The following is a 144,179-nucleotide window of genomic DNA, read 5'->3' as shown; positions in this document are numbered from 1 at the left end:
TCAAATATTTTCAGATAGGCAGCATGCCCCTGAGGTGGCAGCCTGACAAGAGCCCATAGAGGGTCCTGTTGGAGCTGGGTGTCACACATCAAAGGCATTTACCTAGACCACAGAGGGGCTCTAATTCTCCTCAGGTGACAAGTGATGTTGCACAGTTTCCAAAAGGGAGAATGAACGTAGATTTCTCATAGCAAAAATGGATGAGGTGGCTGGAGTTGTGGCTCAGCTGCAGAGTGCTCCCCTTGCACATGCAAAGCCCTGGGTTCGATATTCAGTAACACATAAAAATAAACAAAATAAAGGTTAAAAAACTGAAGTAAATAACAGAGGTAACAAGGAGGGAAGAAAGATTGAGAGACTGAAACTGATGTTTATCCACATGTGGTTAATCTCCACATCAGTTAGGCCTATGTAGCTCACCCAAACCCAGGAGTCACCATTACTCCTTTGTTTCCGGGTCCTTTTTTGCTTCCCTCCCATCTTACATTCTTTTCTGCCTAAGAAATCACCCCCACCCCTTAGTGGCTTAATGTAGCACCCCTGATCATTAGTAAGACTGTGAAAGTCATTCGTGATTGTTCCAACTGAATGTCTTTTATTTCTCCCAGGAGACTTGTCACTGCTTGTCTTATTTCTCTTAAGGAAGTGCTATTGAATCTAGGTTTATTATAATAGGAGAGAGAATAAGAATCTTCCCGCTGTGATTTCTCATGGTTTCCCCATTTTCATATTGGTTTTATTCTAATCAACAGATTGAAGTGCAAAGACTGGGAATCAGGATAAGGATCTGGAATCTGAATTGCTATACTCAAGCAGCTGAGCAAATACCTGCCCTGTTAAACCACTCATACAGCTAACGGATACACAGTTCCCCCTCTGCCCTCAGAGCTAAAGGAGAAGCTCACATTCTCTGAATATAGTGTATGCCTTTGCGTGTGCATAAGCTACACAAACTCACACATCCCAAATAGCCTCCTATGACTCCTCGTGACACTGGCAGTGATGCTGTAGCTCAGTGTTTTGAATTATTAGCATAGGTAGATTTGGGGCTTTTGTATCATTCTAGATCCTTACCACTTTCCACGTGCATGTTTTCAATGTTAGTAGAACAGAAACATACATATGGTAATTCAAAGATATCTGTTAATTTAGGTATGTTTATTCTGAAAACTTTCTTTTGGAAATGAGATTTTAATAGACTTATAAAACATTTTCCTTTCCCCTTCAGAGTGATATAAAACCCAGTAAGACCTGGGTAATGTGCCTCTAGCAACTAATGATATTTGTAGAGGCTTTTTGAAATCTATATTGGGTGATAATGTTCCATCTCCCACTGTTACAGTTTTATTATAAGCCTAAAACTAGTAACACTGTTGAAGTGAAATCCACAAACAAATAACAGCATTCTTTGGAAGCTGGGTATAGTATGTTTGACATTTTAGTGAGGAAATGCTATGTTGGCTTATGAAAAGTCAATTCAATTTCTGTGTTTCCTCCTCACTGAATTTGTCATCTGAATCAGGATCATTAGGAACATCATATACATCTAATTCAAATATGGGATATTGATCTGCAAATAGATGCCTTTATTATCTTCATGGGTATGATTTTTCTGTGGGTGCCACAGGCCTCTGTGGGATTTCTAATGAAAGGATATGATATTCTGTGCTCAACTCAGTGTTTACTCATTTCTTTACCCCTGCTACATGTATTGTGTAAGAATGCATGATAATAACATCAGTGTTGTGCAGCAATGTGAAAGAAAGGGTTACAAAAGGAACTCAAGGATTATACCAAGCTGCACCAAACACTACAGCAGACAAGATCAGATGGCATACCTTGTTTGGGGTTCATAAACAATTTTCAAAACAGCAGGGCTTTGTTCTCAGCTCTTCAGTTCTCACAGGCTTGTGAACTCTTCATCAAGATGGGAAATACAATCTTTTTGCTCTTTCTGAAAATGTGAAAATCTTTGAAGCTGAGTTTGCTTTTAGTTGGTGCAAATGGTAAGGAAGAGGAATGAAGGAATTCAGCCAAGCAATTAGCGAAATATTATATAAAGAATTATTTGGGGGATTGATTTACTAGCTTGAGAGACTCTAGGAGAATAGTTTGTAAAATTTACTTAAATAAGTTTGTGGAAATAGAGTAACAATTCATTAAGTAAATCACATAATTGTAAACAAGAACTTGTATGTAATGAGAGTGTCCAACACTGCGATGGTTTGAATAGGTATCTGCCAGAGGTCCATGGTTAAAGGCTTGGTCACCAGTCTGTGGTGCTCTTGGGAGGTAGAAGACATATAGCCTGGTAGGAGAGACTTATATCACTGATGAATCCCCTGGACGGGGATATTGGGACTCCTTTTTTCTTTGCTTCCCAGTTGTAATGAGGTACATAGCTCCTCTGCCACATTCTCCTGCCATAATGTACTTTGCTCCTACAGACCAAGAAACCACTGGGCTAAGCAAACATGGACTAAAACCATGAACCAAAATAAAACAATAAAATGTGTCTTCCTCAGTTTGTTTTCACATCCTAATTTCATGTGCTTTGTTTTGGCAGCCTTTAAGTCACAAACTATCCTTACACTAAATCCAAACAACATTTTATAATTGACATCACATCTATCATCTATGAATCAGTTGTACTTTTTCTGCAGATATGCAAAAATTTTATCTTTTAGATATTTAAAAATACTAAATTTATTGATTTATTCACCTAATGAATCAGTTATTTTCACTTGCATCATTTGAGGTTATGGGGAACCAAAATATACCTCATCAAAATATGAAGAATTGAGCTGAAGACATTTAAGAAGCAGTAGATTCAGAGGAGCCCTCTACCCTCCTTCTATGTGCCTAAAAACAGAACACAGATTTACAAAGACTAATGCTATCATGCCATCCCTCTATCCCTATTAGAAAGAATGAAGGTTAATGACTGAAGAAAGCTCTAGAACCCTCTTCAGTCTTGAGATAACCCACAGGAATTCATATTAAGAAGTTCTTATTAATTTAATTTTTTCTGTGATTTGTTTTCCTTTTCCCTAGGGTATTGCTTGTAGGAATTCAAAGTTGCTTTTAAACATCTTGTCATTTTCCTAAAGTTATAGCATTTTTTGTTGAACATGCTCTGTAAGCTGAAATTCATAGCTGCTTCTTTGGGAACCATTCATTCTGTGGGTGTCTCCCATGTACGGTATATATATATAATATACATGTTGATGAGTTTATTTTTCTCCTGTTCATCTGCCTTTTGTAACAAGCATATGTTTTAATTTCTAACCATGGGGGGTATTGTTTTTCCCCCACAAGTAGCATTTCCAAGGCAGTGTAGCTGACTATATAAACAACCCAGATTTAAACTTAAGAATAATGCATTTTTAAATTCACAATTTTTGTTCTAATCTCAAATTCTATGTCAACTTTTTTTTTTTTTGTCACTATGTTTCTGGGACTAGATAAGGGACTTTTTGCTATGGATTGCAAGGCAACTATTTATTGCTTACATGTCCTTGGTATGTCTGTGTGGACATAGAATTATGAAAGTAAACTTGATTTGGACTGTTGTGAGAATTAGTAAAACAATTTATGTAAAATATACTTGGAAAACATATTGAGTTTTCTCAATTTTAGCCCTTACTACCATTTTTATTATGCTTTTTACTTTTATGAATTTGTTCATATATATTTTCTTGTTTGATCGTCTTAAGAACTTATGAAGTAGACAAGATTGAATACATGCATATTAACTTGAGAATGAAAAAACTGTATAATTTCTTTATTTCTGAAGGATCTGAACAAACTTATAAAAATAGATTTAATATAACAAGTATAAAAAGAGCCATAGCAACATAACCTGATTTTCAAAGTTGCAGAATTAGTGGCAAAACTAGGGCAAGTCTTCAGGTGTGAAGAGTTCCAGTCTAACTATTTACAGTAGTACTATCTTTTCAGGTGGCTGATTTTCAAAGAATGTAATTGTGCTTTATCCTAAAGCCATGAGAAAATTTGTATATCTGTAAATGCATTTTGACTGAAAGTTCTTGACAAAAAAATTCTAATTTTTCTTTCTTTTTTTTTTTAAATCCCAGTGAACACTTGAAAAATATTTTTGAACCAAATCTTCTTCATTAAACACCAACAATTGTCTTTTAATCAAAGGGAAAATATATAAAAGTTTCTTTATTGGCTGTGTACTTGTCAAGGTAATATTCCAACTTACCTATACTATTTTCTCCCTCAAAAATTTTAATCAATAGACTTAAAGGAACTCAGTTAATTCTTTCCAACATGAACTAAGTAATATACAATGAGAAATCACATCTTAGCATCATTCCTGTGTTCTTAGGTAGCATACAACTTTATAGTGGAAAAGCATGGACTTGGTACTAATGCCACATAAAACAACAAATCAAATATAAAATTCTTTTTAATCTCTCTCTCTTGTTTTTTCTTTTTTGATGGCAGGGCAAAAGCTTTCCTCTGACACTTTCTTCAGTGAAACATAGAAACTCTGCAGATCACTAATTAGAGGAACAGGATGAGTAACAGTTAATTTGCATTACCTGTTTTTCTAGTTACTCTTCTAAGTAGCAGGCATAGTACCTGAGGTATACAAAATAGGAAGTGAAGAGATGCAGGTAAAATAGGGTACATAGTCTTAGTTTTAAAAAAAAAAGGTATCTGGCTTGAGGCAGAAATTTCCCAAAATGCACCATCACCGGGGATTCATGGCAAAGTAGACAAAGTGCTTTTAGAAGGTGTCATAAAGGCGTTGCAGAATATTTAGTGTATAGACAGAAACTACTTATACTCATTTTCTTTTGTATTATTCTAACCCATTTGGCACTCAAATTCTTTTCTGCCCTTAGGAAAACCCAGTGCTTTTGACAGCTATGGGGTTGGGGAAAGTGCAAGGAGATCACCCATAGATAATGAAATATTATGATGGCTTGTGGCTCTTTAAAAATCCACATATATTTATTTTCATAGATAGTCTACTATAAGAATAAAACCCTCCTTCCTTTGTTATAGTTAAAGCTTTGTCCTGGGATTTCATAAATTGGCTTCCAGATCACTCATGTATAATCGAATCAAGCCTTTATTGAAGCACACCTGTGGTGGCTGACCAGAACATAAAGCTATTCTGATAAGCTCCGAACAATTGCAAGGGCGCTCCTTATAAGCCTGAAAACCACAAAAGGCATGTTTGGGGGTCCAGCTAATGCAAGCAAGCCAGGTTACAGAAGCAGGAGAGTGCAGTCAGGTGGAGGAACACTTAGCCAATCACAGTTAGCCCAGTCACCCCAGTTACAGAAACAGTGCCTGGTTACCCTAGTTACAGAAACAATGCCCCTATTAGGTAGTTCCATGTTCTTAAAGGTTTCTATAGTAAAAAGGAAAAGAATATCTTGCCCCAGTCATGACCCTTCTACTTTGGCATGGTTGTTTTACAAAATGGAGTCACAAAACAAAATGGAGTTACATTTGCTTTTACCTTCATTTAAAGTTAAAGCAACTTTGCTCTACCTAATCAGACCTGCTGAAGTTTGTTTCAGAAAAGGCAAGAAAGTAGACTTCCTATCTTTGATCCTGTGAAGCACTTCTACTGCTTTTTCCTCTCTGTGTTAGACTACAGGAGCATCCTCCAGAATTTTGAATAAGGAAAGGGAGGGAATACAAGAGGGAAGCAGTGATCTCCATTAACTTGAACCAGTGTCTGATCAGTTTTCTCAGGATATGGTAGGTATTGATTCTTTTGTTCTGTCTCTGATAGCCTCAAAAGACCAAATAAACAAATAAAACAACCGAATAAACATTTCTGGAGATCTTATATGTCCAGTTTGTTTGGGATATGTGCTTTGGACAATTTCCTGTCTCTGGTCACTTGGGATATGTCCCTTGACCCCTGTAAATCTGGTAGGAATTCTCCAGCTTCCTTCTTCTGTTTATCCTCATATCAGCCCCCTGAAAATGATGCAAGATAATGTTAGCCTCCCTTATTTTCTTTCCCTTTTTTCTAGTATCTGAAAATGCATCTGAAAAACATGCATATTTTGCTCCCACAAATTCTGAAGGAGCAAAGATTTCCTCTTTTATTGCTATTTCATGAGAGAATCCAGTTTATGACAACCAGTTACCAATTTGGAAAGTTTCTGTTCCTTAATTTCGATCTGGAATGTCCCACAAAGGCCCTTGTATAAAAGGACTGGTATACAAAGTGGTGCTATTGGGTCATGGGGGGGGAGGGGCTAGTGGGAGGTCTTTTGGTCACTGGGGACATTTTCAGATCCCAGTCCCCTCCTTAATCTCTTTTGTGTCCTGGCAGTGAAGTGAGGGGCTTCCTCTATCATGGTATGCTGCCTCACTACAAGCTCAGAAGTAATGGGGCCAACCAATTGTGAAATGGAATCTTTAAGACATTGAGCCAAAGTAAAACTTTCATCTTCATGCATTGATTACCTCAGGTTTTTATTCTTGTAAGAGAAAGTTGGCTAACATACTCTGTTAGAAGGGTTTCCTGTGTTTGATCTTAGTAGAATTAAATGCATAGAAGAAAAGTTAATTTGTCATGTATACATTTGGAGGCACTAATGTTTCTTGTCTGAGGAAAGAAAATAGAAATGCTTGTAGTATGAAAGTTTTCATTATAAGCTTTAACAGAAAAACAAAATTCTCACTACTAAAGAGAGCCAGGGATTTTATGGTTCCCTTCACAATTATATAATCCCTTAGGTTACAGGCCTTCAATTCCAAAGAATAAAATGTGCCAACTGTCTCTCATTGACTGTTCCCAGTAGTATTTCCTGTATCATTCATGTCATTGCTCACAGGAGAAAAAGGTTACGCTGTCAATGAGACCTGGTGCCCTGTTTGCTCCAAATGTGAAGCCTGCGCTGCTGTGAGGCATGTCCTCCAGGGTTCCAATTACATGGAAGTTGGATATATGAGATGGTTTGCATTGCAGGGGAAAAAATGCAACCTATATCATTGAAGTAAACCCTGGAAACTGAAGAGGATAACCTTAAATTTTGTTACCCCAAAAAATATTCTCACAAGAAAAAAACATGAATTGGGGGAGTTCTTTGTGTTTCTGAGTTAGAAGATTAACAATATGCTCATGAATTTTGATATTTTTTCTTCCCTTGTAAATGCCAACAAAGTAGATACTGAGGAGTCTGAAGGAATATACAGCATGACCAATAACAGAATTATGAATATCAGGACTAGGGTAGAACTGAGGTTAAATTTTGGGTCATCCACACACAAAGCAAGCAAGACAAGAGCTCTATGAGCCTTAATTCTATTCTTTACAAGACACATTAAATGTAATTAATTCATTATGTTGTGGTTGAAGGGCAATGAGACAAATGCAAAATTCTTGGAACACTGTAAGCATTTAATAAATGGTAGCTGTATCATTATCACCACCATTATTATTTTTTAAAAGCTCACCAAACATCCAAAGTTTCTGAGTTGTCTGTTATCTATCCATTTATTTATCTGCCTTCTTCAATACTGATAGTTAATATTCAGCTCCAAAGTTATAAATATTTAGAGAACAGAGCTTAAGGAGTAGTTGTCTAGAGGTCTGTATTTGCTTAGAAATGCTTATTGTTTGCTGAACAATAATTTAAATAATTATGATTTTTCTTGGAAAAATAGTAAGAATAGAAAGAATGTGAAATGAGAGAATATGTATTTATATCAAACAAAAATACATTAATGAAATTGAGAAGGAAATTAACAAATGAAGTGAAAGAATCTGAGAAATATATTCTTTAAATTCCACTGGATTTAAGATATTCTGAAACCAATAGTATATGATAATGAAGCCTGTTTTAAATTTTTGCATTTGTATATATGCCAAGCTACCCAGGTTTATATATGTGGCTCTTGCTGTCATTATACATATGTAAATATATAAATTATATATGTATATTTATTTTTTAAAGTCTGCATTATAATACATTGCACTTAATTTTTTCTTTAATAGGCTTCCTTCCATGTTTACCAGTATTTGGGAGGGACTTATTTTTTTCATATCAACTAAATCAAAATCTAATATGTACTGATACAAAAAAATCATCTTAATGCTCCTGTAATATATCTCTACCAGAATTAGAATTCTATGGTAATCTTTTTTTAATCAAAGACGTGAAATTGTTCTTGGTGTCTTTTATGCTAGATTTTTCTTTACATGACCCTAGATTAGCTCCCTTGAAATTTGCAGCTCCTATGTTGTGCCATTATTCAGTTTATGAAGCTTTAAAGCAGCTTAGTATTCTCTTAAATCATTCTGTCACTTGACATCTACCCCTAATTCCTCACATTTTGTCCATTAATGTGCAGCATTTCCAGTGTAGGAAGTCCTTGGTAAATTCACACTCAAATGTCTTTTCCATGTTTCTCTCACTTTTCTTAAAATTTTCTAAAATTTGGTGGTTAAATACAAAGCTCAATGAAGGACTCAGCTATTGAAGTACTGACAATGACTTTTCAAAAAAAATAAAAAGGATATTCTGCACCCAGATTTTTCTTACTTGTGTCTCATCAACATAAAATTAATGAAATGAGCTAATTTCCACAAGTTAATGGCACTATTAGAAAATTTAAATGACCAAAATATGTCCCTAAAGCATATCATCAAGGTTAATGCTCCTTTTCTTTTTCTGTTCATCCTCTTTCTGATGTCCAAGTAGAGGAACTACATTGATCTTTACTATCCACCATTTAAATGTGATTTTAAATTTATGTATGCTATTCTTAGTGGGGTCTGACCTAATTTTTCCAATACTAGGAATATAAGTTCCTGTGATTAGATATGACCAAATACCTAAAACTCATCAAAAGTATAAAGAAATAGTCATGAGAGTTACTTGGTTGTTAAGAAGGGACACCAGAGAAATTGATAAGTAAAGGCTCTGTGTGTATAAGTGGTGTCACACACTAGTGTCATTCCCTTGCCATCTGCTAGTTTTGCCCAGACTCTCCTCTGCTTACAACACTTAGGTACCTCTCTGCTTTTATTGGGAGAGTGTCAAGGGCAGGAGCTATTTTAGTCATTTTGTGCTTGGCTCATAATAGTGTTCCATAAATGTTGAGTGATAACTAAAGAGACTCTTGAATGCAGGGAGGCAGAGTGATTATCAAAGGGTCAAGATCTAGAAGGGACACAATAGGTTGTTCACCTGGAGTGGAGAGAGATTTGGGTCACTGAAGGCAAGTCCTTCATCACTTTGCTTGATGTTGGAACTGGCTTTAGAAGTGAACATAAAATGGGAGCTTTGAAAGAATGCTTTACGTGCTTTGAAATCTGCTATTAAAGTGTGCTATTTCAATTACAATCTACAACATTATTAAATAATGACTATGACCCCTAAATTACAAATGAGAAAATGGAATTAAGAGATTTGTACACAGTAGTGTTGGAGGAAAGATCTTTCAGAATGTGTTCATTTTTCTTCCCTGATATGGCATTTCCATTTGTGGTAGTACACTCATATAAATGACAGGAAACCTTTTCTATCTTTCCTTGGGTGAGATCTTTAACATCACTAGCACTAATAATATAATTGCTTACAATTACATACTATCACTATTTATAAATAATTTTCATATACTTTATATTTACATTTATTTCAAATTATATAACTGAAATATGCAGACTGGGTGATTATTTATATTTTTATATAACAAAATTTAAGTTGCAAAGTATTGATAGAATTGAACAAGTTTATGTGCAGATAGAAGATATTGAATTCAAATGAATCTAGCTCTAATCCAGTGCCTTTCCTATGATATCAGGATACTTGTGATAATTAAAAAGTAACTATTAATCATGTGCTTTTTATTAATTGTTCTCATCCTGCATATGATTTCCTCAGATAATTATGTCAGTGATTCTTGATTTGTATTAATCATTTCCCCATCTCCTCATCTTCTTCCTCAGATATATTATTTAATGTGGTTCAATAACTTGACTATTTATTATCCATTGAAAGGAGGCAACCTTAAAAATATTTAACTATTATTTTTGTAAGATGATGATTTATACTTCTACTCCTAAATGACATGCTGTAAATCTGAACAACTGTCAGGTTTATAAAAGTGTATATGTAAATCACTAATGATATACTTTTAAGATCCAATCTATTTGACAGAAATGAGTGACTATTTTTCCCTAAAGAAATCTTAGGAAAAAAATTATTAGAGATGACACATAGGGTAGGTAGGGTCTTTTTCGTAGTTGTTTCCTTCTATGCACCGGAATAGAAATGTTTCGCTTTAATGGAAGGGAAAAGGGTACTACAGTCAGAATAGAAGTAAATTTTTATATGTATACATTTTTTTGAGAGCCTACTGTGTGTTGAGCTGTGGTGCTCCATAAGTTTATAGTATATTTAAAGCATCAAACATATTTTTAAAACATTGATACTTTAATATTTTACAAACAATGGAACTGAATCCCACTGAAGGCATGTAACTTTTCCCCAAGACCCTGTAGCAAATGCTGGACCTATTACCTGAACCTAGGCTTTCTGATTAGCAGGACTATTTTCATTTTCCTGCATCATATTTTTATCATATAATAGAAAATTATAATAGGTTGATTGTTATTCTCCTATTCACAAACAGTTTGGGACAATGTTTTGACTATTTTCCTTATTCACCCTCTCCTTGATTATAAGCTCTGATGTGTGCTTTGCTTTGTTACCTGAGAGTTAATACACTCCAGTGAGGAATGGTTTACTTTCCTTTGTACTTTCTGCCATAAACTGTTCTGTGATATTTCATAAGACTGCATTCTTATAAAACTAAATTATACTGAATGGGGAAAACAAATTTATTTTGTCTCTTGCAGAAGAATATACTGTAAATACTGATGAAATTACCAGGCCTGTCAACTGACTGCTGCGTAAATATGTGAAATATTCATGCCATTTTCTCTCTGAAAGTAGCATTTCAGAGATTTATGGCTAAGTATATGACGAATAAAAAAACTGCCAAATGAAAATACCTGAGCTGATAATTTAAGAAAATATTCAAAGTGAAAATAAAGTCACCGAGGCTTTGCAATTAATGTAGTCATGGCTGGATAATTTTTAAGTAGGGAACATGCACACATTTTATTGTTTTACTTGAGGTAAGCCAGGGTATATGATACTGAGTGAGCTCTGTGCCAGGGAAACAGAGGCTTCTGGGGGAAAGACACATTTCACAGCTGAGCAGCTTTTCTGCAAATTGAAATTGGTACTTCTTTCTGTCAGAGGATTCTGGTCTTCATCGTTTATCCTGGTCCAAAATATTCTTGAAATGATTTTATTTCTTGAACTTTGAGTTCAGCTTCCTACAAAGAAGTTGAAGGTGCTTTTATGTCAAATTAGTTCTTGAAAAAAATTATTAGTTTAACATTCAGAGTAAGTCTGAAACCAATACCAAGGTCCATTTACTTATTTATTTATTTATTGGACGAACTGAGGTGAATATGACTTTACCTGCTAATGCTTAGCGAGGAGAGACTGACTCTCAGCCTCTCCTTTGTAATTCTCAGCTTGAATAATTCATTTTAGTATTTCTGCTTCTATCCTTTGGGAAGTATTTGTAACAAGCTTGCTACACTTAATAGCACTTCACCTAGCTAATCACTGACATTACCATAGAAGCTAAAATTAAATTTGAAGTAGTAAACATATCCTTACAAGTATTTTCCATATATTATCTTGCAAGTATCCTGAACTCAAAATTTTAGTTGTGTCTTATCAGAAAGAATAATGAGAGAAAAGTAAATATTTCTAATTAAGGCCAGAAAATCACTTTTAATAAAAATTAAAATTCTGGGCTGTTACTCATTTCCGGAAGGCTATTTCCTTTGAATTTCTTTTCACCAGTAGATGAGGCAAAGGAAAAAGGGCACAGTGAAGAAAATAAAATGATATGTTAATTAATTAGTGTGATTTTTTAGAAAGTGCTCACATCTTTATTCAAATCACTTTGTTAAGTGCTTCGTGATCTTGCTCTTATCCCAAACCTCTTTGTGAAGTGGTATGTAATGTGTATGTAGAAATCAAATCTCAGATTATTTTGAAGCAAAAATAAAATACCCTCCTTGATTTTGCATACCTCCAGAACTCTTAGACTTGAAAGGCTTGAGCTCCAGCTCTCCCAGATTGTTTGGGTTCAATTTCTTGTCCCTTTTAAGGGGTGTATCCACACATTTGCTCTTTCTTCCACTCCTTGTGATCTTTGGAGATGATGAACTACTGACTGGTTCCATAAAGTCAATTATGTGACAATATACTATCATCTCAGATTATATAGTTCGAATTTATTATAATTTTTAGTATGATATTCTAGCATCAAGTGATCATTACAAAGTTCCTTGCCTCTCGAACACACTGCAGGTAATTGAAGGTTTAGTATAGGCAGTCTTGCATTTTATAAACATTAACATATTATTGAGAAAACTAATAGAACACATTGGGAAAAATGTCTAAGTAAACATAAGTTATTTTTCCCCTTTTCTTAGGTATTTGCTCCTGACAGTACTCTCTTTAGGATATTGGATCCTTTTCTGCTGTCTACACAATTGACATTGGTTTTTGGGAACACACAACTGTTCTGAACCTGCCCCACATAGACCTTTTTTCTCTTAGCTGCCTTCTCAAGTTCATGGTCTGGTTGCTACCATTTTCCAAGGTGCTGAAAACAGACTTGTTGAGCAGACAGATCTTGACATGGAATTATATAATTAGATCCATATGGATCAAAGCGGGAGAGAAGGCTAGGTGAGACACTGTGACTAGTAGGAAATAATTACCATGGAAATGACAAGTTTACCTTTATGAGTGATAGCCTATTCTGGTAATTCAACTCCGAAACAGGCAAGGAATATGCAAGCAAGGGCATTCATAGCAGTAAGGAAGTCTTTTTCTGGCATTTGGTAGACTGTGTTTGCAACCTTTTATGGCATCAGTTACACTTCAATATAATTACTGAATTATCTGACTGTCTTGAGATCATGGGCTATGCTTTTGGTTTTTGTTTTCCTATTGCTTAGCACATACTATTGCCATTGAATACATGCATAATCAATGGTTATAAAGAAATTTTTCTTTTAAGTTTTCTCTGCTGGTAAATTTCTTGTATTCTCTAACTTGTGGGCCATTCCTTTATCTTCTATTTGAAAAATGGCTTTATATCAATAAGTCTCAAATGCCTATTTTTATATGCCATCATTCATGTTTGTATTCAGGGTGAGAAGATATGGGGACAAAAGAGAACTTCGTTCACATTTTGAACTAAGTTGAAACCAGCCAAAGGGATTTGGCTAGAGATTAGTTTTCCAGTTCTTTCAATAACCTTATGGTCAAATAATACCTTGTGTTACATAACTCTTTGCTAAAGTAGAGTGTGGAGTTGGAAACAGGTGAACTCATTATGTTGTGCTGGAATTGGATTCAAGAGTAAATATAAGAGTAAAATAAGAGTCTGTCACAGTGTCTCTATTTTCCTACTTTTGTTCTCTTTCTTAATGACAGTTGTTCTCTAGAACCTTAATTTGATTCATTTAAAACCCAGGTCACTCATGTTTTAAAAATAGCAATTTGGTTAATTCTTTTTTAATTTGCAGTTAGAACAAATTATATATTTTTTATTTATATCAATAAAATAGTACCTGTATTGTAAATTAAGTGACTGTAGAATGGTGAGGCCTTTTAGATGATGTCAAGTTAATATTGGTTTCCTTGAATTATGTATTTCTGGGGTTGGGGTTATAGCTCAGTTGGTAGAGTGTTTGCTTCGAATGCACAAGGCTCTGGGTTCATTCCTCAGCACCACACACACACACACACACACACACACACACACACACGTTTCTTATGCAATTTCAAAGTGTTGCACCCAAAAAAGAAAATTTAGACACACACACACGTTTCTTATGCAATTTCAAAGTGTTGCACCCAAAAAAGAAAATTTAGAGACACACACACACACACACACACACACACACACACTTCTTACGCAATTTCAAAATATTGCGCCAAAACAGAATTTATTTTTGGAGAAGGTAAGCTCAGGCCCATCTTTTAAATTCTGGGTGTCAGTGTTTCTAATGTCACACTATGTTATTTGGCCATCATTCTACCTCTTTATCTTTGTAAAGGAAAAATTGTCATGAGTGATAGGCAATGTGGAGAAAATAAGTCAAAAAAGTAATGACCAAGGCAATTTTGAATATTCAAGAAATTGAATGATGTGGAAAACAAGTAAAAATCAGTCTTTTCAAATTTCTTAATAAAACTTGGATTTCTGTTTTAATTTTATAAAATTGGATTTATTAATCCTACATATCTGAACTTTAGTAATTTCACACAAAGATTATAACTTGAATATGTGATTGAATATTTTCTGACATGCCTCTGACATGCAATAAGACATTTATATTCCAGTTATAAATTACCTTGTTCTTCAATAGCAGTATTGTGTTATTTATGCAAGAGCCATGTAGGAATTGTGCTATTTGTATAAGAACCATAAATGAATAGATCTAAATAGTTACTACATTTATACTTACTGTATTTGTGTGAATAGATACTAAATTTATACTTAATGTATTTGTGTAGGAATGCATCTTCCTAATTGATGGGTCATCTTTGATCTTCAGTTTCTGATTTTTTTCTTTTCTTTTTTTTTTTCTTTTTGGTTCCAGAGATTAAACCCAGGGGGGATTAACCAGTGAACAACATCCCTAGGATTTTTAATTTTTTTTTTTTAATTTTTGAGACAGAGTCTTACTAAACTGCTGAAGGCCTCGCTAAGTTGCTAAGGCTAGACTTGAACTTGTAACTCCTGTGTCAGCCTCCCAAGTAACTGAGATTAAGGTGTGTTCCACCACACCTGGCTCTGGAATTATTCTAACAAATGGAGAAATATATTTTCATTGTGCTTTTTGAGTCATTAAGGATCATTTGAGCAATGAAGATCATTCATGGTTTCTGAAAATACACTGTGATTAACTGGCATGTAAAAAGCTACATATATACTCAACTCTGCAAAGAACAGGGATAGTTTTGCTAATATGGAGAATAATTAATGTTAAAGAAAATTTTAAATAAATCTGTAATTCTGTATTTATCAGGAAAAGCTGAAACTCCAGACTTAGATGTTAGGGAAAATACATGAGAAAACGGTTTACTTAAAAAATCTGAAATTTTACTTTATAAATCATTGAATATCAGATTTTTCTGGGAGATGCAAAATTATTTTATATAAGTGTACTGGGTATTCGAGCAAAGAATAAACTGGAAGGGATAGTTTTATTCAACTTGCTACATGTTGATATCTTGGGAGACTTTTCTGTTTAAAGGAGAATCCATTAAAATATACCTGGATGGAGAGCAGAAGGAATAGAGGTAACTAAAAATCCATTTCTCACGAATTTGGAATTGAGAAAGATGTTTCTGTTTCTTCTCTTCACCATCTTCCTTCAATTACTTCAGCTTTTAATCAGGACATTCCATTAATTACAAATGCCCTAGATTTGATAGTTTGCTGATATTATATTGACAACCTTATATGGGAACCCTTTAGTATCTTTGCAAAACTGGAGTTTCTTTATGTCAGCAAATTCTCTCTCTCCACATAGAAAGATATTATGTGTTGTGCTCTAATTTGTAGAATAGTTGGTAGGCTATTCTCTTGTTACTCCATTTGCTCATTGGGGATTAGCTTTAACTATCTCCCACTCCGTATCATAACTTTCAATCTTAAAAAATATGCATGTTGGAAAAATGCTGGTGATCTGTACATTTAAAAAATTGGGATTTTTAAAAGCTCCATAATACAGCATGAAATGTTAAATACCTTGATAATGGAATTTCCAATTCAATCTCTTAAGATATATTTACTGTCTATGGCACATAAATATAAGATGTCTGTGATTAAAATAGATTACAATTAATATTTTAAGTATGCCTGCCTGTGTTTTAAAAATATATTCAATAATTGTAAATAAGATACTAAGTGTTGTGGACATATGTACATATACACATGCACATATGTATGTATACATATGTATATAATATGTTTTGCCAATATTTTCTGTTATGCTTTCCCCATATATGAAGTTTTCCTTCAATCTTTAGATGTCATGTAAGTCCTCTCATTATGCTACAAGGTAATTAAGTGCAAATATTTTATGCCTTTCAAGTGTTTTCATTAGTGCCTAGCAGTATATGTGACATATAGTAGGACGTAAATGAATGCCAAAAGAATGAGTCTGTACTTCAATGTAGACTGAACGTACAATACATTGTAAATTGTCTTATTACACAATGAGGGGTAATAAGCAAATGTAATTGAGATACACAAGGGGAAATCTTCTGGGAACATGATGTACATAGCATCACATTTTCTTGAGACAGGCTAAGAGAATTTATGTTACTGATTCCTTAAGCCTGTTGGTCCTGGTGGGATGCAGTGATGCATGCCTGTAATCCTAGTGGCTTGGAATCCTGAGGCAGGAGGATCTCAAGTTCAAAGCCAGCCTCAGAAACTTAGGCCCTAAGCTATTTAGCAAGACCCTGTCTCTAAATTAAAAAACAACAACAACAACAACAACAACAAAAACATACAAAAGGGCTGCAAATGTGGTTCAGTGGTTAAGTGCCCTTGATGCAATTTCCAGTACAAAAAAGAAAATGCTATTGGTCCTGGACTGGCAGTCGTGTTTTATAGAGCAGCCCTTCATTGTGGTTAGACATGAATCTGGCCTTTCTGGCTGTAAGTTTACAAGTCTCTGGCCCTCATAGATATTCTGTAAGCTATTTGATATATTTTCATAGACTCTTATCTGCTCAATTAGCTAGATTGGTTCTGTTGTTTACAAATACGAAGACTAATCAATCTGAGAGAGTGTAATAATGTGATTATAGCAAATTTCTAGGTCATCCTAAACTATGAATTACTTTACTCTGAGTTGGAAGTTGTGGAAGTTGATAGATATGCATCTGAATGAGTATGATTTATTTTTGCATAAATTCTATGTCAAACAGGTTTTATTTCTACAGTGCATAAATGCAGTTATTTTAGTGTTCATTCAACATATTTTGACAGAAGATAACTAGTAATGCCTAATATTCTGCAACATTTCTAACATTTCTTAAATGACTTCATGTTATTTCATTTGGTAATTATAGTAGTTATTGTCTCTGAGTACCATGTTCATAAGAGGAAATCAGGACAAGATATGGGTGTCTCATTCTTAATTCATGTTCTATATAAAGATTATTCTCTGCATGTTTACTCTGGCTACTGTTGGTCTTAAGTCTGTGGAAAGTCGTGTGACATTGGAATCTACTTTTGTTCCTACTTTTATTTCATGGTCCAAAATAATGTCTGGGTGTTTTAAGCTTGATTACAGGTAGCTTCTATAAATTGATTAAATTATTAACTAGATGTATGTCAAATCATAATCTCTAATATGAGTAGGCTGTGTTAAAACTTGACATTACAAAACCTATTTAGTTTTCAGTTTAGAAACATCTAGTAAAATGCTCATAAAATGCTCACTTCTTAAGATTATATTCCCTAAAAATTAAAAAATATATTATCTAATTATTTTTATTTAGATAGTCTTATTTTATAGCATAAAAGTGGTTTTTAAATTTTGTTTGCTCAGATAGTCTCAAAAAAGAACTGAATTCACTTCTCACTAATAGTGTCTTTAAGAGAGATAATGTGACATAAAACCTCCATTAAAAAGATTTGCATTCATTGTTGCTACTAAATCATGATAATATGAATGTGCTAATAGAATTCTGTGCTTACCTTTGCATTTTGGTATACCATGGTAATTTGGCAACAGTTTTTCCTAAATTCTAAGTTTTATAAGTTTGTAAAATATTTCTGTAACTTATGAATTTTTTATGAATTAAAATATAGAAAACTGAATATATAGGTAGATGGCAGATTCTATAATACTTAATGGTCTTATATATATATGTATTCATACATCACAAGTTGAGGTAATACTTGAAAACCATACCATACTATTTATTTCTCAGAAGTTTATATTGAAACTTGTATTTTTAAATCTGAATGTTATTATATGAATGTTCCCCACCCCCATAAAAAGTACATTTAGTGATGCTGAAGTCCTGTTTAAATTTCTAGCTCATGTTTCTGAATAATTGGTTTCCCAGCTCTGTAAGAGACATTCAGGACTACATTAATATTCTCTTGTCACTAAGATGTGAATGATGCATTGAGATGGTAATTTCACAAATGATAACACATAGTTTTCAAAGAGCTAATACCACCCAGAAAGTAATTAATTACATCCAAGAGAATGCATAATATTTCACTTGGCTATAAAGTATTTTGAAATAAACTACTTCTGGGAAACAATATGGAAAAATATACCATTTATTTAAAAAGTGCCTTAATTCAGTCACCCTGAAGTGGCATCATATTAAAAATTTTTTAAAAGAATCTACACACATTAACTTTGTTATTATGTGTGGGATTAATTCATGACATATTGAAATTTAATGGATCACCAAATTATGTTTTCACTTGGTAATATATTATGTAGGTGATACAGGAGGCATGGTGTATGTATATGAATTCATATTAGATTGAGCTATCAGTTCGATATCTCAACTTTGGTGTTATATTGCAATATCTTTTTGAACTGTTATTTTGCCTCACTGTTAAAGAATGTAAGGGCTATAGTACAGATATTAAAGCTGCATAATTAATGTGAGAGGCATTTCAAAGATGTTGCTGCAATTGTATTGTCCATTTTATTGGAGAAAAATCTTTATCACTCTGTATTACTGAAATATAATGTCCTTGAATGTATTAATTCTTCAGGAACAAACAACAACAAAAGAAACACAACAATGTTAACTGGCTCACCATATGACTAGTAATATGGGTACAGGGATGGTAATGTGAGTCATTGTTTACACTATTGGTTATGCAGAAAAAAAAATTGAAATGGAAAGGGGTGTTTATCTCCTAGGAAGATGAACTGCAGGCAGAAGGCTGATAATGTTTTCAAGATCATCATAAATGCTGAACTTCCATGGTCATCTATTTCCCTCTAATCGCATTACATAACCTAAATCACATCCATTATTTCTTGCCTGACTGATTTTTTAAAAATTAATATTTAAATGTACATTTAGTTTCCTTGGCTAAAACCCACATTCCTTCTTACTATGTATGTATCATTGGTAAAAAGTAACATTTTCTCTATTAGGCATTTTAACCTATGCTTTTATTAATGTATTGGCTACTCTGTATTGAATAAATGTATTGGATACTTTGGAGAAAATCATGTGATAGAGACAGCCTCTGATGTGGAGATTAAAGTGGAATTTAGTAGCTGGATCAGTGGGAAGCACTTTGAGGCTGAGGAAGAGAACAATGAAAAAGAAACATTGTAAGGGACAAAGAATTCACAAGTCTGTCTAGGGCTGTGCAGAAGGGGGAAATTGCCTGTGTGTTCCCTATGGAAAAATGAGGACATCCCCAAGACACATCTATTTCAAGCAATATTTAGGGCTAAATAAGTTGATGAAATCATGATAACTGCCAAACAAAAAGGAAAGAAAAAAGAAGTGTGTAAATAAATGAACACTTTACATAAATTATATATTAAAATCTCATTAACTATTATTCGGGGGTTGCAAAAGCATACAATAATAGAATTAAGATGAGAATAAAATGCAGCAATACAAAGAAAAATTTCTGAATAAGCAGTCAGTGTTTAATTTAATCCCTGTGTCTCTATAATACTTGTATATCCTTTTAAATTTTAAAAGGACAGTGAAAAGGGAAATAATAATCAATATAGCTAAGAACTTTTGATTCCTTGAGGAATTTTTTGTTTTAAAACTTCTGACTCATTGATACATTCTAAAAGAATGTGAATTACAGCCTTGGCTTCTGAGTTTATGCTAACTTTTAATGAATTCACTGTAAATCCACAAGGATGCCTAGACCCAATTATATTTGTTGAAGACAAATGCTAGTTAAATAAATAATACATCACTATCCGCCTATATTTTTCTTTCAAAAACTCCTAAATCCTTTCTAACCTTTAACTATATTACTTTTGGCTTCCTTAACTTCTAACTTTCCTATCATTTTAGGGGGATCTAAAGTCATTGCTCTAAGATATTTTTGAGTGTAAGGAACATATGTTCAAAGATTAGTGTTCATTAAAACTTTTCAGTTTATCATGTAACTGAATTCTCAGTTAAGACAAATAAAGATAGAATGTGGAAAAAAGCATGAGTAGTTGAATAGACAGATATCTTGTATCTCTTGAGCATACACACTGATTCATAGAAACTTAAACAACCCAATTAAACTCATGGTTTGGTGAACAGACAGACACTGTAAGCCTTCAGAGAGGCCAAATATCCTTAAATACAATAAAGACCTGGTGTTATCTAGAACTTTTTACCTCTCATTAGCCACTAAAATATATAACTTATTTTTTAGTCACTTTTTTTAACATGTTCTTTCCTGTTAGGTGACAAATGAAAATACAAACTTATTTGGAATACAGTAATAATGCTACATTTCTATTTCTTTGAATTAATTATATATATTGTAAATATATATATATATAATTGTGATTACATATAATTATAAAGTTATATTCCACCAGTTTTTCTTAAAATAGAATAATATGTTTAAGTTACAGTTACAAAAATTAAGTACACTCAAGAATATAGTGAGTAGTTCACATAAGTAATGATACCAAATAAGGAATTCTACAAATTTTGCAAGTATTATTAGCATGTAGTAAAAACATACATATTTAAAGATGACTATGTCATCTCCTTTTTTCAAAACTTTTGCTAGGACTATTTTTAATGTCTCTTGAAATTTACTTGGCTTACTATTCTTCTAGCTCAGAAAGAGGTTTGAAAATATTTAATAAAGTTTCTTACTTTAGACCTCTCAGGAATATGTACTAATTTGATTTGTGTCTAGAGAAAAATGAGCAGAAAATGTTAGAAGACATTGGAAAATAATTAGTGCACTTTTGTTATTTGAAAAGTAACATTTTTGAAATATTAGACGATGATCTATTGACATGAAGAAGTCAAGGTACCCAAAAAATGACCCTTTTATGGCAAAACTGATTGCTTTTAGTAAAGCAGATTCATCATGTTGCTAGGTTAGAAGTGTGAATTATTCTTTCCATGTCAGTTTTGTCTCAGAATGTTGCAAGTGGATGATTTAAAGAAGTTTATATATAGCCCTTGGCTGAGAGTTACAGCCCAAGGATTTGGACTTGAAATTTAAAGAGTTTTGACATTGATTCATTTAAGAGACAATATGAATACAGCAACACCAACAATTTTATGAAAAAATAATTATATTGATGGTTTTCTCTATATAACTATGACTCATAAACCCTTTTGAGTATCAAAAGGACCTTATACTAAAAAAAATTAATATCATTTTTATGTTTGTAAAAATCAGATTTAAGAATTGCTGACTTAATTGGTCATATTAAGCTAGGAACTATGTCAAATCTTAATATTAATCTAATCAAAATATTTACAAAAATCCTACAAGTTAGGATAGACATTGTGTCCACACTGGGACTATAACACTAACAAATCTAGACAGTTTTTGAATGTAAGATGCTTAAATAAAACAAAGCAATTAAAAATTATGATAAGCAGTACAGAGGAAATAATGGAAGCTGAAAATAAAGAAGAAATAGAAGAAGTGAGAGGATTGTTTGGAAGGTGGTAAAGTTGACATGTAAAGTGTGAGAGGAAAGCTTTGGGAGCCAGGCACCATGGCACAGGCCTGTAATCTCAGCGGCTCAGGAGGCTGAGGCAGGAGAATCACAAGTTCAAAAGCCAGCCTCAGCAAAAGCTAGGTGCTAGGCAACTCAGTGAGACCCTGTCTCTAAATAAAATACAAACTAGAGCTGGGGATGTTGCTCAGTGGTTAAATGCCCTGGAGTTCAATTCCTGGTACAAAAAAAACAAAAGGAGTCTTGGCTTGCTTATGTGGTCTGAACTTCTTGTGCTTTCATATTAGCTTGTCTTGTTGTCAGGGCACATGGAAGATTACAGGAGGAACTTGAATGTTGTCAGCAGTCAGACTTTAAAACTGGAGTCAAACACTTTGACACTAATCCTCCTGACTCCAGTACTGATTTTCCAAACCTATTCTCCAGGCTTCAGTCTGAATAACTGATCTACATTTTAGATTAGTTCATATTTCTTCTTTGCTTATAACTCCATTGCCATAAATAAAAGTCCAACTTCTTTTGTGTTATGTACGAAGCCTTTCATTTTTCATCTTCTGCTCTCATTGTGAAGTTTTCTCTCACCATTGCTAACTTTATACTCCATTTTCCAGCCTCCTTGTATTAAGTGAATCATAATATGCCATATTCTCAAACTGTTGAATGCCTGTCCTATTCCTAATGTCTGAAAGACTTTTTTCTTCTATAGTCTTATATAATTCATTTGATTATCAATTTCAGTTTTGTTGATGCATAATTTACATATGATTTTAATCCTTTTAAACTGTATACTTCACTGAGTCCTGGCAAATGTATGTAGAATTTTAACTACCCACAGTCAAATTCTAAAATGTCTCACAACTCCGAAAAGTTCACTTGTACATTTTAAACAATACATACATACTTTACCTACTTATTAAGAAAGTACATGTTGCTGGGAGAGTAGTTACAGGGTTATATATATAGTAAATATTGGCATATAATTAGTTTTTAATAAAACATTAACTACTGAATCACATCTGACCAATTGCCATGAAATTTGGCAATTATTAAATCATAAATGATCTTCTTTGATGTAATATTTTTTTGAGATAAAATTTATGTACAACAGCACTCATCCATTTGAGGTATATAGGTCTATTATATCTTCAAATATATTTTTATTTTTAATTGACATATAGCAATTTTACATATTGGTGGGATTCAGTGTGACATCAATATGGCTAATTGGTATATCTGCCGCTTGAGACATACATAATTTCTGTGTGATGGGGAACTTTTATAATATTTTCTGCCTGTTATTTTGAAATACTCAATTAGTTGTTGTCAGCCTTTGTTATGTTACTGTGCTATAGAACATTAGAAATTATTCCTCCTGTTCAATTGCACTCCTGTGCCCATTGTCCATCTTTCCTCTATCCATCTGTTCCTCACACCCTTCCTTAATTTTTTCATTCTAATATCAACCTTTTAGCTTTCATATATAAGAGAGAATACAGGATGTTTGTGTTTCTGCACATGACTTATTTCACTTAACATAATGTCCTCCAGTTTTATCCATGTTATTGTAAATGATAGGATTCCATTTTTTTATAGCTGAATGATATTTCACTATGTTTGATATACCATATTTTCTTTACACATTTATCCATTAATGAACATTTAACTTGATTCTGTATCTTAGCTATTGTGACTAGTACTACAATAAATGTGGGAATGCAGATGTCTCTGAATTCTTTTTTAAATTCTTTTGGTTATATACCCAGTTGTGGTATTTTATTTATCTAAGGAAATTACATACTGTTTTCTGTAATGACTATACTGATTTACATTCTCACTGTATGAAAGGTTTTCACTACATCCTTGCCAGCATTTATTTTTATCTTTTTGATAATAGTCTTTTTAACTGGGGTGAGATGATATTTCACTGTGGTTTTGACTTACATGTCCCTGGTGATTATTGATGTTGAACAAATTTTCATAAATTTGCTGGCCATTTGTATCCCCTCACCCCCTAGTACAAGGGATTGAACCCAGGTCCCCCTTATGCCAGGTAAGTGCTCTACTAACAAGTTACCCAGTCCTTCTGTATTTTATTTTGAAGCAGAGTCTCTGTTAATCACCTTTTACACAGGCTAGCCTCAGAATCACAATCCCTCTTCACAACCTCCAAAGTAGCTGGGAATAGAGATGTGTACTACCCTGCCAGCTATCTGCTTTTGAGAAACGTCTGTTCAGGTCATTCATTTATACTACAAAGGGATCAAACAAACACACACACACATTTTACTGGCGTAACAACAGACCCATGGACCAATGAAACAGAACAGAAAACTCAGAAATAAAACCACATATTTATTTTCTTTATCCATTTGTCCATCAATCTAATCGATTTTCTACAAGGGTAGAAAGAACATATTGGAGAAAGTAAAGTCTCTTCTTTGATGCGGGAAAATTGGATGTCCATGCACAGAAGAAAAAAAAAAAACTATACCCTTACCTCTCATCATATATAAAAATCAACTCAAAATGGATTAAAGACAGACATTTAAGACCTGAAACTATGAAACTACTAGGGGGAAAATATGGGGGAAATGCTTCAGGATATTAGTCTGGGCAAAGAGTTTTTGGATATGACCTCAGAAGTACAGGCAACAAAAGAAAAAAATGACAAATGACATTAAATCAAAATACACAGCTCTGTTCAACAAAGAAACAATCAACAGAGTAAAGAATGGAAGAGACTATGTGCAAACTATTCATCTAAAAAGGATTAATATCCCAAATAAATAAGAAACTCAACCGAATAACAAAAGAACATATCCCTTGTAATATATTTTCTAGTTGGGTATTACAGTGCCTTCAACTTCATTTTTTGTCAGGATTGCTTTGGCTATTCAGGATATTTTGTAGTTTCAAATAAATTTTAGGAGTTCTCTTTTTTTCCTACTTTTAAAAAGAATGCCCATTTATACTTTAATGGGTATTGCATTGAATCTGGAAATCACTTTGAATTATAGGAACAGTTTAACAATATAATTCTCCATTCTATGGATGTGGTATGTCTTTCCATTTGTGTGTGTGTGTGTGTGTGTGTGTGTGTGTGTGTGTCCTTCAGTTTCATTAGTGTTGTGTAATTTTCAACATAGAGATCATTTACTTCCTTAAATTATTTTTATTTCAACTAAGTTTTTATTGTTTTGCTTAACTATTACATGTTTTTATTGTGGATGGAATTGTCTTCTTGTCTTGCTTCTCAGCAATTTTGTTGCAGTGTAAAAAATCTACTGATTTGTATCCTGAATTTATCAGTTCTAAAAGTTTCCTTTTAGAGTGTGGATTCTTGAGGTTTTTCTTTATATAAAATCATATCATCTGTAGACATGGATAATGTGACTTTCTGCTTTCCTCTTTAATGTCCTTCATTTCTTTCTCTTGTCTTATTTCTCTAACTAAGCTTTCTAATAACATACTGAATAAGAATGGCACAAGTGAACATTCATATCTTGTTCCTGATCTTAAAGGAAATGATTTCAGCTTTCCCCCATACAGTATAGATGCTGTGGGTTTATCTCATATAGTTCTAACTGTGTTGAGGAACATTCCTTCAGTATCTAAGCTTTTGGGGTTTGATATGAAAGGATGTTTGAAGGTTTAAAAGCTTTTTTCCTGTCTTTTGAGATGATCATATGGATTTTATTCTCTATTCTGTTGATGTGATATATTACACTTACCAATTTGAAATAAATCATTATGCATCACTGGCATAAACCCCACGTGTTCACTTTATATAATCTCTTTATGTAGTTTTGGATTCAATTTGCTGTTATGTTATAAGAAATTTTCCTTCTATGTTCATCAGAGATATTAGTGTGTTGTTTTCTTTTTTTATTATTTTCTTGTCTGTCTGATTTTGGTTTCAGAGTAATACTGGCCAATAAAATGAGTCTGAAAGCATTCTCTCTCTTTAAATACTTTAGACTTGACATTAGTTCTTTTTTAAAAGTTTAAAATTCAGCAGTAAAGTAACCCAGACCTGGGCTTTTCTTTGAGAGACGTTCTATTATTGATTCAATATCTTTACTTAGTGTTGGTCTTGTCAGGTTTTCTGTGTCCTCATGGTTAAAGTTTGGTAGATTTTATGTGTCCTTTCTTCTATATTTTCCTAGAAAAAAGTACAGATTTTTATAATTGGCCCTAAAGATCTTTTTATTTTCGTGGCATTAGTTGTAGTATCACCTTTTTCATCTATAATTTTATTTTTGGGGGTCTTTTTGTTTTTTGGGTTTTTTTTGCTGAGTCTAAAGTTTTTCAGTTATTTATCTTCTTAAAGCATAAGGTGTTAACTTCATTGATCTTTAGTATTTTCTAGTGTCTATTTTGTTTATTTTTGTTTTGATTTTTATCTCTTTCCTTCCACCAAGTCTGAGTTTACTTTGTTTTTGATTTTTCAATTCCTTGAATTATATTATTGGAGTTTTACTTGAAATCTGTGTGTGTGTTTTTAAATTCAGACACTTATTGCTAATTTTTTATGTGCTTTTTGTTTTTTCTGTTGATCCATTGGTGATTCATGAGACTGTCGTTTGACATCCATGTAAATGGATAGTTTCTAAAATTCCCCTTCCTATTGATCTGTTTTTTTTTTCTATAGTAGTCAGATAAATACATGTTGAAATTTCAATTAAAAATTGTTGAGATTTGTTTTGTGGCCTAACATAGGCTCTATCCTGGAGAAAGCTCCATGGGCTGATGAGAAAAATGTGTAGTCTGTAGCTGTTGAATGAAATGTTCTGTAATTGTGTGTTAATTATCTGTAATCGTGTGTAAAAAAAAAAAATCTACTGATTTGTATCCTGAATTTATCAGTTATAAAAGTTTCCATTTTGGTTTATAATATAGTTAAAGACCAATGTTGCATTATCAATTTTGTGTCTGGATGATCTGTCCATTGATAAACTATTATTGATACAAGGATGTCTGTTAAAACTGTTGTACCAATGTTTATTCCCTGCTTTTAGATCTAATAATGTTTGCTTCATATAACAGGGTCTTCCAGTGTTGGATGCGTGTGTATCTATAATAATTTTTTCAGTTGTTGAAATCATTCCCTCATTATTACACAGCAACCTTCTTTCTCTCTTTTTATAGTTTTTAACTTTATTTTTATATTATCTTCCTCTGCATGTTTCTGGTTTTCTTTCATGTGCCATATCTTTTTCCATTTCTTCACCTTCAGTCTGTGTGTGTCTTTAACAGGAAGTGAGTTTCTTGTAGGCACTATATCATTGGGTCTAGATTTTTATCCATTTAATCAATTTGTATCTTTTAATTGGGGAATTTAATATTTTTACATTCCAGGTTTTTATTGATAAGCAAAGACATACTCCTGTCATTCTAATAATTTTTATGGCTGTTTTGTCTTTTAATTTTTTCTTTCTGTCCTGTATTTGTGTTTTGGTGGTATTTTAGAGTTTAATTTTCTTCTCTTTATCTCTTCCATTTCTGTTCTGCTGTTGGGGTTTGTGCTTTCACTTGTTTTTCACAATGACTGTTATTATTCTGGTGTTTTCTAGTGTAGGACTCCCATTAGCATTTCTTGTAAGGCTGGTCCAATGGTGATGAATTTCCTCAATTTTTGCTTGTCTTGGAAAGTCTTTTTTCTTCTTTGCTTTTGAAGAATAATTTTTCTAGTTATAGTATTCTTGGGTCAGCACTTTTTTTTTCTTTCAGGACTTTGTATCATACCCTTCCCTTTTGGTCCATAAAGTTTCTTCTAACAAATCTGTTTATGCTGCTCTAATGGGAAGTCCCTTATCAATGACTTGATGCTTTTCTCTTATTTTTAGATTTCTCATTTACTTTCTGTAGTGTAACTGTGATATACCTCATAGAGCATCTTCTTTGGTCAAATGTATTAGGGGTCCTTTGAGTTTCCTAGACCTGGTTATATGTCTCAAGATTTGCAAGGCTTTTAGCAATTATTTCATTAAATGAATTTTTCTCTTCCTTTTTTTACTTCTCCTCTGATATACCAATAATGCAAATGTATGCTCGGTTAATAGAGTACGATGTCTTGAAGGCTTTCTATGTTTCTTTTTAATTTATTTTTAAAATATGACTGGCTTATTTAGAAAACCTATCTTAAGCTCAGAATTTTTTTTTTTTTCGGCTTGATCATTGCTGCTGTTCAGTCTTTCAACTATATTTTGTATTTTATTTATTGAGTTACTCAGTGCCAAGATTTCTAATTGGTTCTTTTTATGATCTTTGTCTTTGCTGAATTTCTCATTCATGTCACGAATTGTCTTCCAAATTGTCTGTCTGTATTCTCTGGTATCTCATTAAATTTCTTTAAACTCGTTCTTTTGAATTCTTTGTCAGAAAACTCATCATTTTCATTTTCTTTGGGTTCTGCTGCTAGAGTGTCATTGTATTTTTTCAGAGGCCTCATGATACCTTGCCTTTTCATGCTTCTTGTGCCCTTACGTTGATATTTGCGTACCCATTGGGTCAGGTGCCTCTGCCAGTTTTATAGGGCTCTTTTCATTGTAAAGGACTTTGTGTTGGTGATGTGTCCTCAGGCAGTGCTTACATGTGCTGGGTTAGCTTTGATTCCAGGTGGGTACTTTGGTGTAGTATCTGTGTAGTTTTTTCATTTGTAATCAATGTAAGCAGTTTCTGCAGATGTCTCAGTGTCCTAAACTACAGGTGCTGTGAGGATACACTCCCAATGGGTTGCATCTCCTTTAGGCAGAATGGGTTTGCTGGCAGCTCTGAGTACAGTGTTCCTGGATATGGATATGCAGTACCCATTAGATTCCAAGAATGTTTGTGGGCAGAGTCACCCTAGTGGGCCTAGGAGGATATGGTACAGCGTGTCCGGTAGTAGGCTGAGGTACATGCTAATGGCTGAGAGCTTCAGAGGGGCCAAACTACATCACTGGGCTGAGACAGGGTACTTTTCAGATAGGGCACTTGTCAGAGTCTGAAGACTTGCGTAGGTGACTTTTTAATGTCTCTATTATCACCCTGTTCAAGGAGATTTGCCCAGCTGCTTTCCAAGGCTGAGAGTGGGTGTATAGTCCCAAGTAGCTGCTTCCCTTGGTCTTTGTGGACAAAATCACTCAGTGATGGCTTCCTGGCTACATTCTAGAGCCAAAGGGGGGTCATTGGTGGTGCATCTTTACTGTAACCAAGGACTTAGGGGTGGTGAACAGGGCCACCGATATTCTACAGGTCTTTGCAAGTCAAGCTGCTCAGGTGGGCTGCCTAAGTGCTGATTCTCAGGGCTGGGTTGGTGGAGTTGCTGAGGACAGCTGCCTTGCTAATCATAGGACCCTGGATGGAGTCTCAAGATAGCTCCATGCAGCAAGAGTCTTAGTGGGAAGAGCACGGTATACACTGAGCTCTATCGCTGAGACAATAGAGCATTGAAATAACCTGGCAGCTTCCTAAACTGGGCTCAAAATCTGCATAGGAGGCAAGTTTTTCCAGCAGTTTTTCTACATTTGAACACTCTGCATCTAAGATTGCAGTGAAATAACTACTGTTTTCCCCTTGTTTTGTTCCATTTTGTGGGAGGAAGCATGATCAGTCAGGATAATTCCCTGGGGCCATTGAGCAGTGAAACTATTCCCTATTGTCAGCTGCTACTGATCTGGTTTGTGTCTCCATAGTTTGGCCTTTTTCATAATCTTATAAACAGAATTATAGATGCAAAGTTGTACTTGTGTCTAGTTTTTCCCATTTAATATATTACTCTGTGAGATTTATCCATGTTTGAGTACAGCAGTTTTTTCATTTTAATTGATGAATAAGCATTCAATTTCATTTATACACATCACAATCCAGTCATCCATTGATCAATTAATGGAGACAAGGACTATTTACACTTTGGGGAAATTATAAATAAATTTGCTGTAAATATTGCCATGTATGTTTTTCTTAGTAGACACAAGATTTTATTTTTCTTAGATAAATATGTAGGGATGGAATTTACATTCTGTGGTGTGGGTATATATGCTTGTGTTTATAAGAAACTACCAAATGTTTCAAAATGTCTGGGTCATTTTAACCTCCTACCAATAATGAATAAACTTTTGGGTTATTCAAATACTTGTCTTCTATTGTGATAATTAAAAAAAATTATTCCAGTAGGTGTGTAGTGATCTCATTGCAGTAAAAAAAAATAATGATGAATACCTTTTCATGTAGTCATGCCATTCACATATCTTTTTTGATAAAACATCTGTTGATATATCTTTGACCGTGTGAATCAGGTTGATGGAATTCTATTATTAAAATGGATTATGTTGCTTATATTCTTGGAAAGGTCCTTCTGATTAGATTTTTTTGTTTTGTAGTTATTTTCTCCCTGTGTGAGGTAGCTGACTTTTATTTTTACTGTTTCCCAGAAGCTGTGGTCTTTGCCTCACTTCACTTCCTTGCCCCAGCACCAGAGGACTTTGGGTTCTATTCTTTCACAAGGATTATTATTAAAGTACCAGATTATTCTTGGTACTTTAGTACATTGACTTTCCTCCCTCTCCTCAGCAGCTTGTGGCTTTTGCTTTGGATGCAATAAGTATACATGAAATGTTGGAGAGTACATGTGTGTGTGGCGGGGGTGGGGGGAGAGAGAGAGAGAGAGAGAGAGAGAGAGAGAAACATGTGCACACGTGTGCATCATAGAGGGAGAAAAGCACTCAGGACTTCTGTGGTGCTTTCTGTCTTTCTCAAGAGCCTCAGCTGAAGCCATAGGAAAGTGCTGGGGAATGGTGTCAACACGTTTGATATCTGAGCCCTGAGAATTCCATATTCTCAGCCTATCTACACATGACATTACCAAATTTGTTAAAATTTAAGTTTTCTTTTTTCTTATCTAATTTCATGAAATGTGTTCTTCTTCCCAGAGCATGCTCATGATGAACCATTTCATATATTTTACTTCTACTCAGATTAGGATCCTATCTCACTCTAAGATTCTCCTGCTATCTTTTGAAATTCATTTGCCAAATTGCTTTGGTCTTACATTCTTGGACTAGACATTTTTTGTGGCCTCATGGCACAAAGTCCTGTTGATGGTGGAAGAGCCCTTATCTGGGCAGATTATGTTGTTGTGAAAATCTTCTGGTAAAGATAGTTATGGACAAATCTCGAGAGAAAACAAGTCCTGTATTAGCTGAACCTCTGTTCTTTTATCTAAATTTAGAATTTTAAATGCTAAATCAAAATTTTATAAAAAAGTGTATTTACAGTTCACTTATTACTCATTTAAACTCTAAAACCGAAAAGATAAAACTGTTCCATTGATATCCTAAGAATTTAGTAGTTATTGCAGTAACCAAATAAACTTACAGTGGAAATTGAATTTCCATATTACATTTATATTGCATCATATATATTAAATTTATAGTTAGTAAACAGCACATGTATATACAATTATAGTTATAAATTCATTAAAATGATATATTGGGTTAATTTCTCACTGAATTCTAGTAGAAATAAATGTATTTTAAATAGTAAATCACAAGTTTATTAAAAAATTCATCAACACTTCACTTGCTACTCTTTTTTTGTGATGCACAATCTTTAGTTTCTCTGACTTCTAAGAATTCAGTCATTATGATCTCTGGCAATTTCTAATGCATCTGAGGGATTTCTCTTCTAAATTATCACCTTCATACCAGAAGTTACCTCAAGTGCACTGACTGCAGTCCCCAGAGATTTGTTCCTTTTCTTACAAAGATGCAATGACCAGAAAGAATATATCAACTTCAATACAAGGAATAAAGTTTAATTAAACATGACACATTTGACCTAGAAGAGAACACGGATCATAACTTGTCTTTGAAAACAAAAAGATAATAGTCAAGCAGCCATATAGAATTGTAACCTCACAGATGAATTTATCAGGTCTTGTATGAAAAACTCATATCTTTTCAATAACTTGTTTATCTTTTTGCTCTTCTAAGACCTCCTCTGCCCTTTATGGTTGGAAAGTATGGGTCATCACTTGTGCTTTGAGTAGTCATGCTTTCCTGTCATGTACCATTTTTCACCCATTTCAGCTCTTCTTACCTTGATCTGTGTTGGTCTCCTGCACTATAATGCACTTGTTGCGTCTGGCTTTATTGATGTAGTCATCAGTAGAGGACTGGCATGTTCTGGATTAGGCTCAATACTCTTCAGATTTTCACTCTACTTGATCCAGCAACAAAATCCTGCCTCAGCATTTGGCCTTGTGCTAATATTATTTTTTTATTTCTCCTCTCGAGCAACTGGTGTTATGTATTCCAAGGACAGAATGGCTGTTTATATTATTCTGTAGTCAGGTGGGAAGTGGATGATTGGGAAGAGAAGAGAAGAGGAAGTTGTATATGAAATATTGGGCCATCCATATTAAGCTGTAGTACTCTGATCTGCTGTATGCTAGACTTGGTTGCCTTTAACACCTATGATCCACGACTATGAGGTAGAGTTCAGATATTCTTTCTGATTCAGGTGGAAACAATTAAGTTATACAAACATACAACTCTGCTAACATACCTGTCTTTATCTCATATACATATGTATGCACAAATATACGTATCTCCAAAAGCAAAACACTAATTGTCCATAAGTATACAGGCTTTGTCAGTGAGCTTTAGTTGGTATATGCATAGCACTACTGGTAGGCAAAATAATTTTGTGTAGGAGGACAAATATTTTATCTTAAAAGCTACATGCCTAAGTGCTTTTGAAAATGATATTATGAGAGTGTTTCTGAGATTAATCTAAAAAAAAGGATCATTAATGGAGAATCATTCATAAGTGATTGAGAGTTCACAGAAAAATCATAGTATGTACAGGATAATTTGGAAAGGGGAGTTACCACCTTTCAGAATGAGTAGTGGTTGCTACCATGTTATATTAGGAGGATATCATTAATTTAGTGGAGAAAAGGATGTATTTATGGATATTAGAATTAGAGAGCCATCATCAAAGACTGTGGCTCTAGGTTTTAGACATGTTAGGCAACTTGTTTTCTCTTTGTGTAGGAGCTAAACACAAGGAAATGCACTGGCTTACTACTCCCTTTGCCGCAAAAGTTGAGGTCAGTTTCATCCTTCGATCATTTCTGAAACCCCATCTACTATATTCTGTGGAAAAGGGGATGTTGAAGAGGCACACTGCAGTTAATTCTCTTCCCCAACACTTACTCTCATCTCTACTATGAAGTCAAGGCAGGAAACAATGAGCAGAAGATTGGCGAAGTCCAATGCCTCTGGGCTTTGTCTTCCATAGAGCTTTTATGTATGGCAAAGGACTTCTGATTCATGATTTTGTCCTAATACAGGAATTACAGGGCTGGACCTTGGAGAAAAGAGACAAGGAAGTAGGTTTTCTTCTAAATGAATATGTTTGGCTGTGTCAGAATGCCCAATTGTTACTCCAAGTCACCTTTCAGTGCCCTGCACCAATGACAGCCAAGTGGTAAACATGACCCCAAGACCCAGACACTGCATTAATCTCCAAATCCTATCTCCTAAGCACATACAGTAGTGGTAGTCTTTAATTTCCATATGCCAGCCCAGATCTTGGGCTGTGTTTCTTGTTGAACTGAGGATCTCTCCTCTGAACTTCACCATACCACACATGTAGTAATGGAGTGCAGTTAGGAAGCCATGTAGAGCACCTGCTCAGGTGGCATCCTGTGGTGTGTTTATGTGGCCTGGCCAGTGAGAGACATGTTCATTAGGAAAGCAGAAAGCCCCACTTCAGCCATGGACACAGACACCCAGCAGGCTCTGATGCAGGGTTGTAAAGACTTTGGCTGGTGGGGGCAATAGGAGTACAAAAGTAAAGACTGTGAGAAGATTAGATTTAGCTGAAATCCAGTAATTTTTCTAAGTTTGACTTCTGGTTTGTATCAAAATTTTAAAAATTTAAAAACTCAGTAATATGCAACTATCTTCATACCTTTAACAAAACTAAGAATATCCAAACAAATTTTAATTATTTCTGATTATAATTAGTTCCATTCCTGTTATTAAAAGACTTATTATTTTTAAGAAATTGTTTATTGCTTGAATTTTATTTCTTAAATTTTGAAACATAATAATATTAGTATATTTTCAATGTATTATAAATTCTATAATTTTTATAGTAATGATATTCAGTTTGTCTTAAAAATAAATTTAATGAATTGGCAATGTAGCTAGCTCAGTGGTATAGTGCATGCTTGGCATGTGTGAGGTCCTGGGTTTGATCCTTAGCACCACAAAAAAAAAAAAAAAAGAAAGAAAGAAAGCATTTAAAAACCTGAAGTTTTTCAAATATAAAATATTAATTAAATGCTAATAATAAAAGTAAATAAGGTTATTGCAAAAATCATGGAAGTTGATTAAGAATTACAGTACTTGGAAAAAAACTGACTTTCAGAGACCAAAGCTCTAAATGTGGGGTAACCTGAGCAGAATTCTACACATAATTGGAGGGACACTTTATCTAGTTATGTGCGTCCAGTCATTATTTTACTTGGTTCTGTAAATCATATGGACCATTTCAGAGACATAGACACACTGGGGTTGCCATAAGACTGCAAAAGATGCAACAAAACCAATTTTTTTTTTTTCCTGTACATTGAGCCAAATCATTGCTAACTAGGATGTCTTCAAATTATCTTTCAAAAGGTATTGGGAAGCAAAGTCAGTAGATAAATTGTGCATTTTCTTTGGAAAAAATTGCACTTTCAAGTGGCATAGAGGGTCAGCTTTGAGATTAACAGTTTTGAATTGAATTTCAGAATTTCAACTTTATGTCAGCTGAGGTGAATTTGGGCAAGTTTCTTAAACTAGTAATTCTATAGGAGATAAATAGTATCAAATTAAAAAACATATGCATGTGACATACACATAATAAGATTGTTAACCTGAAGAACAAAGGGGTTTTGATAGTCATTTTTGTGAAAATGATCTTAAAATCCATGCTTGAGGAAAGAAAGAAGCAATTTCCTCCTCTTTCGAATATATTAAGAAAATGGTTCCATGGGGTGATCATAAATTTTTTTTTCAGCATCAAAAATTTGGCCCAACCACCTTTAAGGTTGAATATGACCTAGGAAAAAGAATGAGGGTATTGGACAGAATTCCTTCCTCAAGAGAAGCAATATGTGGATGGCTTACTGCATTCCAACCAGGTGGATTCAGACAAGGGGTGAAGGGCCAATGTTGAAAGGAAGTCAGATGCAGACAAAGAAAGGTATATAAACATATCTCCAAGTCAAATTTTTTTGGATGAGGCATGGGAGATGGTGTGTTAATTAGTTTGAGAATAAATACGAAAAAAATTGTGACTATGATTTCTCTCCATATAACACACTAGGAAGGAGATACACATGTGACCCTGTCAACTGGAGTTTGGTAATAAAGCATTGGATTTGGGTAAATGAGGCTGCCATCATTTTGATGCCTTATCAGCTGCATATGTCAGATAGGAGGTGCAGAATTTCCCCCAAGTACCACTGAGCAGCTACAGAGGTGCTGGAGTCGGGACAAAGAGGCTGCCTTGCCTGCTTGTGACTAAAGACAAATGCCAGGCATTAAGGATTCTATTGGAGTGGTGGTAACTCACATCTTAAAGGATATCTAGTAGGATCACAATACATTTACTGTCACTATTTATGGGACTGGACAGAAACAACCAATTGAACAGCAGCCTGGACATTTCAGAAGACACTCAAGAACTTAAGTCAAGACTCACTCTTTCCTACCACTGGAGGTCATATGAGTGGCTCTTCCCCCGTACTTTCAGATATACCATGTCTGAGAAGGCAATAGAGAAGAGAAACACATCAGAAAACTCGATATTTACAAAAAGAAGACTCAAAAAGATCAAACTACTTAACATAGCACTGAGAAAGAATTATATCTAAATATATTGGCCCCTAACATACAATATTTAAGTGTGAACATCCTGTGGTGATTTTGACAAGTTTAAATTTCTTTGATGGAAGGAAAATTGTGGGAAAAAGATGATCAGATCACAACCAATCATATCAGTTATATGAAAATGTATATACTGAATTTTCTTTGCTAATCTGAGCAATATTATGATCAAATTTTGACCACACACACACATATGTATATATGTCACACACATACATACATATATATCATGGTGCTAGAATTACATAGCAACAGAATGTTAATTTCTCTACTGGATACCACATTTAAGAATAAAACAAATGAAGGTACTCTAATATATCTACAGAACAGGTTACAAAGTGATGTCATCTTATGCATCCTACTGAGAGCATTGGTAAGTTTGTGGGAAAGAGATTTTATGAGTTGGAGAATGATATTAAAAGGTTCTTAACAGTTCCTATGTAAATTTCAGAATGCCAGTGGCCCTTCATACTGAGGAGTAGTTTCTTTGGTAGTGTCTTAGAAAAGACTTAGTTCCTTCCTGTGTAAATAAGGCTGAACTGTGAATTCTTGGCTACAGTCTCTTACCTGATTAGAGAAAATAGACCTGAAAAGAGGATTTCCATAATAATGAGACTCAAATATTCTGATAACATTTTTTGGTCTCTGATCAGTTTTTGTGTGAAATCAATCCTGATCTTGGATCTTTCAATTATGTGAAATAATATATATATTCCTTATTGATAAGCTGGTTTGGGTTGAGCATCTTTTATCTGAAGCATATGTAACTGATAATAGAAAATAAGTACCATGGCTAGAGAAAAGGGTCTGCAGTGGTGTTTGGATAAGATGTCAAAATTGAGTTTGGCACAAATATCCTCATGGCTGATATTTCCTCAAAGTAACCTATGGGAAGATGGAATCTTACAGGATAGGAAAGGCAGTATTGGATTCAGGACATTAAGTCCTGTCCTGTATTATTTTTTCTCTATTTCTGCAAGTATATGGGATATAATGAAGTTATTTATAATTCGTATAATTTTAGTTAGTATAATTTTAAAAGAATAAATTATTCACAATTGAGAAAATTATAGAAATTAAACAGCCTGAATTTTTCTTCACCTGCTTTGCTTAAAAAATTTAAAAAATCCTCTTTCACACTTTAGTGCTAGTAATATTTTAATTTATTGTTTATTTCTCATAGAAAACTATGGTTTTTCTTCTTAATCCCATTATTTTTAATCCTGTTCAGTATTCTTCCTAACCTTGGCATGCAGAAGGCACTTAGCTAAGAGATTTATTCTGTATTTGTTTGAGAATACTTTGAGACTAGTTGCAAGCAATTACTCTTAAAAGAAGTGGAGGATGGATGCAGCCATATGCTAAGTGTTCAGTATTTCCCCCTTAAGCAAACAGAATGGCTTTCTAGTCTTTCATTTCTTCCTCCACATTGGCATTCCGTGCTTCCATCCTAGGATTTAATGAGAATGCTAATTCTAGAGAATGCTTCCAATTAAAAAGTTGAAGACTAAGAAAAGAATGCCGGGCACTTATAATCTTTTTAGAGCCAACTTTCTTCATTTCTTACTCTACACATTTTTCCATGGGCTATTTTATGAATGCCTCTGTCTTCCTCAGTCACTGGGAAATGACATGAAATTGTATCTGTAGTCTAGTGTTCTTTAAACTTGAACTGGTAGAGCTAGTCACTAATTTTATCCCTACTTTTAAATATTTGAAATGTAATCCATATTCATTGTGTCTGAATTGAACCTATAGTCATCCTCTTATCATAACTGTAATCTATTGTTCTTATTGAATAGTTCAGAAAATTATGGGATGTTCATTTGTGTTAAGCACCCATATTTAATCCATCAAAGCTTAATTTGTCCACCTATATATCTCTGAAATCTCTTTAGTTCTTTCTATTCCTGGCATAGCCAGTGATCTATTCATAATGAAAATCTGATCATCTGTCTACTGTATCTTTACCTTAGGCAGGTAATGCTTAAGAATTTCAGCATCATGTCATTATTTCTAGAACAATGGTCATCTTTAAAATTGACTAAAAGTGCTTCATTTTCATAATTTAGATGTGCACTGTTTGATATGATGACCACTAGCCATATGTGGTTTTTGATATGGGGTTAGCACAAATTGAGATATGCTCCAAGTGATGTAGAGAAGACCAATGGAGTCAGAGTGACCATGGGAATCTTTTTAGCCACTAGTACCTGCAATCTTGTAGGAACAATTTCAGGCACATAGTGGTATCTTTATTAGAACTACTAGGAATACAAATATTCAGGACAAACTGACCTTAGGGAGATCAATGTGGCTCTGACAGAGTTGGGGATTTCGAGGTTTTTGAGTCCTTTCGTTCTTGCCTCAATTTCTCATACCCCTCAAACTTTCTTTGTGAAGGTCATGATGTCCTTGTCACATGGATTGGATGGGTGGTTGGCAAAGTTTTGGTGACAAGGGAAGGTTGTGGCAACCTGGTCCCAAGAGATAATGTTGATTTAGTCAGGAACTAGTAGTTCCATTAAGAGATTATAATTAACTGGCTGGAGCAGTTCTGACTTATCATGCTCCATTTTCTTGAATCCTGTCTGCTTTGATAACATTCCCAGTGATTTCAAGTTACCTTAAGGTGTTATAATTATCTGGACTTTGGGAGGGTTGGACATTCCAATTCCCATTCTCCAGATGCTCACCTGCTTTGATAGAGTTTTCTATTATCTGCAGTCTTCTAATCTATTGGCTTTCTTTGATGCATTTATCTCATTTCCTCATCTTATCACCCTTCACTGTCCTTCCACTTCCCACCTTCTCATGGCTGGATAACCTACCTAACAAGTGTAAAATACACATTAACTTTTAGGAACTTTGAATGAAAAAAAGTATCTAAAAGGTACAATTAATGCTTTCATATTGATTATATGTCAAAATAAAAATATTTTAGACATATTATTTTAAATAAAATGTTAATAAAATTAATTTTACCTTGTTAGGTACAGTGCTATATGCTTGTAGACCCAGTTCTTGGGAGGCTGAAGCAGGAGAGTTTTAAGTTCAACGCCAGCCTGCACAACTTAGTGAGACCCTATGTTAAAAAAATAAATAAAAATGAAAAGCGCTAGATATGTCAGTGGCAGAGCATTCATGGGTTCAATCTAGTACCCTAATAATAATATAAAATTATATTAATACATAATAACATTATATAATTATCATATAATTATAACATAATCATGTTAATATTATAATATATAGTTGTATTATTATCAATATAATGCATTTATAATAATTATGATAATAATATAAATATAATTATAATATATAGTTGTATTAAAACATATTTATAATATAATTGTATGTCATAAATACAATAACATAATTATGTTATTATTTCACCTGTTTTGTTTTTACCATGGATATTAGAAAATAAAAAATTATATAAATCTCTGGCATGATGTTATTAAAAGACAGCACTAATCTAAATTAAAATTTTGTCCCCTCATGCGTTTTCTCCAGTTACTATACTTCTCTCAGTCCCTGTAAAGTGCTACACTTGGTCTTTGCATGTACTTTCTTATGTTTTGCTCTAAGGCAGTGAGGTAATCTCATCTGCACCTCATATGCTTCCTCAGTTTGTTGAGATCTCTATTAAATTATCATATACTTATATACTTAGGTAAGATTCTCTTTATATTTCATGGCACCAGGTATTTCTCTTCCATGGCTCCTTTCATAGTAAATATTTTATATATTTTCACATGATTCTGTTAGTTTCTGTTGTGCCAGCTAAGTTGTATTCTCTAAGGAGTATGCGTCATGTCTATTTTCATTCACAAGTGTTTGGTCAGTAATTAAAGAGTATCTGTCACATGTTAAAGGCATTTGTGAATACTGAGGGGAAAATGAATAAATTAATCATATTATTAATGTGGAAATGCAGCTATATATTCTGAATGAATTTGGCCACACAGACAAGGAGGAAATCTGGAAAGAATTCTTGGGGTTTTTATTTAGAAAAATTTACTATAATTTTGTGGGTTTCTATATAGAAAATATTTATTACACTCTCCCTCCCACTGTAGTCAGAGAATTCTTCAGCCATACAACTTACTGTCTTTGTTGAAAGGGAGTTTAGGAGTCATGATAGAGACCTGCATTGTGTAGGGCTCATCTTCTCACCTCTATGAATTCCAGGTGGAAGGTTGTTCCTTGAGTAGCTGCTGCATTTCCAGCCTGGACCCAATTCCCAATGCAATTCAGAGCTGAACTTGAGCAAAACCAAATTATTTTCAAGGCACTGAATTTGATAGCTTGTTACAAAGTAATAATTAATTAATACATGTCTCCTTCCCAGGGGCCTAAATCTAACTATAATAAGCAAAAGAATTAGTTTTTGAGTAATGCAATATTTGGGCTAGATCATTGGATTTAATCATAATTGGGCCATCCTTAACATTCTCATGATATTTACTAAAATTTCGATAGGTTTATTTCTGACTATAATTGCACCACATCTGTTTTATTAGAGCATATTATTTTTATTATTTTTTAAATTTTTATTCTTTTTAGTTATACATGACAGTAGAATGTATTTTGACATACCATATATACATGGAGTATAACTTCCCATTTTTTGGTTTTAAATAATGTGGAGTTGCATTGATTGTATATTCATAACTTTCTTAGGAAAGTTATGTCCAACTCGTTCCCCTGTCTTTCCCATTTCCATTCCTGCTCCTTTCCCCATAACTCCCCACTGTCCAAACCACTGAATCTCCCCTCTTCCCTCTTACCCACCTATTGTGAGTCAGCATCCACATTGCAGAAAGGACATTAGGCCTTTGTTTTTTGGGGATTGGCTTATTTCACTTAGCATGATATTCTCCAGTTGTATCCATTTACCGGTAAATGCCATAATTCCATTTCTCTTTATGGCTGAGTAAAATTCCATTGTGTGTATACATACAAAATTTTCTTCATTCATTCATCTGTTGAAGGGCACCTATGCTGGTTCCATAGTTTAGGTATTGCAAATTGAACTGCTATAAACATTGATGTGGCTGCATCACTGTGGTATGCTGATTTTAAGTCCTTTGTGAGTAAACTGAGGAGTGGGATAACTGGGTCAAATGGTGGTTCCATTTCAAATTTTGTGAGAAATCTTCATACCACTTTCCAGAGTGGATGTACCAATTTGCAGTCTCATCATCAATGTATGAATGGACCTTTTCCCCCATTTCCTTGCTAACATTTATTGTTACTTGTATTCTTGATAATTGCCATTCTGCTCTGGAATCTCAGTGTAGTTTTAATTTGAATTTCTTTAATTGCTAGAGATGTTTAACATTTTTCATATATTTTTTTGATTGTTTGTATTTCTTCTGTGAAATGCCTATTCATTTCCTTAGTCCGTTTATTTATTGGGTTATTTGGTTTTTGGTGTTAAGTTTTTTGAGTTCTTCATATATCCTGGAGTTAATGCTATATTTGAGGTGCAGATGGCAAATATTCTCTCCCCTTCTGTAGGGTCACTCTTCGTGTTCTTGATATTTTTCTTTGCTGTGAAGAAGCTTTTACTTTGATAATATCCCATTTATTGATTCTTGATTTTACCTCTTGTGCTTTAGGTATCCTGTTGAAGAATTTAGTTCCTAAGCCAACATGATAGAGTTTGGGGCCTACTTCTCCTTGTAGTAGGCACAGGGTCCCTGATCTAATCCCTAGGTCTTTGATTGAGTTTTGTGCAGGGTGAGAACAAGTGATTTAATTTCATTTTGCTGCATTTGAATTTTCAGTTTTCCCAGCACCATTTGTTGAAGAGAATATCTTTTCTCCAATATATGTTTATGGCACCTTTTTCTAGGGTGAGATAACTGTATTTATGTGGGTGTGTGTTGTGTTTTCTATTCTGTACCATTGGTCTTCATGTCTGTTTTGATGCCAGAACCATGATGTTCTTGTTACTGTAGCTCTGTAGTATAATTTAAGATCTGGTATTGTGATGCCTCCTACTTCACTTTTCTTGCTAAGGATTGCTTTGGCTGTTCTGGGTCTCTTATTTTTCCAAATGAATTTTTATGACTGTTTTTCTACTTCTATGAAGAATGTCATCAGAACTGTGATAGGAATTGCTTTATATCTGTGTAATGCTTGTGGTAGGATGGCCATTTTGACAATGTAGTATGGCCATTTTGACAATATTAATTTTGCCTATCTAAGAGCACAGGAGATCTTTCCATCTTCTAAGGTCATCTTCAATTTCTTTCTTTAGAGTTCAGTAGTTTTCATTGTAAAAGTGTTGCGCCTCTTTTGTTAGATTGATTCCCAAATATTTTATTTTTTTGAGGCTATTATCAATGAGATAGTTTATCTGATTTTTCTTTCAGTTGATTTGATGTATAGGAACATAATTGATTTATTGGTATGAATTTTATACCCTACTACTCTGCTGCATTCATTAAAAAGTTCTAAAACTTTTATAATGGCATTTTTTGGGTCTTCTAACTATAGAATCATATCATTGGCAAATAGGGATAGTTTTAGTTTTTTTCCAATTCATATCCCTTTAATTTCTTTATTCAAATTGCTCTGGCTAGTATTTCAAGAACTTTGTTGAATAGAAGTGGTGAAAGAGGGCATCTCTGTCTTGTTCCAATTTTTAGAGGAAATGCTTCTAATTTTTTCTTCATTTAAAATGAAATTGGCCTTGGATTTAGCATATATAGCTTTTACAATGTTGGGGTTTGTTCCTACTATCCCTAATTTTTCTAGTTTTGAACAAAAATGGATGATGAATTTTGTAAAATGCTTTTTCTGTGTCTATTGAGATCATTATGTGTTCTTCTCTTTAAGTCAATTGATGTGATGAATTATGTTTATTAATTTATGTATTGATTTCTGTTCTGTTGAGCCTACCTTACATCCCTGAGACCACTTTTTTATGGTGCATTATCTTCTTAATATGTTTTTGTATGTGATTTGCCAGTATTAAGAATTTTTGCATCTATGTTCATCAGAGATATTGGTTTGAAATTTAGTTTTCTTGTGTGCCTTTGGTTTTGGTATCAGAGTGTTACTTCCTTCATAGAATGAGTTTGGAAGGACTCTTTTCTTTTCTATTTCATGGAATAATTTGAAGAGTATTGATATAAATTCTTCTTTGAATATCTTGTAGAACTCAGATGAGAAGCCATCTTTACTGGCCTTTTCTTTGTTAGTAGGTTTTTGATGGCCTCTTCAATTTCATTGATTTATTGATCTTTTAAATTGTATGTATCTTCCTGATTCAATTTGCATGGTTAGAAATCTGTCCATGGCTTCAAGATTTTCTATTTAATTCTAATATAAGTTTTCAAAATAGTTTTATTATCATCTGTATTTCAGTAGTGTCTGTTTTGATATTTACTTTTTTATTGAATTTTAGTAATTTGAGTTTTCTTTCTTTCTCTTGATTAGCTTGACTATTGGTCTATCAATTTTATTTTTCAAAGAAACAACTTTTGGTTTTGTCAATTTTGGGATTTTTTGTTTTCAATTTCATTGTTTTCATCTCTGATTTTAATTTTTTTCTGTCTTCTGCTTTTGGTGTTGTTTTGTTCTTCTTTTCTAGGGCTTTGAGATGTAATATTAGGTTATTTATTTTTTGACTTTCTATTCTTTTAATGAATGAGCTCAATGCAGTGAACTTTCCTCTTAATGGTGTCCCAGAGATTTGGGTATGTGTTATTGTTATTCTCATTTATCTCTGAGTGTTTTTTTTTTTATAATCAATTTCTTCTGCTATCCATTGGTCATTCAATAGCATATTATTTGGTCTCCATGTGACACAGTGGCTTGTATTTTGTATTTTGTCATTGATTTATAATTTTATTCCATTATGATCTGATAGTATTCAAGGTATTATATCATTTTTTTTTTATTTGCTAAGAGTTGCTTTGTGGCCTACAATATATTCTATTTTAGAGAAGGATTCATGTGCTGCTGAGAAGAAGGTATATTCATTCATGGCTGAAATATTCTTTATATGTCTATTAAGCCTAAAATTATTAATTGTGGTTTTTAGTTCTATAGCTTCTTTATTTAGTTTTAGTTTGGAGGATTTATTCAGTGGTGAGAGGAGTGTTAAAGTCCCTCAGTATTATAGTGTCCTGGTATATTTGATTCTTGAAGTTGAGAAGAGTTTGTTTGATGTACGTAGATGCTCCATTGTTTGGTGCATAAAGACATAAGATTGTTATGTTCTTGTTATATAATTCCCTTAAGCAATATGAAATGTCTTTCTTTGTCTCTTCTGATTAACTTTGGCTTGAAATTTACAATATCTGATATGAGCATAGAAACCCCTACTTGTTTATGAGATCCATGTGAATGATGTTTTTATTCCCATTCTTTTACCTTTAGTCTGTGGATGTCTTCACCTATGTGTTGAGTCTCTTGGAGACAGAATATTGTTGGATCTTGTTTTTTAATCCAATATGCCAGTCTATTCTGATAAATGAGTTTAGGCCCTGAACATTCAGGTTTATTATTGAGATATGATTTTTCATTTTCTATCATTTTGATTTATTTCTGATATTTAATTTGAATCAGTTTCTCCTTTGACTACTCTAGTGTAGTTCCTCCCTTTGCTGATTTTCACTTTTATTTTTCATTCTTCTCCTGAAATTTTTTATTGAGTATGCTTTGTAGAGTAGACTTTCTAGTTGTGAATGCTCTAAACTTTGTTTATCATGGATGGTTTTTATTTCATTGTTAATTCTGAAGCTTAATTTTGCTGAGGATAATATTCTTGTTGGCATTCATTTTCTTTCTGAGCTTGGTATATATTATTCCAAGATTTCCTAGCTTTGAGGGTCTGGGTAGAGAAATCAGCTGAGATCTGGAATGGTTTTCCTCTAAATGTGATTTTTGTTTTTCCTCTGGCAGCTTTTAGAATTCTATCCTTGAACTCTATGATAGGTATTTTCATCATAATGTGCCTTGGTGTGCATCTATTGTAGTCCTATATATTTGGGGACCTGTCAGATTTATATATTTGATTTTCCATTTCATTATTTAGGGTTCATAAATTATCTGACATTATTTCATTGAAAAGATTGTGCATTTCTTTGGTTTGTATGTCTGAGCCTTCATCTATCCCAATAAATATTAAATTTCTTTTTTCAGTTTATTCTATAATTTTTGGAGATTCTATTCATGGAATCTTAACATTTTTTCCCCATGGTCATCTTTATTTTAAAGATTATGCATTTTGTTTTAATTCCCTGGAACTCTGCCTTTCAAGTGGCCTGTTGGTGATGCTTTCCACTTAATTTGGTTTATTGATTCCTTCATTTCAAGCATTTCTGCTTGTTTTTTTTTTTTCAGAATCACTATCTCTTTATTGAAGTGATCTTTCTCTCCTATAGTTTTGCTCTGATATCACTCCCTATGTCATCTTTTACTATGCAGATCAGTTTAACTATGTACCTTCTAAACTCCTTCTCTGACTTTTCTTCCACTGTGGTATTGATCAATTCTTTTATTGGGGTATATTGGTTTGTTTAGGGTGATGCGTTTCCTTGCTTATTCATGTTATTTGTATGTCTTACCCATCTGAAAGTAGAGATCTGAAGCAGTAGAGTTTCTACACTGTAGACTTACAGGGTCCCTAAAGTTTTCCAGTATCTCACTATTTATGGAGAAAGAATTAATAACAACAACCTATGCAAACAATCTAAAGCATTAAACCAAGTAATCCATACTGTGACATCTACAATGTTGTCACAATAAGCAGAAATGATACAATCAGTGATTGCCTACAATAAAATGGTAAGTTTGCAAAAGGGTTTACAATTTTGAATGGTGGACAGGGAGAGAACATAACTGATATAGGATGTGATGATTATGAGGGAGGAGGAGAGATTACAGAAGTAAAAAAGGAAGAGTGAAAGAGAGAACAATAAAGATTGGCTATTAGCAGAAGAGTGAAAGAGATTCAAGGGAAACAGATAAGTGAGAGAAAAAATATATGAAGAAAAAAATTTAAAAAATAAAAAAAGATTACAAAACAAAACTGAAATATAGTAATCAAACTTCCAAGTCCTCAAAAAAACTGATCTGTGAAAAGTAACTGGTTTCAAATTGCTAGCAATGAGAAGAAATATATGAATACATGTGAGTGTCCATGAACTATTACGGTCACAATTAAGAAGGATAAAGAAAAAAAGAAAAAAGAAAAACATCTTTTTTTTTTTTTTTTTTTTTGAGAGAGAGAGAGAGAGAGAGAGAGAGAGAGAGAGAGAGAGAGAGAGAGGGAATTTTAATATTTATTTTTTAGTTTTTTTGGTGGACACAACATCTTTGTTGGTATGTGGTGCTGAGGATCCAACCCGGACCGCACGTATGCCAGGTGAGCGCGCTACCGCTTGAGCCACATCCCCAGCCCAAAACAAAAACATCTTGATGAAATATTAAAGAATGGTTTCCCTGGGAGTTCAAAAGATTTTCAGCTTCCTTTCTTAGCAATTAGGTGAGTTTGTCTGAAATATGATGCTTGCTCCACTCTTAGGGTAGTGCTTGCTAGGGTGAGAGAAGTAATCCCATAGGTGGAATTTCTGGGGGTAGGGATTAGGCTTAGGTAAATTCCAAGATCTTCCCTGGATGCCAGTTGATTGGAGATTTAAAATTAGCACATTCAAGGGCCCCACAATTGCCAGTTCATGCTAGAAGACTGCATCCCAGGGATCTCCCCTGGGTTATTCTAATCTGGTGGAGAAACCAGTTCTTAGTTCACTGCTTCACCTTGCTGAGAAGCTGCCTATCTGCTTTCTTGTTTTCATATCACAGAGCATCCAGGAAAGCAACATGTTCTACTCTGCCCTCGTAGAACATTTTCTTTAGAAAACTCCAATATATACTTTCCCTAATCCTTTGAGATAGATATATTCCCAAATTTTTATCAGTTTTAAAATTCAGGAATGTCATTCTCAAGGAATTTAGAGCCACCCCTTTACAATATAATTTTCCAGAAAGATAGTACCTTTATCTCCCAGTCTTTGTGGAAAGGCTGGGATTTAACTTTGATAAAGTATAATTTAGCATTTGCATAAATAGGTGGTATCATTACATTGACCAATCTCCTCTTGAGTACTCTAGTACTTTTCCACAAGCTCATTTTGGTCCTTATAGACTCTCCCACTTTTTGACTCAACGGAGTTGAGTTCAGTGTTGATTTAGTATTGCAGTCGTCTTGGCCTCAATGCAATAGTCTTGAACAAAGTCTTATTTTTCTGTTGAACTCCATTTGGTACAATTTTTCTTTGACAATACACATAGAATTATTTCATAGGAAAAAATTGGATATGGTTATAAGTAATTTAAAAAATAGATCCCTGTGCTTTAAAGAGAATATTAATTTGTGACACATGATACACTTGATGTGAAAAAGTCATTTTTTTTTCAAGTGATAATGAAAATTGCTTATAAACTGGGTTTACTCGTGCATGCTTATAAGTTACTTAAGAGTCTGATGCAGGAGGATTTCAATTTTAAGGCCAAGTTGGGTAACTTAGTGAGACCCTGTTGCAAAATTTTAAAAGTTAATTAAATGGAGTGGGAAAAACCTGGTGTCAGAGCACTGTGATAGAGCACCACTGGATTCAAGCCACAGCCCTGGGTGGGGAGAGAGGGGGTGTGGGGGGGTACAGGGGGTGGGTGGGGAGTGGGGGGGCACTGGGGGGGTGTCACCAGCCAGAAAGCTGTTAAACCTAATAGATAAAATCTGTTGCAAATTTATCTTAAGCAATATCTTAAAGACTTAACAAGGCCTGCTTCTTAAAATTTTAAACAATATTTGATATGGTTTGAATTCTGCCTGTTTGATGGGTGGACAAAACTGTGGCTCAGCAAGGTTGAATAGTTTCTTTATGTCACACAGTTTATACACAGGAATTTCAGATTCTGGTCCATTACTTCTCAAGCCCAGGTTATTAACAGCTCTTGCCTGCTGTGTCTATGCACCTGATCAGTCCTGGGCATATTCTTTAAACTGCTTCACACTTTCCCAAACACATGTGGAAAGAGGGCTGTGAGAAAAGCAAATGTTTCCTTTGATTCATGATCATTTAATAGAAGACAGAATGAAAAGAAAAGAAACCTAATAGAAAATTAAAAATAAATGAAAATCAGGGAAAAGCATTTATTTTATCACTTTGGGACAAGAATCTTATTTGGATGAAAGCCAAGCTAATATTCCTAAGGTTCATAAATGACGTGTGTGTGTGTACATGTGTGTGTATGTATGTTACCAAGCATTGAACCCAGGATCTTGAATATGCCATATAAGAATTCTAACACTGAGCTATATCCCCAGCTATTAGAAATTGTTTTTTGAAATTCAGTAGCTTCAAGTAAACTGCATGAAAATGTGTGACTCTCTACAGATGGACAATTTATATATGAGAAAAATATACAAAAATTTTCAAGATTTTAAAGTGTTAAGTGAAACTAATAAAAATTTTTAAATAGCTATTTTATCCATCATTTGGAAATACTTATCTATTATAATAAATTAAATCCTGAAAGATACATTGACTATAGTCTCTAGTTCTGTGAGTCACAGAATAGTGATACAGTATGTTCTAAGATATTAGTGTTACCAGAATCAAATGAGTAGGCTTCCTGATGCTCAAAGGCACACATTCAGGCAGTGCAAGTTGGTAGGAAGGAATCAGGCTTATTCAAAGTTAGCCCTGAAGAAGGTGGAGGGGTAGCTCCACATAGCTCTATCTTGGGAGGCTCAGGGGGCATAAAGATCTCTTGTAGAGAGGGAAAGGAGAAACCAGACAGGAATGCTACTGGAAGAGAGGGTCTTTGATCATCCAGAGTCCTGTTTACTTTTTCTCTGATGAGAATATCGTAGTGGACTCCAGTCACCTCCACTAGTTAACTAAAGACACAGGAAGTGTGTTAGAAAGGTCTTTAGATGTTCTGGATTATGTGAAGATTTAGCAGTTAACCTCTTACTCATCTAGGTGGGTCTGCTCTTTAGCCAAAGGATTAGGAAGTGGTTGGGAATATAGCTCAGTGGTACAGCAATTGCCTAACATGCATGAAGTCCTGGATTCAATCTTCAGTACAAAAACACAGCATCACAGCAGAACTAAACAACAAAACAAAAAGGAAAGGGTGTGAAGAATATGTTCAAAGAGCCTCTATTGTATTAGTACTTTGGTTTTGAAATTCTTTTTGTGACCTCTCACTGGGCAGAGGTTTCTTCCTTTTTGTCTTCCCAAAAGAAAGGTTTCAGGGGAGAGACTCCTTTGGAAAACATCTGGGTTTGTTTTGTGAAATGGAAGTACACTCTTAGGTGCATGTAGTGCATCTTGTCTTCTGAGTTGTGGGCTTTTAAGGGCTCCTTGGGAGCCTCCCACTCCTTGAATTATTTATTTGAGGTGGTTACTCCTAGTTCCCGCCATGGTTTCCTGCATCTGTGCTAGTTTTTCTATGTTGGAGGTTTTTACAGTGTAGACCTGTAGTGTATATTTTCTCCAGATTGACAGTGAGGCGTCTGAAGAAAAAGGTTGGTCCCTGGTGGAGTAAAGGCCAGTTAGGCACTGCTCAGGGGCAGACCTTCAATGCCTTCCTCCACTCCCTTGCTCATATCTGCCTTGGTACTCATGTCAACATTTGACTTAATCCTTTTGGCGAATATACCAAGGCATAATCTGTGATTTGCTTTTGTCTATATGAAGGCTGTACATATGGAGTACAGAGTGTGTATTCATAGCTCCAAAATGACATTACATACACTAAGGATGCCAAGTAACTTAGGATTTTTTTCTATATATCACACTGTATCTGTAAAATAAAATTATATCAAAAGCTATCAACAGACAGAAAACAATACATCATTTCCACTATATGAAAAGACAAATGGCCAGGAAAGACATTAGTCTCCATTTATAAGGAAAAACAGTAGAAAAGACTTTTTAGTAGGCTAAAATAATAGTAAAACAGAATAAGTAATAATCTAAAAAGCAAAACAAGATGAATAGTAGTGAGATAATAAGAGGAATATGTTTTGAAGTAATCTGAGTTTTAAGATTAAAAGAGCGTACACCATACTCCGTATAATTATTAAAAGGATTCAAAACCTATAATCATTCAGCCGATGGACTCCTGGTTGCATTAAGGCAGTTATGAAGCAGAATATACAATAAATTATAAAAATGAGATACAGAAAAGAATGGATAATGTGAGAGAGATTGATGAGAGACTATGTCAGTGTGCTAGAATATAATACTCAAAACGATAACATCTGATATATGAAGCTTTGAGGAATTATAGGTCTGGTTAAAAAGTTGCCTTCTAACTCTAAAAGCTGTTAGAAATCTCACAGGATTTTAATCAGAAGAAGGTATTAGCTGTGATTTAGAAAGTGTACTATAGCTACAGTGAAAAAGAAATGATAAGCTTCCTTTTTAATTGTTTATTTTATTTTATTTTATTTTTTATTGGTTGTTCAAAACATTACAAAGCTCTTGACATATCATATTTCATACATTAGATTCAAGTGGATTATGAACTCCCATTTTTACCCCAAATACAGATTGCAGAATCAAGTTTCTTTGTAAAGAGGTGGGGAGCTCATTGTTGTGTTTCTTAAAAAAAAAATCTAAATTTTCCTAAAGAAGAGTCACAGAATAAAACTGAAAGGAAGTAAAAATTTCTAAATATGAAAGAGCTATGAAGGGTAGGCTTTTTTTTAATGTTTAGAAAAATTCATGTAAATTTCTTAATTTTTATTTCTGGAGGAAAGAATGATTAATATTTGAACATATCAAATAGAGTTCAGTTGTTGAGTATTCAAAGCCACAATATTGGATTTTTTTTAGAAGCAAATTTATACTGAAAATGTACAAATAGTCAGTAAGATGTTGCATGCCACAACCTTAGGTATCATAGACAAATAATCTTTTAATTTTTTTACCCTGAAGCAAATAATTTCATAATGATTTGAAGTTGTTCACCCAGATAGCAGAAATTGGCACTAACATTCACATACCTAAATACTGGAGTTAGAATAAATATTTCTTTCTGACTAGGAATATCACTCTTAAAGTCAGACATCTCTTTTCAAAATATTATGTGGTTTTTGTTAGGGTCATTGTCAGGGGATATTGTACAAATGCTCTCTTGAATTTTCAAACTTGAATAGACAGACATTTTAGGTCTGCATTTTAATTTATGTAGGTAGTTCTATGTTTAATTACTGACATTTTTTTGGTAACAACCTCATACTTTTACAATTTACTTTTATGGAACTTGTCCTCAATTTGGCCAGAGACCCCCATTCAAGCTGTCACTTATGTTCTGTTTTATGGCCTCCTCTTTCATTGAGGATTTCTTTCTTTCCTAGCATAAGAGTCTGTTTCTCTGGCTGCCCCCCAGGGGAGAATGGTGTTTAGCAAGCAGGTCTGGAAAGGGAATCTTCACTGAAAGCTTGTTTGAGTTTTTATCTGCTTCACACAGTATTTCTGTTTTTTCCTTAATTTAGCTTTCCTTGCTTCTTTCCTTCTCTTTCATACACAAGGCTTTCCCAGGTCTTGGCCTTCCTTGGCTGGCTTTTGGTATATGAGTGAGGCCCTGGGGTTCCATCAACCTGCACAGTCCCACTGCCCCAGGAAAATCCAGAAAGGTTAGAGTCCTTCTGGGTTTCCACTAAGGCAATTGTTTGCCCAATCCTGGGTAGTGCACTGATGCACAATGCCTGCTGTTTGCTCTGTGTTCTTGTGTGGGTAATGTAGAGAGTTAAAGGCTTTTTCCTCTTTGCCTCTGAGGTTCTTAACCTGGGGCCTTGCAAATTACAGTTAAAAGACAGCCTGAATTAAACAAGTGTCCTCTTAACTGGTTCCTGGCTTCCACCTGAAATCTTCATGAGTTCAATTTCCTTAGCAAAAGTGATTGTTTTCAAAGTCTCAGTTCATGGACAGCTGACTCTGTTGCATGGACCTGAAGTGAAGCAGAACATCATGACAGAGAGCAGGGGGGACAAAAGCAGCTCTGGGAAACAGAAAACCTTTTTCTTTTTTCTTTTTTTTTATTTTTGACACTCTACAGCAATAAAAACATGGCAAGAGAATTGAAAATGAACAAGGCTACAAAGAGGCGATCTATAGTGAAAACCTACATTTCCAGCACTGATTAAGCAATGATAAATTTGTATTTATTTAAAGAATTACAAAGTGAAACAATAGTAATATGTTATATATATATCCATCATAGTGGCAAAAATTACAAATCAGGCCAAAATCAAGTGTTAGAATCTAGGAATCCTTATGCATCCTGAAGTACTTAGGCTGGAAATGAGTCAAGTCATTCTAATTGAGTAATATTCTATGAGCAGTTATCATACTCCTAGGTAAACTGTCAGGGTAAATTCTCATACAGATCCATATAGGAGTCTTGTCATAGCTTTACCCTTGGAAGTATTCCTAGAGTGCAGGGCCAGAGGTCAGACCCTGGGGATCTCAATAGGTCAAGTCTAGCCACTTACCCCCCAAAATTAAGTGGAAAAGTAATGATGAAAAGCAGGAAAATAACATAGATCAGAATAGCTATACCAGGAAGACAGAGAACACCAGGATTTCCAACCTGTCGCTGGTATACTAATATAAGCTTCCAGAATAAATAAATAAGGGGGAGCAGAAATATGCACAGTTAAGCCATCTTGATCAAACTGTCTGGTTGATCATTATCTCAGCATTGGTCAGGTGGAGACTTGACTACAATAAGATTGCTGTTACCTGGCAGGTAGATTTGACTCATCACAAGATGTTTAGCAGGTAGACCTGTTGTTTTTGGAATGATCAGAGGTGACTAAAAGCAAATGAAACAGTTGCAAAATGGAGGCAGAAAAGCCAAGCTTTTTTATTCTGTTTTACATTTATAGGTCTAGGTGAATAATCTAAGTTCTTGGTATAGAAGCATGAGATTGAAGATAACACAGGGGTCTATTTCCGGGGCTATTGATAAGGATAGTGCTGTGAATGCCCTCTTTGAAAGTAATTGAGTAGGTATAGACAGCACAGAAATATTTTTAAAAATAGTGCTTTAGGAAACAAAGATAGTAGAGTCTGTGGCAAAAATAGCATTTATCAAGTATACACAAAATAATTCATGCAAAGCAATACTATGATTTATAGGGACACAGATTAAAAAAAAAAAAAACTTGCGATTTTGAAGGTATACTCCCCAAAATAGTTAAGTTTTTGTTCAAGTACTTTGTCATAGTTTTCACCAATTCCATTAGCTAACTTCAGTGAGTATCTATGAACTAGCAACGACTGAGATCATTCCAGGTTAATGTATATACACTAAACTGTATTTAGCTGTTAAAAATAAAATAATTGAGTGAAAAAAAGATACACATAGAAGATTCTAGACCAGTTAATTGTATATGGAGTTAAAAAAATGAATGAGGGAATTATGACAAGAAATAAAAATTTAATGAGAGAGGTAGAGTCTAATTAACTGAACCTGTAAGTTTGACTAAAAAATGATAGTGAACTAACTGGAGATTTAGATGATTAAAGAATTCTCTTCTCTCTTTCTCCTGTGTGGGTGTGTATGTGTGTGTACATTTATACACACACACAAATAAATGTTTTTTATTAGTAAATAAAAAAAGTAGACTTTGGAGGACATAGTTTGTAAAATTAACCTTAGTAATAAAAAAATGAGAAACTGTATAGAGTTCATTATTCAAAGAATTACAAGAGAAATGTTTCTGAGAAAGGCTATCAGAATAAAAGTCCTTTTTAGTTGATAACAAGGATTAATGCAGAAACAGACACAGATGTGATCCTCTAAGAACATTTTAAGACAAATGAAACATACTAGAGTTGAAAATAAATTATGTCAGCTGTGGGCTTTTCTTTTGCAACATTGGAAGCCAGGAGGTGTTTGTCAAACTTGACACAAGTATATGGGTAAAAGATTATGAACTTAAAACCCTATCTTGACAAAAGCAAATGTAGAATGCTTTGGAAATGTACAGATTGAGAATTTATACTGAATGTACATTTGGGGAAAAAATACTCAAGTATTCTTGTCAAATTATACTTAAAATGAAAATATAGCAAAACAGAATATCCAATTTTCTAAGCAAAACAAAGAACTGGTAATTTTTTAACTGACAAAATGGAAAATCCTTGAAATCATGACCTAGAGAAAAAGAAAGCAGGCAGAAAATGCACAATATTAGTTACTAAAGGAAAAAAAAAACATATCTGGATCAGTGGCATATCCCCATCATTATAGCTATTTGAAAGGCTGAGGCAGGAGGATTGAAAGTTTGTTAGCAGCCTGGGTAACTTAGATCCTGTCTTCAGGCACAAAATGATACAAAAGCTGACGATGTGGCTCAGTGGTGGAGTGCATGGGTTCAATTCCAATACACTAATGCTGGAGGAGATGAAAACTAGGACAGTGCATGTCATCTCCTTTGCCTCTAAGGAGGTGAGCAGACATTAAGTCAATGAACTATTTCTCTGCCACATTGTTTAGGAAAGTCCAGAGAGATACAGGAGCAGAAATGACTTCCAATCATTGCTTCATTTGGAGAATGGCACTTTGCCTGCTATGTACCTGCAACTCTCAGGACAGAGACAAAAGTGAGCTCTGCTCACCATAATGCTACTCCTTAGAGATCTGCAGCTGGACCTAAAACCTGAAGACAAGATAAAATAAAATCCATCACATAGGAAGGGAGTAGAAAAAGCCCCTAACAGAGCATTCATACTGAAAGGCAAATGGGATTTAAACCTAAAAATGCAAAACAATTGAAACACAGAAAAAGATTTCTTCGAAGTAACACACATAATTTTCATATTAATAATAACAAAAACAAACCTTATTGAGGCCTAAATTATTGACCTAGAAAATCATATGAACAATGTATCTCAAAGCTTAATGTAAAATGTATGAAGTATGGATATCCCAAGAGAGAAAAACATATGCAGAAAAGAGACCTGGGATCCCTATGATATAAAAGCTAGGAGTTTCAGAAAAAGAAAAAGAACATGTGGAGGGAAGCTATTAATAAAGCAAATATCAGGAGAAGATTCTATTGAATTAAAAAGATTCCTAATTTAGCCTATTGACCTAAGTTCTTAAGAGAATTAAGGGGCAAAGCCACATTCCAGAAATGTCCTTTAAAATCTTATTTAAATAATAAAATTACCTAAATGATTGAAAAGGTGTTCTGTATTCACTAATTAGAGAACTCAATATTTTTAAGATGTCAATTTTCCCCCAAGTTGAGCTGTAGAATAAGTGGAATCGTAATTAAAATTACATAATATTTTAGAAGAAATTGGGAAGCAAATTCAAAATTTATATGGAAAGTTAAAAAAAACAACAAAACAACAACAACAAAAACTAGAGTAGCTGAACAACTTTGAAAAGAAGAACAAACCTGGACAATTAACTGCATGGAAAGTGAGAATTACTGAACACCTACAGGAATTAAGACACTGTATTGGTATAAGACACTTATTGGAATTAAGACACTTATTGGAATAAGTATAGGCAGACAGATCAATGGAGAAGAATAGAACCTCCAGAAGACCCACACTGAAGAGGGCAACTGATTTTCATCAAAGGTATAAAACAGAGAAAAGAGTTTCTTTCAGAGATATGGTATTGGGACAATATGGTATTGGATAATATATTAAAAAAACAAAACAAAAACTTTTTTCAACCACTATATATATTTTGTACAAAATATTAACACAAAACAGATCATACCTCTGAATATAAAACCAAAAATGAGCTCTAAGCAGTGGCGCATGCCTGTAAGCCTAGCAGCTCTGGAGGCTGAGGCAGGAGGATCACGAGTTCAAAGCCAGCCTCAGCAAAAGTGAGGCGCTAAGTAACTCAGTGAGACCTTGTCTCTAAATAAAATACAAAATAGGGCTGCTTAATGATCCAGTGCTCCTGAGTTCAATCCCCAGTACCCTGTCTCCCCACCAAATTAAACCAAAATGATAAACATTCTAAAATAATACATTGGAGAAAATATTAGCTTGGCTGGGTTGATAATTTTTTAGATATCAGACCCAATGCATGATCTATAAAATCATGACTTGATAAATGAGACTTTATTAAAATTAAAAACTTGTGCTCTTAAAAAAGCTCTATTAAGAAAACGAAAAGAAAAGCCAAAGGATATTTAGAAGAAAATTGGCAAATTTTAAAGGTCTCGTGTCAGGAATATATAAAGAACTGCCAAAGCTCTATAAAAAGAGAACAAATAGCACAGTTTAAAAACAATAGGTAAAGAAGAAAAATGAATGTTGTACTTAGATAGGAACTTGGGGATATAGAGAAAGATACACTAAAAGTCAAAAGGAAAGTACCCATAAGCCTTTGGAATGAAGGAAATGATCATTGAGGTTTGAAATGAAACACATGCAACTGTGCAACAAAGTCAGTGCTGTTGGCCCCTTGGCCTCTCCTGCAGAGAAACATGCTGAGGGCAATGTGCAAGCTCTAGAAGGACTGGCAGGAAATCACGTAACTCCTCTCTGATGTCGCCCATAGTTCATCCCGTAGCTACTGCCCTCTTAAAATATTAATACCCTAGACCAAGGGGTTGCGGCCTATATCCTCCCTTTGAATGTGTATCTGCTTTCATCAATAAATCTCTGTGCCTCTACTGTGAGGTGCTGAAATTCTATTCTCTTGGGTCTGTCAAAGTCCCCACTTGTATTAAGCTAAGGTCCCCCTCTCTGGGACCTCCTCTGATGACTGTATCCTTCAGGAATGGGCAATCTTAAACTGCTGGTGGTGAAGTAAAATGGTCGAGCCACTGTGGGAAGAAAAGAAGCATGCCCATTCCAAACACTCCAGTCAAGAAGCAACAGCTCACAACTGCTTACATTGTATTGTTGAGAACATGGGATATGAATAGCCCTTCTAAGGCAAAGAAGAGGAGTCACTCACTGTCAGGATTGTGTAAGTGTGCGTTCATCGGGTAAACATTTGCATTCCCTGAGAATAAGAGTCTCCTTAAATTTTACATCTAACTTAGGTGCAATGACACATGTCTATGATGCTAGCCATTTGGGAGGCTGAGGCAGGAGAATCCCAGGTTCAAGGTCAACCTCAGCAACTTAGCAAATCCCTAAACAACTTAGCAGTACCCTGTCTTGAAAGTAAAAGGATTGGGGATGTAGTCAGTGGTAAAACTCCCTTGAGTTTAGTACCTTCCACCCTTCCCCCCCCCAAAAAAAAAAAAAAAAATCTAAAGGCCCATACTTGCCTTATCCTAATAAGATTCAGAGGCCATCTGTGAATGCAAGAGCAGATGGGAAATACCTACCAACTAGGCCACTCTCTTTTAGGGACAGTGCTTCACTATGAAAAGGTGAGCACAAATTTTGGGACAGGTTACGTCTTCCCACCCCCCCTCAGAAAAGTTTGAGAAATCTTTGTAAAAGTGTATATCAGGGTTCTCTAGAGAAACAGAATAAATAGGATTTATATCTATCTATATCTATTTTTATCTACATATATCTGTCTCTCTATATTTGAATTAGTTATCTATTGAAGGGGATTTTTTTAATGGAAGTTGCCTCACATATTTATGAGGGCCAAAAAACCCTATTACTTGCTAACTGCAAGCTGGAGAAGCAGGAAATCTGGTGGAGCAGTCAGTCTTAAGTCTGAAGGACTAAGAAATGGAGATGGTGTTGGAGCAGGGGGGATTCCTATGAGTCCCAAAGTCAAAGAATCAAAAGCTCTGATGTCCCAGGTTAGAAGACTGCAAATTACCTTTTTCCTTTTCCTTTGTGTTCTGTTTGGTCCTGTATTCAAACTACTCATTCAAAAACGAATCTCTTCCTAAAACACCCTGACAGACATACCAAAAAAATAACATTTTACAGCTAAGGTGTATCCCAGAACTCCAACAAATTGCCAAAGAAACTTAACCACCATAAAGGATACGTGTGTGAGTCATAGTCTTATCCCCAGAACCCAAGATAACGTTCTGTGAAAGAAAAAATAATATTATCTACAGGAAAAAGACAATGAATGAGAATAGTGGATGGGAAGACTCTAGCTCTTTCGTAACATCAATAAACATTAAACTACATTAAAATTATTAATGATAAAATAAATACATTCAATGTACAGAAATATTGTATCAAAATTATTTTACTTGATTCTTATAAAAATTCTGACAGGAAGAAAAGCAAATGTTTTTATCATCATTTTGAAAATAGGAAAATTGAGATCTAGTAATGGATAGTCATTCTTTTTGTCAGAAAATGATTAATTTAAATCCCTTTGATCTGGTATCTTTCTATGTATTTATATGTTTGAACAACTATAGTAATTTCTTTTTTGTTTACGTGGCATTTTGAAAGAGAGCCCTATTTTTGACTAAATATTATCTTTTATAAGCTGAAAATACATTAAGTTATTAAGTATTTTGAAAATATTATCCTTTATCATGAAATAAGTTTCATTATAATAAAATGCTTCAATAATAGTCATTTATTTTTTATTATCATCACATTAGGAAATCTCCTGGTACTAAATTGCTTCAATTTTTTAGAAATACTAATTTTAGAAGAGTCTAATTTTACTTACTTGGTTATGAAAAATATAGATAATTATATACAACATTTACATAACATTTATATCAGTTCTACATTTAAATAATCAGTTTCTTTTAGCACTCAATATATTCCAAAACATATTAATTTGAAAGATAAATGACAGGATCCTTGGTGTTCTGGTCAAGTCTATTCTATCTCTGTACTATAGATGACTATGAAAATCCCAAGCTTGGTTTATATATCAGAATATTCCTATGCCTACTTTATCCATATCACTTTACAAAGGGCTTTCATTTATTTCATTTATGCTTGTTTTATACATGTTTTGTATAACATGCCTACTGGGAAAATATGTTATTTCTCAGTGGGTCTATTATCTATTACATTATGAGAAATATATAATATAGGCTTCATTATTATAAATACACAGTTTACATCATCTATGGCTTGGATGTGCAAATAGAGCTGCAATGGACTGAATCTTTGCTCTCTCAAATTTGTATATTGAAATTTTATTATCCAAGGTGATAGTATTAGGAGGTAGGACCTCTGAGAGGTGATGAGGGTTGAGACCCCATGAATAGCATTAGTGCTTTTAATAAAGGTAACCTCAGAGAGATTCACTGCCACTTCCACCATGTGAGGACAGAAAGAAAAGATGACTACATATAAACAGTAAGAGGACCTTAACAAGACATTGAATCTTCCAGACAGTTTGATCTTGGATTTCCTAGCTTCCAGAACTGTAAGAAATAAGTTTCTGTTGTTTAACACTCCCTGTCTATGGGGTAATTTATTATAGCTTCCAGATGTACTAAGGCTGGATCTTTTCATCCAAAATCTTTTAGCAGTCATTTGAAATCATTCTTTGACTAGTAACTCCCAAACACTGGGGAATTTCTTGCTATCTTCTCTGGTAATTTACTCACCAGTGGGAGACATTCTTCTAAGAGTCTTGATTGAAAGCCTGCCTATTTTCTTAGCTGGAATCTAGTAAGTCAGATGTGTTTGTGAAACATCTTAAGAAAGACCAACAGGGATGCCATTTTAGAAAACAATTGGTAAAGGAAGTGATTTCTGAACACTTAATTGTTGGCTACCTGCTTCACTATATAAATAATGTATGATTGATCTACTGAAGTGAGGGTTAGGAAGTTCTTGAATATATACATTATATTTAATATATATTCCTCTAAAAAGGTATTTTATAGATATATTTATAATTACTACATATTAAAAGTGATAATTTGTATGCATGTCTATACACACATACAATATATAATTACATAATTATACACACACACACATATATATACATACATATATATTTATGAGGAAAGATACTTAGGTAATATACAAATATATAAGAAATAAAAATACAATGCCTCTAAGAAGTTTATAAATCAAATAACATACACACATAACCAAATGGTTAGTAACTGTATAAGTTAGCCTAGGATAGGTAAGTAGATAGGTAAGTACCAAAGTGGTAACATGGACACAAGTTGTATAAGGAACTTTTAAAAGAGTGCTTGCCTGTAATCCCTGTAATCTACTTGAGAGGCTGAGTTTGATGGCAGAAGGTCAATTTACTGAGCCCTTGTCTCAAAATTAAAAAAAAAAAAAAATGAAAGGGGTTTGGGGCGTAGCTCAGTGTTAGAGAGCTTACCCTGCATGTATGAGATGTGCAAGGTCCTAGATTTCATCCCCAGTACCCACTGTCCCCCCAACACACACAGACCCTTTAGGGTGGAATGGTTAAGTGGAAGTTGTATTAAACCTTAAAGGATTTGAGCATGAGAAAGGGAGAAGCAACATAATGACCCCAGGGTCACAATAGGATAAGAATGCTAGAGACAGTTTTCAGAAATAGGAGTGAAGTCATGTGGCTAGAGAGTTTGGCAGAGTTGTCCAGGAGAGCTGTGGACACACTGGGTTCTGATAGTGGTATATGAATTCAAATGTTAGAAGACTGCAGTACTCCTCACATTTTTGGTTATTTAAATACATCCTTCTGGCAATATTGCCAGCCATAGACGACAGCACCTAGTTCAGAATTTTCTCTGGTGCACTGATAGGGGTTGTTTTTCAGTGGTTTTCCTAGTCCTTATGTCCTTAGTTTTGCTCTGAGCCCTAGATCTGGCATTCTTTCCTAGCTCTTGCTACTGTTGATGACTGACTTCGACTCCTTTTCTACTTACTCATGTCTTCTTCCTGCATGGTCTGGGTACAAGGAAAGCTTTCTGCTCCTTGGCTCATAGATATCTCACCACTGTCTGCATGGGAGGGGAATCTATGTATCAGACATAACGTTATAGTCTATTTTCTCTTATGTATCTATAACTAAATAAACAGATGAGTCAGAAAATGGTACAACCCTTATTTCACCTTTATTTTTGTGTTTATTTTAAAAGACAAAATAGAAAGCATACATCTGGATATGATGGTGCATGCCTGTAATCCCAGCTACTGAGGAAACTGAGGCAGGAGGATCAAAAACTTGAGGTTACTCTGGGCAACTCAGTGGAGATGTAACTCAGTGGCCTAGTGCCTCTGCAACCACACACACACACACACACAAAGAAGAATATTTTGCCATTTTGATGCCAGCCCTGTGGTATCCTCTGCTCATATTTAATTTTTCATTCTCTGATATTTTGCTAAAGTATACTGCTGACAAGACTACCTACTTACTACTGCTCATGTTCTCTGCCTGCTCCCATTCCAAGCCATTTCGCAAATCATCATTTTTCTCCAAATAGCTTCTTCAATCTTCTTTCCAAAAATATGTCACTAGCTTCTCCAAGAACTTTCTGCTTTCTTTTCTTTCTGACACTTTGTAAAAACCATTCCAAAAAAAAGTTTGCCTAATACCCCAGTCATTCCAGCAAACACTTTTATTGGTTCTGTGCCAAATTCCCAATGTGTCCTCTCCTCTGCTCTCTTCTTATCTAAAGTTGATCCATTTATCCAGCATCAGTCCTAGCTGACTTCTGTCTTTATGGAACTGACCACCCCAGTCTGAAATTAGCATTCCCTCCCCTGAGCTCTTGTAAGATTTATTGTCTGAATAATTCATTCAGCACTGAATCATGCTCTGCTTTGTGACATCTCTTTTATAATTGTCTCGTGCTCTTACTTAAGCATTTTTCTCTCTTCACGTGATTATGCATTCTCTTTCCTCACAAAACACCCTTTTATTTTATATTCTCCACAATTCCTAGTTCACAACATTGGACCATAGATATTTAATAAATACCTAGTGATTTGAGTTGACTTTTATCTTATTAAAATGTGTCCAAAGTGATTCTCATCGTTTTGCATATTTGCTTTTCATTTTACATAAAGATGTGGGTGATTCATTTCATCCTCAAATTACTGTTTCTTTTTTGGAATCTGTTCCATCTATGACCAAAATGATTCTGAGCAGTTGAATGGAGGATGTGAAAACAGGGTCCAAACATTAATAATAGTGAAGTTTCTCTTCATAGTTAGATATTGCAGCAATGTAAAGACAGGCAAGAAGATAGTGATAAGTCCTATGATTAATAATTTAAAAAGAAAATCCACTTAAAAGAAATGTAATTGCAGAAAAAGTTCCAACATAAATTTAGAACTATTTGTGATTTTAGAAATAAAGATTATAATTTTCAAACTTGTGCAATTGTTGTAACAGTTAATAGTTTTGGTTTCTATACTATGCATAAAGTATAGAACAAAATAGAGACTTGACGTTCACATGTTTTTTTTTTTCATATTGGACAAGGGTGGTCAGTCATAGAAGTGTTGTAGACATAGTGTATATATCAAATCTAGCAAAACCCTCTTGAAGATCGGGTCAAGATAAATTGGGAGAATTACAGCACAGTTAGGTGATTTTTGTACTAGATGATAAACTACTGACATACTTATTAATGAATAAGTGCCAGCCTTGATGGAGGATTCTGGAAACTTTATACGTCTCCTTCATACTATTTACACTGGTCAACATTTATTTGGTGACTTAGTCTCAGACAGAATGTTTGCAAGTCATCCAGCAGCAAGGAGAGATTGAAAATACAGGTTAAACTGATAGCACTTGGTGCCTAATTTTCCAGAAACAAAAGTAAATAAGGATATATATATATCTATCTATATATATAGATATATATATATATGTAAATATATATACCTGCATTTATTTCCCCAGCATGAATTGCAGAAAGATAGGTCTGAGAAGGGAGGGCAGGTAGACCTAAATATAAAACAGGTATGTAGCTAGAGTTGACTGAAATTCTTTTTTTAAATATTTAAAAATTCTTTTTAGAAATTCTACATAAATTGGACTATTACCTTGAGATATAGGTGCTGCATTAAACATTCTTACATTCTTTTTTTTTAGTTTAAATTTATTTTGGGAAAGTTACTAGAATATTGAGGCAATTTAAAACTGGCCAAATGGGAGATAACGAACGAAGTTGGGTTATAGGTTATATGTTCAAAAGGATAATAATTTGGAGGCTCACACTAGCTGCATTCAGATACTTGAAAAATTGCCACTGAGGAGAGGGATTGCATCCATTGTGGGGCAGCCCTGAAGGGCAGAGCAGGGATCAGTGAACAGAATTTCTGAGGAGATGGATTTTGGCTAAATATAAGGAAGAATTAACATGTAGAGTCAAAATCAGATGAGCTTGCTACTGTTAGTTTTTACAGGAATTGAGAAACATCATCTGGGGAATCCATTTTTTAAAAAAGTGTTAAATGGTCCTTCTATTCACTTCCATAATTCTAAAATCATTTTGATTTTTCAAATGCATGTTGGGTGATGTCAACTCTTAATTACAAGTTTTACTGCATGAACACAGAGAAGGCCAGTCACATACCTAGGGAGGGTGTTTTTCCTGGGTGTTGTGTTTCTCTACAGAATAGGTGAAAATGCATGTAATTTGGGCTTTATATTTAAAATTGATGCTATTTTTTCCTGAAATACAAGTGTTTTTAGTATTTATAATTACCTATTGAAATAGACTGGAAAAGTAAGATAATGTCTCCGAATTATGTTTTATGGAAAATTTTCTGTTCAGCTCTATGGCTCTGGTTCCACAGTCATCCAGTGGCACCTTAAATTCAAATATTTCTGAATGCTGGTCTCTTGAATGTTGATGTCCTGCTAACTGCTGCTAACCATTGCTCAGGGGCTTATTACCTCACACTTTTATTTTCATTGTAATTATTTTAGATTTTCCTTTCTTTCTAAATATATCTATACCTATATCTAGATATAGATATCTTTCTAAATATATCTATATCTATAGATATAGATATTAACTGTATCTATCTATATATAGATATATATACACATACACATACACATATATATATACATATATATTTAAGAAAAAACAATAATCAGTAAGGTAGTTTTTTATATTTCATATATGTACATGTACATGAAATATAAAAAACTATATATTCATATTAAATATATGTACATGCACATGAAATATAAAAACTATATTTTCATATAAAAACTATATGAATTATAGTTTTTTATATTTCATGTTCATGTACATATATGAAATATTTAAAAAACCTTACTGATTATCATTTAAATATTACTGCAAAATAAAATCCTACCCCCCAAAATGAGTGGCTTAAAATAACAACTACTTAATATTTCTCATGCATTGACCAGCTGTCCTAGCATCCTGTGTTGGTCTGAGAGACTCATTCTTTGCAATTAGCTAGGCAGCTTTGTTGATATTGGCTGAGCTGGAAGACATGTAAGGTGATCTCACTTGGGCAACTGGGCAGACTTAATTTTGTTTCAGGTGACTCTTCTATTTTTCAGCAGTCTGATTTGGGCTTATTCTCATTGCAGGGCCAGAGTTACAATAAAGATAGGAGAGAGGTGGAATGCTACTCACATTTTAGCTCAAGCATGCTGCCGCTACCTTTGCATTGTATTGTGTACAGCATGTAAAAAGACTAGTCCTTATCCAAGGTTCCACCTATTGATGGGTAGAGCATCAAAGACTGGTTGCAAAGAGTATTGTTATGTGTGGGAGACCAACCTGGCACGTGACTGAGTTAACTCCCCTGCAGGGCGATGTGGTGTCAGGTACCCATGTTGCTAGACTGCCCCGCTCTTCTGGGGTTCAAGTGACTGTCTTTGTGCCCCAGTATGTCTTCCTACAGCTCCATGGGTGGAGCTATGCTCACCTGTTCCTTTGTAGCATTACCCCTTGCCCTGTTTAGGATAGAATTTTCCATGGAAGTGCCTTGTGTGTGACCCTTTTTCTTACTGTGCTCTTGGGTGTGTCCCACCCAGATGTCAGTCAACCTGCTGACAGTGGACATCATGGACTCAGCCCCCTGAAACCTGACCCCTTGCCTCATTTGAATAGCTTCTCTTCAATTAAAGGGGTCATTGCGTGTTCTTCTTCTCTTCCTGCAGATCCTTAAGGTCAGAGGAGCCTTCACAGCGACCCCACAAAAAAGGTATTTGTGTCTCTTGTGTGGTTATTTTGTGCAACCCAGTCAGCCCAGTTTACCTGGAGTGACCCCTGAGCCTTTTAGTCATGAACAGAAGCCCAGCAGTTATGCAAGGACTGGAAACTTTGGCTACTTTTGCAAGTAATCTACAATATATATCTCTTGAGAATATATTAAGAATTGAGAATTAATAATTTAATTCTTTTTGTGTGCATGCTTGGTTCTTGGGATCAAACTCAGTAGTTTGCTAGGCAAGCATATGTCACTGAGCTACACTCCCAGCAAGAATTTTATTCTTAGGCTGGGTATGGTAGTGCACTCCTTTAATCTCAGCTGCTTAGTAGGCTAAGGCAGAAGAATGGAAAGTTCAGCTGGCCTGGGTAATTTATCAAGGCCCTGTCTCAAAATAAAAAGGGCTAGAGATGTGACTCAGTATCATGTAACATTTTCCTAGCATATATGATGCCATGAGATTCAATTCCTAGCACCACAAAACACATACACACATTTATTCTCATATTATTCCCCCAACTATTTCTTAAAGTGGTAGAAAAGAATGATGAATGCCTAAATTGAGTCAAACCCAAACTTTTCAACCTATAGTTTGTTAGAAAATGTTATGTAGGAATTTTGAAGTTCTTGACTATAACTGGGATTATAGTCCTGTGCTGCTAGGCTCAGAGTTTAAATGGCCTCTTGATGCATTTGAGAGACTCATTAAGCACAAGATGTGTGAGGTTGTGAGGCTACTCTTGACACAGCACTGCATACAGTTGTGCAGTAAACATTTTTACAAGCAAGAGTGCATTCTATAATAATAATAATCTAAAGTATAGTATAATAAATACAAAACCTAACAAAACAGTCATTTATTATTATTATCAAGCATTAAATACTGTACATATTTGAATGCTATACTTTTGTGCAACTGGCTGTGCAGTAGGTTTGTTCACACCAGCATTACCACAAGACATGTGAGTAATGTGTTGGACTATGATGTTAAGTCAGCCATGATGTCACTAAGTGATTGGAATTTTCCCACTTCATCATAATCTTCCAAGACCATTTTGTATATGTGGTCCATTGATGATTGAAGCATTGATATGCAGCACCTGAATGCATAACCATACCCCTTTTGTAGGATTCTGGTAAAATTAATCAAGGTAATAAATGAATTGTACTTAGTATACAGTTGTGCAATGGATTTCATCTTCTTTTCTCCTTTCTCTTTAGAGTGTCCTTTTTCTCATTTTCTTTTTAATATCTCTCTCTTACTTCCTATAGACTTCAATATTTTTGAATGACTAAAGTGACTAAAGAGTGATTAAAATACAAGTAGAGGACTGTGAAATTGAGTGAATGATTCTTTTTCTTGATGTAATATTTTGAAGGATGGCAAGTTATTTGTCTTGATCTGGGCTCCTTGGAAAGTCACTCCTCCAGCACAAGTTTCTGTTCTGATACTTTCTAAAGCCATATAATAGGGGAAGCAAGGGTGAATGGCAGGGGAACCAGTTGTAGTTGTGCTACTGAGCTGGCTACCATTGCTTTCTGGTCCATGAAGTTAAGGCTGGTATGGGATGAGCAAGAGAGAAGGGTTTGTTTGTCAGTTTCTGCTCTAAGATTTACCACTTGGAGCAGTGACTCATGCATACCTCTGCTTGCGTAGCAGGCATGTATACGTAAAAAATCTTATGGCCTCCGGGGCTGGGCACCAACAACTCAGGGCTGTGAGAGGTTTGGCAATATGGTAGGCACTCTTAGGTTGTGCCTGCAAAAGGTAGTCAGAAGCCAGGCCAAAAGAGACTGTCTCATCTGCACCTTAAATTGGAACACAGACAAGGGAACCCAGAGGACCTAGATCATCACATCACATACTTAGGGAGGATTAAACATTTAGGATAATATCTCTAAAAAGAATTTTAAGGTTATCTAGTTTCAGAAGCAGAAAGGAAAGGATGAATTTTGGAAATATGGAAAACAGGATTTTTTCTGGAGATTAGGTAAAAAATGTTAAAAATGAGATACCAATGACTATTAATAATGGACACCAAAGGTGATCAGAGGGTGTAAAAACTAAAAACGCTTTGCATGTAGGGGACCAAAGAATCTTGAAAGAGGAGGAATATTTGACATAAATCTTAAAAATAATACAAAATTAAATATACATAACCTTCTCAGCTAAAATTAATGAGGGACATAACTGCTACTAATATCTGAAGGGTGTTAACAGGAAGAAGGGAGCATAATTATTTAGCACCTTACCAGTAAACATAATTAGGAATAATGGTATGCAATTAAGAAAAGAAAAATTTAGTCACAACATCATGAAAGTTCTTCTGTGCTAGTGACAGGTATTAACAACTATGGCATCATTTTCCAAAGCAGTTGGGAGGAGTCCTTATCCCTGAAGCACACAAAACAAATGAAACTAGACTGTAAAAAGAACACCTCATAGTGCCACTTAAGAAATCAAAAAGAGGCTGTAGAATTCTGAATAGATTTCTTTCACTATTTTTATGTTTCTTTGAATCACCTTAGAGAACAGAATCAAGTACTGGGATCTCAATTATTAACTCATGTTGTTATTTGCAGTGTGTGATCCGGAACTGTAGATCACAACACTGTATTCATTCTATCCATGGCTTTGAGGTCTTTTCTGTACGTCTTAGGTGAACACTGACAATGGAAATAGCGCTTTTAGGGCAATTAGGGTGTTTAGTATTCTTTTCTTCCTTCTGAAACATCCTGGTGAACTCTTTTTAAAAATAGATGGGGATTAAGTAGTGATCTGTTGCTGGATAAGAGAAGGGCAAACGAGGGTGACTGCTAGCGTCAGGATTCCAAAGTGGTTACTGCCAAAGTAGCAAAAGAACATAGGAATCAAAGGCCTATTAGAGAGACTTCAGGTTGTTAAATGGAGAACTAATGGTAAAGAGAAAAGGGTAAAGGAAATTGAATGGTAATTTTTTACAGTCTACTCTTAAAAATGCCAATGCTCCAATTCAGTCTTGATGCTTTAATAACTCATAAGACATTTAGGCTTTTTCAGCAAGCATGCACATTTAAGGAACAGCAGTTGGCTATAATGTAAATATTCTTTGACTGATTAGTATGAAAATGGTCCTTCCTCCCCGCTCCCCTTTGAGATGCTGACAAGAAAGTGACCTGATAGATGCATGAATTATGTATTTGCAGAAGACAGAACTGGTAAAATTTGAAGAAGCAAATACTTATTTTATATTGTTTTGTGCTTTCCCTACAGTGGATATCTACTTAAATCAGTTGTGATTAATTTATGAGGGCTGCCATCTCTGTGTTTAATCTTCAGGGTACAGAAATTTATTCTCACCTTCATTTCCAGATATATTTGCATATTTCTGGAAAATTAGCTGATCTGTATCTCTTCATAAGAGTGAAGAACAATTAGAATTGTTAGGATTTGGGTAAAACAAAAAAGGTAGATAGTCTACTCAAGTCTTCCCCATCTAGAATACTGAAGTATTTAATTTCCTATTTGACATTTACTTATTTTGGTAAAGACAAAATTTACTTTGTACCCTTTTAATATCCAGATATTTGTGGCTGATAATAGTATATATCTCATGAATTCTTGCAAGAATTAAATAAAATGATTTAATACATACAAAGCATTTAACGTAGTGCCTGGTAACATAGAAGGACTTAATATACACTAATCATTTTATTTCTTTTTATGAAAGTGATTTCCTGATTATGACCATGATTATCACATTACATATGCAAAGTAACTATTTAACAATGTTTTAATGTAGAAGGCAATCTTTTGACTTATGAGTGTCTAGCAGAAATTATAACCCTGAAATGAAGAGGACAGTGCAGAATATTTTTCATGAGAATCGTGCAAACCAATCTGGATGGCTTTGGAAGCTGTTGTTTTCCCCATTTTGTTAGGTTAGTCAGCAGCTGACTTAGCAAGATGAATCAACTCAACAAAATCTAGGTTAATTCCAGGATTCCAGCTAATTATTGGATTTCAGGGCTGCCTCTGCTTTTCAAAGAAGTTCATTATCCATTGCTGCTTTGTAGTGTAAATATTACAGCATCTTTCTCTCCATCATGGATACCTGTTTTTGTAAATATTACAGGCCTGGGAACTTTCTTCAGAGGATGATTGGTTGTAGTGTTTGCAGACTATATGTGCCCAGCCTAGCCTATAGGGTAATGAGAGTTTGGGGGATAACATGTGTTGCACTCATTCTCTACTTGTAAGTTTTGCCCCCAGTAAGCCCTGTTAGTGTGCACCACATGTAGTGTCTCCATAGATGCAAAATAGAACAGATTGGGGCAGGGATATACCTCATTAAGGAACAAAGAACTCTGGGTAACTTGAGCATATCATATGGTGTAGAAAAGAAGCATGGGCTATGGAAAGCTTTCAGAAAATGCAAGTTAATAACACAACATGAAGTTTACTTTTGCCTTGCCCTTGTTACAAGCAACGTCATGTTGATACAATAGCATTTTCCAAAGAAAATCGAGGTATGAATTCTTAATTCTGTTTCTCTTTTTCAGTAATCTCTGTGTCCTGATGCAGATTGCTATTTTCTGTCCCCTTTGGTTTGACAGCCTGTCGAAGAGGGCATTAAATAGTTGAATTATTAATTAGTGATGAAAATGTTCTTATGGCCATTTAAAATATTACACACACAGGCACATTTTACTGTTATCTATTTCTAATTAGAAATTAATTATCTACCTCTAATTAGAAATGAATGAGATACTATGAAATGAAAATTTAAATGAAATGAAGTCATACTAAATAAGAAATTGGAAAATACCAAAAAGGCTCCCCCCACTTGAAAAAATGTATAAAAATATCTAAATACACAAAAAGAATCAAAATGATTTAAGATGCATTACAGAAAGTGTATTTGAGAGAAGAAAGAAATCCTTATTTCAAAATAATGACTAAAATAGTGAATACAGAGAGAAATAAAATCACTCCTATCTGACATTGAAGAATGCCCATCTCTTAACAGAAAGTATTAAAAATAAGTAGGTCATAAAGATGAGAATGTAAAATGCTATGATATTGGCTCCTTATCTTTAAATGAAATTCTAATTTGACTCTAGCACAAGGAAGGGGAACGAATATGGTATGTTTTCCCATGCGAGCTGTCAAAATGATAAAACTGAATACTCTCTAAATCAGCTTTTCCATGGACAGCTGGTTCATCATCATTAGTATGTATATCCTTATTAATATCTAGGCCACTCAACGCTGTGAGAACTAGATTCCTGTTCTTTGAAATTTAGCCCTTCCCCAATCAATTGCAAAGATCTGTATACAAATATGATGCTATAATGAGCAAAGAAGTACCACTCTTTGTTCTTATTGCTTTTGCAAAGGAAAAACATTTTGCTATGCCATTCTGCTTTTTAAAAAAACATACTAAAGATTTTTTTAATCATATAGAATATGCCCTTCTATTTAGCTGCCTGCATGTCTGTATATTTATTTCCTAGCTTCCTGAGGAGCTCCACATGCTGAGTGACTTGGAATGCTTTCTCAGCTGGCTGAAGTGGTCTGCCAGGGAGCAGAGGTCCCTTAATGTTCAAATGAACTGGATTAAAATAGTTGGCCACAGGGCATGCGTCCTGTTTAGTCATATTTCTAGTTTTTATTACCAGTCTATATTTGGATGTATCAAAGTCGCCTAAAACAAGCTTAAATGATCAATTTTAGCATTTATTATCAATGCATACATTGAGGCAAAGACAATTAAGTGAATTAGCAAAGGACACAAACGTAGACAAGGCAAAATTTTAGATCAAAAGCCCAGGACTCTGTTTTAGTACTAGCTGCTTTTGTGAATGTGACAAATTTTTTTATGGCCCTTTCTACAAGCCCACATGATCTGCCCAGTGTTGATAGACAGTGTCTAGTAACTGAATATGCAGTGGCTTAGAAACTATAGAAGTTCCTACTTTCTCTTCTTCGTGCTTTCCTCTTTAATGTTTTTCCCCCTCAACTAAGTAGTCACGGAGGCCATTTTAGTAATAGATTGGCTCCGGGGTGCAGTCCAATATTATCTGTAAAATCAAATGGGATTTTTCTCATCCAAATACTTTTGTTTCTGCCTTATTTCCCATTCTTGGGTCACAAAAGCAGTTTACTGTTCAGTTCTTCAAAATCTCCCAATTCAAGGAAGACCAGTAAAGAAAGGGGACTAAAGGGTAGGAAAGGGGAGGTGCTTGGGAATAAAATGAACCAAATTTTGTTATATGCATGTGCAGATATATCCCAGTGAATCCCACTATCATAATTATAATGCACCAGTTCAAATTAATTTTTAAAAGTCCCCCAGCTGTGGATCTGTCTATTCACACTCTGTTGTCATGCCAGGAGGCATGTCTTCTGAGCCCATCTCTTTACTATAGTACCTAGACATGAGAAGCAAGGAGTACTCCGGACACACAGGATTTTTCTGGCTTCTTCTATCTACCTCTCAAAGTAAGTATTGGGGTACATTCAGAATCAGTGATTTATCATGGCACATCAGTGTCTCCTGCCATGTAGCTTGCTAAATCTATTTTCTTACAGACCTTGACTTACCATTTCCTAATCATCTTAACAGCTATGTCTATATATTTCAGGTTTTTGTTATTGTAGCACCCCATTTCAACTTTCTTATTAATGCACTGCATATCGGCCTTCAATATTTAAAACAACTTAAATATAGTAGATGTTATTTCTCACCTAATAATCAAAATGTGTTGAGGATGACAAAGTAAATATAGAACAAGACAAGTAAGACAGGCAAGAAAGACTATTCAAGGCCTTTGAAATAGATGGGAAACCTAAATAATCTTCTTCCTCCTCCTCCTCCTCCTTCATCATCATCATCATCATCATCATCATCATCCTGGTATAAGCTAGCACAACTGTGCTGGTATTTGTTAGAGAGGAGAGTGGTCAATAAGATGTGTTCAGCATGTTCAGTTTTTTCCTATGTTTTCAAATGCTGTTCTCTGTGATTGGGTATCTGTTCGTGTTTGCTAATTGGCTGCCCATTGAAATTAGGCTTCTACAGGCTTCCACATCCCAGAGAGACTAGGAGACAGCAGTGCTATCTCTTTCCACCTCTCTATTTCAAAGAGAAGGTTTCCAAGTCCTTAGGAAAGAGATTTTCTAGGCCACAAAACTGGCAAGAGGCTGAGAGATTTACATATATTTCAAAAAACCAGAGAAAATTAATAACTGAAAGTTTTCTAAAGTAAATGCTTTAAGAAGGAGGTCAGAGATTATAGTCAGGAAAAATCTCTTAAAGTTTATTCGTGGTGAGGGAAACATTGACTGTCTAGGGCAGAATAAAATGGGAGTTCATAACCCACTTGAATCAAATGTATGAAATATGATATGTCAAGAACTATGTAATGTTTTGAACAACTAATAATAAAAATTTTTTAAAAAATAAAATAAAATGAGTTACTACTAAAAAAAAAAGAAGAAGGGTGTTTTCTAGTTACATATTCAGGATACAGGCTGATGAAATCTACATTTAACATAGGCTTGTCAAGCCAAGCTCCATCTCCATCTGAAGGGGAAAGAGCAGACAGAGCAAGGCATGCATGTGTTTATTGGCCAAAATCAGCCATGGTGTACATCACTTTAATTCACAATTCATTTGCAGGAGTGTGGTAGACAAGACTCTTCTGTTTTCAAGGGCAACTTGCGGTTGTGGCTTTGTTCTCATCTGAGAGAGGAGAGAACATGGATCCTGGTGAACAAAATAGAAGTTTCTATCACAACTTAGTAACTTCCAGGCTCTGCATTAAATCAAATAAATATATAATAATATTGAAATACTTTGGCAGCAACCTGAGAAGCAAATATTAATCCCATTATATGAGGGAATACCAGAATTCAGAGTAAATTGCACAAGCTTCACTTGTGTAAAACCTTTATGGCTTTGTTCATGATATTAATTCTTACACTGCAGACACACAAACAAGTACACACACAAACACAGACATGTTCAGATAGTTCCACATGCATGTGCATAATCACAATGCACACACATAGAATACACACATACAAATGCACATGAACACATGCATACAGAAACATACACACATATACATGAATTCACAAGCAGACACATGTGCATGCACATGTGAACACAGAAGTACACAAATACATACACACATACCCTCCATACCCATAGGCATGCAAACATACATAGGTACACACATTAGATACTTTATTGCCTCCTATGTGTTTCATCTACTTGGTTATATACTATTTTGTTCTTCAGCCTATCAATGTGGTCTCAGAAAGCCATATTATGAACTATTGACATCAACACACATGTGCACAAACACATACATATATACAAATATATAAACAGGAACATGCAAACACACAGACATAAACATGCATAGACACAAGAATACATGTATATACACCTACCCCCAAAAAATGTGCATATGTAAACACAGATATACACATTCATACACAAAACACAAATGTACATTATAAATATAAAAGCACATATATGCATACATATGCATACACTTATATATTGCACATGCACACACATGCGTACGTAAATGTACACACATTCACAGTAATTCACATAAGCACAAATACACATGCATATACAAACATACATGCATACTTGCACACAAAATTACAAAAAACCCATATATACACATATGCATGAATGCTCCACAAACACACACATGCAAAAACATACACATGCACAAACATGCACACACACACACATTCATACACAGAAACATACATTCATACACATACACATTACACACAGCATGTATATAAAAGAAACACACATACAAATGTAGGTTAACTTAGAAATTCACAGACCCACACACCCACACATACAAACATTATATATATGCACATATACACATTAATGAACAAATGTATACAAATACAAATTCACATGCACACGTGAATATATCCAGACATGCACACAAGCAAGCATATATAAACACACACATAAATATATATATATATAAAAAGTTCACATAAGTGTATATACACAAATATAAAATCACACATTTATACACGTGTATGTAACCTATATACATGCATGCACAGTGCACACAAATACACAAAATCACATAAACTCATGTGCGTGTACAGATATCAGCACACAAGGAACTTGTGTACATACATGTATGCCCACATGTGTACATACAAATACATATGTGCATATGTACTAGCACATATCTATGCCTGTGCATACACATAAGCACAAAAACATAGAAATACACATTCACATTTCTATATAAATACAAGCACACATACATAAGCACATGCACAAATATATGTATCAAATGTAAACACATACTTGTAAACACCATATACATACAGGTATACACATGTGGACTCATACACACATGCAAATACACACAAATGTGTACAATTACACACACATGCATAGACTTATACACATGCAAACACATGCACAGATAATTGCACACATACCCACATCTATATACACATACAAATATACACCTACATATCTGAAAATGTATATACACATCTACACATGTATATGTTCATATGTACATGCATCCCCATGCATATCTGCATGACATACACATGACAACACACAAATATACATGAACACACATACATGTGTTTATACACACGCACATATGCACATATACATACCCACATACATGCATATACATAGTTTTATGCAGCCATACAAATATACACATAAGCACATGTGGACATATGCACATACATATGTATAAGGACACCTACATGCATATGCATGCACATATATTTGTGTTCTCATACATGCACATGTACACAAGCACACATACTCAGGTTTGCATGTATACATATGCACATACATATACACATAGAAATGCACATACATGAAAAAACACACATATATACTCACACATATCCATACAAGACATACTAACTTACACAATCCTTTTTTATATTGTCACATATATACATGCATACATGCAAACACAAGTGCACACACATACACATATATATCTATGCTCATAAATATGCATAGATGTAATTCATATATACATGCACATACATATAGACACATTAATATGTTTACATATACAGAAATACATTTGTGTACACTTATTTACACATATATGCATGCACATGGACACACAAATATGTGTACACACACATATATAGAAAGAATGTGTATGGGTGATATGTGGACAGTGAAAGAGATGCAGTTTTCCATTTAATTCATTGTTTTTCAGATGATGATCATAGGGTCCAATATGCATAGAATTGAAATTAATCTGATATTTCATTATAGTTTCCCCAACACAGTTTCTCTTTTCTAAAAACTTTTCCCCTTCACCCCTTATAGCCCTTGTTATTGTTTCATGATATTTAGTCTCACTTTAACCTAATCTTATTTGAATAGCAGCTTAAAAAAAAACAGAAGAAATAAACCCCTAGTAAATTAAACATTACATAATTTTTATTAATAGTAGTTTAAAAATACTGAGAAATAATTTTTTAGTAAATTAAACAATATATGTAGAAGAAAAGACGATAAAATTTTTAAAGCCTGAATCTCAAACTTGTCTATTTAATCTTTTTTTCCAAAATACTTTCATCACTTAATAATAGAGGTGATAGAAGACAGAAGGAAAAAAAAATTAAGTAAAAAAAAATATTTTGAAAGCTAGATAATAGGAAACTACAAGGCAAATAATAATAAAAGGGAGGGGAAGTTATGCACTGAATTAAATGAATACTAGAGTGGACACATGATCTTTTTGGACTGTACTATATATCTGTAATAAATTAAAAATTCAATATGCCAGGAAATACTATGGTTTGAGTATTTTGAATATTTTGAACAAATATGTTTAAAGATGTTACGTTATTCAAAGAAGGGAAAAATGCATGTTTTCCAAGTTTTCCCTGTTGAACTTCATGGCATTTGTATTTTACTTACTAGATTGAATCTGTGTGCTCAGTGCATGGAGGCCCTTTCTGAATGATACATGGTGATTATCTGCCATAGAGGGGGAGTGCACTGTGCTACTGAAGATAAGGTCTGCTTTTTATGCCAAACCATGAATATTACTCAAATTTTCTATCTCTGGGATGGATTTTATATATCCTCAGAGATAATTGAGTTCAATTGCAAGGATAAAACAAGGAGCTGTTTTCCATTTAAGTCAGAGGCTATAGTGATATATATTAACACACTCATATTTCCATACTTTTTCAGTTATTTCTAAATCCTTAAACAGAATGAGGGTTTACTTTTAGCAATAATGTGGACTTTGTTTACAGAATTCCTATGTGACTTAATACTGTGAAGCTATGTTACAATGGAAATTTATGATTAGATATCAATAAGAATTGGCACAGAACTACAGTATGAAAACACTTCGCATGGAAATTGTGACTCTTGTTTTGTAAATATGTGTATGTATTTATGCAAAAGCAATGATAGATCAAGTCTTGTTCTAAATACTGAAGACTAGAAAAGACCATAAAAGTCAAAGTCTTCATGGAGCTTTTATTCTATTCCACATATAACTATATGCCTATAGCTTTAAAAATACACATATATTTAAGAGAAAAAGTTGACAGGTAATCATATATGTGTGTAGTTTTACCTTATAAAATCTCATTAAAATAAAAAATAATTAAAAATGGAAATAACCTCTAGAAATGAAAATGATAAGGAAGAAAGAAAGGGGGTTTAAAGTGTCTCAATGTTTTCCAAGAGGATGGAGGAGTGGTGTTTAATGAAATGAAACATATGTGTTTTCAATGTAGTATTGTGGGTCATGTGGACCCTGCAGGTGGGGAAAATATTCTGCATAGTTCCCCACATGCTTAAAGGTACCAGGTACTACAGAAAGCACAAGGGAGGAGAGGCACTGAGAACAGGTGACTGCTAGACAATGTGTGAACAGAGTCCTTGCATCCCTGGGACCATTCCATCCCCAGGCAGCTATGCAACAAACCTATTCCCCAACCCTCCAAGAAGGAGAGAGGATCTTATTTCTTTGGAGAAACTATAGAAAAGGAGTTCTCAGTTTAGGAGTACAGAAGAAAAGCAGGGGTGAAACTGACAGTGGCTATAGGAGCAGGTGTAGTTCAGTAAGCTGTGCTCCAGGATACTGTTTTTACTCCTCAGAAGATAAACATTTGTAAAGTATATAGAAGGTTAAATGTTTTTCTCTCATGAATCTTAATTGTGCAAGGAGAAGATTTGCTGGGTTGGTGGGTTTCTCTATGTCTCAGGGTTGCTCACTAGTTTGGTTATGAGTCCAGAGTCAGAGTTCTTGTTAGACTGTACACCTGCACTGCAGGGCACTCAATCTCCAAGTCTTCAGGCTGCATGGTTTCTGAGATCCCTCCCAAGTCTTTCATCATATCATTCCAAGTTTTCTGAATAGAGTGTGAACATACAAAGACATTTTGTCTTAAAAAATTGAGTTTAAGCATAAATGAAATTCTTTGATGTTTTTCCTCAACTGGCGTCTACTAATTCAACTAATACTTGAGAATCAGATTTTATTCTAAGCATTTGCCTTCATAATTGGAATAAAGAAATAATTTTGAAGTCGAGGATGCTTTACTTCTTTATGGAATTCCCTGTTCAGTTCTTTCAAAGACTTCCTGTAAAAGTCCATGTAATAAAGCAAAACTCAACATACAGGTACTCCTGATTTCACAGTGCAAAGGTCAACAGAATGTAAGATTGAAACATATTTTGGTTATTTGATCAAATATGGTATATATTTTTGTTTAGAGGATTTTTCCTTTTCTGTATATTTTAATGTTTCTATGAACAGTCTATTACGAAAATACAAATGATAGATTTCTTTTTCCATTAGTTTCTGGTTTCTCTTATCCTCTGAGGCATACAGTGTATTATTAGTTAAAAATATTTTGATTAAATTCAGAAGCAATTTTCACAGAAAATTCCATATTGGTTGTCTCTGAAAAAATAGTTTGTATTCCAAAAATACATGAATAGTTCTCTTCTGGTAAGTAGTTCATTTCCCAGTAATGACAGAACAAACTTAGTTTTTTTAAAACTTAAGTGCTTAATACTTATTTTCCCCCATTTTGTCGAAAATTAAGGAGAAAGAAAACACTCTAAAATGTACTACTATGAAAGAGAAGCTCTTAGTTTTAGACTTTTGGACATTTTAATTGATGCTCATCTTGTTCATCAATATCATAACCTTACAACTCTGATCATCTTATCTAATGAGACGTTTTCTGGTAGACCCATTTACCTTGTCTGAGTATAAAACATAATTTATCTGTTCATTTGGAAGCTTCCTTTACTAAGACTCTATAACAATGATGTCCTTATAATGTAAACAAATTCTTTTATATAATGATCCCAGTATATACTATTACTTTTAGTTTCATTCAAAGTGAAAGCTACTACCTAGAAGTTGGTTATTAATGAAATCCTTAATTTTTCTACAAAGGTACATAAATATTACTTTGATCTATCAGAACTCTGGTTTCTGATCACAGCTTTAAATCTAACTTTAGGGTATTTTCCAAATTATAGTATAAAACTTCTCTTTGTATTAGACTTTCATTTAGTATATTGCAACTATTTTATATACTCTAAGCTATAATAAATAATGTTGAATAAGTTGAAGTCTTTGACTTACCTTTTCCACGTGTTTTCTTTCTAGAACCCACTATTTTACATAATACTTATTTTTCTCATATGATGCATTTTAAAGTATAATTTCTTTATATTCACATGTTGTTCTCCAAAGTTTCTTTTTCCTGTATTCCACTTCCCACTTTTGTTTTCCATGCATGGTTAAAATTAAAATACTCTGTTCAGTCTTTTCCCACTTTTAAAATTCTTCAGGAATCCTATCAAATAATCCACACTATCTATCTTTCCCCTTAAATGTGAGTTTTCAAGAGTCCATACATTTAAGTAAAATTAGGTAGATTTTTAAATCCTGGCCTTAGGCAATTACCTGAGGCTGACCTGAAACCTGGGCCTGCCATGTTGATGACTGACCCTGGGACTGACTTTAGTTTGTCATGTAATAAGATTTATAGAGTTATTTCAAGTTAATTTTAGTGAGAGAAAGGTATAGGATCAATCATGTAGTGAAAGCCCAAAGATAGTAGTAAAGAGGGACTTAAACTCTCCAAGAAGGGCTTGTGTTAAGTAGGGGGTATGTCAGTGAAATCTGTCTTCACCCTGATAAGAAACTTCACAACAGGGCAGCACAGCCTTACTAAGTCTGTTGGTTTTAGACTTACAGATATATTTAAACAACTTTAATGCTTCCCTAATTACTATTAGTTAAATAGAAACCTCTGGGAATACATAGACATAATTTGGTAATACAAGAATGAACTTACCTGTTACAACTCTTTTTGGAGTATTTTGGCTGTATTCATTTGCCTTTACTCATCAATCATTTATTTATGTGTTTCCTTGTATATTTCTTTTTCTGTTTTCCTTAATTTCATTTCTCAGGTATGAGATAAATTGTTTTTAATTAGTAAACCACTTTTGATTGATTTTGGTGTGAAAAAGAAAAAAAATCTAAGAATTAATGTAAGAATAAATGTAGTATTAATATAAGAGAGTACAATAAACAAAATTTCCCCCTTTATTTCAAGGAAACATAATAAATTAGTATATTTCTATCTTTTTTGAATAGCCCAGAATTATGTTTTATTGAAGTTTTTCATGTGTGATTTCCAAAGCAGAATACATTAGTGGTTGCCTTTTAAATATGAACCCCTCATTTATCTTCTCCTCTTCTGATTCACTCTCCTTCTGTAACCATATCTTGACCAATATTTCATTAGGAGAGTCATAGAAAGGACTACTGGGTTATTACAGGCTTTGGCGATACGTATTTACTTTCTCACAGGTAAGATGGACAGAGATTATTTTGATATTGGGTTGCTAAATAGAGGCGCAAAAATTAACTCAGGAATGAATGCCCTTTTGAATACTACACAGTGATGAATCAGGGGATAACTGGGTTGTTACCTGAAGATCAGATAGGTTACTTAGGATCAGGGATTTAAAGGCATTGAATGAGTCAGTATTTTAGTTCTTTCTAGCAAAATCATCTCTATTTTGAGATGGATGCAATGAGTTAAAAGTGATATATCATTTCTTCTAATTGTTCATGTTTGTCCTAATTGTAACACTTTTTTTAAAAAAATTGCTAGCTAATGCCAGTGTTCTTTTCATTGTTCAATCATAAGTATCTTGTGACTTTTGTAAGAATTTTAATTTTGTATTTTCATTATGGTTTTTTTATATTTATGCTGTATAAATTTAGTTAACAAATACTCTCTGTGCATGTTCATAAGTAAGATTTCTTATAATAAAGTTTAGAAATTAACACCTTAAAAGGGTGAATTGGCTAAGGTTACTTGTGTTAATATAAAAGCTCAACTGGTTATTTATTACATTCATAACATCAAACATGACTCTGTGGTTTCATGTTTAATTATTTCTAATTTTTAGGAACTTTAAAATGCAGTGATATTATAGCAACATGCTGTATTCGTATGGATCTTGCTTTTATTTGCTTTTGGTAGCTTCTGGGAACAAAAATACAAAATTCCCCCATAAAGTATTACACCCCACATTATTTAGACATTTCACAATTTTGGTCAACTGTGTTTAGTCCCTTTTTCCCTTCTTCATCTTCAGCTTCACCATAGATCAGCTTTGAAGATGCCAATGAAGATCATTTGTTTGAGTACTTGAATTCATTGATGATATAATTTTACTCTATTTACCACCTCCCATCACCTATTACGCACTTCTGGCTTATATGATAATTATTATTATCTCCTACCATTTATTATTTCTTTTTAGATATCCTGTAATGTCTTTCTTATGCAATCAACAAAACTACATCAACTCAAACTTCCAGCTATTCTGTGCTTACATCAAAGTTGGTGAGTATTGTTGGAGGAATGTTGATCCCATTTGGATGCATAATCATTAATTTGACACAGGAGTACATTTCTCCTGTAAACTTACATTCCCATCAATTCATTTTCTTTTATAACTCTTTAAACTTCTTACTCTGCATGTTTCTGATTTCATCTGACAAAACGGGAATATAGAGACCATTTTGTGAAGGCTTTCACCTGGCCACCACCAAAATCTATATGTCTACATTATCTTTATCCATCTTCTCCTATGGTCTTCAAGAAGAGGACATGCTTCTTTTCTTATTACTCTCCAGTATTTCTTCACTTGATTCTAATCAAATCACCTTTTTCTTTTTAAACATCTTCTATAATTATTTACACTCCTTGTATCAGTGCCTTTTCCTCAGAATGCATATTTGATCAATATCTGCCAATTTAAACCCTATCTTTCCTCTATGTATTCTACTTTTTATGAAAGAGTTGTTTCTACTTGCTGACTGTATATCCTCATGTTCTTGAATATCCTATCCATGAGCCTTTATCTCCAACTCCTTTCAGACCCTGCATGGTCAGGACAACAAGCACCCTGTTTTGCCGAAAGTCAAGAATTCATCCAGAACTTAGTAGCTGACATGAGAATACATACTTTTCTTATATAGTTCTAGAGATCAGAAATTCAAAATGAGTATAAGAAAAATAAAATCAAAGTGTCAGTGGTGTCTGTTCTTTTTGCAGGCTCCAGAAGAAAACCCACCCTTTGCCTTTCCATCTTCCAGGGGTTGTCTTTGTTCTTTTCCCTGTGTTCCTGTCATCATATCACCTTCATTTTATGACTTTGTTTCCACTTGGGTTTCTTTTGGGAGGACTATGGCGGTTACCTTGTGCCCACCTAGAAAATCCAGACTGATCTCCCTTTCTCAAGATCTGTAGTTAAATTATATCTAGAAACTCTTTTTTTTTTTTTTTGTACCACGGTGGAATCCACAGGTCCGTGGAATCAGGATGTGGTATATTTTCAGGGGCCATCATTCATCATACCAGATTTTTTTTTTTCATAAGAGAGTGGTTTTCCTTTAAGGAGTGATTCATAAGCTTAATTTTTTCCACTGACTTCTAAAACACAAGTATGTGATTCCAAGTTTTCCATCATTTCCTTCATCAGAGAGGAGGAAGAAGAAGCACAGGATATTACAAATGAAATATGTTCAAGAATCAGGCCTAGAAATTAAAGTTACATTTCCTCTCTCAATCAATTGACTAAAAATATTTTATGTGTCTACATTTAACTGCAGAAACAAAAATGGGAAAGTCTAGTTGTGTGTCCAGAAAAAAAGAACAAAGTTTGATGATCTGCTTGAAGTGTCTGCTATATTATTCTACATAATATTTTTGTCATCTATAATGGGTTTTTGAATTTATAACTCTCTTCATCCCTCTCAATAGTGAATACATAGACTCATATCTATTTAAGTGTTTTGTCTATTCATTAATATTGTGTGACTGCTGCTGAGAACTCACTGTATATCAGGAAACATAGGAGAACACAGGTATTGATTTTATTGGTATGTCTAAAGAATCGTGCTAGTTTGTTGTAAAGATGAGATTGAAAAGAAGAAAGACCCTAGTCACATGTATCAATTAAGTGTGTTCAGTAATCCAGAGAAAAGATGATGGTATATAAGGCTACATTGGCACATGGAAGAAACTTAGAAGAATTTGAGATAACATGGGCTGAAGGGGGAGTGAGGAAAGTATCTTCTTTAACTTATTTTAGAAATCATTTATGTTAGTTGCAGTAGCAACAAGAATATTGAGATTTGGTAGAAAGAGGATAATGGGTTAGTTTTGAATATACCAAGAAGACAAATATAATCAGAAGACCCTTGGACACTGGGATCTACAGATGACTAGAGAGGTCTAGCCAAAAGTCAAGGACTCAAGAGTGTGGACATAACAAGATTACAAGAGTAGATTAAATTATTACAAAGAAAAAGAGAAGGCCTGTGACAAATAGTAAAGAATAAAAAGGCTGAGGTACAGGGCTAGGAAACTTCTGCTGTGTAGGGTCAGATAGTTTGTATTTGAAAGTGTCGCAGGCCCTGGGGTCCTTGTTGCAGCTATTCAATTCTGCCATTGTAGTGTGAAACAACCATAGACTATATGTTAAAACACAAGTTGTGCTGTTAATTTTTGTAAATGTAACTTTATTTGCAAAGGCCAGACTTGTTTGGCTAAGGGTCTGTGGTTTGTCAATCTCTGTTCAAGAACATGAGAAAGAAGCATTACAGCCAGTAAAGAAGAACAAGAAAGAGAAACTGAAAGAGTGTGGAGTTACAGAATCCAAGGAGAAAAGACTGCTTCAAGAAGGGTTAGTTTAAATTTTTAAATACAATAGAAGAAGTTGTTAAGACTTTCAGATCAATCTAATGTTCTTTATACAATACTGAACTTAAACAAATTACATGATATGCAAAATTGCATACTTAATTATTTATAACCTTCCATTTTGTAATGTTGTTAGATTATATTTGACTATAATTTAAAATTATAGTCTCTTTTAGAAATTTGTTTCTTTTACATTAAAAGAAATCCACAATATCTGTTTAGAGAAAGCTTAGTAGTATTAAAGATAATATCATCTTTAGAATGTTGTAAACTTCTGACAATTATTTCAATCATGTAGAAAAATGGGTATTTTGTAACACACTTAATTGATACATTGATGTCCATCACTTAGCTGTGCTGTGCCACCTGGGTTTATCCAGCTACTCATAGTCTGCCCAAGCAGTGCTCAATTTCTTCTGTTTGGATCCAGTTTATGTGCACATAACATTTCCAGACCTACTAGTATTTATTTATAGATGGCTTCTTCCTTATTCTTGTGCTATTACACAGCTTGCTTCTGTAGAGAAATACCATGGACAGCAATATGTCTTTGGTACTCTATGCTAGTTTGACTGTTATGTATTTTTTTATGATGTCTGCATCTCAATATTTTCTCAAAGTATCACTGGTTTCTCCTTTCTTTCATTTAACTTTAATGTTTTGCTGTGTAAATTACATCATTGTATCTTTTATTGTTCTTTTTCTCCCATAAGTAAAAATACTTAACATTTATATATAAGTAGACTTCATTCTGTTTTCAAAATCTATCATTTCATTCACCTCCATATTGACAATAGTAGGTCTTCCAAGTAATATCCATGGATCTCACATTTTCAGAGCCTTTGCATATATTTAATGGAATTACTGTGTTTTCATAACAGATATTAGCTTTATTATGTGTGTTTGTCATATTTTTCTCTTTTTAAGCATCATCCAATTTGTAAAAAAAAAAAAATTTAGATTCTTAAAGTCTGACTTTCTTTCCCTTGTAAATAGTCATATTTTGGCTTACCTTGGACACTTGTAGAAACACACTTTTTTAAAATATGAAATGTAAAAGATAGTCTTCACCATTATGTTTTTCTTTTAGCTCCATGATGTTTTTACTTCAAAATTATGACTTTTTTTCCAGTTTTCTCTTTCATATAAAATGCTTATTTTATCTTAACATTTTGATGTTGTCCATTGTAATCTGTGTTATGATTTGAAGGTGGCCCCCCAAATCTCCTTTGTTAATACAGGAATGTTCCTAGGTAAACTGATTGGATTATGAGAGTTATAACCTTATCAGTATATCCTCGTTTGAATGAATGGGTGGTAACTATAGGCACATGGGGCATGGTTGATGGAGGTTGGTCACAGGTGGGATTGCCTTGGAAGGGTACATCTTTCTTATGGTTCCTTTCTCTCTCAGATTCCGGACCCATCTAGGAGCAGAACAGCTTTCTTCTCCTGGGTCCTTCCCACGTGATGTGCTGCCTCACTTTGGGCCCAGAGCAATGTAATTGGCCATCTATGGACTGAAACCTCTGAAACATTGAGTACTAAATAAACTTTTCCTCCTCTAAGTTGCAGTATTGAGTGTTTGGTCACAGTGATGAAAAACCCAACTAAAACAGAAATTGGTATGAGAGTGGGGTCATTGTGGAGACTAACCTGACCACGTAGTTTTGAGTACTTTAAAACTTATATGCAGAATGAATTTTGCAAAGTTTGGAAGTACAGGGTGGAAAAGCTTTGGAATGCTATAAGCAGAGCTTCATGGATGATTCTGGTGGGAGCTTAGATGATCAAAATGCTGACTGTGCTCTTGAAGTTTCAGAAGACATGAGGACTATTGGAAATTGAAGTAGTGGTCACTCATGTTGTGTTCTGGCAAAGAACTTGGCTACATTTTACCTGTATCTTGAGACTTTGTGTGATTTTGGCTGAATTTATAATGATGGACTAATTAATCTGGTGGAGGAAATTTTGAGGCACTACAGCATTCAGCACAGATATTTCTGGCAGCCTTTAGTCAGGTTTACTGTGAGAATTTTGAGGAAAAAAAAAACAGAGTCAAAGGATTTAAAAATGTTCAGGTTGTCCACATAAAGCTGGGGTTAAGGGATCATGGATCATGGTTATAGGACATGTTTTCTCTACTGGTTTTAGTCTTGCTTTGGACTCATCTCTTCTGTCTACACAAGCCCTATACCTCCATTTTGGAATGGGAACATCTTCTCTATGCCATGTATATTAGATGTATTTAACTTGCTTTTGAATTTTACAGGGAACTCACAGCTAAGAGTTTGCCTTGAGTCTCAGAAGAGACTTTGGACTTGAACTTTTGTGTAACACTGAAACTGTTAAGACTAAGACTGTTAGTCATAGAAATGGACTAATTGTATTTTGCATTGTGAGATGGACATGAGTTTTTGTGGGCCGGGAGTGGACTATTATAATTTGGATGTGAGGTTTCTTCCCCAAATTCCTGTGTTAGTGCAGGGATGTTGGGAGGTGATTAGATTGTGGGATTTGTAGCCTAATTAGTCCATCTTACTTTGAATAATGGAGGTGGCTGTAGGCAGGTGGGACAGGACTGAAGGAGGTGAGTCACTGGGGCTGTGCCTGGAAGGGTACATCTTCCCTGTGGCCCTTTTCCTTCTCTTTCTGTCTCTCTTTTTCTCTCTCTCTCTTTTTTCCCCTCATCCTGCCATGAGCTGAGCAGCTTTCCTCCTCGGGGTCATTTCCCCATGTTATGCTGCCTCATGTTGGGCCCATAGCAATATAATTGGCCATCTGTGGACTGAGACCTCTGAAACTTTCAGTACCAAGTAAAGTTTCCCTCCTCTAAGTTGTTCTTGTGGGGTTTTTGGTCACAGTGGCCAAAATCATAATTAAAGCACTCTACTTCTTTAATTCTGTTTTCTTTGGTGAGAATCTAATTCTTTAAAACTTTCTGGAAGCAAATTCAAATTCGATTCAGTATTTTTGTTTCTTTGAGGCTTCAGCCTATTTCAGTCACCTTCCTCCTCATCTCAGTTCATATGTCAGTTTATTATTTATTTCATATTGTATTTGGTTTCTTACAGTCCAACTTTTCATCTTATATTATTCCTAAATACAATTGATTCAAAAATTTTATATTTTTTTATAGTAAATCCTTTAAAATATTTTTTCTTTCATATATAGCTTTGCCAACTTATTTCTATTTCATTTTGTTTCCTCTTCAGTTACCATTGAGTAAAGATGCACCAGACCCACTCTGCCTATAGAGTACAAGACACCCCGGTTTTCCTATCTTTTTGAGTGTTAATATTTTTTTTTATCAGACTTTAAGCTTGTCATCAGTTTATCAATGTAAACTTTTATTTTGTTAAAGTTAAGGCTTAGTTGCCAAAATAGAGATCCGAAAATATAGTTGCTTTAATAAGGTAGATATTTAGTTCTTCTCACATAACCATCTGGAGGGCAGCACTTGGATCAATGCGTTTTTCCTGAGCGAGCCATGCAGGAACCCAGTTTTCAGCCTTCTTTCACCTGGAAGAATGTTTATCTGTCAACAGTGGCCACTATCTCACCATGTTCCACTCTGAGAGAAAGGGAAAGTAAGGAAGTATAGGCTAGATAATTTTCTTTTAAGCTTTGCTATTCAAAATGCTTGCTCATTTTTGAAATAGGGCCTTGATAAGTTGCTCAGGCTGGCATCAAACTTGCAATTCTGACTCAACCTCCCCAAAAGCTGGGACCACAGGAGTGTGCCACATGCTCTGCTCTCCCTCTCTTTTTCTCAACTTATTGTTGGCTTCACATTTAAGACTGTAATGGCTTAGTTTCCATCCCCTTATACCATGACCTGTCTTATGGTAGTCCCTGAGTGTGCATAAAAAGGAAGGAATGAGAGCAAAATTGCCTTGGGCCCATTTAAAGAATCACTGAAAAATTTATAGTGGGAACAATGAAAGGTGAGGAATGGGAGCAAGGGGACAGCTGCTTCTGTTGTGTTGAATGACGGTGAAGTGAACTGTACAGAGTGACCAGGGACATTGCAGTTAGGCAGAAAAATCCTCTTTTTTTTCTTTCTTTTCTTTTCTTTTCTTTCTTCTTCTAAAAAAGATAACACATTTTGGGAAACACTGGGGAAATAAGGACCAGAATTGAAACTTGAAGGCATGTTCAGAAGTTCCTTTCTCACGTTGTTTCTGAGCAGGGAAAAGTCGCCTGACCACTTACTCAGCAGCTGCTTTTCTCAGCATTTAGAGGACTTTTTTTTTTTTTTTTTGCCATAATATCCTTTCAGAGTTACACATTTTGTTTATGCAACTGTTGCAGCTATGGATGGTTGTTAATCTGTTTTCCCAGGAGGTAGTTTTCAGAAAAGAAATTGTGCTTACTTCATCAGTCTACATGGTGCAGGGTTACGTGTTTTGAAAAAAATAAAGTCCCAGAAATTTCTGTGTGCTTTGTGTTTAGAGAAATAGTGGTATTTACAGTGCCACTATCACTATGCTAGGCAGTATGGAAAATATGTAAAATACAAAGTGCAGCAATAGTGTAAAGGGATGCATTTCTTCTCTGCCACTGTGTCTATGCATCTATATGAAGAGGTTCTGTCTACAAAGCAGTTGCTGTGGAGAATTTAGTACAGATAATTGCAATACTACTTTATTTTTAAAATAACATTTTAGAGTTTCTCTTGGGGTTTGTTTTTGTATGGAAAACATGTAAAACTGCACCTACCACCAACAACATAAAGTAATCTTTATGTTGTTGGTGGTAGGTGCAGAGCATGGCAATGTATTTAATTTTTGGCAAGTTCCTGAAAGCTATTCTTCTCAAGTTGATCAAATATGATACATAATCACACTTATCCATACTATTTATAGTTATAGATGAGGTCAAACTTCATCTTTTTCATTGAATCAAAAAGAAAAAATCCTCAATAGTTGATGCTCCAGGCTAGGAAAGCAAAGCATGAAAAAATATGTCAGTTATCTGATTAATGTGAAGTTAATATAATTCAAAGCAGTGTTTTATCTTTAAACTTATGTTTATTTAATTATTTAATAAAATTTATGTAGTGAATAAGTTGCCAAGGAATATTTTGAAGAAGAAAGTTAGGAATCTAATTTTAATTAACATAAAATATTTATATATTAACTAAAGCATTTTAATAAGTTTGCAAATTTAAACAAAACTGATTAAGTAGAATGAAGAGTTTAGAAGTAGCACCAAGTATGTATGAGAATTTATTATATGATGATTAGAATTAAGGAAAAGAATTTTAGATTCCTATTTCTTAGTTCATTACTACAAATTTCTATGAATTCTACTTTGAGCTTTCAGTTACTGTCTAGTCAAATTTTTCTTTTAAACCTTTTTAATGGGACTAAGGTGTAGCTTACTGTTACAAAGCTAGCTTTCCTAGTATGTGAGACCCTGTATCAATCCCAGAGAACAGTTACATGTTTTCCATGCAAAAACAAATCCCAAGAGAAAAGAAAAGAACCCGCCCCCCCCACACACGTGACATTTAGATGTTGTATCGGACTTTAAGATGTTTCTTTATCTCAGGATTGTGGGGTAAAGAAAATATTATTCCACATTTTTCTAGTACTTTAACATATTGAAAAAATTTATGTCTTACCTGTGAATATTGCAATACAATTTAAATAATGAAATATTTGGTTGGAAGAAAACAAATGACTAGAAAACATAAACAACACACTTGTTGAGAAAATATTTATGATCCTAAAAGATATCCTATAAAAGGAAAGTATTCCAGAGCAAAACTGCCGGTGGAGCCAGTTTGGCCACGGAAATCCATAGCCGCTGATTTTTAAGATTTTGTATGATGGATTTCAATGAGGTATCAAAGAGTAACCAACAGGAGATTATTAGAGTGAGAGAACAGATGTTCAGACAGGCACTGCATGGACCTCCTCCTGGGAGGATGCGGTGGCCCTTACAGAGTCAGGTTTTTGGATTTTTAGGTCCTTTTGTTCTCCACTTTGCTTAACCCTCAGCAAATTTTCTTTGTGAGGGTCTTGATGACCTGGTCATGAGGGGTGGGAGTGACATGATCTTGAAGAATAGTACCTTTAAGGGGTTATAGTTAACGGTGGCTGGGGGAGGTTTGGCATACCAGTTCCCATTTTCCAGATGCTGGTCTGTGTTGATCAGGTTCTGTGTGATTCCCCGTCCTGTGATACATGGTCTCTTAGGCCTATGTCTGATGTCCTCCCTGTAAGTTGTCCTGCTTCATTTCCTCACCTTACCACCTGCTCATGGCTAGGTGATCAAGCACATAAAGGAAAAAGACATTTATAGAAAATATGAATAGTACTAACTTATAATAATACTATATTATTCATTCAGCTTAAATCATTTTCTACTATATATTCAAGTTCTAGATTACATCTTTATTTTTAAATAAGAAATTTGGATGAAATTCCTTTTGGCATAGTAAAGAATCTTATCTCTGCCTGAATCTGTTCGTCCTCCCAAAATATAAGAAAAATATATTACACATATTTAAGCTTATAATTTGATGGGTTTTAGTATATATATATATATATATATATATATATATATACTCACAAAATAAAAATACACTCAGATGTTGATTATATCTATCATATCCAAAGTTTTTTATTTTATTTTTTAATTCTCCCTTCCATTGCACATTCTGAATACTTTTAAGAGACTACTATCTTTCCATCATAATAGCTTAACTTACATTTTTCTAGACTTGTAAATAAATGGAATCCTACACTGCTTTTTTTGGTGTATTATGTTTTGTTTTGTTTTTGTTTGTTTTTTTGGTTCTGGGGATTAAACTAAGTGGTGCTTCACCACTGAGCTGTATCCCCAGTTCATTCGGTCTATCATCTATCTATCCATCCATCCATCCAATCATCCAGGTACAGGCCATCAATTCATATGTCTCCAAAATAAAAAGTAGACAAACAATCCTGAATGCCTCCAGGGTACTTCAAACTTTATACAGCACATTATCAATCACTAGCTAGTATTTTCCATCTGGTACTGCCAGAGGCCAGTACCAGACTTTCTGGTATCCCCAGAGACAAACTAGAGCTCCTGTGTATTTTCTTCTCAGACATTAAAGGGCAAAACATTTATCTTTTCACCATGAAGTATGATGTTCATTGTAGCATGTTTGTAGATCTTTTTCCATCTCTGGGATGTGGGATTTTAGCTTCTTTAAATTTGTTAGCTTTTGACTGGATGCCAGACATTGTGAACTTTATTTAGGTGAATGCAAGAGTATGTTTGTTTTGAGCTTTGTTCTGGCCTGAAATTAAACTACTTGTGTGTCTTATTCCTGCCCAATGAGGGAAGGCCAACATGAGTATTTTACCCAGTGCTGTACGTATTACAAAGATTCTTCACTAGTGATTAGTAGAATCAGTAACTATTCATTGTCCTGAATGAGTTTTAGTGAATATTATATATTCTTATTTTTCCAAGACTTGAATAGTTTTCTCATATGCATGTGCTAATCAGGACTTAGGACTCAGTTGAGGACTTGGAGACTCTGTATAGGTTGTCAGAACTGTTTTTTCTGTGTAGCTCTCTTTTCTGTAGCACTTTTCCCTGAAGTTAACACACTCTCTCCCTACCCCAGTCTCTCCCACCTCCTCCTTTTTTATTTTGTGGGGGTATCAAGGATTGGACCTAGGAGTACTTTACCACCAAGCTACATCCCCAGTCCTTCTTATTTATTTATTTATTTTTAAAAATTTGAGACAGGGTTCTTACAAAGTTGCTTAGGGTGACTCAAAGTTGTTGAGGCTGGCCTTAAATTTATAATGCTTCTGCCTCATCCTCCAGAGTATCTGGAATCATAGGCAATCACCACCATTTTTGGTTCTAGGCAAAGCTTCTAAATAAAATAAATTAAGCTTAGGATATTAAAGTTTAATTATTCTAGTATTGTTTATAAATCTATGCATATTATATTTTAACACTTTTCACATCAAATAAGAAATGTGAAGTCATTTCTATATTTCACATATGACTCACAGTTCTAATCTCACAGATGAACAAATATTCTGGATTTGTTTTAAGATCCAAAATCTTAAATAGATATATTTGTATAATGCATTTGATATATTTTTCACCTTTGTATTCAATTGTATATCTTCCAAGGTTGTGTTTTATTAATTTAACTATTAATACTGGTTTTATCATTTTAGTTGATGGAGTATGGAGTTAAAGATCTTGGTTAGTATATGATTTTTAAATGGACACTGGTTTTATGACAGATATGGACACTTCATGCTCTCAGGATGATCCTACCTAGTCAGAAATGCCACCATAATTTTTTATTTTCTTGATAACTTTTGTGTAAACAGATGACTCCTAATCTAATTCCATCAACTGAGATAGGGTTTACAGTATTTTCTGGTTGCCATTTAAAGTTGCAAGGTATGATTGAATTCAACTGATCTCTTTATGCTTTATTGAAATTTAATAGCACCATATTTTTGACATATTATTTTTTAATGACATTCCATTTCAATTTCATATTTCTATTCTGTATTCTCATAGCTGCATGACCTTGAGCAATTATTTAATTTCTCTCAGTCTCATGTTCTTCTTGTGCAAAATAAAGAAGGCAACAGAATAGATTCAGAAGACTGCTATGAGCCTTAAATGAGGCAGTACATATATAATGTTCAGCCCATAGGCTGATAGATATTAAATTTTAGCTAGAATTGTTATTACAGAAATGCTACTGCTGACCTTCATTCATATTAAGGTGTGAAATTTGAATTGTCTTTCCTATTGAAGGACCTACATTTGGGATGGTTTGTTCATACAATCCTCAGAAAAGTATTACTGAGAATTATGACTATTTATAGTATCTTTACTTGTCAATTTCATCATCTATGATATATTGCCCCAATATGATCTGAAATACCTGTTGCATATGCATTTAGTACATTTAATTCAAGGAATTTCTGTCAAACTCTGCATTTGGTTTTTCTGTTTACCCCTGGATGCCTGCCTATACACAAGAAAGGTGAAGATGACTACATGTCCTGTTTAGCTTCACTTTTTGAAAGATTTTAAAAAGCATATACCATCATTATACATTATACATTTTCATACATCCAAAGGATGTAATATGAAGTGAAGTGTTTTTTTTTTAAGTAGTAGCAGTAAATATAAAGTCAAAGAGATTGAATTAGTGAAACAACTAAGGGTATTTGTAAACAGGTAAACTTTGTTAACCCAAAATTACAAATAGATAGTTTGTTTATCTTTTGGTATTTCTTATTGTTCATAATTTGGAATAAATAAAATATCTGATGAATTTTAATTCAAAATAACAGTTAATTTCTTTTGTTACTTTTCTCTTTTCATTCATTGGGAATATTAGTGATTTTCAATAGTATGGGAAAAGTAATTCATGAACATAAGTGTGAAATGCCAAATATCTAAATTATTAAATATCACAAAATCGTAGAATTCTGTGACTGAACAAGACTTGATAAAAACACCATACACTTAATTTACATAAGAAGAGAGAGAAACCTGTATAATTAGCTAATCATGAAAATTCTACCACAAAGAAATATGTTTTAAAATGTTTTCATCATAAACTCTCATTAATTCTGTGGAAATCAATAAAGTGGAATACCTGTAAAAGTTTAAACTTTTTTATTAGCATATTACTTAAAATTACTATTTCATTAACAACTATAGCAGTTCAGAATACCAATAAAACTTTATATTTAAATAATTCAGTTCCTGGTTCTTGACATTTTAGGCTTCACTGAAGTGGAGCAGTAAAAGGATTTTCTACATTTATGATGTGTGCTTTTTTTTTTTTTGTCTCCGGGTTGTGTTAGCTTCTGCTATGAATTTCAACATTTTTGTTTGTTCTAAAGCTATTCTTTTAATACTCATTTAACATACTGAACCTAATAAGGAGTAATGGGAATCTATACCTGAGTCAAGACAATGTGGAATGGAGCTCACTGCTGAAATTTTATTTTATTCCAGTTATTTTATTAACAAAGCAGTAAAACTTCTAAGTCATTTTAAAGGTTGGCAAACACTCCAACTTAAAACATGCAATTGTGTCATGTCAAGAGATGCCTTTTCTTTTAGGATTAAAATTTTAAATAATTATCTTTTACTATAAAAATAGAGAAGATAATGATATAGATGACTTTTTAATTATTTGATACTGTTATTTTGATGTTTATGCAATTTTTTCTTAATATTTTTGAATAATTTTTATTATAAGTTCAGTTCATTTGGGTAAGCATGTGATATCTTTTCTCAAGAATGCCCAGTTTTCATTTTGAAATGGGACTAACTGATATTAATTTCTGTATCATCTATCATGTCTAGGCAGGGAATTTACTATTGGTGTTGTGCTTCCTTCAAAACAGAGACATATTCATAAGATTCATAATTAGAAGTGATTGAAGCAGCACTTCCCTAATTGTGTTTGAAGTACTTTTTTTCTATAAGTATGATTTCTGTAACTGCTCTAATTAATACCCTCCCTTAGTCTCACAATAGAATCATAAGCTCAGTTGTTTGTGTTCAGTTTGTGAAACCCAAAACCAACTGACTCATGGTTTCTTAAGATATATGTAAATATATATTTCTCTATATATAGATATATGTATATCACTGATAAGTATACTGAGGATAGACCATGAGTTTCTTAACCCAGATCCCATGTGTTAATATTGAAAATAATTCTATATAATTCCTAATCGTACATCCTTTTGCTCACACTGTAAGACCATCCCATTTCAGCCTCCTCCCAATCTCAAGCACATTTTGCTTTCGAGTCTTGAGTTTTTATTATGAGGGATGTGAAGAGAAATCTTCACCTGTAAATTCTTAAACATTTTTAACAAATTCTTAGCCAGAAAATTTATTTTTGTAGGCCTTTTTGTATCTAATGTTATATAGAAAATAACTTTACTTTTAACAAAGAAAGAAATATGAGATATTAGGAGAAATAAAAGTATATAGCCACAATGAATTTTTTATGCTACTTGACTACGTATAGAATCTAATTCTATATTGAATGGTCACTTTTGAAGAATATTCTCAAAATTTTCTATCTTGTTATTTTACGAAGTACAGAGCTTCTTGACTAATTGTGTCTTAACAGATTTTGGGTCTATTGATTAGATTTTCTTGTATTGTTTTTCAAATATGCAGCTTAGTTGTATCTTTGACATACTGTCAGCAGCCAATAATCTGAATTAATAACTTAAATGGTGAGGAAATGTATTTTTTCACATCCAAAGTAATGTCAACCTTCTATGTATTTTTGTCCTGCATTTGTTGACTTTATCCCAAAGAGAGTTTCAAGAAGATAATGCCATTTCCAAGTTTCTGGTGATATAGCTGTAACCTAGGAAGGTGAAACTAAGGCTGTTTATCTATTTCTGCAGAACACTGAATACTTTCATAATTCAACTTAAATATATTTCTTTTCATATAAATAGTGGGACTTTTCTCTATTATTTTGTTTTCTCCACTACAAATCTTAAAATAATTCTTAAATTAACTTTTGTAGGGCACATTTTAACTCCCTTCTCATTTCTTTTTCTGTACATAAAAGAAAATTGTTTTTCTTACTAGTTACATGGGGATGTAATAGACATCTAAAATTTATGAGAAACTTGTTTGAATTTATACCCAGTTGGTGTGATAGTGTACGCAACCTCTATACTGATACATATCTCCCTCTTTCTCTTAATGTCATTATTGCCACCAATTAAATCTTTATACACTTGTGAACAATAACATAAATTTACAATTATGCCTTGCATTTTAAATAACATGACAAAAATGTATTACAAACCAACAATACACTAATGTTCTGTTTTGTGTGTATTTGTGTAATTACTTATGTTCTTTATTTCTTCATATGGTCTGTAATTATTGTCTAGCATTGTGACTTTCACTTGAAAACACTTTTTAAAAAAAAAAAAACAGGAAGGCTGAAACTTTCTTTTGCTTTTGTTTATCTGCAAACTTCTTTACTTCTTTAATGCCTCATTTTTGAAGGTTGGTTAGATATGCATTTCTGGGATAGTAATTTTATTTTTAACATTTTAAAAAACTTATTCCACTACCTTCTCACTTTTATAGTCTCTGAAGGGAAATTGACTGTTAATACTAATGGAAGATCTCTTACACAGGGAAAGTCATTTTAATTTGCTGCTTTCAAAATTTTCTCTGTTTTAATAGTTTGAATATAATGTGTCTTTGTGTGGACACTTGTGAGTTTGTTCTGAGTTTTTTGAGCTTCCTGAATGTTTAGATTCATGTCTTTATTAGATTTGAGAAGTTTTTATATATCATTTATTAAATATTTGTTCTCTATTCTTCAGTTCTTAGCCAGAATGCTTGAAATTCTGCTTTAGCCTTGACTTTTTGCTTATCCACAGCCTAAAGCCTAGTCACAAGTGAAAGCATGAAATCTCTTCAGGTGTTAAGATACGTCTAGCCTTGGACATGTATGTGTCCTTCTTAAATACCTAGTATATGCAGGAGAGTCACTGGACAGGTCTAAATGTACAGTAACAATAATTTGAGAACTAGATGTCTCTTTTCAGGCATCAGAAACATGAGGAATGTGGGGGCCATCATCTATAAGACCAACTTAAAATAATGGGGATTATAGGTAAGTAAGAAAAATTCCACAACAGTCCTTATCAAAATTTAGCATCTCTTTCTTCATTAAGCACTCTCCTATGTTTCTTTTTTATTTTTGTTGATAGATTCTGGTGTTCTAAAAAAAAAAAGATTTTAGTTGATTTGCTAGTCCAGTTATCCTTTAAGTTGAAGAATGGATCCTTGGTGCTTCTTCAACTTTGGAGTGTCAATGTCTATTGTTATTTTTTTCCAATTTTCTGTACTATTGATTATATGATAATTACTAGTTTATATGCAATTATGTAATAGCCTTAAAATGTTCTGAATGCATAAAATTTGTCCAAGACCTTCCCATCTCAAAACTTTTCCATGTATGAATTTCCAGTATTCAAAGCAATTCATAAGCTAAACATATGATTTCAAAAGAGTCTAGCTTCTGTCCTCTTTGGAAACTTCACTAAAATAATAGAAAATAGAAAAAATATAGGGAAGAGAAAAATCAAATTAAAAAAGAAGAAAACTAGGAAGAAGAAATGGGTACTAAAATCTTAGACTAAGAAATTCAAAAGTATAAATTATAATCGATATTCAACTGAAAATTTTGAAATAAAATAAGCATTGTTAGAAACCCAACATATTTCCTTAATAAAATCCATCACTCAGAAGGGATAGCACCAGATCCTTATGATAATGAGGAATAAACATGAGCATATACATGAATAACAGTTGAAGCTTTGTTTATTAAATTGCCAGTTAAGAGATTGTCCCTCTCATAGATGTACATGTATGCACACAACTATACACCCAAACACTTTTACAGCACACTGTAGATTTAGTTTCTAGAGAAGCTGATGTAAAGCGATTTTGAACAGGTAAGCATCAGAGAGTATTACTATATAATGGAGGCAAGTTAAATAAATTCTATATTTTGCAGAGTAAATCACTATTACCCTTAGACATCCATAGTCCTTGTGACTGGTGAAAGGAAATTGACAGATTTTTCCTTTGGGAAATCTAACCAGACCTGAAGAGGAAAAATGCAAATGTATTGTTATTCATTGCTTCCTCTCAATGGAGTGACCATCAGGACCACTCTATGAAAAAACAAAAACAAAATACTGAATTAAACATCCCAGCTATGCCTTTCACTGCTGCTTTAAATAAGTAAAGATATGCCTAGATTCTCACACATCTGAGAAGGGTTTTTAGCAAGAAAGATTGAGATTAAAACAAAAATTAAAAAATGAAAGACATAGAGACATAAAAGTTATTTCTTCTCTGTTCATTAACAGGAAGTATTGGCCATAGGTTTTATTTGTTTAATGCACTGGTACTCTTAATATGATAGGATATTTATTTATGAGTATTCAGACAGAAGTTTTTAAAATATTTTTTCAGCATTGTCAAACATTTTCTAAATCTCTAGAATTTTTTGTAATGGTTGAATTGTTATAATTTTCAAGTCTGAACTAATATGCTACTAAATCTGTCCATTTCTAGGCATCTTTTGATGGTTATTAATTTGTGTGCATGTATAAATGTGTTTATAAGTGCTGGTAAAAGGACTGGGTATTACAGAGAAAAAATATTTTAGGGCTGGGGTTGTGGCTCAGTGGCAGAGCACTTGCTTCACACATGTGAGGCACTGGGTTTGATCCTCAGCACCACATAAAAATAAATAAAACAAAATAGAGATTAAACAATTTAAAAAATACTTTAAAGCTTTATTATTTTCCTAAGTTTATTCTTCTCTGTATCTTTGCTTTTCCGTTGTTTTATACAATTCTTTTAAATTCATGTTGCTAAAATTGAGGTTATTTATAAACCTAATAATTACATAGTTTTATCCATTTTTTGTATTTCTTATCTTCTCATTACATTTTTATTTCTAATTTTATTTTGATAATTTTTCATTATAATTTTTCATAAGTTTTCTGTTCTTAATCTTGAGAAGCTATACAATATTTGAGAGAAGGAACAATGTGAATGCTGAAATAAAGAAATATTGTTCTATATATATTTTGCAACTTTGACATCTGAGAACAATCATATCTAAAATATCCTTTGAGATATAACTGAAATTATATCAAATATTATGTTAACATTATATGTTAAGAGCTCTTTATTTTCTTTGAGTATTTGATGTGTCATCTAAGTTGTTTACTCAGATAAGACTTTTCCCACCAGTGAACACAACAGCTGTTTCTGGTGTGTAAAATCACAACACAGCAGTTGAGGACAGAAAAGGAATTCTACCATGGCTAAATGAAACCCCATGGGGACTTAGGTAAACTGAACACCATTTCCAGGTTGGAGAGTCGCCAGCCTGGCAGTACTGTCATCTATAATCCCAAAGTATCTCTGACCTGGAGCAACACAGTTAGTTAGAGTCTAGTGTTCCCTATTTAAAACTTGCTTACTTATTTGTACTGTTATGAAGTTAGAAACCATTCAAGGTCAACATATTTTTCATTTCCATAAAGCATTAGCTATAGAAATCCAAAAGCAATAATGGAGGCATGCTGTATGACTTTTCAGTTTTACAAACAACTCTGCAAGTGAAAATCTTAAGTCGTGGTTTGCATCTCATTTACCATAGGCTAACTGGATATTTTAGATTATATAAACTGGTATTGTTTTAAGTATATGAATATTTTCAAATACTTTTCAGTGGAAATAATTAAAATAATGTTGATGGCACTTAGAGTACAAACACTGTGGTTCAGTAGAACACAGTATATTTGCACTTTCTTTAAAGCTCATGGTAAAAATTAGATACACAGTTATTTCGCTTTGGAAGAAGAAAGCTTGCCAAATTGAAAACAAAGCTTTTAATTTTGCATAATTAGGTAGGCTAGAGTAGGCTGAAGTTTCCTAAAATGACATGTAGAAAACGTTAACTGATTACACTTTTGATATGATGTCACAGGTGGGTTATCCTTAAACCAATCTTAAGAGATGCTACTAAGGATGTATTTAAACATACAGTGAACCAGTTTTCTCTCACTGATAAGAGAAACAAGTAACCTCTTAATTAACAAAGGATAATGAAATGTTTCTAACTCATATCCTTGATGAGTCAATGAATTATGGGAGAAGTAAGATTGAGCAAGTGCAATAACAGAATTATTATTAAATTTCCCATTTACTAAGACATTCTATGTTGAGTAGTATTGTACTTTTTATTTATTCTCAGTCCTTTCTAGGTCCTGTTTTTAGTCTTTATCTAGTCTTTTTTTTTTTTTAACCATGTCTTCTTTCAAGTCCTTGCCAAGGAAATGATAGCAGTTGTGATATAGTGCAAAATATTTCAAATTTTATTCAATCAATAGAAATATTTTTTCTTCCATAAATGAAGTTTTATTCAAAATTCTGTAGTATAAACTATAGGAAAAGGAGAGAAACCAAGTGACCTTCCACTTAGTCTTGCCTGTTTGGGGCAGGCTTTTATGGACTTTGCAAAAGGAACCATTTGTTCCTAGTAATCAAGAAAATATTGTAGTTTGGTTTGTTCAAAAGCATAGTCTTCCTTGTAACTAATTGCAGTGTTAAATATATATTTTTGCATAGACTTGTTTGATTTGACTTGATACATTTTGTTGATTAATGTTAATGGTAAATTAGGAGTCAAAATTTGGCATAAGATAAAGTATGATGCCATAGGTAAATGGTTATGATGCAGGTTAAAAGGCATGGGACTTTTTTACCCCATACTTATTGCTTGATATTTAGAAATATCTGCATTTGATGGGTATAACAAAGAATTTGTATATCATTACAGAGTCAAGCTCTATCTTCACCATTATGGATTCTTAGTTATGACTGTAAGAATACCTTTCTAGGTCAAACTTATTGGCAGTTAAAAATTGTATTACTTATAAAGATATCATTTTCTTCAACGCATAATGTGATGCCTAATATCCTTAAAATTACCCTGTTTTGTAAAAACACTTAGCGTTTTAATTTTCATTCTTTTTATGACTTAAACAAATCATGTTTACCATAATCAGGGAGTATATTTTGATTGTTGGACTGTAACATATTAGTAAAATAGCTGTTTTAGTCAACTTTTTCATTGTTATGACCAAAAGACCTGACAAGAACAATTTTAGAGAAGCAAAAGTTTACTTGGTGCTCACAGTTTCAGAGTTCTCAGTCCATAGGTAACCAACTCAATTGTTCTGTTCCCAAGGTGAGGTACAACATCATGGCTAATCCGTGTGCTGGAAGAAATCTGCTCAGAACATGACAACCAGAAAGGAAAGAGGGGGGTGGGTGGGGGGACACTCTGCTCATCAAGAACAAAATATATACCCCAAAGGCGTGCCCTCTGATGTCCCACCTCCTGCAGCCACACATACTTGCCTATAGTTACCTTTCAGTTAATCCCTATAAATAGATAATGTATTGATTAGATCAAAATTCTCACAATCCAGTCATTTCACCACTATTCTTTCTTGCATCATCTCACTAAGGAATCTTTGGGAGATTTCTCATATCTAAACCATAACAATAGCATGCGGTTACGATACATTTTAGCAAAGAATCTAATCAGAAGCAATAAATAAAATTAAATCAATGTTCTGATCTCTAAGATGATATTTTCATTGACAGTTGTGATGGAAGAATCCTGAAATTTGCTATAATTTCACGGTTTTCTGTTTAGAAGCATGGAGAAGTTAGACAAAGTTTTACAAAGAAAGGACTCTAGAAGAAAATCCTTTGATGAATGACATTTAAGATGTATATGCATTATTTCTTCCCCTTGATCCAAATCCACCCCTTTTCTGCCATTTTAAAATGATTAACTCATTCATAGAGTAAATGGAACAACCTTGTTTTGGCCTTTTTCTGTATTAAGCGATTTTACATAGAGACAAATAAAAGGAATAACTTCCTAAAATTGATTTTTGGTATAGCACATCCTGTACTTGAATTGGTTTCATTAATTATACATCCAATATTCAAGAAAAGAGAAGATATGTAGGACAATGATATATTTGTTTTAAGTGCTCTTATAATAAAGTTCATTGACAGTAACCAGATTTTCTTTATAATAACACTAAAAATGCAGTGCACTAATACCTTGTACTATTGTAGTTCTATCTTATCTACTTGACTAATTTTAAATAAAATTAATTCTGTGGTAGTATACTAATTTCTTGTTTGAATCTAATATATTTGTATATGTGTGTTCTAATATTTTTTTCTTACCATATGAGAAATTCTGACTGTTTTGTGTATGTGATTAATATGAGATGGTTTGCACATATTCTTGAAATAAAAGAACTGAAATTTGAAAAATTTTCACATAACTCTAAACAATTGTTCATTGGTTATTAGCAGTGCTGATAATTTATGTAACAACTTGTTGACTTACACTAGTAGAGAATATACCTAATGTGGGAAATACCCGTTTTTTAAACTTTGAATAACTTTTCATGCACAATATAATCAGCAATTTAATAAGCTTATTACTTTAAATTAAAACAGAATATTTTCTTATAACAAATAATTTAAGTTTCAAAAGAAAAGCAGAGGGACAAAGTCTACTGAAAGCATTTTTATTTTTAATTTTTACATGAAGGGATATTCCTTGTTTATGGAATTCGAAAGTTTTGATCCTTTAAAAATACTTCATTTAAGAAATATCTGGTGGATGATATACTTGTAGTGTTGGAAATAAAGGGTCTCTTTAGTCTTTTTTTTTGTTATGCCATTAGATAAATTGAGAACCCCAATATGTGTTCCAAAGGGCTTAATTTTGTCTAAATAAATGTATTGAATCTACTGCTAGAGAGACCAGGGAATGTGAACACTTGAGTGAGCCTGTGGGGAACAGCTCCCAACTGAGCCTTTATAGAAGAACAACTGTTTAAAGAAGAATGGAAAGTAGAACAGACACAAAGTTAAAAGACAAATGTGCAGACTCCTGCTTTTAATAGTATTCAAGGGTTTAGCAAACCATTAACTTCAGTGCTGTGGAATTGCTGAAAGGAAGATTTAAAAATAAAAACTTGTAGTTATCTAGGGACTAAAATGCTGAAGGATCCAGATAGACTTTGCTGTTGCAGGAGATTTCCAAGCATGGGAGGTTAGAGTGGATTGAAAGAAATATGGAAATGTAATTGATTACCCTTGAAAAGCCAGTAGTTATTGCAATGAATGAAGATTCTTAGCATTTAAGTGTTAAGGACGATACTTTGTGAATTTATACTTTGTGAATTTCTATCTCCAATATTTTATTTTATTTACTGTATTTCATTGCATAATTGTTGCAGATTTTTAGGACAACTTTTTTTTTGAAAAAAATGGGATGTGACTATTACATGAAGCTTTTTTGCAATGTGTGGTATTACTTAAAAATTATTTTTTACAAGATTGTCTGTTATGTAAGATTAGAGTCCATGGGATATTCTTGAATATAAGTTAATGTAGTAGTGATGATTATGTTGTGAAATATGAGTATAAAAAGAATTGTCTTTATGGAAAAATTTTCTGCAGTTATTAAAAGTAAAAACTGTCAATATTATTGAAGATTTGCTTATTAAATACTAGGGGAGATTGTCCAGAGAATGCCACACGCTAGCCAGCCATACTACAGAATGAATAGACTCAGTGTCTAATTGACCAATACTCCTATATCTTCTGTGCAATTTTGTCTTGTATTCTCCACATCTACCTTCTGCATAGAGCAAGTAATCTTATTCTTTTGAAGATAAGATATGCAATTTAAATACTGGGGTTGTCATCATTTTTTTTTACTTATTTAATATGCTGTTAATATTTTTACTTGTTTACAAAATTTAAAAAAGATTTGATTTTCCTATAATAAAGATAAATTTAAATCTTCTTTTCATGAGGTATAGGGAGAAATTATATCTAGGTTTGATTAATTAGGAATGAAGATGATTTGTTATAAATCTCACCTGTGATTTTTTCTTTGAAAGGAAATTGATTTGCAGCCAAGTTATTAACACCAGTAGAATGTTCTTTACTTTGGTACCTATTCAGAACTAAGTCTTGCATTGAAGTCACTTACAGAAAACCTGCCCATACATGGCTCATAATGGAAGAGATTAATGCAGATAAAAATGGACACTTGCATCCTACCATGAAGGTGAATGTAAAGCCACAGAGAGTTGAAAATGAGCTTAATGATTGCTAGGTAGAATTTGTTTTCATATGCATAACTCATCCCAAATTAAATACCTCTACAGTATTAAAAAATCGTACCTAAAAAAATGTGATAGTATAGTAACCTAACAACATGTACTCTGGACTCAGACTACTTTAGTTCGGATTTTGCTTTGTTCGGATTTTTTTAAAAATATTTTTAGTTGTCAATAGATCTTTATTTATTTATATGTGGTGCTGAGAATCGAACCCTGTGCCTCACACATGCCAGGCAAGTGCTCTATAACTGAGCCACATCCCCAGCCCCACTGTTTTGGATTTTGTAACAATTTTACTTTGTTTGGACTTTGTGACAGAGCAAAATCTAGTTTTATAATATTGAGCAGAGTACTTATTTTTATTTGTCTCTTTAAAAAAATAACTATTATTCATAGGTGATAAAAGAGTTAATACTTGTAGGACATTTAGAACAATTCTGGAGTAGTAAGGAAACTGCTACTGTTATTAATACAAAATGCAAATTTAATATCAAAAAGCACTTCCTTGTATCTTCTAATCTTATAAAGATAGTATATAAGCATGTTTGGAAAGCAAATGAATCTGGATTTCATATTAATAGGAGGTCAATAAAATATATTTAGTAAAATATTCATAAAATTGTTTTCAATATTATAAAATAGTGTATTTGTGATTACATTGATGGAAAGTTTTAGCAAGGTAATGCAGGTCATATCCATGAAGTATCTGAACAAGTGACCCAACTTTTCAATGGCCTACCTACCTGGGTTCAGTTTGCTTTATAGTACAATGTATTTCAGGCTTTTCGAATGCCTGAATGTACATTGGGCATATTTACCATTTTGTTTTCCAGGTATTCTGGTTTTATATAAATAAAGGTCAGAAATTGTAAGACTAAAAACTTCTAAAGATTGAATATCACTGGATTAGGGCATGAAATATACTAAAAAAATTAACATGATAAGAGATACATTTTAGGAAGACTTAAGGCATAAAATCGCTTCTTATGGACATTGGTGTGGACCTAAAAATTAAATGTGTGGTAGAAAGAAATTGTAAAGCTATATTTGAATATCCAATGTAAAAGTTCCCATTCTATACATCATTTGAATTATAAGGATTTATGATATATTCAAAGTATATACATTTTGATATTAATTTATATTCAATTTCTGTTTTGCTGAGCTATTCTGGTATGTAACACAAAAATATTCATTTTCACATGTCGGATTTATATTCTTTCATTCAAAGGAAATCTCTTTTTTTTTTTGCCTATTCATTATTTCTAAAATCGGTCAAGAATGACAAAAGTTTCTAATAACAAGATATCTACTTTTGATACTGAATAACTGCTGAAACATGATTTTATATATATACTTTATTTTAAATATGGAAATTCATGGCTTTGTAGTAGTTGATAATGGAATCTTAATGTTTTATAAGCAACTTTTTTTTCATTCATAATAGAATATTAAGCAGGCAAAATTGATAATTAAATTTCTTCATATATTCAATATTTACTACATTTAAACATTTATAACTTGTATCATTAATTATTCTGTAATATTTTATGCATACAGCTTAATTTTTAACTACATAAAAACAGAAAATTATTTTAATAATAATAAGGTATGAGCTGATATTTTTCTTGATATATAGCAGAATTAAAAAAGGAGCTCATTTAAAATCTTTAATGAAAAATTGTATCTGGATTTAATATTCTTTTGCTTGTGCACTAGTAATTACATTCATTAAAGTTTTAATTTCAAGCAGTATTGCCTAGATAAAATTAAGTAAACATCTCCTGTTAGTATCTGTTTATATACTGAACATCATTTGAATTTTACTCTTCGTTTCTTGCAATCTGCATTAGATTATAATTACTTTTTCTCATTTAATGCTTACCCATATTGTAATATTGCTGCATGTATTATAAAGTCGCATGCAGAGTTGCTGGAAGATTTGAAATTTTTATTGTACATATAAAAATAAGCTATATAGTCATCTAAATTAATTAAGTTTTAATCTGATGAGGACTATGTCTTCTTAAAACTCTTAAATTTGCATTCCTTGAGATAAACAGCCTTGAAGCAGTTGACTATTTTAGGTAAAGTTTACATATGATTTACAAAATTTAATCCACATTTTTTTGTTATTATACAAATAGTATTTGATTTGTAATTCTTGATATTCTCCTTAATAATTGCTGAAGTAGCTTCTTTTGTGCATGAAGTTGAAGCCTGTTGATAAATCCCAATAATACATAATTCATCTTTAAAATTAAGGTTGGCTGAATTTTTTATGCATGTATAAAGTAAGACATGAAAAATTTGAACACTTTTTTCAGAATCTTCCCCATGTTGCCTCTGATAGAGACATTTTTACATAGTCTTCTTTTTCACATATACATATATGGAAAAAAATTAGAAAACATGGGATATTAAAGAGATTTAGAAGGGCTTGAAAGATCATCCAAAATAATCATATTTATTAATGTTGGTATCCTCTATAGTAACTTTAAATTGATTCAGTGTAGGAATAATTTAAATTGATTCAGTGTAGAAAAACTAAAAAGAGAAACTGGGCCTAAGGTTCCCCCAACCTGCTCAAGCAACTCAGTTTATAGTGATGAAAGTTTGCCATGTAATACTATTTCTATGTATATCTAGTTATACCTTAAAACTGTTCTTAAAATGGGTATCTTCAATTTGCTGCTTTAAAAAAATATGATCATATGTCAGTTGTTAAAACTGTCTTAATTTTGTGGAATTCAAACGTGAGACAGTAGTTAATCATATCCAGCATATTCTTATAATAATTATTATTATTTTGCTTTTGTGTTGCTAACTCTATAGGGTATGAGTAATTTAAATCAACAAGTATAAAAGTTTTATCTTTTCTAACATAAAAAATGAGGGCTTTTAACTGAACATTTTATTTTTGTTTTCACTTTCACATGATTTTTGAATACCTATCAGAACAGGGAAAGTAATTTGTGATGTGTTTATAGCTGGATCATTTCCAAATTGTTGGAACTAATATATTTAGCTTATTAATGTGAATATGATTATAGCCCACATATTAATCAAAAGCATCTTTCAGGCAAGAGGCATTAATTCTTGGTAAGTCACAAAGTTGAGAAACAAACAAAAAATTAAGTTAGGAGTTTGTGATGCATGCCATATAAAGTGTATTTTTTTCTCCATTAAGACTTTAATATTTGAGCAGATGATTTAAATTTATTCAATGATCCAAACCTACACCACTTATATGTTTTAGTATTGCAGAAAATCCCATAGATTAAAATCTTTAAAAAGGCCTGCATTTTCTATCTACAACTTAGGCAGAAGTGAAGTCGAGAAATAGTAGTATTGCCTTAGAGAGCATGTGATAGCTTCTTGAAGAAAAATAAATGAAATGTGCCCTACACTTTTTAACTCCTGTAAAAGAGGTGAAAGAATTACTAAAGTTTGGAGTTTGAGTAGACAAGAAAGCTGATGACTTTAGATTAAATTTACCTATTTAGTAATTATTTTATTTATTTTTTAATAATTAAATTAAGAGTGCCCTCAATATCTTACTTTAGCTAGGAGTGGTGAGAAACTAAAATACTCACTAATAAGAGTATAGAAAACCAGTCTCATTGGAAGTTATATATATATAACTGGTATAGATTTATAAAAAGCTAAATTAGAATGAGGTAAAAAGGAAGTACTATCAAGAAGTAATTGGCTGTTGATGAAGAAAATGAATTAAATAGTACTGAAAGATGACAGAGACAGTTATACAGAGGAACATTATAAAAGGTTTTATTTAAAACTTGTAGTGTTCATAGTGATGAAGCATAATAGGCTGTTAGGTATTTGGGCTCAGATTTTTATCTGTCTACCCATATATCTCTGGTTCTATTTATTTCTGTAAACATGCACAAGTTCACGTTACACAGATGTTGTAAGTGGCCTATTTACATACATATCTGAGAATACATGTGCATGCATATAGAAGCATGCATGCATGTATTTATGTACCTAAGTGAATGAACAGGAATATGCTTGCATGCATTGATATGTCACATGAATGGAGATAAAGGTGAAGCTAAAAATTTCTTGTGACCTCTGGAGAAGAGATGTAGACTGAGGCATAGCTGAAAATAACCTTAAAGTACATTCATATTTAGGAGCATAAAGGAAAAATGGAGTAAGAAAGGAAATAACTGATGGATAGGAGGAATGTTGATATGGTATAGCTGTCCATTTTCATGGAGGCCCAAAGGAAGAGAAATTTTCTAAAGGGCTAAATGTTTCACAAAGGCCAAGATGAATGAGCAAAGAAAAGCTTTTAGTTTTGGAAAGTAGGAGATCAATGGACCCTTCATGGAAGCTGTTAGGGTAGATTATTGAGAGTTGAATTACAGAGCATTAAGAAATGTCGACTGTGAGAAATGAGGGTAGCTGTTATGAATTACTCAGTTTATACGTTTGCCAGTGAAAGAAGAAACTGAAACAAGATGCCTTTATTATATTCCTTTTTAATGCTTACATTTATAATATTTCTATGATTTATGTTTCAGAGAAAATATAAACTTCTTAGAATAACCACTAGACTGAGAACTTCAAATAAATTATATTTATATGTATTCATTTATGTGTATATTTATAAAAATACATTTTCATATATATAGTCTATATTTTTTTCATTCCAGAGATATGGTTTAGCTTGACTTTGTCATGCAGTTTCTTATTAATGAGGGTATAGAAAGATTATTACCATCTGATGACTTGAAGTCCCTGTGTGCTAAGTGTTCATAATACCCTCATTTACTAAAGAATATTTATAAAAATTAATTTCTATAGATGAATTTTAACATTAAATAATCTAAATGGTAAGAAATAAATATATTTACTCATCAAGTAGAGCCTATAATTTTAGGAATTTATAGTGAAATTAAGAAATGCTATGGATAAAGGGCTATTCTTAAATTATGGAGGGCATGGTTCAATTATGAGCAAACAACAAAGAACCTGTGATATGGAAAAGATTACAGCTTCAAGGCCTAGATGGAATTTTAATTGATTTCAGGTCATGGAGAAAGCAAGAAAGGATGAGATCTGCAGCGTATGTTAAGGAATGGCTGTACTTTCATCTTATAAGTTTATGATGTTTGCTGTGGAAAATAAAAGCAGTATCTACAGAAGATATCTGAATCAGATGTGGAATTGAGACAGGCATTCAGGGTGCTTAACCTGAAATTTCCAGTGGTAAACGAAGACCAACTTGAACTGGTGGTATAAGGTTCTATGTGGGTCATGGCAGCTCTGATTTAACTCAGTTCTAAGCAATCAGACTGGAGGATCCCAGCAGTTGCTGCTTTTTCAGATGGCACTGAAACGTGGTTAGTGTTGGATGGAATCACTGAACCTTAAGAGAAAAATGAGATCAGAGGAAGGTTTCCTTAGAAACAGGAACATGCGTGCACTTCTGGTTTGTTATGGGTTATTTATATATTTTATGAAGAAATACATTGTGAGAAGCTTCTAATAATTGTTCACTTTCATATTAATGAAAGGGAGGCATAACAAATACCGATAGTGACTCAGAGTAGAAATAATGGAGAAACTCCCTTTAATCATGAGCTTACACATCTCCTCCTACTCATCTAGCACAAAAATGTTAATAAGTGGTAAAATGGATAGATTTAAATGTCTGTCATGTCTGCCTTTTGGAGATATTAATTATAAGGAATGAAAGAACACTGAGAAAAAATTTCACAAATGCCTTGGAAACCAGTGATCTGAATGTACTCTACTAATCATGACGCCATTGCCTTTTTAAAAAGAAATTATCATTAAATTGTTCATATACACTGGAACAATTTTTGTGTTCTAAGCATATATCTCAGTGTCTCTGTATATATTAATGTACCATTTATAACACTGTATTCATTAGTGCTTACTGTTTACTTGTTCTATAGCATAAGCTCCCCCCACCCATTCTATTTTCTCTGAATAAAGTTATCTTCACTTAATGTTAAGTTGAAGTATTGTTATTGAGGAAAGTACTAAAGTTTTGTAATTATAGCATGCTGGTAAAATAGACCAATTTGGCACATTGATTTTTGCTTAAATGAGCCCCTTTTGCATGTTCATTAATGGAAAACCAGTTAAGGTTTACATTGTATTTGATTACAACACCATGCATCTTCTAATACTGTTATACAATAATTAATTTACCTATTGCTTATTATTTTGCTTGTAACATAATTTTTTATAAATTCTATTATTTTAAAATTAGAAGTATTGCTGGAATACAGAACAGTAATGGGTTTTTCTCATTTGTAATATTTTCAACTAGTCAAAAATTAATTGTATTAATTTTTATCATTTACATTCTATACCCTCAATATTATTTGCCCAAAGGTGTTTAACTGTTACTCCTATATACTGATTATGAACCTACCATTACATTCATACTGGTCTTATTATAAATTTTTATTCAAATAGTTTTAGAAGTATCCCCTATCTCTATTTATTACACAAAATTAATTTAGTAGAGAACTGGTGAGTTACTAAGGGGCAGTCTAAGAACTGTAATATTTCTATTAAAAAATTGCAAAAATCATGGATACCTATTCCAAAAGTGTGTTATACGCTTGTGAAACTTTAAACACTTCCCAGTAAAATAATTTTTTCAGTTGAAGTTAGTTTGAGGTCCTGGGAGAGAAGACCAATTTAAAGAGGGTGAAAAAATTAATTATGACATATTCTATATTGATTGTGAGTTCTGAAAATTACTCTTTATGGATTGCAAAAGAATGTTTTTTTTTTTCTTAGATCAGGTGGTTTCTTACATGGGGCAATAAGATAGTTGGTTGATTTTTAAAATTTTTCTTTTTTTTTATCCACTCATTTTCACTGGAATTTCGTGTTGCTGTAGAGAAGTTATTTTGTTTGTTTGTTTTTTGATTTCACCAAGATGTTTATTGTGAGTAGTACTGGTAGGGGTCTTGTCCACTGTCAGACATCATCTTCTGCTCTTCTTTCCTTGGCCCACTGTGCTGAAATATGACTTTTATTAACATCCTGTGACAAACCAGTTCTGTTTCTGCTTATGAAGTAGCTCTCTATAGTGTTGTCCTCTGAAATTTGCATGTGGCCAGCTCTTTCTAAGTGCTTCGTCCCCCAACCAAGTGCTAGCTTTACAGAGACTCCCTACCCTGAAGTTACTTTCTATTATTTCACCTCATTTTGTTTTCCTCATAGCAGTCCTCAGTATCTTAATGTGTTTACCTAATTGATTAGTTTCTATCTCCTCCTCCTCAAATCTAAACTCTATTGGCACTAGGGCCTAGCCTGTCTTGTATACCTTGTGCTTTCAACAGGGCTTTTTATTCAGCAGGTACCCATTGAACATATTGTAAATGATTAAATGAATCTTATGCCCTTTGCCAAGGCAAATCTATTGCTAGTAAAATTGGTATTTCCCCACTGAGCTTTTCTCAGTACTATTTCTTCTCATTGAATGTATTTTTTAGCATGTCCTGAATTAGAAAATCTTGCCCAGTCTTTAAAAAAAAAAAAAAGAGTTTGACTGTTTTGTAGCATCATGGCCATAATTTTATTCTCACAAATTATGCTATATTTTAAAGTCATTTGATCTTTAGTTCCTCCAGTGGTTTCTGTCTTTATACGTAGTACATGGTGATCTGAATGAAGCTAAACAGCTCAGTCTTGGCTTTCTACTTACTGGTTATGTGTCCTTAGGCAACTCCCTTAATCTCTTTAGGCCTCAGTTCCCCTTTGTGTGAAATTTCATCTGGAGTGTGGTTGTATGTTCTCTAATGATTCATTAGATTATAATTGAAAGAACTAATATTTACAAATGAATCACACTGTGCTTACAGTATTACAAATTTGTATGATTGGTAAATACAATATTAAAATGACTATTGTATTTACTTTGTTTCCACAGTCTCTAGCACTTAGATGTTGACCAAAAGTTTCTTAAGATAAGTTGATGATAATTAAGGTTCACCTTTAAGACTTCAGGGAGATAATTAAATCCCTGGTGGGTAATCTTTTTTTGTCATTTTATTCAAAGATTCCATAATAAAGAATTAGAAGAGGTGACGAGAATTTGAGTTTTATGCACATTTTTTGGATGTAGAGCTGATTAAACACACTAATGTATAAACCCAGGGGTTGTGAGAGAAGTCTCAACTGTGACTTGCTGGGTGTTTGATAGTGTGTCACTGCCCTTTACCATAAAGGGAAATCTTGGGAGCAGTTAGATTTGGGGATGAACAAAGCATGTTATTCTTTTTTGGCAATATCAACTGTGAGATATCTATTTTATTTCCATATTCAGACATCAAGTAGGTTGTACATAGTTATGCATGAGACTTGAAGTCACCAGAAAGGTCAGTGCTAGAAGGAAACATAAACTAAAAGTCTTCAGATTGGCGAGAGCATTAAAATCCATGAGACAGAGATCATCTTGGAATAGAGAAGAAATACAGAGGCGCTCTGGGTGAATATTCTCAAGCATTTATACGTTTAAATGTCAAGCAGGGAAAGTGGAAAAGTCACTGTCATAGAGTAAAAAAATTATATCCAGTGATATTCAAAAAGGAGGAATTAAAAATTTGAATATGATTGTGCTGTTTCTTTCAAGGAGTTAAGTCTAAGATAGAACTCACTTCCAAATCACAAGTTATTGAGAATATACAATATTGAGGATTTTCAAATACTGCTAACTTGTTCCTCCCTCACTAGTATTCAGTCATGTAGTTTTTCAAATAAAATTCTTATATCTTTTTCACTTGGATTTTAATTGGTAAGTTTATTTTCAGCTATTATGAAAGCATTGCATTCTGCAATAGTATGCTACATTGATCTTTACTGAGTAATTAAATTGAGCAAATACTAATATGTTTCTCATACAATAGAAAAAGTCCAACCTTTCAGAAAGAGGCTCTGGATGCGTCATGCTTTTGCCTTGTTTTCCAGACTGTCACTTTCCCCTTTTGTGGCTTTTAGTGTGCCGTCCTTATTCTTAGCTAGAATTGTGTCATGTCTATCAAGTGTAATTTCCATATCTTTAACTTTCCACTTCTGTAATCAGTCTCCTGTGAATTTTTCAATTTCAATTGAGGTCATTGTGGTCTAGATCATATCCAATTTACTATAGATGTCTCCTGAATTCTTTCCATGTAAATCTGACGTGTTGAATACACTGCTGCTTTGCTATTTAAAGAAAAAAAAAAACTTAAGTGATGAAATGAGTTTGATTATTTTTGATTTGCAAATTTCGATGGCAAATTCAAAAGTATGAATGACCTGGTTTGTTCTTTGGTCATTCTTACACATTTTACTTTTCAAAAATAAAGTAATATTATACCAAATAATAAAGAAACTATGAAATGTGGAAAGAAAAAATGCTAAGGATCTGTAGGGAAAAATACCTTTCAGTTATTTTAAAATGATTCTATACCTTTTTTATTTATTTGTGGACATGAATTAACTCTTTTGATGAAGGATAGTTCTTATCAATAATCGTTTAATTTCAAATATCCTTGCAAAACTGATTAAGAAAATCTCAAGGTTTATAATTGGGAGGATTTTGTTATTTTTTTTCCCCAAGAGCCAAGGTGTAGAATTAATATTTTGGAATGCTTTATTGAAATTGTGTTTATGAAGGCAATTAAGCTGCCTAAATTAAGCATTTTTATGTCTTTATAAGGGTATTGTGTCAATTAGAAAAATCTTATAAATCAATTTATTAAGGATTAGAAACCCGGAGGGAATATTTAAATTGGTGAATTATTTTTCTCACAGGAGTTATAGGAAAGTCAAATGAGTATCTTTTTATTTATTATTCACAATCTTTAAACAGGATTCAGTTCTTTTCTAATGCAATAGAATTTTATAGATGATTAAGAAATCGTAAGAATAAAACTTAACATCTCACAGATATATTTGAATTATGTTAAATATTTACAATTTGGGAATCTAAATGACTTCTGGAAACTTAAAATGTAATATTCACTAATTTAAAATTATCAGATGTTATTTTGTAATTATAATTTTCAAGACACTTTAAGATAAGAATAAACTTGATACTGTAGCATTATCAAGAAAAAACTTATTGGTGGGTTTTAAATTGATCTAGACATTGTTTAAGTTAAATTAAATAACAAGATAAAAGAAAACCTTGATTTTGTTCAAAGTATTTATCCAGTACCTAATACAGAATTTGGCACACATAGAATATAGTAAGTATATTTGTTTAATAAAGAGAAGCACACATACACACATACACACCTTTTAACACTTACCATGATTTTTGTCATATTAGAGATATTTTTGTCATATTAGAGATAAGCATTCTACTTAGTTTTTTGTTAAATTATTTATTTATTCTAATTTGTTATACATGATGGCAGAATGCAATTCATTTCATATTACACATATAGAGCACAATTTTTTATGTCACTGATCATACATAAGTATTTTCACACCATTTGTGTCTTCATACATGTACTTAGGGTAATGATGTCTAACTCATTCCATCATCATTTCTACCACCTTATCCCCTCCCTAATCACCTTTATGAGGCAGCATCCTCAAATCAAAGAAAACATTTGGCCTTTGGTTTTTTGGGATTGGCTTACTTCACTTAGCATTATATTCTCCAACTCCATCCATTTACCTGCAAATGCCATGATTTTATTCTCTTTTAATGCTAAGTAATGTTCTGTTGTGTATATATACCAAAGTTTCCCTAACCATTCATCTACTGAAGGGCATCTGGGCTGGTTCCACAATTTAGGTAGTGTGAATTGTGCTGCTATAAACATTGATGTAGCTGTGACCCTATAGTATGCTGTTTTTAAGTCCTTTGGGTATAAACCGAGGAGTGGAGTAGCTTGGCCAAATGATGATTGCATTACAATGTTTTCGAAGGAATCTCCATACTGCTTTCCATAGTGTTTGTACCAATTTGCAGTCCCACCACCAATGTATGAGTGTGCCTTTTCCCCTACATCCTTGCCACTTATTGTTGTTTGTATTCTTAATAGCTACCATTCTGACTGGAGTAAGATGAAATCTTAGAGTAGTTTTGATTTGCATTTCTCTAATTGCTAGAGATATTGAACATTTTTCATGTTTGTTGATTGATTGTATATCCTTTTCAGATAAGTGTCTGTTCAGTTCCTTGGCCCATTTATTGATTGGGTTATTTGTGTTTTTTTGTTTGTTTGTTTGTTTGTTTGTTTTTTTGGGTGTTAAAGTTTATGAGTGCTTTATATATCCTAGAGATTAGTGCTTTATCTGATGGGCTTGTGGTAAAGATTTGCTCCCATTCTGTAGGCTCTCTATTCACCTCACTGATTGTTTCTTTTGCTGAGAAGAAGCTTTTTAGTTTGAATCCATCCCATTGATTGATTCTTGGTTTTAATTCTTGTTTTATAGGAATCTTAGAGTTTTGATACTTAGAAGGCATTGTGTAATCTGCCCCAGGCTATTCTTTTAGTGTAAGCTTGGTGTCCTCTGTTAAATCTCCTACAGGCCAATCACATTCTCTTAAAAAGCATCTGGTGGCTGAAGCTCTTACTCCCAAATATCTCAATGACACTCTCCATGATGTCACTCTCCATGAATTTTACCTGATTATTCTTTGCTGTATCCATTACACCAAAAACAGTACCTACTATAAAGAAACCCAGTATTTGTTAAAACAATAAGAAATAATAATTAAATATTCTCACACAACAAACAGAAGGGTTTGTTCATAGGAATTACTTGATAAATTATTTTTATAGTAACTGACTTTTTTAATGAAGCCTAGTGTTTGGATTGCATTCATAGTGCAGTGGAAACAAACCATCTGCAATCTATTGAGTATTGGTATCGATAAATCTTTAGATGACTAAAGTACTTTTGTTAATTGAATATTCTTGTTAGAAAATAAATCCTAAAATTTAAAAATAGCTCCCCGTGACTATATTATTTTTGTTTTTTAATCAAGTTTTAAAAAGAATCAAATATGTATGAATAGCAGTCTATTTTACTCTACTAATACTTAAGAGGGTGCAGTAATACTTTGACTTGCTTTTGTTGCTCTTAGAAAGGCAGCACCAGGGGTTAGGGCCACCAGGCATTTTCTTATTATTTTTTTTAACCAAGGCTTCAAAAACCAAGGATAACTATATAAAGATTGATATCTTTAGAGATCACAAGAAAAATGGAATACTTATAATATCTAGGTCTTTCACAGATAACTAGAAAGATGCATCCGATGGCCATACTCAATAGACTTTACAGTTGGCTCATGAATCCAGCAGTCACATGGCAAGTGGCATGTTTCTCACATGTAAAGAATTTATTTCTATCTATATAATGGTCTTTCTGTGTTATGCAAGAATAGTCACATGACTTTTTGACCCAATAAGAAAGCTGTTTTAAAATGTCTAGTCTTTGACTTGTGTAGCTTTCTGAGATGCAAATATAATGAGCTTCCTCACATTTTCTGTTTACATTTCATAAGAGATAATGGTGCTTGTAAAATATGTATGTATGTTAATTTGCTGCAGTTCTTATAATATCAAGCAATCCTGTCTCTAACAAAGAAAACAATGTTATACCCATATAAATGAGTAACAGAGATAATGTGGCTGTTGTTTTAAATTAAAATCAAGTTATCTTTTGATCAATAATTTTGATTAAAATCATAAAAGGTCAAAACACATATTTTGGAAATTTTTTTTAAAATGTCATATGTCAGACATTCTGATTGAATTGGTTTTCTTCCACTTAACATCCAGAAACCTAGTTTCATGAATATATATTTGTTGCTTTAACAAATTATAACACATTTAATGATTTAGGTCAACACAGACTTCTTAGTTCTAATTATGAGAACTCAAACATGGGTATCATTAGGTTAAAACAAAGAAGTTTACAGGATTTCTTTTTTCTCTTTTTAATTTAATTTAATTTTATACTCTGAAGATAGGGCCTTGCTGAGTTGTGGAGTATCTCACCAAATTGCTGAAGCAGGGCTACTTTCTTATTGGAGGCTCTGCTAAAGAATTTGCTTCCCAAAAGGTTAAAGGGTCATTATATATTTTGTCATTTCACACTTTTCATATATAAATGGGTCTGAGTTGCATCTTCAATAAAGAAGCTAATGTGTACCATTAAAAAAAAAAAGGAAAATAATTTGCTTCCAAACTCACTTAAGGTGTTGGCAAAATTCAATTCCTATTGTTTCTGAGGCCACATTCTTATTTTCTAGTTGGATATTGGTTAGAGGTTCCAAGAGGATGCTCACATTCCTTCCCATACTTTCCATGAGTTTTTATAGCCCTCCTAGGATTTGCACAAGGACCCCACATCTCAGAACAAGTAACTCTGCCTCCGGTTTCCTTCAGAACTCTATTATGACTTCTTCAGCCCCATCTTTTCTTTGGTTGTGTCTGTTCTAACTTTAACAGGTGAAAGTTTTCAGCTTTCAGGGCTTATTGTGATTAGGCTTGGTTAACCTGGACTGCCCAAGGTACTCTCCTCATCATAAAGCTTATGACCTTAATTCCATTTGCAGCACCCTTCACAGATTTGTAGCTCTTTCAGTGGGGAGTTTTGGTAAGATATCTTCAGAGTTCTGCCTATTGTAGTTTGTATTGCACACTTGAAATCCACATCTTCTACGTTTATTAACTCTATAACCCAATGAGAAAATATATTGCCCAATCTCCTAGATTTAAGATATCAAAGGAACACTTATCCCATGACTTGCATTCTGATGATTTGGCAACTTGAATGACTAAATGATACTAAGTCTATTGAATTATATTGAAATTATAGTATTTGTAAAATAATATGATGATCTCATGAGAAAAGAATTTTCCCTTTCTCCTTAATTGATTTTTTCTTCTGTATACTTTATTCCTCCTCCCTGTCTCCTCTTTTCCGATCCCTTTCTTTCCTTCACCTCCTTTTCTCTCTTCATCTTTTTTCTCATTATTTTTATACTTTCAATCAATTATTAAGAACAGTCTTGTAATTTTTTTCTCCTCCACATGTGCATTTTGTGATTTTCACCATATTTTTTTGAGATGGACATTTTTGCTACTATGCTGCCATTTTAGTATGACAAGAAACAGTTTCACCTTATTTTACTAGGCACACTTTCAAGTGACAGAGAAGTCCATAATGTGTATTTGTTTCTACTGCAGGATTCTATCTACTATACCATAAATATTTTCTAAGTTGTATAAATATATCTGACAAAGCCTTGAAGAAACTTCAAATACAATTTGAGCTATCAGACTGGAGAACAGATATAATAAGAGAACATTACATAGTTAAGGGCTAGATGCACTAGTTTTAAAATACTATATATAGCACAAGGAAATGCGGCATCTGACACTGGAAATGATACAGCAGAAAAATAAAAGGAGCCTGGATCTCTGAAGCCCACACCACTTGCATGACAGACCTGAATTGCTTATCCTCACACTCCTTGGACTAAATGAAAATAAAATAATTATCTTTCTAAAGCCACTTATTTTTGCTGATGCACACACCTGAACCTCATTCTAACAAAAAAGTTCTATTAGAAGAAAAACAAATAGTGTCTGGATCCTGGGCTCATGAAAACAAAACTAATTAGGATTACAAGGAATTTAAAGATGTTAGTGATGATGTTTCTTTTCTGCAGATCAGCTTGCTCTTCTCTGCCCACACTACCACGCTCACTCTTTCTTTACAGGAAGGGAGGGCGAGTGCCTATATGAGCTTTTTGCTCCCCTTGGCACAAACACAATCTTGGCAGCTATTCAGTATTCTAGGAAAGGTTGTCGACTCCCAGTTAGGCTGGGTGGAAGCATGCTTGTGTGGCACGTACTGCTGTCTGTGCTGTCCTCGTTCCACAATTTCAGGCTTCATTTCCTTTTCCATTCAGATTTCTGCTCTACTAGTTCCTTGTTTCAAAACTTCCTGAAAAGCCTCAAAAACCTCCCGTGCTAGAATTCATAAAAGTAATCTGGGCATTTTAACTCTGGTCATTCAGGATTGTGCCTTGCTATGTATGGGGTTGGAGTGACCCTGAAAAGTCCACTCACTGGAAACCTGTTGTGCTTTGGACATAGTCTGATGGTATCCTTTCAGTGTTCATGTGCTGTGACTTGGTCCTCCATGTAGTAATGTTGGGAGGTGATGGAACTTTTAAGAGGCAGTCTAATAGGAGATGTGGGGTTGTTGGGGATGCTGCCCTCTGATGGAATAGTTATTGTGAGACCCTGATTAGTTCTCCTAAGAGGGTTTCTGTAGAAAAGCAATTGGCCCTTCTCCAATCCCTCTTCTATTTTTACCTTGTGAAATTTTCATCTCACGCATGTTCCTGCCATGTGGCTATCTTTCATGTTATGACCCAGCCCGGAGTATCCTCACCAGAGACCAGCTTAAAGGTGCTGCCTGACCATGGACTTGCCACTTACAAAATTGTAAGCTGAATTAGCCTCTTTTCTTTACACATTTCCCTACCTCAGGGATTTTGTTATGACAACAGAAAATGGACTAATGTCTAACCTAATCCCCCAAATTCATATCTTGATATTTCGAGGTGGGCTTTGGGACATAATTAGAATTAGATGATATTGTGGTGGAGGGTCCCCCGATTGTAATTGTATCTTTGTAAGCAGAAGAGCAGAGACTTGAGGTAGTATGCTTGCTCTGACTTATCATGTGATATATTCTGCCACTTACGATATAGCAAAGAGGCCCCTACAACATGTCAAGCAGATGCTAGTGTCATGCTCTTGTACTTCTTAGCCTGCAGAACCATGTACTAAATAAACCTTAATTTTTTATACAATACTGTCTCAGATATCTTGGTATATAGTAACAGAAAATTTGCTAAGACATACTGTATTTTTCAATTCAGAATAATAAACAACTAGGGCAAATAGAGGAGTAGATTTAGGCCATTGAACTGATTCCTTCCTTATTTGCTAAAGCCATTTGGTAGTCTTTACACAAAGATACCACAGACTCTGGTAATATCTGATTTCCCTAGGATGCCCCAAACATTTCCCTCAACTTACCACTTTACTCAGTTGAATTTTATTATTTTTAGCATAATCACTATGCTCTATTATAATGCACTAGATTCGAGTGTAGTCATGGGCATATGTGTGCATTACTTAAGGTTGTTATACTTATGCACTTTAAAAATCTTATATTATAAATGAGATTTCCATTACACTTTAAAAATTAATTATTATTTTTTACATAAGGAAACTTTTCTATATATATACTTTTATTGGGTTTTATTTATTGCATGATCAATTTTTCCTATCTCTTGATTTTAACAGAAGACAAGCCTATTAAATACAAATAGTTTCAGTTTTCTTATTTTATTTCTAAGAATTCTTTTACTTCATTAGGAAATACAAATGTAGTGTCAAAAAGTAAAAGGAAATTAGTGTTCTTATTCTACTCATGACTTTAATGAACAGCTTTTAAACAAAACACAAATAAAATTGTTAACATTGATTGAAGTGGATAAGATGCAAAGGCCAAAGGAAACATGTAAAATTGAACAACTAAGTGAAATAATTAAATTTCAACAAATGAAGTTATCACAGTTCATATGATATAATGCCTTCTATATTCTGCTTAAAAAAACAACATATTCTTCCAGAATTAATCAATCTACTTTTGCCAAGTAGACCTGATAGTCTCAAGGAGTTTAACCTCCATTTCTCATAGCCCTATTGATTGTAAGTTTTATGTCTATATTAGTGACTGTCACATACTTATGTTTTAGTTATTTCTGAATATTTATATGGCACAACTGGATTACAAAGTGCTCAAAACTATATACAATAGCCTTTAATGTGTTATTAGAGAATTTATCTTGGTACCTTGCATGTAGTAGGTATGCAGTATGTGTTCATGATGGAGAGCATTATGTCAATAGTTTATTTTATGACATTCAGACAAGAGACCTTCTCATAATAACTGCAATATAATTCTATCAAAAATCTATTGGCAAATTAATATTATGCAACTCTACATGGTTTTACAAAGTTCAGCAAAATATAACCATAGGAAAAGTAAAAATATTTTGAGGATTGTTTCTCTTTTATAAAAATGAATTGGAAAATATGAATAGATTATGGATTTTGAGTATTGAACAATATGTTTAAAATAATATTCTCATATCTAGAATTTTTCTAACTTATTTATAAGTGGTCAGGATAGATATTTATGTAAAATTGTTCACTATATTAAACCATTATACTTTGAACAATATATATAGAAATGCTTTGTCCAGAGGTATTTATGTATTATCAGAGGAGAAGGATTAGGAAATAATGGTCTTTCTAATTCATGGGCATTTTCTTATCTTTTTATTTAGAGATTTTAGGCTGTATACTCCACCTTCTGAATGGATATTGAAAGTAGAAAGCAACTTAACACTACATGAATGAGATAAATGGAACATTTTACTTTTTCTGGAAAAAATAGTGAGAGTAGAAAAGCAAATAATACATTCCTAAATTCCATGGATTTAAAAGGAATTTCCAAACTGCCTTTAACCGGCCTTATGACACATAAGTAATTTAAGTTCCGCTTAAAGTGGTTTATCTACATTCAATATTGGTAATGGACAGGCCACACCATGGTTGATATAAACCTCAGTCTTCTGACTCCTAACTCAGAGAACTTTCTTTTATAGAATTACCACTAGCTGAAAAAAGAGGTGTTAAGTAGTTTACATAGAATATTTTGCACAATTGTCAAAATAATCCTTAACTTTTTATAAACCATTTAATAGATGGGAGGAAAATTATTTCAAGAAATTTTATTTATAATTTTAAAAGTGACAATAGTTATTGAGTGGGAAAGTTGAATTGAGAATGACAAGAAATAAAAATTTTTTATTACTAATTATTGACAAGAAATAAAAATTATTTATTATTAATTTATTATTGAAAGATTAGAATATAAATTTTTATGAATTTGGAAATTTAAATATTAATTATTTAATTAGCAAATTTCTCTTACTTCTATAACTAATGAATTGAGCCCTAAAATATATTATTTTGTGAAAGTACTGAATTGCATATATAACCTTATCAATCATTTGAGGGCAGCAGGAATGGAAAGCTGGTTGGAGTTAGTTTTGTGGGAATACCATTTCTAAATTTATACATGCTGTACTTGAGTGATTATAAGCAGGAAAACCACAGAATGACATTCTCTCTCCCTTATCAAAAGCACACAACAAACTTCTAGCATATGGAAGCATTTTTGCACTAGCAGTTATTCTGAGAAGGAAACACATGATTTATAAATACCGTCAAATAAAATATGCATTCACAAATGCTAGTAATATAACAAAATATATGCTATAGTACAGAAACAGTGCTGTTCCACCACTCCTTAGCATTACATTCTAATGGAATGAATATCTTTTGCAGTTATATCTATTCAGGTACAAACGTGACTGAACTATTGAAGATGAGTGTGATCTGAAGTGAGTTGACCTCTTAGGATCCTCCCTTTTCTTATCTGTAAAATGTAAATAACAATAACTACTGTGTAGATTTGTTTTAAGAGTCAAATTAGATAATATCTGCTAAACAATTAGCTCAGTGTCTGTTATCCTTTACTCAGAAAATGTTCTCATCTTTCTTTTTGTCTCTAAAGCTATTAGAAACCTTTCTCATGAATATATATGAGAAACCCACACTGACAAATATGAAGTCACTGTTTTCAGCTTTCTCAGTATGAATGTCATTATTCTGCTACTTATCATCAGCATTATTGACACAAAGAATACTGTAACCAACAATCATATCTTATCTAAAAAGATTGTCCCACAAAAAGAGTTTTATAAGACTGCTATTGGGTTTTAGGGAAACAGGTATAGAGTGATATGTAAATTGTACCTCTATGGATACTCTCTTTAAAAATCTTAGAAATATATATATTCTTGGATGCAGAGATTCTTTGTTAGACCAAATAACAATGTATACTAATGCTTGCATATCTATGATGTGGCATGTACAAGTTTATTCAATGAAGCAATATTGGATTAACAAAAATTGGGAATGGCTCCTTACAGGAGATACATGTACATTATATCCATGACACAAATACATATATAGTCATTCTGTCTCTCCCTTTCCTTCTTTCCCCTGCATCCCATGTGTATGTGGAAAAAAAATTATTTGCATTTTCTTTCATTTTTGCTTTTATAAATTTTGATGAATTTGATTATAAGGCTATAGAATTTAAAGATAAGCAAATGTAGGACATAATTCAAAGTGTCTCAATTATTATATATGTAACTTACCAAGAAAATAATTTTAAAACCCAAATACAACATGTTGTGAATTCTAAGCACATACATACTGTGGGTTAAGCACTACACTGATTTGATCATTGCACACATATACATGTAATGAATTATCATTCTTTACCCTGTAAATTTTTATAATTAAAATAAAAAGTGGTATTTTTTTGAGTAGCTTATTTTACTTAATATTCTCCAATTCCATCTGTAACAGCATATCATTCCATCATAACATTCTATTGTGTACATGTATTCCATTTTCAGTGTTCATTCATCTGTTGAGAATTTAGGTTGATTCTATATCTTAGCTATTGTGAATAGTATTGCAGTAGACATGAGAATAGTTATCTCTCTTATATTATTTCCTTTGTATATATACCTAGAAATTGTATAGCTGAATCCTATGATAGATGAGTTTTTAGATTTTCAGGAAATGCCATACTGATCTCCATAGTGACTATAACAATATCACAAATAATTATGACATCATCACCACCATTTGTTATTTTTTGTCTCTTTGAAAATACCCATTTTAACTAAGATGAGATAATATCTTATTGCAATTTGATTTGCATTTCCCTGATTATTACTGATGATAATTTTTTCATGAATTTATTGGTCATTTAATTTTTTGGGGGAAAATATCTATTCATTATTTTTGCTGGATTTTAAATCTGATGCTTTGGTCTTGTGTTGTTGAGTTTTAAAAGTCTTTTGTATACTATGTATTTAATTATTTGTCAGATGAATAGTTACCAACTCCCCAGCCCACCACCACCACCATTGTTTCCTTTGCTTTGTAAATCCTATTTGTCTATTCTTCTGTTTCCTGTGTTTTGGGATCTTACCCAAGAAATTGTTTCTGTTATCAATATCTTGAAGTATTTCCTCTATGTTTTTTTCCTAGCAGTTTCATAGTTTCAGGATTTACTTTAGTCTCTGATCCATTTTGGTTTTTTTTTTTTTTACACAGGGAAAGTGAGAGGTGTCAAGCTTCAGTCTTTAGCATATGGATATCCAGTTTCCTGGCTCACCTTTAATATAGTCTGTTCTTTTCCAGTGGAGGTTTTTGGTGCCTTTGTCAAGAATTAGTTGGTGCTGAATGCATGAAATTATTTCTTGTTATTCTATATGGTTCTCTGGTCTCTGTGTCTGTTTTTATTCCAATACCAAGCTGTTTTGATTGCTACAGATTTGCAGTATATTTTGAATTCATATATGTGCTGCCTTCTGGGTTTTTTTTTCTCCTTTTTCTTTCCTCTCAGGATTGCTTTGACTATTTGAGATCTTTTTGTGCTTACAAATAGATTTTTGAATTGTTTTCCCTGGTTTATTGATGTTTTGATGGAAATTGTATCAGATCTATAGGTCACTTTGGGGTAGTAACAACATTAACTATTCCAACCCATGAACATGGGAAGTATTTTTTACTGTGTGTGTGTGTGTGTGTGTGTGTGTGTGTGTGTGTGTATTTATTTTATTTTATTTTTTTATTAGACTTTTAAAATTTTCATTGTAGAAGTCTTTCAGTTCTTTGTTTAAATATATTCCTAGGAATTTTAAATTCTTTCCGCAGCTATTGTCAGCTGAATTGTTTTTAAGTTTCTTTCTCAGTAATATTGTTATTGGTGTATGAAAATGCTACTAGTTGATATTGTATCCTGCAACTTTACTGAATTTATCAGTTCCAAGGGTCTTTTGGTGGCATTCTTGAAGTGTGTGTGTGTATAATTATATTATCTTCAGATAAGGATATATAATAATATTGTCTTCAGATAAGGATAATTTGACCTTGTGGGAGTTCTTAGAAGCATGGAATAAAGTTTTCCAGAGTAAAAATGTTACTTCTCACCAAAAAAAGAAGGTTTTTGTTTTGTTCACAATAACTGATAATGCACTTAGGCAAATTCAGTTGTAGTACTATAGGCCTTAATAATAATTTACATGATTGTTCAAGTGGAAGATATTTTCCAAAGTGTAATTGCAATGTCTGGGACATATCTTTTTACCCCAACCCCAGGTTCAGAAATCCCACTCCGTAATTTTTGTGGGGAACAAACCACTTCCAGCACAAGCATTATTAAAAGCAGAGATTAAGCCTGTATGGATCAAGGAGAGGCAGCTGAGGATAAAAGGTCCTCCTGACACTCATACTTTTAGGTCTGATAGGTATTTCTGAAATGTCCCTGTGGGTACCAAGAGGCTTTTCATCAAAAATTATAATAATGTTAATATATCTGGCAGAGTAAAATTTTAAAGATTTCACATAAGTTTTTTTTTTTTTTTTTTTTTTTCCAAATAGAAATTCTTATTCGAATAGCAACAGGCCCAACCTTCCTTCAGAAAGGGGCAGGAACACTTGTAGGCAAAGTGCCCCTGAGAAGGGGCTGCTTTGGGTAATTTACTCTCTTTTAGGAGTTTCTATGTTATTGTTATTACCCAGAGCTTGGGTCGAGTAAAACAGTTTTTGCATAGGTAACTGAAATCTGCCATTTTCTACTAAAGAACCATATTGAGACAATTCAATAGATATATAAAATAGCTGAGAAACAATTGAAAATGAAAAAAAAAATACACTGAAGACTAACGAAAACAGCCCTTTTGGTTGCCAAATAGTTTTAAGTGTTGTGGAATACAGGGCATCAGAATCATTTTCTTATAATGAACAGCTGCTAGCGGAAATCAAACTTAGTGTGCACACAGAAAGCATTTGCCATGGTCCTTGTGGGTAGAATAATAGTCAGAATGATTCTAATAATTGAAATGAAGTAGGCTGTATAGTTTCCAACTGTGCCAATAAAAACATTATGGAAAATTGGATCACTCACACAAGCTTAAACATGTCGCAATTTGTTTTTATGGAAATTACACTTATAATCTTGGTGATAACCCGTAAGCAGGGTCCTAGCCTAGACTTCTCTTCAAGATTTAACATATACAAGTAAATTAACCTATTGAAAATTCTTCATTTGTTTAAATTGATTCACTTAAGAGTTGCACTTCTGTAAGGTGTAAGCGTTTAGATAGACTATAATTCATTAACCCTGGCCGCATTTCCAAATATAGTTAAGAAGGAAACAATAATGCTGCAATTTAATATCTATCACTGAGGGAAAGGGATACATTCACACACACACACACAAACATACTGTGTGTATTATAATTCAGGGAGATAAGGATTATGAGAATTATTTTATAAAATATGCATTATTTTTACATGATTTCCTATTCTGGATTTAGTTATAAGAAATATTTAAAAGATCTCATTTTCTTCTTTTCATTTTCCTTGGTGCTATTACTTACTTGAAATTATAATATTGGGAGTGACTTAGATTTTAAGTAATACTGATAGTCAAGAATTATGTATTCCTTCATAAGGTATACAAGACACTGTTTTGGTAAGAGATGTTGTAATGAATAAGGCAGGCACAGTTCTCACTTCAGGGAGTCAGTAATTTAGCTCTGAAAATAACAAAAACTTCATTGCATGACTGAAAGAAATTTATACTGGCATTGGTCTTTGGGTAGAAAATTGTGGTCAAAAAATAAAAAGCAAACAAAACACAAACAAGGACGAGGAGCAAGAAATCTTGACTTCTCATCTTACTCAAAGATTAATGTAAAATGTTACATTTAATCTCTCTGAGCTTCAGTTGCCCTTATTAAAGTAAATGAGGAGGAGGCCAGTAGTCTAAGACTGTCTCCATTTTTTTTTTCAAGTTCCTTTTCCGTATACTGAAATCTGATTTAGCCCTTAAACAAACTGAAGCCTAATGCAGCATTTATTTAATTAATTTTGTAATAAGTAGCCAATCATAAGCATTCGACTTTCTGCCAGTTTCAGGCATCTAACTGATTAGACCAGGCTCTGGTAAAGCAAATACCTAGGTATAGACATTTGGGTGTGCTTTCTCTACTTTGCTTGTATGCCTGATGTGTAAGAGCTCACTGTTCATGCTGCTAGGTAGAATTCTCTGAGCCTGCGAACTCATAAATCATTCTTTGCCCAAATAAACTCCACTGTTAAATTTAACTGGTCTATATAGTCTTTTGTTTATTACCCAATTTCTAACCTAGGCATTAGAATAGATACATAACAATTGTTTAATATAGCATAATTTTGCAATATTAGGAGTTTAGGGATGGAATGTGAAGGGGATCAGGTAGTGATTCATAGATGTTTTCTTTGGTTGTGTCAGAAAACTTTTGGGCCTAAATATAGTTTTATTTAAAGTGAATACTACCAAAAATTCATGGATCACTTTTCATGTAGCCCATTAATAAAAGAGAGACTTTTGCAAGTAATTGTAATTCACTTTTTCTCTGATTCTCACCTTCTAGTCCTTTAATTTTATTTGAAGGCATTTCAGAACCTGGTTTTGAAAGGATATTTATTTAAAAAAATCACAGATTCCCTTATACAACTATTCTTCCCTTTTTCCTGAACTCTGGTCCAAGAGTTACTTCTCTGTTGTTAAGTTGTGCTAGATAATCTCCTTTGGCCACCTCAAATCCACCCTTCTTCTTTTTCTACTTGTTCTGTTCTCTGAAAGACCAGCTTCAAAGAATGAAACCATATAGGCTCTCTACTGTGTGTTTCCAGTTGGGCTTTGTAAATCCTAAAAGATCAGAGGACAGGACTGACAAAATGTAGGGTAGCACTATCCCTGGATCCTTTCTTAATGGGATAGACTTACCCAATGCATAGCATCATTCCCATACTTAGGGATTCTCTTAGGCAACCAGTTTCCTATAGCTATAGCTCTCTGGGAATCTGGTAAATGTAGAAAGAGGAGATAAGATGAGATACAGAGAGAAGACAGTCATCCACCAGTTTAGAATAAAGGTCTGGGACACATTCTTTCCTCATGGTCCTCGGAAGGACTCTAACCACTCTGGGATCTCAGACTTCTATCATGGAGAACTGTGAGAAAAATTTCTATTGTTTAAATTACCCAGTCTCTGGTGATTTGAACTGGTAGGCCCAGCAAGCTAATGAGGATTTCCCTTCAGCTAGTGCCTCCAGATCTAGGAATGATAACTATTTTCTGTCATTAGTTTACTTAATTCCTGCACACAAATTTGTAAATATTCCCTTCTTGATACTTTCTTCATTTATTCCTTTTCATCGTGCTGTTTTCTTCCTGTTGGTAGCTTAACTAAAATATAAAAATGATTTGGTACATTTTCTCATTCTTCTGTGTTACTTTTCTCCATCATTTATGTCATAAGTATTCAGGTCTTTTACATTCTCTATCTTTTCCACCAAAATTAGCTTTTAGAAAAAAATTTTGAAGTATCTGACTCACAGTAGATATCACTGTCAACATACCAATTATTAAATGATGTTATAGGTAATAAACAATAGTGTCAGAGCATTTGAGTTAATCAATAATAGAAGATTATTTGAATAATGGAGTCTTCCTAGAACCGCGGTTCATAAAATCCTTATCCATGTTATCTCCATGTTGCTTTTATTTCTGAATCCAAAAGTATTATAATAATTATACCAAAAGTATAATAATTAAGTCAGCAAGCAAATTATATCAGCAAAAAAGTAGGTCCAATTAAATAGATTATACTCCAGATATAAATGATTAAGAACAGAACATTAAAAATCAACCAATATTTTGTTACTTTAACATTAAATGTATAACCAGTGTTATACATTTAGTGGGGGGGGGGGACAAAAGTCATAAGTGATAAAGGAATAAGAATTCCATTTAGAAATAATTGGCACAAATCATCTTTGTTTTGGAATTGAGGTTCAGATTTTGAAGATGGATTGTCAGGTTACTTGTAGACAAAATGGACCAAAGAACCAAAACAAACAAAAATGTTGAAATGCATCTAAGTAATATGAACAGTTGTGTCAGGAGGATAGATCTTTTGATCAAACAAAAATAGCCCTATTACTCCCCAAATAATATGATATGGAGTTCTCCAAGGCTTATTTTTGAAAGATATTTATAAAGAAAGAAGATAAAACTCCATTTTTAAAGTTCTCTCAGGTAAAAATGGAGTATCATCTTCTTGTTTTTATATTTTTATTTTAAAAACTAATCTAGCAGTGTGTTATTGAACCTCAAGATGAGATAAACTAATAAAATTATATGGGGAAATGTTGAACAACAACGATCACAAAAAAAAAAGCATGTATGTTTGAATGTTCTGGAAGAGTATATTACAATCTAAAATGGCTTGCAAATTTATGAGAAGGCTCAAAATACTTGAGCATATTCACAATGAAAAGAGTGTTTAAATTTCAAACCTTGTGACTTATATAATTCAAAAGCTTTTTTAAGTCACAGGTTTGAAATTTTTTTCTTGTATAAATTGAATGTCATTGAACATACAAAGTATTATTTGAAATGTCAGAATTCTTATTTCTCAAAATAATTTCTGTATTCTGTTTTTCCACTGCAATAAATAAATACACAATGCCAGATAAAATAAATAGGAAGGAATTAATAATCATAAAATGAGGAAGAAAGAGAAGTTTTAGTTCCTTACACCTGAAAATAATTTTTAAAAGCTGATAATTCAAAAGCAAAGACGAGATGAACCCCTACTTGGCCTAATCAAGTTGAAAGAAATAGTGAGAAATTATGCAAATTAAGAAGTGGCAAAAGTCAAATCATTATCCCATGAGAGGATTTGTTTTGAATTTTACCATCAGGGAATATTTTTCCCCAAATATTTATTTGAAAAATTTTAAAGCCATAAAAGAGATAAAAGAATATTAAATGAAAACTTAAACACTTTGCATATAAGTTTATGAGGGGCTAACAAATATGGCGTGTTTGGTTTCTCTGTCTTGTCTGAATCTATGTGTGTGTGTGTGTGTGTGTGTATATATATACACATCTTTAAATGAAATTATCAGTTATCATGACTCTTTACCATCTAAAACTTCCAGCGTGTGTCTCCTAAGAAGACAAATCTTACTATGTTACTATGACTGAATACCAGAAATCTCACTTGATTCAATATTTATTTGATTTGATGTAAGTCCATATTCAGTTTTCATAATTTTACTTAAGTGATCATTATAAAATTTTGCTCTTATGTGTGTATTTTTTTGTTCCAGAATAAATAATTTGTTCCAGAATAAATAATTCATACATTGCCTTCGATTGTCAGCCATGTCCATTTGTTTTTTTTTTTTTTTTAATACAAGAATAATGATTGTCTCTATACATGCATTTGATGGAAAGGGGTGTCTTTCATTGATATTGACCTTTTTGAGGATGTCAGACCAATTTTCTTATAGAATGTTCTACATTAAAAGACATTGTTTCTTCATTGATAATTTGACTAAATGTTTTTGGTGAGAATCAAAAGGCACATATTCTATTTCATTATTAGTAATCCCAAGTTTGGTATTTTATTTAATAAAAACTAACATTCTGTTTTGGACAAATCTATGCCCATATAATAAAATAACATAAATGAAACAAACTCTTCTCTAGAGGTTATGTATAAAAACATAATTTATTGAACCACAGTAAAGATGACTAAGTAGACTAGTTTACACAGAGTAAACTTTATTAAAGAACTATGTTTAACAAGTCATGGTTGAGCCAGGTCCCGTGGCACACTCCTGTAATCCCAGAAACTCAGGAGGCTGAAGCAGGAGGTTCTAAAGTTTCAGGCCAGTCTCAACAAGTTAGCAAGACTCTGTCTCAAAAGAAAAGGGTTGGGATAGTCACTCAGTATTAGAGAGTCCCTGGATTCAATCCCCAGTACCAAAAAGCAATGGTTAGATTTCACAAGGAAATTCTTCAAAAAAACTTTAAAAATATAAAGTGCTTATGCTTTTCTATTGTTCTAGAATACAGAAAGGGAAAGCAATCCTCTAAAGTCTTTTATTGGCCCACACGTACACACACAGTGGAAACCAGTGATCAATGCCCAAATACTAAAATATTGACATTTAAAATTCTAAAAAGAACAAAACATAGAAAACAGTATTCTGGATAAGTGGTATAGCTTAGTTTAGAGTACTTACCTAGCATGAATGAGACTCTAGGTTGGATCCTCAGCACCACAAAAAAAGAAAACAAATGGTATGCTAAAACAAATGGTGTACTAAAAGGAATTTTAATTTTTTGATAGAAAATCCAGTTATAATTATCTACCATATAATAAATCCATTGATATAAGTTATAGGACCATTTTGTAGATCCTGATAGTACATATATTATGATTTAACATCTTTTCACAGAAAGCACTGAATAAAGCATACTATAATATATTCTTGTTCAACGTGGCTTCTCTCTCTTATTTTTCTACCCCAATCTGGTATCCAGTCAACTTAATGGAAGTATACTAGATGCAAGTTTTTAATATGAGGATCACAGGAGGACTGCTGTCACCATAATTATTTAATAATTTATTTTTAGATTTATCCAGTGTATTTGGACCAGACTAAGAAACTAAATTTATAACTTACAGCAACATGTAATAAAAGTGTCTCTAGTTGCAAGTTAGATAATAGGATACATAGGAAATAAAAGTGTGGTAAGCTGAGTAAATACCCCCATTTTTACCCAGATTTAATTATTGAAATATGTGAATATATGCCTAGGATAGAAAAGGACTTTGCATCATGGTTAAGTTAAGGATCTTGAGATGAAGAGAGTTTCCTGAATGATCTAGGTGGGTTTATTGCAATCACAAGCACCCTTATTAGAGGAACATAGGACATGGGAAGAGTCAGTCACAGACAAAGTGATGTAAAAATAAGCAGGACACTGAGAGACTTCAAAATGCTCCATCAGTGGCCTGAAGATGGAGAAAGCAGTCTAGGAGCCAAAGGATGTGGGAGGCCTCTAGAAGCTGAGACAGAACAACTGATTCTTCCTCAGAGCCTCCAGAAGGACCCAGTCTAGTCTTGTGGGAGGCCAACATGCCATGTGACCAGCATTTTCCTTCCCTGATTGGTGAGGCTCTGACAGTCACTTCCTGTGATCTGGCCACATCATGGCCTCATCTTGGAAGTCGGAAAAATGTCCCAAATGTGTCTTCATGCATAGACATGCCTTCCTATAGCCCCAGGGGTCGAGTTACCTTACCTGTCCTTGTAACCCCACCCCTCTTGACCTTTATTGAATGGAAATTTCTAAGGAATCAGAGTGCCCCAATAAAAGACCAATCCCAAATGTGTTAGCACTCTTACTCCTCTCACTCCCTCCCCCGCACCCTCTCTTCAGCCTTTCCTGTGACATTCCTCACTCTCCCATTTGGGGAGCTTGAGGCCAAGGGCAGAGGAGCCATCAGAGACTTGAATTAAAGGTAAATTGTGTGTCTGGGTTTTATTTGGTACCTTAGGAAATTCACTCCAGTGATCCTAGTTTGGCTTCCTGTGCTGACTGGGGACAGTAACTGATTATGAGCTTTTGGCTACCAGAACTGTAAGAGAGTATATCTGTGCTATTTTAAGGACTGATTCTTACCACAATTTGTTAGAACACCATTAGGAAACAGAGAGAGAAAATGGAAGAACAAGTGAAAGGAAATGCAGAGAAAAATATACTCCTAGAAAAGACATAGCGTACGATTACAGAACCAAGAGAAAGAAGAATTTTGCCCTGGTAATGGTAATCAATGTTGTTAAAAACACATCAAGGTCAAACAGAATCTAAAAATATCTTCATAATAAACATATGAGGTATTTTGAGTCAGTAAAATTATTTACATTATCTGTATTGATTTTAGAATACCTTTCCAGTACACTTTGCCAACTACCTTCTGTATATTTTATGTACCTTTGTCACTAAGATTTCCTGCAAAGTCCTTTAGAAGCTTCTCCTGGATGACCTTCTCCTTGAGGAGAAAAAGTTGTAAGGGCCTCATTGTGGATTTACAATATCATAGATGATTGAATTTCATGGTGTTAATTTTCCAAACATTTCTGCCATGATTTATGTTCGTAATATTTTACCATCTACAGATATATATGTCAAATTATAGAAAGTGTTAATCTTCATAACTTGGTGAATAAACAGATATGATATTTTGAAAGTATACTTCTTAAGATTATGTACTATCCTCCCGTGACTGTGACAGTTTTTTGAAGAAAAGAAGGAGAAAGAATTACCATTTCACATTCTTTTGGGTATCTAAAGGTCCTTATTTCTTCAAATGTTAAAATATCACATCTTGAGCCTTAACTCATCAATGATGTCTGCTGAGAATAAGGCTTTTAAGGGCTAAGTTATGAGACGTGAATATATGAGTTGCTGAGCTGGTAAAGAGGGCAAGATATAAATTCAGGTTCACTAACATTTGTTGGAGTGGTGAAAATACTGGCTTTAGTGTGAAAAGCTCAATGTAATTTCTTCTATATAAACTGATAAGCTGCCCTTCCTGTGTTTATAGTGAGTCAAATCTTTATTGAACCAAATAATACACGTTAAGGTTTTGTCCAAGTTACAGACCAAGAGAGAATGAACTGTGGGAAGATTAAAATTTGTAAAAGATTCCAATATTTCTGTTTCTTTCATGAAAAAAGATATGTTAAAATATGAAATGATTATAATTTTTATAAAAATGCATATCCATACTAAAATATGTTTCATTATCCTATAAAGTCTTTCCATTTAAATTGCACATTTCAGTGGTTTTCAGTATATGCAGAGTTGTACAATCATCAGTAAGTTTAGAATGTTATAATCATTCTGAACAAGAAATCTCATTCCTGTTAAAAGTCACCCTTTTTACTCACATTTTTCCTGTTCATGAAATCTTCTGTCTGTACTTCTGGATATTTCATATAAATGGAATCATAGAATGTGTGATCTGTAATGACCTGTGTTTTCATTTAGCATAAGACTTTTAAGAAGCATACACATTGTGGCATGCAATAAAATTTCATTTCTTTTTATTATTGAATCATATTCTATTACGTGGTGACTACATTTTGTGTTCATCTGTTTGTGGACATTGGATGTTATAAAATACTGCTTCCATGAAGAGTTGTATTCACATTTTGTGAAGACATATTTTTATTTCTGTTGGATATCTAATGAAGAGTGGACGTGCTAGGTCATGGGGTTATTCTATATTTTATATTTTAAGAAATAGCAAAACGCTCTTCTAATGTGGCTACATAAAAGGAAGGCACTTCTGATATTCTAAAAATAATTCTGCAGTGTACAAGATAAGTCAGCAGAGTTTAGTGGAAATTAAACAGAGAATGTGAAGAATCTGGATCTAGTCCCAGCTCTGCCACTAATTAGCTGTTTGACCTTAAGCAATTCATTTACATTCTTCTGAGTCAAAGTTTCTTAATTTGTAAAATAAGTGTGTGTTTCTTCAAACAAGCACAACTCTTGAATATAATTATAGCTACTTTACTTTTGGTTTCTCATTGTTTCCTTAAAACTACTGAAAGGCATAATTTTTTCCTTCCCCCTGAATAAAACTCTTCAATATTACCCAGGACATCTCAGACTATTAGGTTTTATAATGTAGTCACATTACAAAGTCTTCTGGTCACTATAAGCCACAGAACAAACTTAATTCAGTAACAACATTGTGCATTTTGTGGATTAACCAAAACTCTGAATCTGTACATGCGAGGCTTTTCCCAGGCTGAGTTTCAATCAGGAGTGTTATTGTTATTGTTCTCTCAAGGGCTGGAGTGTCAAGAAGAATGAGAGGATCCAGGAGCATGATCATTCCTTTTTGTGGTAGGCTGAAAAGATGATCAGGCTTGGATACTTTCTGCAGTTGGCAGAGTTTTGAAGCTAATATTTTCTCCTGGTGATTAGTGATATATTCGATTACTATTCTTGTCTAGTTTGCTAGATGGTTGTAACACAGTATTGCAAACTGGGTGGCCTCAACAGAAATGTGTTCTCTCATGGCTCTGGAGGCTGGACATCTGAGACCAAGTTGGTTCCTTCTCAGCCCTGAGAAGGAGGATTTGGTCCAGTCTTTTCTCCAAGGTTCTGGTAGCTTATGGCAGACATTGGAATTTTAATTTCTTGGCTTGTAGACATATCACCTTAACCTCTGCCTGTGAATATCTTCATCTTCATCTGGCATTCACTTGGCTTGTGTTGCTGTATCCAAAATTTCTCTTTTTTTAAGGATACTAGTCATATTGGATCATAGCACTTATGCATTCATTTTACTTTGCTTGTTCTGTAGAGACAGTGTTTCTAAATAAAATCCCATTCTGAGGTACTGGGGATAGGATTAGGACTCCATCATATTGTTTTCAAGATGGGGGGCACATTTCAACCCCTTAAAAATCCAAAATAGGTGTCTCTTTATTGGTATACAACTATTCATTAATATTAGTGACCTTTCGCTATGAGACTTCTTGGTGGCTTCCAAGAGACAATTCATCCCAATGACTTTGGTTTGGGACACACAGATTGCTTTGAACATCAGTTGGAGCAGATGTGGCAGCCCTGAGTTGAAGCTCTATAAGGCATGTGTGTTTTGTCTCACCCTCCAAGATTCTGCTTTCTGCCATGAGAACAGTATATTCTTAGTATTTCTTTTTTTCCAGTCTGAATTCTGGAATGATAAGACACACAGATGAAAAACCTTTTGTATCTTGGTGCAGTGGTGCAAATCTGTAACTCCAGCAGATTGAGGGGCTGAGGCAGGAGGATCCTATGTCCTAAATTCAAAGCCAACCTCAGCAACTTAGCAAGACCCTATCTTAAATAAATAAATAAATAAGTAAATAAATTAATAAATAAGCAAGCTGTGGATGTGGCTTAGTGTTTCAGTGTCCCTGGGTTCAGTAACTGGCACCACAAAAAAAAAAAAAAAAAGAAAAGAAAAAACCTTTGAGGTCTTAGAGTCCAGTCATTATGTAATAAGAACAAGAAATATGTTTTCTTATTATAAACCATTGAGATCTGTGTGCCATTTGTTGCCACATCAGATGTGACTCATAGATTTTGCTCTTGGAGATAACCTCTTAATTAGGACCTGTCACATGTGCCTGCTAATTTAAGTAATGCATCTCTGGTCTGGTTTTGTCCTATTTATATGACAATATCGCTAGTCTCTACTCCAGGTTCAGTCATTGCATCAGGCAGTCGTCTTTGATGGGCAGATTCAAAGATGATGGAAATATCACCCTACACTGGCAAATGTCATTTTCTAGCCTACCCTTGGTTCACAGAAAATGCCTACACATTCTTTGCCAGGATAAAAATGGAATAGGCAGTTGTTTCAAAGTAGTCACTTCCTTCCTTTTCCATCCATCCATTACCTCTAGCCAGCTCAGACCTGGCTCTTAGTTTTTCTGGCAAGAATGAAGCACTAGACCACTAGGTGTCTCCAAACCTTAGGAGATGCATACTAAGTGCTGCAAATTTTTGCATGTGCTGTCTAGCAAGTTTGTGGCAGTCATGCAATTATGCTGCTCAAATCTTCAAGATCACCTACTGTGAGGAGCATAGTTGACTGACAGCCCCATCTGCTGCCTTTTTTATTACAATGTTTACATCAAGGCTCCACTTACTCATTCCCAGGCAAGGGTGTGTACTAGTGCTAGTTCATTCTTACCTGACAGGGAATTCCTGTAATTAGGGTTGCCAGATAAAATGCAGGGAACCCAATTACATTTGAATTTCAGATTAGCAATTAGTATTTTTTTGTGAAAATATGCATACAATATTTGGAGAAATTTACACTAAACATTATCTGTTGATTTGAAATTCAAATTTAACTGGGCATCCTACATTTTTATTTGCTAATTCTATAAGAACAGTCCCAGCATCCTGGCTGAAAATTACTTGGAAGTGAATTATAGAATAAAATTCTTCCTGTCTAATTTTTCTTTACCTCTTCCCTGTCACAAGCATCAGAATTGCACAATGGTTTCAACATCTGCCTTGCCTATTCTTGCTTCTTCCCCTTGTCCTTGACAAGCTTTCTTCCCCTAAAAGTTCTTCTACTTCTAATCCCATGTGGTATCTGCTTCTCAGAAAACCTGAACTGACACACAGTCCTTTAGAATATGATGAACTTTATATTTTGAGTTCTACTGAAAATTCTATCTTTATGCTATCTGGTTATTGGACTAAATGATTGCTAAATTCTTTTCAGCTATATTTTATAATTCTGAGTTTCTTCTTCTTAGGTAGAAAGAGATCATTTAAAAATAATATTAATTTTACAATATGAAAATGAAAGTAAATCTTAACTTGCTCAGGTCAGATTTTCCGGTAATGCTAGACCTCCTCTAATATTCAGTGAAAATTAGCTGGAGCAAAATACAGTAACTGGTAGTAAGACGAAGTGATGAGTCAGGTCACCTTTCGACTGTATCATAAGAGCTGTAACCTACAGACTATACTCCAGCTATTTTGCCTCCAACTATGAAAGCTGATGTGGTAGAAGTAGATCAGATAACATGTTTCCGCTATGTTGGATAACTGCAGTCTTCAGGCCTGAATATCATCAACCTGCTAATCAAGCTACATGAAGAACTTGTTCTCCAAACATAGGACTCAAAATCTCTACTACTCAAAGGCTGTGTTTCTCTCCTGGAACCTGCATCCTGTCTTCCAGATACAAATTCCATGGGCTGTATTGAGCAATAGGCTGGGTCAAACACACTTGTTGCTTTTCCAGTTTGTGTGGATTTTCTCCAGTAAAGTCTATTTAGTAAACAGAATGTATTCTGTCTGGACATTGTCTGTGTGTTATTGAAATATGTAGGGCATTCACTTGGCAAGCATCATGGAATGCTAGAAATAAAGATAGTGACTAGGAATCAAAGTGTACTTGAGAAAGGGTCATGTATGGTCTGCCTCAAATTGTATTATGTTTCTATGATGTGAAATGGTGTTCTCATTTCATGGTTCAGTTACATGGGAACCACGAGAAAGCAGCACTGTAAACCCCATAAACCAACCTATATTTAAGGAAATAATGTCAATAAAAAATAAGTTAATAAGTAGAAACACCACCTGAGATTGCTTTATAAGTGTTGTTATTTTAGGAAACCTGATGAAAATGATTTTGTCCCCAGTCTACTTAAATCAGACTGACTAATTAGTGTATAAGGTAAAATACACACACACACACACACCTCCAACCTAAAGGTGGAGATAAATGGACCATAAAAGTATGTCCCATGTCATATCAGGGTTCTAAAGCAGTTGGAACAATGGGGTAACCCCAATACACTATATTTTGTGGATCCATTGTCAGGTACTGAAAGGGTATGTCAGACCCTCCTGCCTTCCCCTCTTTCCCCCACCCAGATCTCTTTCATTAGGCCAAGGCCTCTAGTCTTCTGCTGCTTGGATATTAGATAGGAATCTTTTCCAGCCTTCTCCTTCTCCTGAGAATCATCTTTAACTAGAGAGAATAACTCACACAGAAATGCTGGAGAGGTAAAGGCCTCCCTTGGGAGCAGCTCATAGCCAGTGCTAATAGCGACCTCTAACAGGTCAGCCTGTTATCCCAAGTAGTCATTCATTCTCAAGTGCCACATTAGGTCAGGCTAAGCTTAGACCTCACCTCAACCCCCTTCTTTGCCTGGCTTCTCCCTCAGTTGAAGCCTGTTCCCTACTTCTCTCCTAGATTCCACTGAGGGAAACCTTTCCATAAATCATTTGCGCAAGAATCCTCATATAAATATCTTCTTCTAGAGAAACGGATCTGAGTCAGAGGGGCTTATGCTTTCATGGCAAATAAATGATCATACATAGGAAAGGGCCAAAGGTCAATGATTGGTCAAGCCATACTGCTGCTAGATCCCAGGCTACATTCTCACGATGAATGAGGTTGATATTTCCCCAATCATGAATCTTTAACATCTCTATTGTCAAGAACCCAAGCTCTGATGAAATTGGATGTCTGACAAGCCCTGCTAAATTCCTCTGTGCTGCTCCAGAACTTAATTTAATAGAGGATCACATAACTGGTATTGCTGCTGGGTCTGTGATTTCTTTTCTAAAAAATACTAAAGCAAAAATTTTGATGAGAATCATGTCCTATGTATCCTTGTTTAATCAGCAAAAGATATTTCCTTTGGCCACTAAAGAAGGGATAACAAATGGAAGAAAGCAACTATGAGAACTTTCAAACTCTTTGCATTCACATTCTTTGAGAGTACACAGAAAGTTTTGTAGATTAAATTATTCATATTTCTATCACTCTCAATAGCTTAAGCTTATTAATGTAAAGCCTTTTTTTTTTTCTTTTTGGCTATGCATTATCAGTTTGTCACATGCTTCTTGGGAAATAATATTCAGGTGCTATTACTCTCAGTAAACAAATGAGAAAATTGAAGTGGAATTTAAATCATGATTTCATGATTTCCCTGGAGTGGAAAGCATGGGTTTGTTTTCTAGATATAGAAGTATAACTTTGAAGTTACAGTAATTGTACCCTGAAATTTTAGTTTGAGCTTCACTAATTAGAATTTGTGGACTTGTGTATGGTAGAGATATTTTAATAAGCTTTGTCAAAACTTTACTTCTCCTGTTTCTCCTAAATAGTCCCACAAACCTCTTAGGCCTTTGTCAGTAGCTGTTGGTTTGTCAATGAGAAAGGAAAGAAGAAAAAGAGCTATGATTAGAAATAGATGTCACCTTGAGATGGGAAAGGGAGGGCCATCTCTATACAATGAAGACAAATTTAGAGTTAACAATGCTTTTTAAGGTATATTTGATTGTTATGTAAGTCACAGTCATACTACATTGGTGATGACTATGTAATCCCGTTTTATTTTATAATATTTCTTTCACTGCAAGAGGAAGATGCCATCTTACAGTTACAGTGACCCTGTGTGGCAGGTACAGGATTTCCCCTTATGTTACATACTCTGGTCAACCACTTACTTTGTTACTATGAACTATTATATTTCTAATAATAATAGTATATTCCTGAGTAGTTTAGCACCCCTTTACTTTTTTCCTTTATGTTATTTTCAAATATTAAGAAATGAGTTATTTTGAGTACCCAGAATATTATATCCTCACTGGTAATTAAATTCCAATAAGCAGAAGAAAGTAAATTCGTATTTCTTGAACAACTCTTTTGGTTAATCCCCAAATTAGATGCATTTATTTCATTTTTTTTTCAAATTACAAACACGTCTGTACAAAAATTTGGCAAATAAAGACACATTTGAAAAAAAGTCCACCATAGCCCCAATGCTCTGTGTAGTCATTTCATCATTTAAATAGTTTGGCTTTCATTTTTAAAAAATTAATTCTATTCTAATTACAACAGTAATGCATATTCCAATCTTGTTTGCAGAATTTTTATGTTTAAATTACTATATAATTACTGATTCTTTTTTCTGCTTGATCGATAACTGTAACTAACATATTTTAGAGGTTGCTTTTATGAATGAATTATATCTAATATATTTGGGGATTGTTGCTCACTGTTTTAACTGAAAAATCAGATCTATTTGTACCATCTGTAGTAATTGAAGAATTTGAAGCTATTTCCATTAGATCATTTGCTACTAGTTACTTTACTCCCCCACCCCTTCTCTGGTCATCTATGTTTGTTTGTTTGTTTGTTTCTTTCTTTCTTTCTTTTTTCTTCTCTTGGTTTGGGTTAATTGATTTTTTAAATTATATTTTCTCTCTATTTGTATAAAAATATACTCATGTTTTTTGTATTTTAAATATTACTGAAATGATCTACATATAGGTATTTTACTTAATAATATATAGATTTAGTCAGTATTTTAATACATTCATGAATAATTTTATTCACCAACTCTCATACTGTGATGTTATTTTTCAGAATTTTGCTATAATTTGGCTGGATGTCCCTAATTAGACATTATCTTCACATTCATTCAGTGTTATAAACCTTCATATTTAACATTTTCTTTCTTGATTAATTCCTTCTTGCACTAAGACATTTCACCTTGTATCATTTTCCTTCTCCATGAAATATACCTTTTTTAAGGCTGTTGGTAGTAAGGTCTCTCAGATTTTATTCTTCTGAATATACTTAATTTTGCTCTTATTTTTGAAGGACAGTTCTTAGCGGTGTAGAGTTTTAGGTGATAATGCACTCTCTTTGCTCATTGAAGACATTATCTTATTATTCTATTTTCAAAAGTCACTTGGCAATGTATTTGTCTTTCCTTTATTTGTTTTAGGATAAATCTCTTTTGTATTGCTGGATTTGAGTTCTTCCTTTGGTTTTGGGCCATCTCATTATTGTATTTGTTGTAGACTTTTAGGGCTTATTGAGCCTCCTGAATATATGAATGGCATTATTAATCTTGTCTAGAAAACTTCTAGCCTTTGTTATCTTCTGTTATTGACTGTTTCCCATACCCTTAGCTCTCTCCTTCAGAACTCTGATTAGCTTACATGTTTTTCTCTCTATAGACTTGAACTTTGTTGACCTCTTGTACAATAACCCTTATTTCTTGGCTGTATGTGTCTTCTAGCTTGCCAATGCTTTCCTAAGTTATGTCCAAGTTTTCTGATTCAACAGTTATTTTAATTTATAGTGTTAATTATAATTTTTATTTATGTAATTATTTTTTTGGAATCAACCTGATAGAAATTTTTTGTTTGTTTGTTTTTTATTTGCAGCACTTCAGTTTATTTTGTTAGTTTCAAATTCAATAAGTGTAATAATTAGTTCTAAACACATATCTGGTACTACTGCTCTCCTCTGTAAAATCCTGATCATGAAACTTATTTCCTACTATTTAAAATTAATGTGAGATTATGAATTCATGATTCTTAGACCATCATTTTTTTTGGAATACATTTAGTACAGAGTCTAAGGTGAGTTCATTCAGCAAGAATATGAATTTGCTTCTGCTAGGTTCCTAGAGGGCATTATCAACCTAAGATTAATTTAGAATATATTTTCTTCAGAATTTCATAGGGCATATAATTGAGTCTAGTCACTACTTCTTGAATGAAAGTTTCTCTTTATAAATTCTCAGGGAAACATCTCCCTATTCTTTTCCCTCTATGTCGTGTAGCCCAGGCTAAGAAAAGAGAGGGTATTCATGTGCCTTCCCTTCCCAGAAGATAAATATAATTGTTCCTTTGTTTTCCATTTATCTGAGAGAAACTTCAGATCACCTGGGTTTTATGCACTTGTCTCAATATTTCAGATGAAGGCTTTCATTCCTTCGCGTCCAACCTCCAGGTAGACATTAAGAACAAGTACCTAAGCCTGACACAGATCAACTAAATAGCAAAATAGTACTTAGACTATTTATACTATTTAGTATAATACAGGATGCTTTGCATCCAGTTTCTTTTTTTTTTTTAACTTTTTTTGGCACCTCAATTCCCTGCCCTTCTATATCTTTGCTCTTCCCAAGCAAGTATCTAAACTACAGGGACTGCATCATCTGAGCTCTTGAATACTACTAGCTTCTGCTTGGGTTCAGACAATGGAGCAGCAGATTGGGTAGCAGGATGTCTTCTCTGCTTATTCTTTGCCCATCTGCAGCTCAGGGAATGCTGCTGCATTTTATGTTTAAAACCCCGGTTGGGTGGCACTCCTTCTGTAGTCCTGAGCTATTTTTAGTCTTCATTATATCATCACCTCTTTTTGATCCTTTAAATCCAGGAAGGAAAATAGTGTATCACTTGTTATTTTATGGATTCTTCATAGCCCTTTATGATTCCCTAAATTCTGCTCAATTTCATCAAATCCTCTCCTGCTTAGGAATTTCATATATTTCCAGGTTTGTTTTTGTTGTTTTGTTTTCATTTATAATTGAAGGAAGAGAGACTTAGTAAAACAAAGTACAATTAAAGGAGAGAAAAATTGTTGCAACCTGATTATGTTGGAATGTATATTTCTCAGAATGGTTTCAGGCTGGACATGGCCGAGTGGAAATCTGCATGTAACTTGGGAAACAAAAGAGAAGAAATACCTATTACTGTCTGAAGTTCAAGGAGGAATAGTGAGGTATAGCATGGCAGGTCATAGATTGTCCTCTCTTCTATCAGGATTTGCTATTCTTCTTCTTTTTATTTTCTATTCCTTTTTTCTGACATTTGCTGACTCTTTGAACAAATAATAGCTCCAGATCTACTACCAGATAGTTTACTGAAAACTCACAGACTAGTCAACACACAAGCAAACATTTAAATTTTCACTGTGATGGTACCTGGAATAAAAGGCAATGAGGAGAACAAGGCCCAGCTAGCACAGCCTTCCAACAGGGGCCAGGATGTATCACTGAGGCCACTGTATAGCCTTTAGCCCATGGCAAGACTTTCCTGACTGTAGAAACATGAGTAGCTCCAAACTAAACCAATAGAGGAAATAATCGAATCTTGAAAAACACAATTCCTGTTCAAATTACTATTCTGGGGGTTTTTCAAATGCAACATGTAGAAATGGGTACAAGTAGGTACTATTTTAATAATAGTGATATTTGTAAAAATAGTAATTTTTAGTAATTTAATAATAGTAAATTTTGTAAATTGATGACTTGGTGATGGGAAGAATCTAGAAAGATAGCCAGGCTACTGCTGCTAGAATCTAGAAAGGCCCTGAGAAAAACATCTGAGCCCATAGAACAGCAGTCTGTGTTGTGAAGTGGCAGGAAAATTGGCCAAAATGTTGCCTGTTGTTATTTGGAAGATAGAAGCTAGTAGACACTGTTGGCTCTGTTGAAGTAGACTTTCAGAGAGAAGGTTGAAAACACCAATTGGCTTTTTAAAATATCTATCTGATAAGATATGGAAAGAAAGACATGATTTAAAGAGAGAGTAAAGTTTTCAAATATTTTGGGTAAAATAATGGGTACCAATATTTAGGGGGATGTAGAAACTATAATCATTTCTTATCCCCATTCTCCTTAGCTGGTATAATCTAATCAAAATTATATGAGACCAAGGTATATTTCTTAAGTTCTTTTTAAAAACACTTCTGAAAGATGTAAGGTGGTATCAAGTAAACACTTTCATAAAGGAGAGAAATGTCAAAACACCCAGGTCATTTGATCCCCAAATATGGAAAGATCATTTATACCCTCCAGTCCCAGTCAGCTATTTGATACAAGTCCAGGTAATGGAAGTAATCTTATGTGGTACTAGTAGGCTAGCTACCTAAATATCCAGCACTACACTTTTGTGGGGTTTGCTATTCAGTACTAGACAACTAATGCAAGCTAATCTTCACAATTATTTGTAACCGGAAGAATGATTTAAACCAGATCATATAACCTTTTAGAACAGTAAAATTAATCTAACCCCAAAACTCCATTTTAGAACTAGAAGGACACCCTTCTTTTTTTCTTAGGGTGAGTCTTCCTGGAATGACCTTGTTTCCCTAACCATTCACAATGTCAATGCCAGTCCTTTTTCCTCAGCATTGCAGCATGAACCCATCTGAAGAGTAGGAGATTCCCAATCACTACCAGAAGGCATGTTCCTGGTATAAGTGATAATGCTACTTGTGAAGTATGTCCAAGTGATGATATGTCCAAATCTGGAAGAAGCATTTTTAACCCAAAGTGTATACTCATATTTTCTCCCTTCGTTACCAACACTGTCCTTATCACTGATGTGAGAATACCCAGAAACTGGCCTCCAGTTTTGTTACTAGATTTCTGATTTAGGCGAAGTTGTCTTACTGGAGTCAAGGTGACCTTGTTCTATGAGATGCGACTGCATAACAAACTTGGAATCATACTTGACTGCCATCTTGGAAATCCTCCCTGCACAGTGATGTCAATTATGGTATTATCATTGCCATTGCATTAAAACTGATGGTTTCTGTTGGAGACAGACAGTCATCCTGTTTCATGTCATCTCTAACCACAGCTGTGATGATGACATTCTTGATTTAGCAATGCTCTATCATGCTGCAGAAGTGTGTGTGTGTATTACTTCCTGTATTAAACTGTTAAAATTTTA

The sequence above is a fragment of the Callospermophilus lateralis genome, chromosome 13 (genome assembly GCF_048772815.1).
Source record: "Callospermophilus lateralis isolate mCalLat2 chromosome 13, mCalLat2.hap1, whole genome shotgun sequence".
Lineage (NCBI taxonomy): Eukaryota > Metazoa > Chordata > Mammalia > Rodentia > Sciuridae > Callospermophilus > Callospermophilus lateralis.
Note: the sequence above shows the minus strand (reverse complement) of the source record.